At 38.3% G+C, this 119131-nt stretch overlaps 3 protein-coding genes across 9 annotated transcripts; all 3 read right to left on the bottom strand.

Moving 5' to 3' along the window:
• Window positions 1–1129: 1129 nt before the first annotated feature.
• LOC127639750 (zinc finger protein ubi-d4-like) lies at window positions 1130–11731 on the bottom strand. Of its 4 annotated transcripts, none has more exons than XM_052121960.1 (12): window positions 11691–11731; window positions 9635–9795; window positions 9450–9557; window positions 9088–9266; window positions 8848–8940; window positions 8303–8384; window positions 7592–7633; window positions 4968–5105; window positions 3939–4070; window positions 3739–3851; window positions 3444–3525; window positions 1130–3050 (listed from the first exon to the last, which is right to left on the bottom strand). In XM_052121960.1, the coding sequence occupies exons 1-12, from the start codon at window positions 11720–11722 to the stop codon at window positions 2968–2970; spliced, it is 1245 nt and encodes a 414-aa protein (XP_051977920.1). In that variant the 5' UTR covers window positions 11723–11731; the 3' UTR covers window positions 1130–2967. The 4 variants fall into 4 exon arrangements, with proteins under 4 accessions (XP_051977920.1, XP_051977936.1, XP_051977924.1 ...); XM_052121976.1 differs by lacking the exon at window positions 11691–11731 and adding an exon at window positions 11478–11622; XM_052121964.1 differs by lacking the exon at window positions 11691–11731 and adding an exon at window positions 9917–10032.
• Window positions 11732–17759: 6028 nt separating this feature from the next.
• LOC127639825 (cdc42 effector protein 2-like) lies at window positions 17760–34072 on the bottom strand. 3 transcript variants are annotated; one of them, XM_052122093.1, is made up of 2 exons: window positions 33902–34072; window positions 17760–22360 (listed from the first exon to the last, which is right to left on the bottom strand). In XM_052122093.1, the coding sequence occupies exon 2, from the start codon at window positions 22036–22038 to the stop codon at window positions 21250–21252; it is 789 nt and encodes a 262-aa protein (XP_051978053.1). In that variant the 5' UTR covers window positions 22039–22360; window positions 33902–34072; the 3' UTR covers window positions 17760–21249. The 3 variants fall into 3 exon arrangements, with proteins under 3 accessions (XP_051978053.1, XP_051978063.1, XP_051978044.1); XM_052122103.1 differs by lacking the exon at window positions 33902–34072 and adding an exon at window positions 28536–28915; XM_052122084.1 differs by lacking the exon at window positions 33902–34072 and adding an exon at window positions 28263–28523.
• A 2066-nt stretch (window positions 34073–36138) lies between these two features.
• LOC127639688 (spectrin beta chain, non-erythrocytic 1-like) lies at window positions 36139–117506 on the bottom strand. Of its 2 annotated transcripts, XM_052121846.1 has the most exons (41): window positions 116915–117506; window positions 72476–72627; window positions 72167–72340; window positions 69773–69864; window positions 69584–69664; window positions 68436–68551; window positions 65832–65944; window positions 65454–65641; window positions 64887–65004; window positions 64624–64782; window positions 64212–64514; window positions 62082–62235; window positions 61556–61950; window positions 61362–61466; window positions 59880–60038; window positions 59563–59774; window positions 59331–59468; window positions 58853–59072; window positions 58153–58506; window positions 55878–56060; window positions 55473–55675; window positions 55280–55370; window positions 54614–54760; window positions 53956–54219; window positions 53469–53693; window positions 53265–53354; window positions 52857–53150; window positions 52019–52149; window positions 51727–51931; window positions 48668–49045; window positions 48187–48431; window positions 47264–47402; window positions 46888–46972; window positions 46518–46714; window positions 46307–46422; window positions 44456–44531; window positions 43902–44015; window positions 41738–41919; window positions 39767–39940; window positions 39604–39646; window positions 36139–39494 (listed from the first exon to the last, which is right to left on the bottom strand). In XM_052121846.1, the coding sequence occupies exons 1-41, from the start codon at window positions 117018–117020 to the stop codon at window positions 39285–39287; spliced, it is 7131 nt and encodes a 2376-aa protein (XP_051977806.1). In that variant the 5' UTR covers window positions 117021–117506; the 3' UTR covers window positions 36139–39284. The 2 variants fall into 2 exon arrangements, with proteins under 2 accessions (XP_051977806.1, XP_051977814.1); XM_052121854.1 differs by lacking the exon at window positions 43902–44015.
• Window positions 117507–119131: the final 1625 nt, after the last annotated feature.

Raw genomic sequence — 119131 nt, 5'->3', positions numbered from 1 at the left:
AAAAAATATAAAAGTCTCATTTTGAATTCTGGCACCAAATAGAGGAAGTATGTACTTTATGTCAGTCTATTTATATAGTGGATTTACGCAGCTCTTCATCTAAGCCAAAAGCTGCAGTTGTACTTTGTCACATTGATTGTGTGCCATTTTTAACTTTGTCTTATGCATGGATGGAATGAATAAATAAAAGCATCTGTCACTTGGACAACTTTCTATACAAAGATTTCTGAAACCATTTCATGACACTATTACATTGTGCAAATTCTTTCCATGAGTGGTATGGGGTTGCGTTACAATTTACAACTCCGCATCCGGCTAAAGTCTAAACACCAAAAATTATGTTTTTGCAATATGGTATGTGCTTGATACACGGAATACATCTCCAAAACTTAAATCTTGTAAATAGCAGCAAGACACATTTGTGAAATTTGTTTTGTGTACTTTCATACCCAACTGTGCACTGCCAGGTGAAAAATACTGATCTGATCTGCAAATTTGAAGGTTAAAAGGTCTTTTTGCATCAGTTTAACATTTGTGTACTAATCCTCCAAAAGCAGAACATTACCTCTTGTTGGAGCAAGCAGCAAGTAAACTCGAACCGAACAACTAAACAAAGACGTGATGAACAGTATACTGTAAACACAAATGTTATGGTCATTTTATTTTTTCTTGGAAAAAGAAAGAAAGTGTACCATACAACAAAATAGTTAATGAATCCGAATAAATTCCCTCCAAAAATCATCCAGACAAATACAGTCCTTTAGAAATAAAGCAAACAGAAAATCAAATTACAAATAAGAAACTTAATCAATAAATGGCCACTTTCTCTCAAAATACACTATTTAGACTCTAGAAAAAAAAAATCCAGAAGTTAACATTTGCATTTCTTAATTCAATTAATAATGGTTAGTTTCCTGATATTATGAAGCTAAATTATAAAATGTTCTGTAATCCTTTATTATACCGGTACTGAGAGAGTACAAGAGAGTGAATGTAAGCTAAACAGTGTTATGTATAAATGACAATGTAAGGTAAACATGCAGTAACTGAACTGAGAATGCAAAATAATAAAAGATACTGTACATGTTTTGGGTGCCATGAGTAATAATTAATGTATTACCAGTATCTGATATAAGCCTAACTCCCTTTATGGAAATCTGCAGTTGTTTTGGAACTGAAGACATAAGAGCATACACACTTAATCTACAGGTATTGACAATTAAAAAAAAAAAAAAAAAAAGGAGAGCTGGATGCACTGCAGATTAATTCTTTATACAAAAATAACATTTTGGCTAGTTGCAAAGGTAAATGCTAATGGACAACAGGAAAGAAGGGAATAATTGTAGAAGGTAATAAACAGTATTTACCTTAGCTTACTTTTTCAAACCAAGAAAGTTTTTCAAATAATGCTATGCTAAATTAAGCACATACCAAACTTGCTCATCTGTGTTGTATTGAGCTTTGCACTGGGTTTGCGCTGAATACCCTTGTTCACACAGCTCCTCTTTATCTTTACTAGAGAAGTTTCTGTACTTTCAGTCCTTTAAGTTAAGGATGACAACATTCATATTTTATCAATTATAATTCTGTTTTTATAAATTGTAGAAACTCATTAAATGGCAAGAAACATATCCAGACCTCAAATTGTAAAACTCAGTAGCCTACCAGATCAATCAAGTTGAATTGAAATTACCAGCTTACTAAGCATGTGAGTGGAAATATATGGCTGTATAAATGGAAATTCTGTCCTCAGAAACATGAGAAGTATGGCATTGTCAAGTTGTTTTGTCCATATAATTCCTTACACGATTTCACAGTTTTCATAAAGCCTGAACTCCACAACAAACCATTCAGAAGCTCCTTGGTAGGAACATTCTTAGTGGACAATCTGACAATGAACACTCACAAACTGATTTCAGGGTGGTCCGGGTTGCATTGTATATTATGTGGTGTCGGCACAATTAATTGCTAATAATTATTACTGTCTCTGGATGTTTATTTTAAACTGGGACCTGCTTGGAAGCCCTCTCTTCCTCATTGCTTTACCTGACACATACATACATACTCTCCTTCACCAAGTTTAAACCAACATAATTAAAAGCAAAAATAAAGGAAAACCACAAAAATCTGTTCAATATGACTATGCTAATCTGCATCATTAACCCATTAGTTACTGAAGAACTTGCACACTGTAAGATTCTGTGCTTCAATTGCATTCAGTATGAAGATAATACTTACACACGCTATCATTAAAAATCCCTAAAAATCCCCAAGCAAATACCATTGTAATAATGAACCATTTCTATTTTTAAAGTCTTAAATATACAACACACATTTATAAGCTATACAAATATATAAATATACAAAAAAAATTTGTTTTTTATGTTTTTCCTTTTCCTATTTTGCTTATTATGAAAAAGCATTGGCATGCTAATTGGTTTCAACTATTTTTCTCCGTGAGAAGCAGTGTCCGTACATTAAGCAATTCGGATATGGCTGTAAGCAATCTATATTTTGGCTGATTTTAGCTGTGGTTTATAATTAGTTTTCTATTGAACTGTGTCTGTGGAAAGATGTGGAATTATTCAGGTCTAATATGAGCAGGAACTCAAAAACAGAGTCATATATTCTCATAGTGACATCCTAGAATTATTTACAAGTGAGGAGAATTTCTTATTGGCTGTGTCATTTGGCACAGGGGTATTTTGGGAGGGCAAATAGTTGAAAACAAAGAGCGGGGTAGTTTGAATCTTGAAACTGTGTAACAGTCATACTGAGATCAAACCTGCTGAGATGTGAGAGAGGAAAAGGGAAGGGAATAATGCCCTCCATCTTATTTGCATTCTCTCTTTCTCTCCCTCCATTTGTCACTACAGTGCTAGGTGAGGTGCTCATCTCTTTTTTTTTTTTGCTCTACTACAACTTTTGTGCAACCCGATAATGTGCTCATTTGAACAACTCTTGAAGTCATGAAGGGGGGGCATTCTGATTCTGGTATATGGAGGCTTTCTCTTTCAGGAGGGCCAAACATAGATGACAACTCCAACTTCCTGTGAACCACAAAAAGACAAAGATATTTGATCTTTATACAGTTATTTGTGGCAACTGGATACCTGTTCCAAACCAAAGTCTTTTTAGCAAGTCAGTTCACTCGGCTCCTGGGCAGCTGTTTTTCTATGTAAACAAGGGGCATACAAGTGCAGCTCCTAAGAACTTGAATGGAGAAAGACCCAAATATAGCTAATGCGCATGCACGTTCTTGAATTGATAGACAGGTGATATCTGTATCTAAAATGTGTCTGGCTCTTTTATCTGTAAGGGGGGGACTTCCTTTTCTACATCCGTTGACCGTTGGGACATTCCAATTTCAACATTCATTTTAACTGAAGTGACCCGTCTCTGCTAAACAGACTCTGACCAAACCTATACAACTGTATACTTACCTTCAGGAGGTTCAGACATAGGGGGTGAGAGGCAGTACATGTGGTAACCTCGGTCACAGTCATCACAAAACAACAGCTGGTCCTGTGGAAAAGCAGAATAAATTACATTCCCCATTGTCAAAATTAAGTCTCTTTGCTATACCCACGCCTTCCTCATTGGCAAATAATTTCTACAAAAACAACAAAAATCTTTCCACTTAATGAAGTACTGTACATACTGACACACAAACTGAGCATCAGATATTAAGGCAGTAAACATGTTTTTTCAAGGCTAAGCAGTGCTGCACAAACTTACATCATTTTCTGAGGTTCCACATATATTACAGCACTTGCATTCAATGCACTGCCAACGATATGTTTTCACTGCAGCCATCATCACCGGAGTGAACTGCAGACACGAGGGGTGACCTGAGAATGAGAAACGATCAATGATCAGTTGGTTAAGAAATGCAAGTCAGTGTCTGTGAAGGTTTGTTTGTGTGTGACTTGTATTACCAGAACGACCACAGTCTGAGCAGGACACAAGATCCTCTGATTGGCCAGTTTTTTGGTTCATGCTAGAATCTCCCAAACAGAAATCACAGTAGTTGTTCGGCACAGCCAAACCATCAGGGCCCTTCTTAGGAGCTGAGAGAGAGAGAGAGAGAGAGAGAGAGAGAGGAGAATCAACACCACACCTTAAAAAAAAAACACACATTCTTTATAGTGTTCAAAGACAATAATAAATTTTTTACAGATAAAATCCACATCTGCTGAAACAGCAACACTGTTCCTAAAAGCTAAAAAAAATAACATTTAATATGCACACAGAGTTTATCAAATCCATAATTTGTATAAAAGGTATAGTTCACCCAAAAATGAGAATTCTCTCATCATGTACTCACCCTCATTCCATCCCAGATGTGTATCTCCAACACAAATATCTAAATAAAAATATCTTAGCTCTGTAGGTCATTCAATGCAAGTGAATGGTGATTAGACCTTTGTATCTCCAAAAATCACAAAGGAAACATGAAAGTAATCCATATGATTCCAGTGGTGAAATCCATATCTTAAGTAGTGATATAATAGGTGTTAGTGAGACACAGAACCTTTTTTACTTTTAATCTTCACTTCAACTTTCAGAAAGTGAAAGTGGAGATTTATAGTAAAAAAAACAAAAAGGACACCCAAACCTATTATAACGCTTCAGAAGAAATGATTTAACGGATTAAGATGTTACGGATTCCTTTATGTGTTTTTTTTTTTTTTTAAGTTACAAATGTCTGATCACAATTCACTTGAATGGACCAACAGAGCAGAGATATTCTTCCAAAAATCTGTGTTTCTTTTCTGCTGAAGAAAGAAAGTCACACATCTGGGATGGCATGAGGGTCAAAGATGAGAGAATTTACATTTTTGGGCGAACTATCCCTTTAATAGAAAAATACAAATAATTTCAAGCCACTTAAACATCAAGTTAAAATGGACTCTTTTCATTTGGCTACAGAAAGATCTGTAAAACAAGCATGATTGATCAATTACTCTTGGGTTCGTCCTGTTGAGGTGGAGTCAGTTCACGGATGTCCTCCACCTCTTTGTCCTCCCCCTCCTCTTCAGCCAAGTGAGAGTGGGCATAATGATAACTGAGACCAGGTCTGTTTTTGTAGCGTTTCCCACAGACTACACACACACATACACACACACACACAGCGCAAAAAAGGGTTATAATCAATTGCATAATAAAACAGACATATTTTGATACATTTCCGAATGCCCTGAACTACATACGCACTGAAATTCATCTGCATTTCAGCACATGGGGAATAACTTGTTCAAACCAAAGGTGCTATCATACATACACTTGTACTCTTATGACCGCATGCATGCTACTTGAAAATTAAGAGGCCTGCAACAAACAAGGAGTCGCTATCCTATTGCTGCGTTCCAGACAACTCGGAACTGTGAATTTTCCCACCTCCAACTAGAAAATAATGAATGGAACGCCACCGGAAGTCAGACATCCGACTTGTGAACTCGGGGCAGATCGATCAACCCCGACCTCAGCGAGAAGCGTCATTTGACGTCATTTCCAAGATGGCAGCAACCGACGAGCAGAAACCGGAGCTGGGATTTGTGAAACATAAAAAAAACTTTTAAGTTTTTTCACAGCACGAAGTGAATGAATGTGAAATGTACAATAAATATGCAAGAGGATGTTAAGAAGAATGGACCCACTTTATATTAGGTGGCCTTAACTATTATGTACTTAATAATTTGATACAATGCACTTATTATGTACATATATGTTGATACACTGTAATTACATTTAAAGTATTTGCATTTAATTATATTTGTAGTTACACTGTTAACTTTGCCTCTAACCCAACTCTTCCCCCAAAACCTAACTCTAACCCTAAACTTACTGCTAAACCTACCCATACCTCAACCTCAGTTGCAGCAAATGTGGGCATTTTGCAGAACAACATGTAGTTACAGAGTCAATACATACGTCTTATATGTATTTATTGTTAGTACACAGTAGTTAAGGCCACCTAATATAAAGTGTGACCAGAAGAATGGTTTGTGTTTCAATCATTGCCAATGTTTTCACCTGTTTTGCATGATAAATAGCTCCTTGATAGCCAGCAGAGTCTATAACGGTGCTGTGTTTATGCATTTGGCATGTATTTATGTGACGTGACGTGTGATAAACGGGAATGTACTGAGGTCGAAAGTGGAACATTTCAACTCGGATATTCCCACCTCCAAAGTCATCTGGAATGCAGCATCTGTCTAATTCTAACCGTTTACTTTTTGTTCATCTAAACCTTCAGATATTTTCACCAAAGCACAATATTTAGAACACATATTACACATTCTAGTATTCACATTGGAGAGAACAGGAGTTTGGTAAACTTAAAACAATTTCACTCTAATCAGAAGAGGAGGAATGGGAAAAAGAGAGAGGATGGATTACTTGGAGGTGAAGAGATGATATGTAACTAGGGATGCAAGTTACAGGGACCATTTCAGTTATCGGCCAATAAGAGTGATTGTTTTATTTATTGTTTCGGTCACTATTATATATGTAAGTGCAGGCTCTCATTTCCACCTATTTTTAGATAAAAATTATTTTGCCATCATCTAGTGCTTATTGAAAAGGATAATTACGGCAGATAAATATCCCTTTAAGAGCACTATTGCTTGCAAAGCACTTTTCTTTTAATAGCACTGTCCATCAAAGAACACACAAAAAAACTTAAGCCTAGTTGCTGTCAGCATGTGATGTGGCAGAGTTGTGTACGTTCAGGCATAAAAAACAATTTTATTATCTAAAAAGGTTTACACAACCTTTACTAAAGTTATCAGTACTTTGAAATGCATTACAAATATTTCAGTTCTGAATTAAGCTTATTCACTTATCCCTTTTTATATTAAAGCTGTTGACTTCAAAATTGTTTAGATTTTTAACATTGGCCAGTTATCGGTTATTGGCCCTAAAATGACATTTTAGGGCCAATAACCATCACATTTTTGGTAACGTTCATCATTTTAATATTAGTGCAACCCTCTGAGCAACAGCTTGAAGAAATGAGAGGAAAAGGACACAAAGCAGATAAAGGAGGACAAAGAGATGTGGACAATGGAGATAAAGAGACTCAATTTACATTTAAAACTTAAAACTGTAGACATTATGTAGTATGAGTTACATTTGTGAATAGAAGTAGCAGAGTTGTAAGTATAAAATGATTTTCAAACAGCTCATGCTGTGAGCTCTTCATACTGTGAAGTTGTATTAAGCCATGCAGCCGCAAACAACCTGCCTGAACCTGTCTGAAAATAGCAAATGGCTCAAAAGGCAGCAAAACTTGTTTGGTGGAGAAAAAAAAAAGACTTATTCTACATGTGAAGTGCAGATGCTGCTGTCAAAATTCTGTTCTAAGTTTTCCTTGTCTCTTGATTCCCACAAAACACATCTAATATGACTATCAATAACCTCTCATTTTAAATAAAAGTTTAGCACACTTCTTGTAAAGCACAAATCCTGTTTGCATTGCACACAAAAAATAAACAGAGGAAAATTAAAACATTTGCGGCTGGGGAAGGAGAATAAAAAGACAAAGAGAATGCAGGAGGGAAAACTACATAGAGAGAGAGAAATGTACCTCTTTCTGAAGATTTTGAAATATGCTTTTGTTTGAAAGTGTCTGAAAGAGAGAGAGAAAGAAAAAGGATAGAAAGAAGATATAGAAAGACAACTCACAGACTGACAAGAATCAGGAAATCAGGAGAAATAAACTCAAAAAGAACATGCATCACAGCATCATGTAACATGTAATAGCAGAAAGACAAATGCAGAGAATAAAGATCCAGAACTATGAAAGAAGATCACGAAACCTGAAATCAAATGGACATCATTTCATTAAGAATAAATAGTCCTCTGGTTATGAAGGGGTACAGTAGGCAGCTGAAAAACAGTTTTTCTGTGCTTGAGCAGGCTAGACTTTGGATAGATTTGGGATCTGTATGTCAAAGTGTACAGATTAAGGGGTTTAATTTATTTACATAAATACTTTCAATAAAAATCTCAATGTGGTATTATGAATAAGAAGAAATGGATGATAGATTATGCTATTGAGAGTGTTGGGTGCACAGTGGCCTGGAAAGACTATCGTGTATATTGTGCTGTTTAGCAAGTTTCCTTGTGGGGAAGCTCATCGTGTCATCAAGTCTGAGAAAACATGACACAGGTCTTCGGATGTATTACAGTTTGGCTCTGTCTTTTTATAGCAAAGAGAAGTAGACCTCCAGATGAGATCACTGAAAAGTCAGCTGGCTGAATCATGTAGTTTCCTTGAATGTGAAATCTGACTCACTGTCACAAGAGTACGGTTTATCCCGATCCTCCAAAGCAGCTGCTGCTTCCAACTTCTTCCGAGCACTGCTGACACCACGACCCTATGATGAGAAATTTTGTTTAACACAGATTGTGTAACTACTTTTTGCTGCATGCTCAATTGCTTAGAATAAGCAAAGTAAAAAAAAAGTTACCATGTCACAACCTAATTTCATTAATTTAAATTTATAAAAAAAACAATGTTTACTTAATCCATTCTCATTAGGACTACATAAATACTTTTAATTTGCCAGGATCATATCAGTATTTCTTTTCCTAATCAAACAGATTTTATTTTATTTAGTACTCCAGCTCAGTCCTTTCATTGCATCTAGAAAGCATTACAAAATGAATAAAATTTATCAAAATTTAGAATTAATTTATCAAAGCTTAGAACAAGAAAACAATTGCCTGAAGTTTTTTGTGTAGTCTTGGGTGATGCAGTCTAGGAATAATCTCCATGCTTTATGCCTTAATTATCAACACATAACCAATACAAGATCAGGATCTCACTCCCTACCTTACCTTGCCCTTGCCCTTTCCCCTTCTTTTCGGAGTATCCTCCTCATAATCTTCATCATCCAAATCATCTAGAAAATCATCTGGTTCCACAATTCTCTACACACACACACACAAAAGAGGGAGAACATGGATCATACATGAGATACTGTAGAAGGACTGTGCATGCCCCTTGGAGAGTAGCAAATTTAAAGGAAAATTCTCTCAGAATGTGAAAATCGTAAACTGTGTGTGTTTTCTCAGTACCTTACGGACCCTGGCATTAGGGTTCAGTCCCACGGCAGAGTATTCTGTTGAGTTAGGCTCTTCCTCCCCTGTGCAGAGTTCCAATCCTGATCTCTTTTCCAATGGCTCACCCTTCAAAAGGGCCTCTAAGCTGCTGCCATCACTGGAGAAAACGTCCTTCTTAAGCCCCAGATCCAGCTCTGAAACACACACATTCACATCCATAGGCAACTGCACAGAGATGGATAAAAATGTCATCACAACATAATTATGAAAATCCAACACATAAACACAATGAATAATAGACTGCATATTATGCAAACACCATACATTTTCACTTCCATTAACACAATCACACACAGAGGAAGTCAGAGGTTGCATACCGGACTTAAGAGAGGGGAAGGCCAATCGAGGATCCTCTGGAGCGTGAGCTCTTCTTTTTTTTCTCCAGCGTCTTGCTGGATATGTGTACAACTGACCTGGAGCCATACCTAGGGAAATATATGACTTTATTAGAAACAGACTTCTGTTTTTAAAACAGACCACTGTGAGCGTGATTGTGTCCCACCTGGTCCTCGATGTCTTTTCTCCATCCAGAAGTAGCAGTTGCTCTGGGCGACACCTGTCTGAGAGTCGAGGAAGGGCATCCTCACACTCCTCTCTGCACATAGACGGGCATTATAGTTATGACACTGCTCCATAGCATCCCTGTAATACTGCTCACCCAGCCTGCAGACAGAGAGACATATTTATATCCATGTTAAATGCAACAACACTCCAAATTCCAATGACTTTTAAAAGCAGCTGGAATCAAAACTAGGTTTAAATAAATATGCATTCTAAAACTCACATTGAGACTGGTCTAGCCATACTCTGACTGGAACAAGTGAAACTATCTCAACACACACCCAACCATTGCCACCATGCCCCTGAGAACAGCTCAACCCTGTTTGGCTTTTTCGCCCACTTGTGTGTGTTTTTATGCAGCAGGAGGTCTTGCAGGCACACAGCCCAGTCATTAACTCGCAGCCAGTAACTCTCTCTTGCTCCAGCCACTTATCAGGTTCTGCTGCTGCTGCTGCTGCTGCTCATCTCCCCGGCAACCAATAAGAGCCCCAGAGAGAGCACAGGCTTGCTAAAGCCTGTGAGATTAGAGCACAGACGGGCTGTTGATGTCATAGAGGATGAAACAAAAGCTTAAAGCTTTGCTGTGTTAGAAGCAAGAGCTCTGAGGGCTTTACAGCCCAGCGACAAAGCAGCATGTGTCACAGTTCTAGGGTGGACATCCGCCTCCAAGGCACCAAAACACTGAACTACAGCATAAGGATACTGGTCAAAGGGTCCTTACAGAAGGAATGCACATTCCACAAAGCAGCCACTCTGAGAAAGTTTAGTTTGCATGTGAGGTTTGAAATTTTTTTGGGAGACAAACTAGAAAAAATTTCAAAACCTATCAATTTACGAGTAACATGCAAATCCTCCTTTTGGTAATCTAAATGTTGTAGCTCTGGTTTCAGTGTCCTCAACTCACCAGTCATGTAAACACACAACATTAAGTATAAATAGCACACTCAGTAAGCTTTTGTTTATGCTTTGCTGGCTCTTATTCATTCAGTGATTTTGGACATTATACTGACAACTTTCAGTGTGGATGCATGTAGTTTATTAACTGCAACCACTTCACACTGCATTGCAAAAAAAAAAAAAAAATGAAATGAAAGTAAATGGTGACTAAGAATAACATCTTGCCTAACATCTGCATAAATGGTGGCAATTCTCGTTTTGGGTGAACTATCCCTTTAACTTAAAGAGGGGAAATAAATGAGGGTCTTGCTGCAACTAGGAAGCTGTTTTAGATTGATAATATAATTTATCCCCTTACAGTCCATCACCTAAAAAAAGCTTATTAATGAATAGCTTGATTCATTTAAAATAGAAATGGAAGGCCACATACATTTATCAGCCTAAACTGCACGTCCTGTTTTTAAGCAAGTATGGTTTGGCAAAGTCGTACAGAGATCTAGTCAATCTTACACAGTTAGAAAATAGTAGCAACTGGAAATCACTTTCAAGCAGCAGAATAAACTAATTGGTTAATAAAAAAGTACAATTATCTACATTATATATATTATCAGATGTATCGAGTTAATGTGACATGCTTCAAAACGATAAGTGACAGAAGAAGAGCAACCCAATAAACCGACAGCTGGTGTTTTTCCACAACTAAAGACGAGAATGGCAATCCAGTCAGTCGACAGCACAAACAAAAAAACTGAAACAGACATATGAACACTTTAACATTTGATTCCCGCGATGATTTACGTTAGCACTGATATAAATACACTCATTATAGAAACAGAAAGTCTTCCACATACTTTAATCTCTGCTCATGTTAAAAGGCGGAAGCTTACTGAAGCAACGCGTTAGCAGCAGTAGGACAGCAGCTTTTAGTCCAGCTAACTTAGCCAGAGCTTGGATAACCTTGTCAATCGCGTTTGTTTGGCACTTCTGAAGCAAAACAACACGAAAGTCCACAAGGTTGTAATATTACTTCAAAGTTACGGCACAAGTTTCAACATAGACATATTATTAGCGCTCCAAAAAAAAAGAAGAAGAATGCTCACAGTTTCACAACATTATCCACCACCGCCGCCATCTTGGATCTACTGCGCTTCACAGCGGGTGTTCTGCGCATGCGCCAAAGGAAGGACATTAGAAGAAGGTTACAGGTCAGGGGCGTCAAAAGAGTCGGGAGCCAGATGGAGAACCTTTCACGTTCAAAAACTATTGAAACTGAGTTTGTACACTGTTATAAATATTTTTGTGTATAGTTAGGTCTTATGTGTGTTTTGTTTCTTTCATGTATGTTGTTTCTATCATGTTCGACACATTATCATAAACACACACACACACACACACACACACACACACACACACACACACACACACACACACACAGGCAGGCAGGGCCGGCCCAAGCCTTTATGGGGCTCTAAGCAGAATTTGATTTGGGGGCCCCTCGGTGCCGCCAATATGATTGAATATTGTCAATGCTTGATTATTCGCACATTATATATCTAACACACCCCTTATCAATTTGATTAGTTGTAGCTGTGTTGCTTACAACATACCAATGTCTGCCTGGCATGATTTTACCCTTCTACGGTTTTAAATGTAACAGTAGCACACCTATATTTACCCAATCCTGTTGATCCTCTGTTACCAGTTTTGTGTACTTCCTAGAGAACAATTTGCAGCAGAAGCTGTAGACAGTATCATTTCTTTTTGAATAAGTGAGCAGCTCCACTTACATTTTTTCCCCATTAATTAACTTTCTGTATGTGTAGTGGAAGCTTCAGCCATAAGGTTTTTCAGGGAATGTGAAGTTTTCCTTTATAGGCAGTGGCACTCTGCTTACCAGATCAGTCCTTTCTGAGTCTGACAGGATAGATGACAACATCAGTAGATGCACGTGCTGGGAAGTGCTCCTCGCCTGCAGAGGATGGACCTGATGAGAGATGAAAATAATAATAAAAGCTAGCCATGTTACATGTCATATTAGAAGGTAATGCAACTGTCTGTCAAAAACAAATGCATGGTTTAGCCATGTAAATATAATGATCTGGGTTTGTTGAAAAATCATCATCAACTGTAGTACTGGAACTTGGAGCAGGTGGCGTTGGTTGTGCCCCACGTCCAAAATATTTCAACAGTGCTCCTATGGAAGTTTCATAAGAGTACATATTTGACAGAATATTTGACAAAACATGTTATTTTCTCAACACAAATTATTATACACAGCAGCAAGCCATCTGTACACCTAAACAACAACTCTTAATCTATAACTAGCTAATTGAGGCATAATGATATTGGAATATAATAGCAAAGACCCCAAAATGGTAGACTAATGTAAATAATGTTAAGTTATCAGTACAAAGTTTATGGAACAGAATAAAGTTTAATATACCCAGGAAAGTTATTTTTACACAGAAGACAAAAACTTTAATCTAAAACTTGCTAAGTAATATGTTATACTAATAATATATTAAGATGTCAAGGCTATTTACGGATGATTAATCAAACTTTCCTAAAAAAGAAGATATGCTACATAGGCTATGTTAACTAACTAGCCAGCTAATGTTAGCTCATAACTTAGCCTAGCTACTTAACATACCTTTATCGTGCCGTTTTTTTCTCTTCCTCTGTTTTCTTCTTTTTCCTTTTCTTTGCACCAGAGGATATGTCCTTTTTTGTGACATTGCTGTTTTGCTGTCTGAATGTGCTTGCATCCTGCAGCCCGTTAACATAATATTGCGTTTTTGTATAATTACCATTGTCCATTGACAGTATAATCACACACACAAAAAAAAAAAATGCTCTTGGGGGCCCCCTGGTGGCCGCAGGGGCCCTAAGCAGCCGCTTATTTCGCTTATGCCTTGGGCCGGCTCTGCACACAGGTTTGTTTCACTATAAGTGAGGACATCTCATAGACTTCCATTGATTTCATAACAGGCTAATTATTTATTTATTTTTATAACCTAACCCTCACAGAAACCTGTGCACATCAGTAGATTTAAAGCTAAACAAGATCTGGCCGATTTATTGTCCTCAATGTTGGTTTTCAACAAGTTTCTCTATATTAGTGAGAACATTTTAAAAAAAAAATTGGCACTCACAAATATAGTGAAACCTGTATACATGCACACACATACACACACAAACTCCTGTTTTATTACAGACAAACAGTATATTATTTGGTGTCCTGGAAAGATATAGAAAGTAATTTAGCTATACACTCAAAACATTTGAATGTTGGATTTAATTAACTTTGTTGTGTCAACAGGTTCCACATAACTGAGTTAAGTTACATAGAAGTAACTCTATTGACTTCAAGAAAGTTATATTTGATCAATTCAATCCTATTTAGTTGAATCAACTTAAAATATCTACTTCTGTCCAAATTAAGCTATTGCCCAAGGCATGCATGATATCAGGTGATATATAGTGATATTTCATTGAGTTTAGCATAATTATTACAAGATATTAACTGCCTATCCTCAAACTAAACTCAAACTCATGTCCTATGTAAAGAATTCTGGGAACTAGAAATCTCCTGTCCTTGTGTTTTCCATTTGCACTTGGGCAAATTTAGTGCTTCCTGTCGACTAGTGATGGGGAGTCTGATTCTTTTCCATAAACCGGTTCTTTTGGATGGTTCGTTTCAATGAACCAGTTAAAAAAAGATTCACCAGTTAATTTACGTCATTGCCTAATGACTTCAATGTACGTAATGCTAATACGCTGGCATCGTAGAATACACGCTCAAACACATTCAGTACAGCCATATGTAAGCACATATTGGTGATTATTACATTTTAATTAATTAAGTTATAATAATAAGTGTGTTTATTGTCATCAGTGTTTCATTCAGTGATCTTACAATATATTGTACATTAAAGTTTTGCACCTAAAGCACCCGATACTGACACTGATATACAAACGTGTATACATCACAAATGTTCTACATTTGTCTAAAGCATATAAAGTGATTAAACTAGTCTTTATCAACTCGCCCTTTTATACAGAAACCATGATCCAGCGCATCACAACTTCAGATATAATCTGCATTAACAATACTCAATAGTAAAATTTGTTTATATCTCTTGACTGAAACATTTCGCCCCCTCATACTAGTCCTCAGTTCAAGCATGCTCATCAGCTGCTCACTGATCAGCAGTTTGCAGTATTATGTCAGAAAGAGGTGATTCACATTTCAGTGAACTGGTGACTCGCAACTGCTGTGATTGACTCAATGTACTATTGACGTGAGAGCTGCTGTCCTCTGATCAGTGTACTGTTGACTCGCGAACTGCTGTGATTGACTCAATGTACTATTTTGACTCAAGAGCTGCTGTTCTCAGATCAGTGTACTGTTGACTCAAGAACTGCTGTGATTGACTCAATGTACTGTTGACTCAAGAGCTGCTGTCACGGAACAGTGTACTGTTGACTCAAGAACTGGTGAGATTGACTCAATGCACTGTTGACTCAAGAGCTGTTGTCCTCGGATCAGTGTACTGTTGACTCGAGAACTGCTTTCCTTGGATCTATGTACTGTTGACTCAAGAACTGCTGTGATTGACTCAAGGTACTGTTTTCTCAAGAGATGCTGTCCTTGGAACAGTGTACTGTTGACTCAAGAACTGCTATGATAAACTCAATGTACTGTTGACGCGAGAGCTGCTGTCCCGGGATCAGTGTACTGTTAACTCGAGAACTGCTTTCCTTGGATCTATGTACTGTTGACTCAAGAACTGCTGTGATTGACTCAAGGTACTGTTGTCTCAAGAGATGCTGTCCTTGGATCAGTGTACTGTTGACTCAAGAACTGCTGTGATTGACTCAAGGTACTGTTGTCTCAAGAGATGCTGTCCTTGGATCAGTGTACTGTTGACTCAAGGACTGCTATGATAAACTCAATGTACTGTTGACGCGAGAGCTGCTGTCCTCAGATCAGTGTACTGTTGACTCGAGAACTGCTGTCCTTGGATCAGTGTACTGTTGACTCGAGAACTGCTGTCCTTGGATCAGTGTACTGTTGACTCAAGAACTGCTGATGTTTGTCCTTCTTTGCTACAAATTCTTCTTCCTGCCCAGTAGGTGGTGATATGCACGAAGAACGTGAATCACCAAAAACACAAAATATAAAAGTGATAATATTACTTCTGAAGACATGATTTAACCACTGTAGTCATATTGATTACTTTTGTGCTGACTTTATGTGCATTTTGGAACTTCAAAGTTCTGGCCACTATACTTTTGTATTGTGAGGACCCACAGAGCTTAAATATTTTTCTACAAATCTTAATTTGTCTTCAACAGAAAAAAGATACACACATCTGAGATGAAATGAGGGTGAGTAGATGATGAGAGAATTTTACCTAGGGTGAACTATACCTTTAAAAAATATTGTACGATAACAACGCATTTATATAGATATTCAACTACTTGCACAAACACACTATTATTACATTGTTGGGCTTCAAATCATTTGGTGACTGTACATTTCTTTTGAATTACAAAAAGATTTCATACCTCACATGTTAAGAACTCATGCTCGACTGAAGTAAAGAGACTGGCCATTTCAAATCCTGGTGTTGTAGTGTTTACGAATGGACACGGGGTGTCATCAGTGACCCATCTGATGATTCGACCTCTCAGCTCCTGTCGGCGGTTTTGTATTCAAACTGGAAAGCCTAGTTCAGTTCCCATCTGTAAATCAAACTTGTAATTGTGAGAAGAGATTTGTGAATTCTCCTGCTCTGAGAAATCTTAAAAATCTTGTAACTTCACATTTTTCTTGTGATGGTTATCGTCTGGCCTGGGACGTAATGAGATCTTTGATAATAGAACTTATCATAGGTAAAATCTTATTCCTGCTGATTTAAAGTCATCATTAACAGTTGTGCCCCCTTTGGAAACAGAGCTTAAGAACTCTTTATTTCATATGATACTTATATTCATTGGATGTTTGCTGTACATAATTCATTTTTAGGTTTTCTTTTTCAAAAGCGGTGAATAGATACACAACACAGTTCTCTCCTAACCTCTTCATCTGTGTTCTCCCCTTTTCTTTGTTATTCCTGTTTCTCGATAACAACTGACAGGTTGTGAATTATATCCACACACAGAGCATAGCCTTCACACTGAAGTAATCGAGCACATGGTGAATACTTCTCAGTATCCTCCCTTCCTTACAGCACTTTCAGAATATTCTGAGGGGTGTGTGTGCTTAAATTTAATAATAATAAAACTCAAATTCTCATTCAGATATAACACTAGAATGCAGATCAACAGTTTATGATGATATATTTTGTTTTGAGATGTTTCATTCAAGCTGAATCCTGGAATCTCTGCCTCTTTTTCTTTCACTTCAAAGTGTGTTTTGTCTATAAATTCCTACACAAGTCCATCATGAGCATTGTGATCTGGGGTCTCCTTTCTTCCTTTCTCGATAACATCTTTACAGCTGATATAGATATATCTGGTCTCCTGCAGTACTTCAATCTCCCTTTTCCTTCATCCTAGCCCTCGTTCACCTTCCTTCAACCCTTTTCCTTCTTTACTCCCTTACTCCTACACTTAAACGGCTCCCACCTCTCTCTCCCTGTATTCCCATGGTATTGTGATCGGAAGGTCAGGGGCTTGGGCTGCTCTGTGTTAATAATGCCAGCTGGAAAGATTCCCAGGGCCTGTGCGGAAAATAGAAGAGATACTGCAAATAAGCAGAGTACACAGACACACTCCCAAACTTTTTAAAACACACACTCAACCACAAGGTTGGCTCAAATTTGCATAAAATGCACTCAAACCAGACAAATGTATTAAAGTAACAGAACCATGCATGCTCAGACTTGTGATGACATAAGTGTCAAAGATCCATGCAGTTATATCAGAGCCATTCATGCATTGACATGCAATTGTGCTCTTACACCCACACTACAGTCAGCCCTAGATAATGAGTTCTGTTGCAGTTAAACAGGAAAGAGTTCATAGAAGATTAGTTTTGCTATATCAAAGCCATATCTCTTCTGGTTCTAAATATACAGTACATAACATGCACAAACTGGTACTGTATAGATATGAAGTCATGGAAGCATGCACAAACATTTAATTTTACTAGTTGTCTTTATTTTCATTTTCTCTTTGTGTTGAAAAGTTGTAGTCTGAGATGACAAGATATAAAAAAGTGTGAACTTCAGAGCACTACACTTCATGGTAGCCTAAACTTGACTCTCGGCTGAAGTTTTTGTTTTGTTCTGATTTTGGGATTACCTATAAAAAAAACAAACAAAGATTTCACAGCCAGACTTCTGGATCAAAAACAGCATTTATTTTTCTGTCTCTATGTCTTATACTGTGTATACCAGCAGCAAATCAGACACCCATAATCATACAAATTAAAGCCCAAATACAAACCAACATAAGGGTAAAGATGTCCTCTGATACAGATCTGAACAGGTGTTAAAGAGGCATATTAAGCTAGGTTAAGATGGCCATAGTGTTAATGAATAACATTTATTGAAAAAGCAGCAACACTATAATATTCCTAACCCAGTCTGCCATCATTTTTGATGGTAAACAGTCAGGCAGCAGAAGCCTTTGACAGCAATGTGTAAATTGTATGTTTATGAAATACTTTAGGTAAATAAGTGGAAAAAATAGACACAAATGACAAAAATCCAAATAAAAAATAAAAAATAAAAAAAAATACCAAGTCTAATTTTATAAATATTGAAGATAGTATTAATAATAGTCAACATGGCTGATCACAGTATTTTTCTGTGACCTTTTAAGTCAGAAAAATAAAAGAAACCCATAAACTAAAACCTTGCAAGACTTTTCCAATAACTGTTACAAATATGATTTAAAGTCAGGAGGGTTACACAGAAAAAAGACAATGGAGTAAAGCTTACTGCTCCCCCTCCTATAGTGGGAACATGATCTTGGACAGGACAAGATACAGTTAAATTATATGGGGGGTAGAAAAGTGAAGTATGTCAGAGATGTTCATTAAGCAAACGTGTTAAGGCATGTGGAATATTATATCAATGCTATACTGTATCTACCTATTTATATTTAAATGTACCTACCTATATTTAGTAGCTTGTTAAGTTGCCTGAATTTGATTTTCATTATATTATAATGGTTTGATGATACAGTTTCAAAACTGTATTTATTGTTTGCTTTACTGTTTTAATTCAGTGAGGCAAGATCATAGTAACACCAATCAGTGATCAAATCACACTTATAGTTACAGTTGCTGATTTTAGCTATTTAAGTTGGCTTTTAACTCATTTTGTTGAAATCAAGCAAAACTATATGTAAGAAAGCCTCCTTGCTTGCACATGCTTTTTCAGTTCATTTGGAAGACCCATTTGTGACCGATCTTTAGCTTTTTCCTTGCTGAACAGCATTTCAGGTTATGTCGATAAAGGTCTTGTTTTACTGTGGATATAGATACTTGTCTACCTGTTTCCTCCAGCATCTTCACAACATCCTATGCTGTTGTTCTGGGGTTGATTTGCACTTTTTGCACCAAACTACATTAATCTAGGATCCTTCCTGAGCGGTATGATGGCTGCGTGGTCCCATGGTGTTTATACTTGCATACTATTGTTTGTTCAGATGAACGTGGTACCTTCAGGCATTTGGAAATTGCTCCCAAGCATAAACCAGATTTGGTTCTTGGATGATTTCTTTTGATTCTTTCTGACCCACTGGAATTGTGATATAGTCAATTAAGGTGAAACAATCTTTCTGTAAACAATTGTTGGAAAATGACTCATGTCATGCACAAAGTAGATGTCCTAAATGACTTGCCAAAACTATAGTTTGCTTATATTAAATTTGTGGAGTGGTTAAAAAATGAGTTTTAATGATTTCAAGATTTTCAAGAGTATATAAACTTCTGACTTCAACTGCAGCAGATCAAAATATTTTTGTTAATTTGGGGGTAATTCTAAAATATTTAAAACACATTTACTAAGGGTTAGGAATAGTAATAAGCTATAACTTGTGTGAAACTTTTAATTCTGTTTCTATTTCTCTGGTCTCTAAAGGCTATAGAGTACACAGCATACAGTATGACCATTTTCATGAAAAGATTAAACTAGTCTTAAAAAGATCAAGGTAGTTGGCCAACTATAGGGTTTAACATGTGTGCACAAATTTGTCTACATATCACATTTCAATTAAGTTAAGTGCACAGAAGAAATTATTCTGTATATAGATTTAGCTTTGGAAATACAATTCACAATATAAGGATAAAAAATAAATAATTTTCAGAGAATTCACTAAATAGAAGAAACAAAAATAAAAAAATAAAAATCTACAAGAAGGAATTCCAATAATCTTGAGGAAACAACCACTCAATGCTGCTAGAAACCTTGCCTACTTAAGCTTTTCAAAAGTGAAAAAAAAAATGAAATAATGAAATAAAAGATATCTTAAATCTCAGAGATTTAAAAAAATATACCACTTGTTAACTAGTTTAAATGTGTTAAAAATGTATGAATACAATAGTTTTTTATGGTTGTTACAGTGCAAATTTTATATAAATAAAATATGACTGCATTTAGATGGCGTAGTTCTGTTAATATTTGCTTGCATTCTCTTATTGTGCTTTCAAGTCTCTTCTCTTGTTGATGACAGTTGATACATTTTTCTCATTAAATACTTTTAACTCGTAGATTGGTATTTTAGAAAAGAATGCTAAAGACTACAGCTGTGGACAGAAAACACAATATAAACCCATGTGGTTATCGTTTACATGGACATTACAAAAGTAACACAAGCCCCTTCTTTAGGCCCCACACTTCAGTCAGAAAAATGAAGGACTGCTGCCTGAAAAGTGATACAATGAAGTAATACAAGGGACTGAACACAAAAAAAAAAAAAACATTTTTTTTTTTTTTATGAAGTAGAAAGCACTGTTGTATACGAAATATTCCTGCTGTCTGAAAAAAAATACGCTTATTGTTCCTACCAAAAAAAAAAAAAAAAAAAAGATGAAAGAAGTTCAAATATTAGGGTGTAGACACAGAGACAGCCTCCTGGCATGTGTGTTTGTCCAGATCATTAAGGAGGAGCTGCACATTTTTACCCACTTACACAAACTGCAACAACACAGAGGGGAGAGATGATGTCATCGCTGCTTTGAGGGACAAATATCAGTTTTGACTTTTCCTGTAGTGAATCTGATAACCAGGAAGCCTGTAAGTTGTTACTCTGTAATAGTACATCCAGACATCAGATGTGTTTGTTAAAATGGTAGTTTAAAAATTTTTAAGCCAAAATTTCGGCCTACTGCTTTTAACTCTTTTATCTTTTATGAGATAATTTAAAATGTTCCATTTGAACACAGTAGAATCCAAGAAATTATAAAGTGGGTTTATTTTGTGTTTGTTCAAATCCTGAAACCTGATAATGATTAGAAAAGGTCAAAATATCCTGAAAATGCCACTGTACAGCAGGTAAATGGGAGTTCTCTCAGAGGACAACATTTTTGATACATGAAGAAAAATTTGATTAACCCAGTTATCTACAATCAAGTTTTCACTCATACCTCCTTTCTAAAAGTCATATGAAACTGAACCAGTCTACCCTCTCTTTTGGTCACACTCAGGTATATATCTCTTGACGTCCATTGGGTGTATGTCCCCCATTGAGTGTCCCCATTCTCTGGTTGTCCATGATCTGAAGCACGTCCTCTAAGATGGATGGCCCAAGGTCAAGATGGAGGGAAAGGAGAGAACCGGCGTTAGAGAGATATGGTCTTTCTTCCCCCTCTCCATCCCTTACACACGTTTCATCTTCCTTAGTATCTGGCCATGGCTCATACCTACGCAAATGATGGGGAGAGCAGTCTGGAGATGCAGGCAGTGATGCATGCCCTGATAGGCCCAAGTTCCTCTCCTCCAGGTGAAGTCTGGGAGGTTTGGGAGGTGGAGCGAGAGACGGAGATGTTGGGGGAGACTGGGTCATTATCAGAGCATCCGTATGTTGAGATTGGGCTGTTTGCACCTCAGCAGTCGGCATTGCAGCCGAAGTCACCGGAATTTGTACAAGAAGGGTGAGTGCCTGAACTCCTCCAATGATAGGAAGTGATAGTGCATTTTTCAACAGGGGTGAGCTATCATTGGCTGGTGGGTGACTACTTACACTTTCTGAGCGACTTAATTGGCATGTTCCCTGGTGATCTTGTTGCCCCGGTAACAGGTGAAATTTACCTTGTAAGAAAGACAAGTCACCAAAAAGATCATCAGCCCCCCCTCCACTGCCAATGTGGATGGTGTGTCGAAAGTCTCCCAGTGGGGGGCTGATCATGTCAGATGAAAGAAGGTCACGCAGCTTTTCCTTCTTTCCTTTGTGGCTTCCCCTTTTAAGGTATATGGGAGCCTTTGTAGACATGTCTTACCCACCGCGTCCTCCCGCACAACAGTGAGACAGACCTTGCAGCAGTGTTAATGGAACAGAGGAAAGGTGGAGAGAACAAATGGACTAGACTACACACAAGAGGAGACAGTTCATAGCACACTAACCATGCAAAGTCAAGACACTTAAAATATTGACTCCTTCTTCTGACAAAATCCTGATTGAAATGTAGAATGTATCTTCATAAACAAAGCCCAGGTACTTCCAGAATTTCCATGTGCTGTCCACATCCAGAAGGACAGGATTCCTATGAGGACAACAACCCTGGCATCCTTATATACAGTACACTCCTCTTTGCCTGCAATTTGTGAGAGAAAGAGAAATAATTTTTAGGGTTTTTTTGTATTTAGCACATAAACTGTAGCACACTAACCGTACGTTCACACCAGAGGCGGCGAGAGCGTCAAATCGACCGGAAGTCATTATTTTTCAATGACAGCCAGCGTCTCTCTGCGGCGAGAAGCGGCGCGGCGAGTCTTGGGCGGCGTGGGCGTCAGATGGAAGTTCAAGCGCAGTCAACATTATGGTAATGAGCTGTGATGCGGTTCGGCGGCAACCAATTGGAATATAGAAGTGCTCCGCTCTAGCGATGTCGAGAACACAACCGTGTAAACATTGGTTCCCACCAAACATTCGTTCCGAAGATAAAATGTAGAAACGAATTATTGCCGTGACGGGTTTCCCTGTAATATATGACCAAGACCACAGTTATTATTACAAATGTATTTTATTTTGATAACAAACAACTATAATTTTAATTACTTTTGCCATCGATCGATTTCTTATTTTCACATTTTAAAGAGTTCATGAGGATATACGCTACTTGTGATCGGTCGGCAAAAAGTAAATGGTCGACATGTCTGGATGTTTAAATTGCGGCCCCTTTAAATATAGTTCACAAAACAAAGCATTCTGAACAAACGTTGCCGCTTATTTCAACTACGTCAGAGCGTCCACGAGCGTCCTTGAGCGTCGAAGGCAGGGCTGCCAGAGCGAATTTTGACGCTCTCGCCGCTTCTGGTGTGAACGTACAGTAATTCTACACTCATTTTGTAAGTTTGATTTTCTAAGCATCAGTGATACCGTATGTGATGCATTTCTGGTTCTCTTTTTGTTTGCTTGTCATTTTTATTTACATCTAAACTTGTGGAGCCAATCTTCAAAATAAAAACAGCTAGAGCCCATATCACATTACAAATGATGAAAATAGTCCAAAAAGTAAACCAAAATCAGAGCTTAAGGTCAACTTTAGAGAGAGGGATTGACTTACAACAGAAAGAAAAGTCAGAAAATGTAATAAGAAGAGAGAGAGAGATAATCAAGGTTTGTTAGTCTTGGCACAGTTGACTTGCACAATATAATGGAGATGATTATATAACGTCTCCATGTATCTGCTGATTGTAGACTCGGCTGCTCTTTTTCAAGAACTGTGGCTGTTCGAGCATTCACTTACTGTACATTTCAATTAGTTTGTTCATAAAAATAGGAAGAGTATTCTGTGTTTGTGTTGATTGCATGAAGTACAGTTAATAATATTTGTATTTGTGGTGTGTGAATATATAACGGTACAGTAGAAGTCTAATGTAGTAAATACGTATGTACACACTAGTAGAATACATCACAAAATAAGTTTGTGAGCTAAAAGGTTTAACATACTTTGCAGTGTATAGGTGTGTGTGCATGCTGTAGGCACAATATATCAGGGGTTCTGGAGCATGACTCGTATCGCATACCTTCAGCATTAAATCATACCTCTGAAGTTACATCAGTTAACTATATCCTGGTGTGTGTGTACTTCCTTTAACCTTGACTACATACAAAATCAAAGTGAGCTTAACTGGCGGACATATCGACCAAAGACAAAGGGCCAGTGTTTCCATTTCAAGTGTGGGAAAAGCCACCTCAGTGTAACATAAGTGACCAAGCAAAAGTCAGAAAGGCTATGAAATGTCCCAGCGCAAAAACTCTCAGAACTCCAGAAGAAAAACAAAACACACACAAGCAAAGCAAATCAGCTGCAGTTCAAGCTCCAGTTCAAGAGAAAAATGCTCATGCACGAACACTGAATGGAGGAACTTTTTCCATTCTAGCATCTGATTGTGTGCAGCCTCATGCATAGATCTGAGCCTCAATAACACTAAACTAAATGCTGATCCTAGGTGTGTGTGTGTGTGTGTGTGTGTGTGTGTGTGTGTATCTTGCTATGCATATGTGAGTGAGCATGGCAAATATGCACATGTATGCGCATTAACATGCTTCACACCATGTCATTTCTGTAGATAGAAGCTGGTGTGCTGACTCACTCAATTGAGCAAAATAATGACGAACCACAGTTAAACAGAGAGAAAGTCAGAGAGTAATTAGCACATACATTCCAGCCCTAACCAAACCAACACATAAAGAGTCAGAGTGATTCATTACATTACATTGCAACCTTCAAGTATTTTGTCTTTTTGTGTGGTGCCATTTGGATTTAAGGCAGTGATATGATCTGGGATTGCATCAATTGGTCAGGTCTAGGCAATAAATTAAGTCAGCTGACTACCTGAATGTACTGGACGACCAGATTATCCCATCAATGGATTTTTTTCTTCCCTAATGGCACGGACATATTCCAGGATGACAATCCAGGATACAAAAATTGTGAAAGAGTGGTTCAGGATCTTGTATTACATTTCAATCTACTGTTAAGAATAAAATCTCTAGGGGGCCTGGGTAGCTCAGCGAGAATTGATGCTGATTACCACACCAGGAGTCGCGAGTTCGAATCCAGGGTGTGCTGAGTGACTCCAGCCAGGTCTCCTAAGCAACCATATAGGCCCGGTTGCTAGGGAGGGTAGAGTCAAAATTGCTCTCAATGGGGCACGTGGTACTTTGTGCATGGAAAGGAACATGAGCCTCCACATGCTGTGAGTCTCCGTGGTGTCATGCACGTGATAAAATGTAGATTGACGATTGTCCTCCGCCACCCGGATTGAGGTGAGTAACCGCGCCACCACGAGGTCCTAGTAAGTAGTGGGAACTGGGCATTCCAAAATTGGGGAGAAAGAGAGATAAAAGAAATAAAAGAAAAATAATGAAATCTCTAGAGAAGAATTAACTTAAATCTGACAAGCGTTAAAACATTTCACTGCATAAATTGGTTGATACATTTCATACAAAATCTATGTTTAAACACGGTCCCTTAACACCTACTTAGTTTAATAATTTTAAACCATGACTTGCACTATACATAAGTAATATTGGGATTATATTCATGATGTTAGCCAGAGGGGAACTGGCCTCCACAGTAAGTCTGGTTTCTCCCAAAATTTTTCTCCATTAATCAACATCTTATAGTCGCCTTTGGCTTGCTCAGTGGGGTTAAAAATTAAATAATTATTTTATTATTTATTATTAAACACAATTCAAAATAGTATTATATCTATTTAGACACTGATGACTCATCGACATTATAGACATTACAGTTTTATCTTCTGTTAATGCCTGATTTTCTGTAAAGCTGCTTTGAAACGATGTGTGTTGTGAAAGGTGCTATACAAATAAAATTGACTTGACTTGAAAGTAATGTTAAACTGCAAATCTGTGCACAGTTGTAGGATATGGCATAACATTAGCAACATTTTTAAGTTGTTGCAGGAATAACAATGGTTTAAAAAAAGATTCATTTTTACCGCACTTCTAGTCTAACACCGCTCGCCATTGTCATATAAGATAGCCAATCAAATTGATGAAGGCGGCACTCAAGTTCAAGGCGCTGAAAAGGAACCTTGTGGATTATTCCAATGCCATGTATCAGCTAGCAGTTCAGGGTAAGAGTTTTTGTGTCATGTGAGATGCAAGTATCTAACTAAACATGCAATATTTGACCACTGTTTGATGAATGAAATGTTATACAGACTGACATTAATTTCCAAGGGTGCAATCTATGCACCATTTGGTGAAATTCACTGTTTTGAATGTAAAAATGTAATGTAGGCTACAGTATGTGATTTGTATGTCATTCATCACCGTGATTGTGAAAACATTAACGGAGCAGTTTTCAGCTAATCAGGTTTAAGACAAAAGAATGTGTGTATGTTATGAATTAATTTAATGAATGTGGTGATCTGGCAGGCTTTTGAAGCAGCTTTTTAGATAATTCTCTTGACATTGTCTTAAGAAAATTATCTTTTAAAAAAAAACACAAAGTAGAGCGTTTTCACCCACAAATTAGAACTAGAACATTAGGTAATAATTTCAAATCAATTTAAGATTTTCTAAATAATTTATGTCTTTAATTAATTCTGAATTTTCTACAGCATCTCCTAAGAGTCTACTTTTAAAAGAGACCATTTTATTTTGAGTATGTCTTGTCAGGTTTGTGCTCAAATAAATTTGCCACCAGTTAAAGGAGTAGAAGTCATCTAAAAAAACAAAAAACAAATGCTGGGGTTTTTCTTGGAATATGAAAATAGATATTTTAAGCAGCTCTATTACATAGAATAACAGTTTATAGTGAGAAGGAACTGTCGAGCTTCAAAAAGTACAAACACTATAATGTTCTATTAAAGGTTCAGTGTAAAGACATCATAACAGTAGTCCAAATGTCTTGCATGATATTTCAAGCGTTCTGGGGAATTTTTATGGTATATTTATAATGATTTTTTTTTCTTCACTTTGGACCTTGAGAGCAGTGGTCAATATGAAGTATTTTTGTGTGGAAAAGAGCAGCATTGGGATTCCTGAAGAAAATATTGTGTTAAGAATTATTCTGGGAGAAAAAACAACAACAAACTTGAAGGCAGTGAGTAATTTTGTGTATTTATATGCCAGCTAACATTTTACAGATACATCAGTGATGAAAAGAAATTCTATGTATATTTGTCTTTTCAGCACAAAAAAGAATGAAAAGATGACAGAAACAGGCAAATTGCTAGCAATGCAGACACAGTGTTTGTCGTGTACTGTGAGAACATTAAAAATACATGTATCTTTTAAAATCAAAAAGTATAAAAATGTTGGGCCTTTATCACATTTCAAGCCTTTATTCAGAAAATTATTGCATTCAGCGCCTTATATATTAAAGGACCAAAGAGGATCATTATATGTGACCTCAACACCCATGACCCCTCACCCCCTATGTTCAAGACATGGTTATGGTCTTGATACAAATAAATCAATAAATAAGAGGTTATAATGAAATAGAGCCTTTCCAGAGAAGAGGAATCAGGAATTAGTCCTGTACGGACTTGCAGAAGAGTGTCAGGAATAACAAATTACTTTTCATGTTATTCTGATATTTCTTTGTTTATAACAGTCTAGTCATGGATAATAAACTGTTCAGTCGAACGGATTCTGGAGAATATGATATGTACCACCATTTAACTCAAAGCAACGCATTGACATTTTCACTACATGTGGACAACTAACTATGGAGAAAATTCTAAAGGCCAAATTCCGAAAGTTCTTTATTGGTTTGGGAACAGAAGTGAAATATGTTGCTGCAAGCGCAAACGGGGCATTGTGCTCGGACAAGCCTTCAACAGACTGTTCTGTTTGTTAGGGGGGGGGGGTTTCCACTCAAAAAATACTTTTGCCTATTTGCAAGATGTATCCATTTCAATTGAATAACAAATTTCCATCTAATTGAATTAACTAATCTTTAACAAAATAAAATGTATATATCTTACAAAATGCAAGTTTTATTCATTACATTTTCTTCAAGACTATTCAATTAAATTACATGGAAATGTATTATGGATCTTAAAAATAAGCAAAAATATTTTTTGGAGTGTCCTAGACTTTTTCCACTCTTTTAAATTAGATTTTTAGACTTGAAGAACACATTTATTATTAAAGCAAAAAAAATCCCACAATATTACCCTACGGCGATGACTTCCATAACAGGGACATTCCACGTGACATCTGTCATAGGCGGACACAATAGGCAATTTTCTTTATGTTTGAAGAATAATTTCAGTGCATCAATTACATCACACCATGGCCGTATCAAATAATAATTGGATTAATCGCCACTTCGCCTGACCACATTCTGTCATGTTGCCTAATAAAAGAAAAGATGTGAAGAAAGAAAACTTTGCGTAAACTTAAATTATTCGGTGGAATACGCCATAAATGCGCTCACAAATGAATACAGTACATGTGAAAGTAATTTTCCCAGCATGGAACTTAAACTGAAACCTGCATTTTGTGCCTACCGTTGAGAGATGAGGTGCACTCGCTGTCCGTATGGTCAATTCCACTCCAAATTCAATCTATATGCAGGTCCTTCTGGTCAAACATCTATTACCTACCATCCGACCTTCTAAATTCTGTAAATCAAATATTCTTCTTTCAGCGCAAAACCGGCAGAACTGACAGAGGTACATAAATAACCCTTACACTTGATACCGCATGCCTATACCATGTGTATGTGCTGATCCAGTAAACCCCAGCCGTGTTATAGAGATCTGTAAGCTCCCCAAACTCACATCTGCACTGCTGGAACAGGGCGTCACATTTTGTCAGGTAAACAGGACTGGAATCTATGGATCTGGATCGGCGTTTATTTTTCCAATTGTCTTATCCATGCCGTTATTTGGCGTTTACCACTGATCTTGTCGCGCTTCGTCAGTGTTGCTGAAAATTCCAGCGCCATAGTTTTGTGAATCTGCCATCGGCACGCACGCACACACTTTTGTACGCCGGTTAAGCATCTAACTTCAAGATTTTACACCCTTCACATTCTAAAAACCACCAGCGCAAGCATTTACGCATGCTTACGTGAGTGCATATTAAAAAGAGTGAATCTGTCTCTGCCCTTCCTTATAGGCAACCTCACATTCCTCACATAGTTAACATACACATACACAATGGGATATACAGTTGAAGTCAGAAGTTTACATACACTTAGGTTGAAGTCATTAAAACTAATTTTTTAACCACTACACAGATTTCATATTAGCAAACGTAGTTCTGGCTAGTAGTTAAGAACATTTACTTTGTGCGTGGCACAAGTAATTTTTCCAATAATCGTTTACAAACAGATCTAATTGACTATATCACAATTCCACTGGGTCAGACGTTTACATACAATAAGTTAACTGTGCCTTTAAGCAGCTTGGAAAATTCCAGGAAATTATATCAAGCCTTTAGACAATTAGCTTCTAATAGGCTAATTGGAGGTGTACCTGTGGATTTATTTTAAGGCCTGCCTTCAAACTCAGTGCCTCTTTGCTTGACATCATGGGGAAATCAAAAGACCTCAGAAAAAAAATTATGGTCCTCCACAAATCTGGTTCATCCTTGGGAGCAATTTTCAAATGGCTGAAGGTACCATGTGCAACTGTTCAAACAATAGTATGCAAGTATAAACACCATGGGACCACACAGCCATCATATCGCTCAGGAAGGAGACGCATACGGTCTCCTAGAGGTGAACGTAGTTTGGTGCGAAAAGTGCAATTCAATCCCAGAACAACAGCAAAGGACCTTGTGAAGATGCTGGAGGAAACAGGTAGACAAGTATCTATATCCACAGTAAAACGAGTCCTATATCGACATAACCTGAAAGGCTGCTCAGCAAGCAAGCCACTGCTCCAAAACTTCCATAAAAAAAGCCAGATTTTTTTTACAGTTTGCAAATGCACATGGGGACAAAGTTCTGACTTTTTGGAGAAATGTCCTCTGGTCTTATAAAAAAGTTTTGTAACTGTTTGGCCATAATGACCATTGTTATGAATGGAGGATAAAGAGTGAGGCTTGCAAGCCGAAGAACACCATCCCAACCATGAAGCATGGGGGTGGCAGCATCAATTTGTGGGGGTGCTCTGCTGCAAGAGGGACTGGTGCACTTCACAAAATAGATGGCATCATGAGGAAGGAATTTATGTGGATATATTGAAGAAACATCTCAAGACATCAGCCATTAATTTAAAGCTCTGTCACAAATGGGTCTTCCAAATGGATAATGACCCCAAGCAAACCTCCAAAGTTGTGGCAATAAGCATAACCAAGTCAAGGTATTGGAGTGGCCATCACAAAGCCCTGGCCTCAATCTGATGGTGTGCGAGCAAGGAGACCTACAAACCTGACTCCGTTACACCAGTTCTGTGGGGCCAAAATTCCAGCAACTTATCGTAAAAAATTGTGGAAGGCCACCCAAAATGTTTGACTCAAGTTAAACAATTAGAGGCAATGCTACTAAATACTAACAAATTGTATGTAAACTTCTGACACACTGGGATCGTGATGAAAGAAATAAAAGCTGAAATAAATCACTCTCTACCATTATTCTGACATTTCACATTCTTGAAATAAAGTAGTGATCCTAACTGACCTAATACAGGGAATGTTTTTTTACGATTAAATGTCAGAATTTATACATAAAAGTATAAAGGTATTTGGCTAAGGTGTATGTAAACTTTTGACTTAAACTGTATTCGTAGATAACTATCCTCAATTTATTTGAACAACACTTCAGCAAAGATTTATTACACATGCTGAAATTGGCCTCTGAGTACCACTGACCTTTAGCTAGCACAGCAGCCAGCAGCTTGCCCAAACACATCAGTCGTTTAAACCAGGATCTTAGGTCTAACAATATAAAATCTACACCAAGACTATATCCTGGCTGGGACTATCCTTTAATCTATATTCCATCTGATTTTGGGGAGGTGGTTTTATAAGACCTCATGGTCTTCTCACTCTCTCCCGCACAGTATGTTTTTTTTCTTTCTGTTTTTTTTCCGTTAATGGATTTGTAAAGTAGTATTTTAAATGTTACATGTGCAAATAAACTATAAACTATAAACTATATTTTCATTGGAAGATGCAATGCTGCTTAATAAATAAAAAATAAAAAAACACCCTCAATCATTTGCTATAGCAGAACAAGATCTAGAACTGTAAATTAACACACAAAAACCCTGACATTAAGAACTCCCATTCTCGGATTCATTCTCAGGCAATTAATAGGAGCCATGCAAAGCATCTGATGTATTTTTGAGGTGGTGGGTATTTGCCTGGGTGGAGTGCTTCCTGCTTTAAGGCACCAAGTTTCTGGTTTATGCTAGAAGCTTCCAATTCAGAATGAGAACCCAGAAGCATATTAAAAGACACCAATTTAACTACTTGCAATCACTATCATTTTTATGTGGGGCCACCTCCATTCCATCTGAAGAATGTGGATCTATAGACCAAATCAAGAATGAAATGTGTCATTACCACAGAAATGTATATTTTCCATTTGTGTTATCTGTTATTCTTAAAGCTCATCATAATGATTAGTCACAATTCTATTAAACTCTGTTAAGATGCTGATAATTTGTTATGAACTTGTTTGAATTCTGTAAATTTTTACATTTAAATAATTTGTGTTACCTAAAACACTTGGGACTAGTTCACCCAAAAATGATAAATTCTCTCATCATTTAGTCACCCTCATGTGGTCTCAAACTCGTATGACTTTCTTTCTTCAGCGGAATACAAACAAAGACATTTAAAATGGTGTATGATGTGTTTGTGTCCATTTACATTGTTATTATTTCAATATTTATGGTGAGTGAATATTTTTGTCTGTTTCTTTCCAAAACCACTCATATAGTTTTAGAAGATGGATTAAACCACTGGAGCCATATTGATTACTGCTTTTATGTGCTTTTTGGAGCTTTACATTTTTGGACCTCATTGACTTAAACACATCATAGATCCTTATTTGATAAAAATTGTTTGTGTTCCGCAGAAGTCATAAAAGTTTGAGATGGCATGAGGGTAAGAGCCGTCTAAATGATGATAAAATAATAACATTTTGAGAAATTAATCATTTTTAGGTTAACTGGTGAATTATCCCTTTAAAATGAAACCTGCCTCAAAGCCCGTTTTCTTTCTCTCTTCTTCGTGATTTTCTAATTACAGCATTGTTTGAAAGGTTTTGCCCAACATATGGGGACCAGAATGTAGCTAAAACATCTCACCTTTCTCACTTCCTCCCAGATTTGCTGCAGCTCTGAATTCCTCACTTTCTTCACCTTTTTTATGTCTATCTTCTTATCTGCCCTCATGACCTCATATGCTCTTTTGAACCACAAGCCCTCATCCTCACACATATTTGCCTGCAGACAATCTGGAGTTATAATCTTGAGTGTGTCTATGTGTGCAGTCAGCTTTGATTGGGAATCGGGGCCAGCTATTATTCATCTTTCTCTGTTCTCCAAATCCACGCCAGATGTGCATTTTGTAAAGCAGACCTGAACACACATGCACACACGCACAAGCAAAAACATGATGCATACCACTCCCAGCAACACATTATATGTCAGATATTGCCTTTAGAGCCATAAAGTCTGACTATAGTATCTTTCATACATTATGAAAGATGAGATGATTTATGGGCCTTTTTTTTTTTTTTTTTACTAGTGAGGACCACCTAAAATGTCCTCACTAGTGGGTTTTCAACAAGTTTTACTATATTATTTAGGACATTAAAAATGATTTGCACACAAATATAGTGAAACCTGTACCAACACACACACAAAATTCCAACACTACTGCTCTCTCTCTCTCTCTCTCTCTCTCTCTCTCTCTCTCTTCTCTCTCTCTCTCTGCAGATTTCATGTCAGTGAAAATGGTATCATATGTGGATTGTTGGAAGAGGGGCTAATTGGATAAATGAACTAAAATGCAGTGTCTACCCCCTTGAAACAAGTATTTGCAAATTCAACAGTCAAATGTCAAAAAAAGTTCAACAATCCTTTTCTCACATGAAAGACAAGCTAAATTATATATATATATATATATATATATATATATATATATATATATATATATATATATATATATATATATATATATATATAATTATTTATTTATTTTTTGGCTTTGATGTGTCTGACTAGCCTACAAAGGAGATCATACACTTTTAATTAGCCTAGTTAATAGGCTACGTGGGCAATCAATAAACGTGAACATATATGTATGTTTGTTTTTTACCAGACCTTCAAAAAACATTTGTTGAGGTAACAATTTCCGAGGTCCGTTTAAAAATGTAGGGCTATATGTAACTCGGGGAGCTATTACATTAATGATCATACATGGTTTTCCCTGTTGCTCGATGTCTCTCTCTCTCTCACGCGCACTGAACTATGCGGACTCTATATTCTGTGTGATTCCTCTCAGTTCTGCGTCTCATTCCTTAAACACGAACGGAGCGCAATTCACTCAACACCCTTGATATGAAATGTGTGCATTGGCCTATCTGCAACGCAAACACGTTTCAACACATTTGTAGCTCAGAGTCTAGTTTGACTGACAACACGCACACGCGCCAGTATTTCCACTCTGTAAATGCTATCGACGGTTATTGAGAAGTTTCTCACAGTCCCGATAACAAATCAACCGAACGAACATACACGCCTTTCCTAGAAACCATTGCGCAAACAACAAAAAATAACCTGCAAAATGAGGCCAGTCACACCCTAAAATGCCTTTGTTTAATCTTTCTCGAATTCTAGAACAAGCCCTCATACTGGTGTTGAACAGTCGAGATAAAAGTTAGGCTATTCCTTACTAAAGTTATTGTGACCAAAATACCCTAGATTCTATAGGAAATTATTACTACTATAAAGCCATGAAAAATACACCAATATCTGATCTCCTTAGTGGAAGAAGCTTTCTTAACATAATTTCCTTACCTTGTTTTTTTTTTTAATACAAAAGTGATTATAACAACAATAATAGTAGCCTACTTACTATTTAGGTGAAACTGGTTATTTTTGTAAAGGGTACATTTAGTTATCTTGCCTGTACAAAGGCAGAGATAAAGCAATATGCATAAAGAAAATGAAAGCAATTTACTTACAACAATTCAGTTGGCAGAGCTCGAAAGTCAGTCTCCGTTATGTACTAATGATCTGTTTTCATCAATCAGAGCTTTTGAAAGGCTTGAAGCGCTCAGTGACACTGGACGAGGGTCCGGCCCCTCACTCTGCGCTCAGGCAGTTTTAACGGTCGCTGGGTAACGCGCCATTGTGACTGAACACAAAGAGGGGGCACGAGGGGCTGAAGGTGAGTTGAGGGTGCTGTCACAATTTTAAAATTGGCTTAACATGCTGGTGCTGCGTTGCCAAGCGATTTTGAACACTGGATAGACTTGATACATGGTGCTCGTCAAACTCGAATGGGTTAAAATAATTATAAGAGGAGGAAGGACTTGCTTACACATTACAAAAACTAACTAGGGGATTTGCATACTGAGTATCTGAACCATGCAAATCATGGCACATATAGAACAAAGCATAAAAGGGACAGTTGAGAGGCAAACACAGGACATTTCCTCTGAGATTCAGGCCTTTTTAAAGGAATAGTTCAACCCAAAAATGAAACTTCTCTAATCTACACAACCCTCATTGCCATCCAAGATGTGTATGACTTTCTTTCTTCAGTAAAACACTAACACTTCTAAAGATTTGTAGAAGAATATCTCAGCTCTGTAGGTCAAATGCAAGTGAATGTAACCAAGTGAATAGTGACTTTAAAGCACAAAAGCAGCTTACAAGTAATGAATAAGACTCCGGGGGTAGTATCCATGTCTTCAGAAGTGATCCAATCAGTTTTGGATGTCAACAGACCAAACTCCTTTTAAATTATAAATCTTGACATCAGCAGATCATGATTTCAAGCTCAATTACACTTTCTAGCTCCATATTACGCTCTGCTCATAGAGATTGCAACTGCAAGATGTTCACTGAAATAAAATAAGTTACATTTTGGTCTGTTCTCACCCAAATCAGATTGGATCACTTCAGAAGACATGGGTTTTACCACTGGAGTCATATGGATTACTTTTATGCTGCCTTTATGTACTTTTTAGAGCTTCAAACATTTAGGTCACCATTCACGTGCATTGTATGGACCTTCAGAGCAGAGATATTCTTCTAAAATTCTTCATTTGTGTTCTCCAGAAGAAAGAAAATCAAACACATCTGGGATGGCATGAGGGTGAGTAAATGATGAGAGAATTTTCTTTTTTGGGTGAACTATACCCTATGCAGAACTATTTTCTGTAGGTAGTTCAAAGCTGTCTTGGAAGAGTTTCAAGAACAGATTCAGAACAACTACCATGTTCTCTGCATAGCTCAAACAAAAATATCTCAGACAAAAAGGGAAAATGCATCTCATCCTTTGGGTGACTTCAAAACATCACAAACACACTTCCAAACAAGGCAAGACATTTGTAAAAGTGCATTGTCATCATTTGTCACTTGACTAATTACTGCAGAATATGATAGTTCAGTTGGCTACGACAGCTCTGAGCACAAGGAGCTGAGTGGAGGAATAGAAGGGAGGGAGAATGAGAAAGATGCTGAATATTTGTGCATGGGTTGAGGTCAAAGTTCATGATCCATCATTGACTTAGGAGGGAGGGGGTAGTCAGAAAAAGAGCTTTGCTTTGACATGGGAAAGGAAGATATTTGAAAGACAAGGATAAGCATGACCAAATAATGGTGTTTGACTTGTTAACACATTTAAAGGAATATTCTGGGTTTAATACAAGATAAAGGAATTTTCAGGATTCAATACAAGTCATGCGCAATCAACAGCATTTGTGGCATAATCTCTCTCCACACACACAAATTATAGGCTATAAAACATATTATACAACTTTTAAGGTCAATCGATCAGCATTTGTGGCATCACTGTTTTAAAAGTATAGCCACAAGACATAAACAATGTGCATGTAAACATGATTTTAGTGTGATAAAATCACTTGCTAACCTTTTCTGTGTAAAGTTAGCGCCATTTTTACAGCTTCATTGCCATAATGATGTAATGTCAATAAACCATAAAGTGACTGTAAAAATGTCAATTTAAACAACTTTACAGCTCAAATAATACATGAGTTTTAACAGAAGAATTAATGCAAGTGCTTTTATAAAATTATTAGTTTCACATTTCTGTTTAAACCCTCCAAAAATTTGCCCCATTCACTTTCATTGTGTCTCAATGAACCCGGAATATTTATATTCTTGATATCAAATATATCTAGTAGCAGCTGACTATTGGGGATTTATACAATAAGAATGACACAAATTTCTTTTCAAACCATGTTTTATTCCTAATATTAGATGTAGATACACAAACAAGTATTTTTCTTGTTAACATCATTAATGGGAAAAAAAAAAAAATGCTCCACAGCACACTTCCCCCAATTGGTGGGGTTTGGTATTACAGACGAGAAACTCAGCAGGAATAAACTGCAGTTTTTACACGAGGTGCAGTTGCAACAGCAGAATTAATTATAGTAATATTAATAATGAATTTTATAATAATAATAATAATAACAATAACATATAATAGTAATGATATTAACAACTCAGATTTAAAGTCAGAGGAATGGAATTTATATTCTTTAAAATATGGTTCTTCAATGAGTTTGGTGGGATTATTTTTGAAGACGCATTATAATGTTGCACAATATACTACTACTGGATCTGGAAAAAAAGATGCTTAAAAACAATATTTTATCTAATTTAATGCCCAGCACTATGAGGAAACGCTCTCTCCTACTGAGAGATGAGTTTCCCTCTTAGAACGGACTGTATAAATGTATTGCAATAAAATTATCATTAATTCTCCATTTGCCCAAAAATTTCACTAACCAGAACTTTGAAATTCACAGAAATCTACTCTCTTCTCTGGATTCTTATATTCCACAATGCAACTATCCATCTAGCCAGTGTAAAACATCCCAACTTGACAGAACTAAAAAAAAGATGAGGGGAAGACTAGAAATTTGTAACAAAGAGAAAAATAATAGGAAAGAAAATCAACAGCGCAAATAAGTGAGACAAAAATTGTAAACCAGTGCATCTTGGAACTGATCTCGGGAAACAACTAAAAGTAGTGACTAAATTCAGTAGCACATACAGTCTCAAACTTATCTGCATGTAGGATCAGGCTAAACAAATCCCAATTCTCAATGACAGTGTTCAGTGAGCAAAATCACTAGTCTACAACTAGATTTTTCAACCTCAGTGACACTTTTATTCTTTAGGGAGGAGAACATCTGATCTGATCAGAATACATTTTAAGTTTGTTTTGGTGACATTCTCCCATCAATGAAATCTGGAAAGATGGTTATTGGCTGTTTTAGAAGGCTGGAACAGGATTAACATGGAGTCTTTATAATTTTGCGTCACATCAAACATCACAGAAAAAAGGCAGGTTTCTGTTTACCCCTTAAATGAATCTCCAAAAAAAAAAAAAAAAAGAAAAAGATGATTGGCATGGACAATTGCGTAAGAGTGTACACTGCTTTATACTCCACTCATCTCAGAGGAAGGGGCTTCATTGTATGACATCAAAAACCTCATAAAAAACAATAGTATCAACACACCAAGGCAAGCTTTCTCACAATCATAGACTGAAAAATCTTTATCCTACAAAAATACTGATTTCATGCCACAGTGGGTACATTTGTATCCTACATGTCATGCTCTTGAATAACTGCAAAAGTATGTTTGAAATCTAGTCTGGTCAATTGTAATGGATCCTGCCTTATGTTACTTTGCTGTTACCAGGAGATAATTCCTTCCTGCCCCGCAAGTATAAAACCTGCAATTATATAATTAATTATGCTGTAAAAATGTCACATTCCTCCAAGGAAGATAATCTCATCTTCTAACTCATACTCTTACAAATAAAGGGAGCAGATTATCTCATTCACCATGAAGGGGGAAAAAACTGTTGATTTGGTCCACATAAGAATGCCAAAGTCATTTTGTGTCACATTCAGAGTTTTTAAGCACATTCACAATTGATACACCTGAAAGCAACTTCTTTTGTGTATACATGTACGCAGGCACACACACACACACACCCACACACACATAAAAAACAGCATCAACCTTCAAGAGCATCACTGACACTAATCCCTAATTCAGCAATCAGAAAAGATGCTAATCCATATAAAAATATGTCAAGTGTAAGGTTAAGAGAGAGAAAAACATGTGCATGTGTACGCCTGTGTGTGACTGGTAAAACTGACGCCTGAGAATCAATACGAAAAACTCTTTAATAGGAAACTTGGTCGTCTACATATTGAAATCAAACCATCAAGAATGAAAATATATGCCCCTCCTCACAATTCTTTGTAAGATTAATGTTGGCTTGTGCAAGGGATTCTTGTGTTTTGTCTGTATGCTTTAGAGCAAGAGTAAACCAAAGTCCAAACCACAGCATCACACCTCAAATTCCAATTTTCACATCAACACTGTCTTTTCAGCAACAGATGAGTTTAAGGGAACAGATGAACTAATGAAAAAGCCACACAACCCATTGATCTCAAAGTATCACTCAATCAGAATTAAAGAGGGAGAACAGAGAAACTGAGCTCATAGATAAAATAAAACTAAAACCATTATAAATAGTTTTTTCCTCTTAAACTTGCAAGCCAAAAATAACTATACTTTTTTTTATAAAACACAGTCATATCTAGTAAAATAAACAAATGCAAAAATGGTCAGTTAGAAGAGCATGTCGTAGACCAGTGCAAACCTTTGACCCATGGCCGTTTTTTTTTGTTGCTTTGCCCTCTCTGAACGTGACCCTTACCACCAACTATACTTACTATTTTTTTTAAATAATAAATTTTAAATGGACTCAGAAATGCAAATAAACAATATTAATAGTAGCAATAACAATTAAATCTTTAGTTTTGCCAAAGCAATTCCAAAAAAGGATTGTGGTCCTTCACAAAGAAAGTGAGAAGTTGAAATTGAGACAGAAAAACTAAATGATCAGGGGAAAACAATAACAACAGCACTCTTGGTCTTTCAAACATTAAAGTATGGAAATGCTATCTAGTGCAAAGCTAAAATTATTTTGAGGAAAAAAAAAAGTGAAGAGAAAACTAGTCAAATTGAAAGGTATGAGCTGAACTTTCACAAAGCCTCTACTGCGTTGGCTCTTGTTCTGGGAGTTGGTCTTAGTCAGAAATGTCACTCCCTCCTCTCCAGGGAAGCCCTGGCACTTCAGGCCAAAAGTGCCACGATAGCTAAGATGCGAAATTAAACAAGATCCATGTGTGAAATGAGCTGAATAAAACTAAATTGAGTTGAAGAATGTAAAAAATTTATCACATTGTGACATGCGAGTTTGCTTCTCCATTTCTACCATTTTCAGTTTCTTTTGAGTGTTGACAAACTTCCCTCATTGTGGAGATCTGTGACATATTTGGGTGCTTATTTCTTCTTGCCAAAGAAACTGAAGCGTTTTTCACGGTCTCTCTCTTTGCCTTCTTTGTTGCGCATGACCACACCTCCTGCCTCGCCCGAGCTGGGAGAGATAGGTGGCATGGTCATTGCCCGACTCAGACCCCGTGTGCCACCCGGTGAACGTTCGTCAGATGACATGGATGTTTGGATTGCTTGAATCCATGAACTCATTTCAGCCTGGGGGAGAGAAAGATAGTATTACAATATGAAATTGTCAGGACACAGGAACATCTTTTACCGAAACTTTATGTAAAAATATAATCCTTTCATTTTTGGAAAAACTCACCTCATCCTTTGCTTGAAACAAGAACTCCTTTCCATCTCCAAGCCTGTAAAAATGTAAATACTGGTCACATGCTAATATTTTTACAGAATCGTATTATTTAGGGTATTTGCGGTTTAAATTTTTTTTAATACTGATAACAACTATTTCCCCATCTCATTCTCACCTAAGTTTAAATACGTGTTTCCTCTTCTTGTAGTCATGGGCAACCTCACAGACAGCCTCATTGAGGCTGATGGGAACTTCTCCATGGTAAGGGATTCCATTTGAGGCACTTTTGTTGTCCTTATAGAAGCCCATACTGCCTTTACGTAATACACAATACACATTCTGCCACGATCTTAAAATGCAGAGAAAGGGAACACCATTAGTCTTTAACATCTCAGTAATGCCTTTTCAAATTGCACATTCACTCAGTAAAACTACAATGGACCTTTTTCAGTGCAGCGCCATCTTTAATTTTTGATTGGAATGATACAGAAGCTGTGAGGGATAGACCTACGGTCTCTTAAATGGGTTATACTCATAGCTATCTATACATACTGTAGATCCCTTATTAGTAGTTGTTATATGAACAGCGATACGTTGGCGCGACTGCCATATTGGAAAGGTCAAGAGCCGTCCGTCAACACATGAAAGTAAACTGACAGATATGGTCTGCAACAATCTTGAGTCTTTTCCAGAAAACTTTCAGATGATCTGATTTTCCATAAACATTGGGCAATATTTAGATGATATAAAATTCCTGACTTAACTTCTAAAACTGCAAATAAAGTCCTCTTCAATTGAATATATCTTTGCAAACACATTGAAAATTAGCACCCAGTCTCTCATTGTATGATGAACTGTTTCCACAAAAAAGCTGTTAATGCAGCAGTCTGAGGCTTCTTCTCTATTCAAGATGAACCTTCACCCCAGTAAGGATATCTCTGTACATTGCTGCATTCATCTTTCCCTCGATCCAGACTAGTTTCCCAGTTCCTGTCGCTGAAAAACATCCCCACAGCATAATGCTGCCACCACCATGCTTCACTGTATGGATGGTTTTTGGCCAGGTGATGAGTGGTGCCTGGTTTCCTCCAGACATGACGCTTGCCATTCAGGCCAAAGAGATTCTTTGTTTCATCAGACCAGATAATTTTGTTTCTCATGGTCTGAGAGTCCTTCAGGTGCCTTTTGGCAAACTCCAGGCGAGCTGTCATGTGCCTTTTACTGAGGAGTGGCTTCCGTCTGGCCACTCTACCATACAGGCCTGATTGGTGGAGTGCTGCAGAGAAGGTTGTTCTTCTGGAAGGTTCTACTCTCTCCACAGAGAAACGCTGGAGCTCTGTCAGAGTGACCATCGGGTTCTTGGTCACCTCCCTGACTAAGGCCCTTCTCACCCGATCACTCAGTTTGGCCGGGCGGCCAGCTCTAGGAAGAGTCCTGGTGGTTCCAAACTTCTTCCATCTACGGATGACGGAGGTCACTGATGACATTAATTGTGCTCATTGGGACCTTCAATGCTGCAGTAATTTTTCTGTACCCTTCCCCAGATCTGTGCCTCGATACAATCCTGTCTCGGAGGTCTACAGACAATTCCTTTGACTTCATGGCTTGGTTTGTGCTCTGACATGCACTGTTAACTGTGGGACCTTATATAGACAGGTGTGTGCCTTTCCAAATCATGTCCATTCAACTGAACTTACCACAAGTGGACTCCAATCAAGTTGTTGTATCATCTTGAGGATGATCAGTGGAAACAGGATGCACCTGAGCTAAATTTTGAGTGTCATGGCTGTGACTACTTATGCACATGTGATTTTTATGTTTTTTATTTTGAATAAATTTGCAAAGATTTCAAACAAACTTCTTTCATGTTGTCATTATGGGGTATTGTTTGTAGAATTTTGAGGAAAATAATGAATTTAAATCAATTTTGGCATAAGGCTGTAACATAACAAAATGTGGAAAAAATGAAGCGCTGTGAATACTTTCCAGATGCACTTTAACATGTGATGTGGTTTTATACAGCTTTTTATAATGTACGTCACCAGTCTATCCCTAACAGCCTCGTTTTCATTCATGAAAAAATTTAACTCAGCAAGACCCATCTTCTTTCCATTAGCTCTTGTCATTTATCTGCTTCCAGTTTTACCTGGTGGCTGCTTTTTTGCTGTGCGAATCCATTTCCTGTTTCCTGCAGAGCATGCCCTCCATTGCTTCTGTGGCCGCCTCTGCTCCTCCTCGGCCTGGCAGTGTTGCTGAAGGGTCTTGCCGTGATGCTGAGTCCAGACCACTGTCACGGCCTGGACCGTTTACAGACTCCGATTCTGATCCCTGGTTGACAAAAACATGCTACAATTAGACCTAAAATGGGACACTTTTAATTAGGAGACTTCTAAAATAATGCTTAGGTCACTAAGGTCACTGCTGTGCTGCTAAATACTACTGTTATTCATTAAATACTTTATCCATGGCCTGTATAACTTGTTTACTATGTTACATGCACATTCTGAAATTGCATGTTACATATTAATCAGCAGGCTGAAAACTTACTTTAAACTATTCATACATTTAAAATACGAGTATATTCTATCTAAAATAACTTTACCTTATTAGAAATTAAGAAATAAATAGATAGAATGAAAGAAAGTTAAAGGGTTAAGGGATGTTCAGCCCAGATGTTTCTTCATGACAATCTCAATTGTAAAATACAAAGATGTAAGCATTAACTGAAATACAAACAATGCATTCCTACCGCATATTTTGTCATTTAGAACACATCCAAATGAAAATCCTAACTCAGTAAGCATAATATGAACATGCACACAAAGGAAAGCAAAAGGCACACTTAAAGGAGGCTTTCACACTGGCAGTTTAGTTCAAAATGGAGCACGGTTCACATGAAAAATTGGTAATGTGAAAGCTGTTTTGCGGACCGGGCAGTGGACCGTGGTACTGAACACAAGACTACCTGTAAAAGGTGGTCTGAGTTTGGTTGCAAGGGAACTGTGGTGTGGTTCCCCTGAGTGAAAAGTCAACCGGTCCGGGTCCTCACTTGTTTAGGAAGTAAAATTACTTGCGCATGTGTTTTTGCTGATTTCAGCATGATGACATCATCAGTTGCACAGAAACAATCACCATGAGAGGCAGGGGAACGTTGTGGGATGCAGAAGTGGTGAGGTGCCTTTTATATAGGTGCGTGAGCGAGAGTGCAATCAGCTGTGTCCTCAAAAAAGATTGTTTGTGAGCATCAGATTTGGTCTCCTTATCCTGGACATGTAAAATGGCTGAATTATGGCATGCGACGCACAGAGGCGCACTGTTTTATTCACTCTGCTGTGCATAATGACGTCAGATTAATAAAAAACACAAATATGGTGACCCCTGTCATGTTTTCCATCACATGCACGTTTGTGATGACGGAAAAGCTGCGGGTTTGACAGAATCATACGCAAGTCTGAAAACAGACCAACGTTGCGGGGGCGCCGTGAAAAATCACGCTCAGATTCAGACCGCAGCAAACCTGCCCAGTTTGGAAACCACCATAGACAAACACAACACCAAAAAATGCAACAACAACACTGGCATGTTACTCCAAGGACAAACTAGGGGTAGTACGGGAAAGCAAAGGTAATGGGAGTATAATAATGAACTAGCAATTCCACAAGACACTGGGACACATCTACCTACAAGTTCCACAAAATCTAGCCTATATTTTTGTATTCCAAGCCAAACAAGAACTTTACATACAATGTAAGGAAACATTGTTGCTTAAAATAAAAAAAAAGCTACTAGCCTTAGAGAAAAATAAAATCCGATGAGACTGAAGGAAATAAAAAAGAAAGACATTACATTCTGTATGAGTTGGATTAATAGGGAATATTAGTTCATGATGCACCCCAACAATCATGACAAACTCACACTAGCTACAATACAAAGAAATGTCCGCTGGCTACAACAACAAAACTTTACTACAGAGAAAAAAAGTTGCTCAATAACATCAGCACATATAAATTTGATTTGAACTGGGAAACTGTGTGATAAAGTGCATCCCAAACACTGATGTTGAAGCTCAGTCATAAGCAAACAAATCTTTTACAAGTTAAAATATTACAGTAGCCAAATAGAAGAAAAACATACAAAACAAACAACGATCCATTGACAGCAATTGAAAGCAACAGAGCGTTTTGGCCCTCTAGCAGGTGTGGTATAGCTGCCGCCATGCTGCTAGGCAGTTGGGTTGTTAAGCACAAGCAGTGATGGGGCAGCGATGCTACACTACGGCTAAAGGCTGGCGCTACATAGTTAGTACTCACACGCTCCTGTGCCTTGTGTGGTTTAGGCACAGGCTTAGAAACTTGGTTAGATTGAGGTTTAGTCTCTGGGTTAGGTTCAGGTTTCTTGAGTTCAGATACTGAGACCGATAATGACTGCAGATAAGAGATGTCACAAGAATATGTGTTAACATATGAGTGCGTATGTTAGAATTAGTATTTGTGTGTGTTGAAAGATTGTTCTGACATTTAAAAGAACATCCACAGAATAAGACTACGAAAACATACTAGTCGTTTTGTTATACACTTGGGTGTTGCAACATTCTCACCACAGACACATTCTTCACGGACTCAAGAGTTAGATTAAGCTTATGCCAGGATATTTATATCAACAGAAAAAATTGAGAGGAACATGAAAAGGACACAGAACACACAACAAGACAGCACAATTGAGACCAAACTGTGATTTTTGTGTTGTGATGGGAATTTTAAAACCGTGTCTGCATACTAACATTTACACGTAAAATGTCTATGAAAGTGAAGGCATAACTGGATCAAATGTGGATTTGAGACAACAGAGTGGATTCATATCTGACCTGTGATGTGTCCTGGTCACTGTCGGCACCATTGACAGATACTGACTGGTTCAATGTCGTCTGGTCCAGACTCGTCCTTAAAAAGAAGCAATTGAGAAACATAAACATCTAAAATCAGAGAAAAAACAGAGAGTTACAAGGTAAAACAAAGAGAGGGTGGGATAAACAAACAAACACAAAAGGTAAGAGGTAGAAGCGAATGAAAAAAAATAACAATTCTCTAGTGATTACAAATCAGGTGTACAGGGCTTGGGTAGCTCAGCGATTAAAGATGCTGACTGCCACCACTGGAGTCACAGGTTCGAATCCAGGGCATGATGAGTGACTCCAGCCAGGTCTCATAAGCAACCAAATTGGCCCGGATGCTAGGGAGGGTAGAGTAACATGGGTTAACCACTTCGTGGTCGCTATAATGTGGTTCTCTCTCTCGGTGGGGCGCATGAAGCCTCCACAACACGCTATGTCTCCGCGGTAACATGCTCAACAAGTCACGTGATAAGATGCCCGGACTGATGTCTCAGACGTGGAGGCAACTGAGATTCGCCCTCTGCCACCCAGAGTCACTACATCAGTTAAACGTTTTAATGCAAAGACGAACCTGATGATAGATTTTATAAATTTGACTGATAAATGCACCCCATTTGTAACCTAATGCCCCCCTCGCTACTAATTTGCTCTCAGCGCCCCCTGGCATCCTTTAAACGCCCCCGTTGAGAACCCCTGAAAGGAATATTCCAGGTTCAATACAAGTTAAGCTCAATCGACAGCATTTGTGGCATAATGTTGATTACCACAAAAATGCATTTCAACTCGTCCCTTTTTTATTTACTGGCGGGTTTAAAGGCAGAAATGTGAAGCTTAAAATTTGATAAAAGCACTTACATTAATTATTCCGTTAAAACTCATGCATATTTAAGCTGTAAAATTGGCTATAACTGTACACAAAAAATATTTTATCACACCAAAATCATGTTAACACACATTGTTTATATCTTGTGACTATACTTTTGAAACAATGATTATTCACTTCCATTGTAAGTGCCTCACTGGAACCCATAATTTAGCTTTTTTTAAACAAAAGGAGGGACGACTCAAAATTAATTTTCATGGTTATCAATATCATGCCACAAATGCTATTGATTGAGCTTAACTTAAACTGAACCAGGAATATTCCTTTAAGGAGGTTATTAACAATTTCAATTTTAAGCCTATTAAACTGAAATTCCCAAGTAATTTCTTTATCGGTATAGTGCTTTTTACAATACATCACTTCAAAGAAATAATCACTTCAAAGCAGATTATGTCTTTATTGGATAAAGTTACTCAAGGAATACCCAAAAACCATAAAATGAAATACAAGCTCAGGTGTCTCATTAAAGGGAAAGGGAGCTACTTGTAAGTGTTTCTGTAAACATTCTGCAAATCTTTCCACTTGCAGTATCAATTGTTTTAAATTCAAAAGTAAATCATCGTAATAGTGACCACTTTAATAATATTTATGCTAATTTAATGCTAAATTATATCATGCATATTATTAGTGAAAAGGAACAAATGTCTGGTTTGGTGTCAATGAAGGGGTCCGTCATAGCCTTACTGATGTTGCTGTAAGGGTACATATAGGAAAACTCTGCTCTAGTTGAATATACTGATACAGTCTACATTTAAGGGGTCCGTCATAGCCTTACTAATGTTGCTGTAAGGGTACATATAGGAAAACTCTGCTCTAGTTGAATATACTGATACAGTCTACATTTAAGGGGTCCGTCATAGCCTTACTAATGTTGCTGTAAGGGTACATATAGGAAAACTCTGCTCTAGTTGAATATACTGATACAGTCTACATTTTTATACCTTGCAGCAGAATCGTTCAACTCAGACGGTACCACTTCCTCTACTGGAGGAGGTGTGGGAGGTCGCCGGGCTCTTTCTTCCTCTTCCCTTCTTCTTTGAATCTCCTGTTCCTCCAGCTAACACAGAAAATGAAATGAAATAGTGGAAAAATTAAAAAGACGAATAATGCCTTGAATGCATTTTTATTTGTGTGGGTCTGTATTTAACAAACCGTGGTGAGCTTCTCTAACAGTGTGAAGCGTTCTTCCCAGCCTGTTGCCAGTTTTTCAAAGGCTTCGTGGCGTTTGATGAGACTCTCGACCTCGTCTACATTAGATCCCAATTCTGCCGCCCTGACCAACGGCTCCTGCCCCACCAGCCATGACTCAGCCATGGACGCATCCCGGCTAAACTGTAACACCTCCAGAACTAACACACAGAAAAGAGTGCTTGTATACAGTATGAGCAATCACATATAGTGGACGTGTCACAAAGTCAGACAATTTCACAAATATAAATTTTTCTACATCTGAATCTGCTACCTTTGATGGACACCTCCTTAGTATGCCACTAGTGACAGAAATAAGCTTACTCCCACTCACCGATCTGTAAGTGGTCCATTTTCTCTTGCCACTTCTGATTAATTTCAGTGCGTTTGGCCTGAAGCTGAACCAATTTCTCTTGAATCTAGAAAATCACAAACATCCAACTTAAGACCTCATCACCTCAGGGAGTGTGTGTGTGTGTGTACATGTGGGCTTTCTTAGCTAACATGCAGTTGCTAATATGTTTAAATATTTATAAGTGTTTATATATCACATGTACAGCTCCATGCAGCATAACACAGTTGCATGCATGTGTTATCCTGCATGGTGCATAGAAAATATGCATGTGTTCCTTTTGAGTTACAGTGATTCGTAATGTGAAAGTGTGAATTAGTGGCTCTTCATTTGTATGAATTCCCAGAGAAAGAGAGACCTCATCGGAAGCATAGTGGTTGTTGTCCATGAGGGTGCATCCCATTTCGCTGCTAGAAGTGAAGCTGTCTGCTCTAGTCTCTATCTCTGACTTAATGTCCTGATGGTTGGCGATGACCAGACCAGCTGAAGAGACATCCCTACAACACACAAAGATAGCAACTCATAATTAATAAAACAACTCACCAGTTGTTTACCGGTACATACTTATAAATAGACCTTATCCGTGGTAAAGCCATGTTTGATTTTTGACATGAATGTAAACGAGGCTGTGAGGTATAAACTTACGGTTTCTTCAATGGCATCCACTGTAAAAAGCTTTATAAAGCTCCTAGATCATATCTTATTTTCCACAACTAATGTTTTATGGAGTATATTCTCTTCTAAAATTTCTTGGAAAGATGCTATTTTCCCAAATGTTACTTCAGCAGAATGATTCAAAATAGTTTAAACAACAGTACAACCCACTGAAGAGAGTGTAAGTCTATCCCTCACAGCCTCTGTGCCATTCCTATCAAAATTTTTAAATGAAGAAAAAATTCATCTAATTACATCATTCAAGTTATACTCTCCAAGTTATTTCTTATTAAATTGATACATAATTGCAATTTTGTGCGCTATATACAAAACATAATACTTAAAACTTTGTACAGTGGGGTCCATCGGAGTTCAGAGTCTTTCAACTGTATATGTATTATATGAAGAAAATTTATTTTACATTTTATGTCAGAAATGTTCTGATTTTCAATTTTCAAAATCCTCATCAATAAAACAATCCCATGTTTTCAATGTGGATTATTGTACCCCACTGTCTGTGCTGCAGTTGTCTGTATTGTTGTTCATGCAGACCTTACAGTATGTGTCACTGTGTGTGTGTGTGTGTTTGATTTAGACTTCACAATGTGTTTGTGTGTGCACATGAACCTCGGACTGTCATGTGACTGGATCTGTAAGTTTATTCCCTCCATCCACAGCATGAGATCTCTGACCATGTTTAAGAACCGGAACTTCTCAACAGTGTCCAACAGGAGCAGCCGTCTGGCTTGAGTGGCAGACTGAAGTCCCTCCCAGGCCTCTGTGACCGCACGCACGTGGCGTTGGATATCTTCAGCTTTCTCTCCTGCATACGATTTTTGCAGACGTGCTGCATCATCCTGCACCTGCATGACCTGCAGTGAAGGGGCAAATAATGATGGGTAAAAGAGGGAAAAGAGAGAAGCATAAGCCATTCAAACCGGATGCGTTTTTGTGTTGAGACAAAGAGCACAGGAAACACAAGTCTTAAGATGCGCTTTTAAAAGTTGCGTATTTACATAGATGAACAGTTAGAACCAGTGCAGATGGATGAAAGAATGCATCCAGTGTGAACAGCCCCTTAGAAGCACAAGCAAACACTCACTCTCACCTGCCCACTGAGTGCCTGCACATCATGTTCATAGGCTGTATGCTGTCTAAGCAGGTGCTGGACAGTGTTCAGGTCCCGCCCAAGTTTGGCCCCCGATAGCGTTTCCTCCTTCTCCCGTATGAGCCCCAGAGCTTCTCGGGCGTCCTGATGGAAGCGATGCAGCTCGTACGAGGCAGCCAGCATTTGTGTGCGTGTGTCGATGAGCTCTAGCAGGTCAGCCCAGGCCTCGTTGAGCCCATCCTTCCACTCGGCCACGCTGGCGTTCTCTGCATGACCTGACTCTATAAGTTCATCTGCCTGAGCATTTACTGCATCCACACGCTCCTGACCAATTGTGCTGGTGTCCCGTGCAAACTCCCGGAATTTATCACGCAACATCTGCAAGGTCGAGAAAGAACAGACAAAATATAAGATTATAACTGCATGGAACAATTCTTGTAGTTTTGTTTTTTCTGTAAACTTACTTTTGATATATTTCATAATATTCTATTCTAGGGCTATCTAGTAACTGGTTTAGACGCTGTACAGTGCATCTGGAAAGTATCGAGGCAGCTTTTCACTTTTTCCACATTTTATTACGTTACAGCCTTATTCCAAAATGGATTAAATTCATTATTTTCCACAAAATTCTACAAACAATACCCCATAATGACAACGTGAAAGAAGTTTGTTTGAAATCTTTGCAAATTTATTCAAAATAAAAAACATAAAAATCACATAAAAATCACATATACATAAGTATTCACAGCCTTCGCCATGACACTCAAAATTTAGCTCAGTTGCATCCTGTTTCCACTGATCATCCTTGAGATGTTTCTATAACTTGATTGGAGTCCACCTGTGGTAAATTCAGTTGATTGGACATGATTTGGAAAGGCACACACCTGTCTATATAAGGTCCCACAATTAACAGTGCACGTCAGAGCACAAACCAAGACAGGATTGTATCGAGGCACAGATCTGGGGAAGGGTACAGAAACATTTCTGCAGCATTGAAGGTCCCAATGAGCACAGTGAACTCCGTCATCCGTGAATGGAAGTTTGGAACCACGGAACCCACGGAACCACCAGGACTCTTCCTAGAGCTGGCCGCCCGGCCAAACTGAGCGATCGGGGGAGAAGGGCCTTAGTAAGGGAGGTGACCAAGAACCCCATGGTCACTCTGACAGAGCTCCAGTGTTTCTCTGCGGAGAGAGGAGAACCTTCTAGAAGAACAACCATCTCTGCAGCACTCCACCAATCAGGCCTGTATGGTAGAGTGGCCAGACAGAAGACACTCCTCAGTAAAAGGTACATGACCGCCCACCAGGAGTTTGCCAAAAGGCACCTGAAGGACTCTGATCATGAGAAACAAAATTCTCTGGTCTGATGAATCAAATATTGAACTTTTCAGACTGAACGGCAAGCATCATGTCATGAGGAACCCAGGCACCGCTCATCACCTGGCCAAAAAACATCACTACAGTGAAGCATGGTGGTGGCACCATCATGCTGTTGGGATGTTTTTCAGCGGCAGGAACTGGGAGACTAATCAGGATCGAGGGAAAGATGAATGCAGAAATGTACTGAGACATCCTTGATGAAAACCTGCTCCAGAGCGCTCTGGACCTCAGACTGGGGCGAAGGTTCATCTTCCAACAGGGCAACAACCCTAAGCACACAGCCAAGATAACAAAAGGAGTGGCTACGGGAAAACTCTGTGAATGAGTGGCCCAGACTTGAACCCGATTGAACATCTCTGGAGAGATCTGAAAATGGCTGTGCACCGATGCTCCCCATACAACCTGATGGAGCTTGAGAGGTCCTGCAAAGAAGAATGGGAGAAACTGCCCAAAAATAGGTGTGCCAAGCTTGTAGCTTGGCTGTGAATACTTACGTACATGAGATTTATTTTTAATTTTTAATACATTTCCAAAGATTTCAAACAAACTTCTTTCACGTTGTCATAATGGGGTATTGTTTGTAGAATTTTGAGGAAAATAATGAAGTTAATCAATTGTGGAATAAGGCTGTAACATAACAAAATGTGGAAAAAGTGAAGCGCTGTGAATACTTTCTGGATGCACTGTAGGGACCACTTCAATGAAGTGATTCATCTGAAGAATTTGACAAGTGTGACTGTGAGATGCTGTGAATATCTGTGACTGTGAGATGCTGTGAATATCTTGGCAAAAAAAACACAATTTTAAAAGGTCAAATATTTACTTTTTGGGTGAAATCAAAAAGCCTCAGTCACCTTTCGCTTTATTTGCATCTTTTTTTCAATACAATCAAAGTGAATGGTGAAAAAGACTAACATTCTGCCTAATCTCCTTTTGTCTGGAAGAAGAAAGAAATGCTTTTTTTTTTTTTTATCCAGAAGGAAAATATCTCCCTTAATTAAAGTTCAATACAAGTTAAGCTCAATCGACAGCATTTGTGGCATAATGTTGATTAACACACAAATTTATTTAGACTCGTCACTCCTTTTCTTAAAAAAAAAGCCCAAATCGGGGTTACAGTGAGGCACTTGCAATGTAAGTGAATGTGGTAAATTTTTGAGTTTAAAAAGGCAGAAATGTGAAGCTTATTATTTTATAAAAGCACTTGCATTCATTCTTCTGTTAAAACTAATGTATTATTTGAGCTGTAAAGTTGTTTACAGTCATTGTAGGGTTTGTTGACATTATATCGTCATGGCAACAAAGTTGTTAAATTGGCTATAACTACACACAGAAAAGGTTAGTAAGTGATTTTATCACAGTAAAATCATGTAACACACATTGTTTATGTCTTAAAGCTATGCTTTTGAAACAATGAGTATTGAAACATTAGATTAACATCTTTAAAAGAAATTGACCCCCAATCACTTCCATTGTAAGCACCTCACTGGAACCCAGATTTTTACTTTTTTTTAAGATTTTATTTTTTTTGTGGTAACCAACATTATGCCAAATATGCTGTCGATTGAGCTTAACGTTTGACCCCAGAACATTCCTTTAAGTGCTCTTTTCCAACAGCCAACAATTCCTTCATTTCTGTGAAGATTAAAGGGAAGAAAAGACTAGTGTATTTCATACCGTCACATGTTCATAGTCTTGTCCGAGTTCATGAGATCCGGCTACAACTTCCCTCTCTGCGATCCACTGCTCTAAATCATCCACCTCTTTCTTCAGCTGGGTCAGTCTCAGTCTCTCCTGCAGTTTGCCTCTCCTTTCTTCTGCCAGGTCCTTCAACCCTGCGTACAGTTTATCCACTTGGGCCTGCCTCAAAGTGATTCTTTCACTACAAGTGGAAGACAAAGGAAACTGAATTCAGATTCAGCACTGACTGACATCTGACAGTCCAAAGACATCCCATTAAGCCCCTCACCTCTCTGGATGTTCACTGTTCACCATCAGTCTGCTGCTGTTGGCCAGCTGGTGGATGGTCTGGGCGTAGTCCTCCAGAGCCTGCTCCAGAATCTGGTGTTTCTTCACCATCACCAAAGCACTCTGCTCATCCTACAACAATTGTTCAGGTATGTCAGCAAAGTATTCCAAAAAATATTTAAATGTTCTGCTCTTACAACCACCCAAAATTGTTCCCCAGTATCACCAATTGCACCTACACTACCAGTCAATAAGTTTGAACACACCTACTCATTCTTTATTATTTCTATAATCCATATTTTAGAATAATAATAAAATCATAAAAACTGAAAAACAAAGATGGAGGTATGGGAATTATGTAGGGACCCTAAAAGTGTCAAACAAATCAAAACTATATTATATTTTAGCTTCTTCAAAATAGCCACTCTTTGCCTAAATTACAACTCTGCAGATTCTGGACATTTTCTCTCAACCAAACAAGTGGTACCAAACAAATGGAATGCATTTTAAACAATATTGGAGTTCCCATGTAAGATGGCAACTTGTTGGCTGCTTTTTTTTACTATCCAGTTCAACTCATTAATTTAATAATTTAAGTAAAATTTTAGTCGTGTAAAGACACTCATACTTATGCAAAATTTATATTTGTCTACACAACTACTCAATTTTTTTTTGTTTAAGCATTTAGATCAAAAGGTTGCTAAGATTTTAAGAAACAAATTCTGTCAAGTCTGCTGAATCCTGTGTACATGTGATACACCCTTGAGAAAACATATTTGAAGTGCCTTAAATTAATCATTGTAACAAACATCTACAACATACAGTTGACTCTCACTGACCTTTGCCTTCTCCTCTGACATCATATGAAGCTCTTGTTCTCCCATCCAGGCCTCAGCCTCTGCAGCATCTGCATAAAACTGCTGTGCTTTGTTTGCCTCTGTTAGCCTTTCATGTCTTTGCTCTGTCTCAGAAATCAGGAGGGCCCACAATTCCCTCAGCTCTGCCAGACGACCATCAAGAGCTGCTTTCCTCTCCTTGTCCAGCTCCGATTCCTTTCCAGGGGACATGTTCATACCATGAGCCTGGATGTCATCGATACGTGGCTGATGACCCTGAATCTCCTTCCGCAGTGTCTGAGAGAAGAATGGAAAAATAGTCAAAGAATGAAAAAGAGAAAAGTCTTAAGGCCATCAAAATAAATCAGTATTCATATATTCAAAAACACACTGATCAAGTGATCGATTTACCTGGTTCTTCTTGATGAGCAGCTGGACGCTGGGCAGGTCTTTGCCGTGGTCTGTGGATGTGGCGAGGGGCATCCTCTCCTTCACCCATAACTTTAGACAAAACACAAGATTTTACTCTCCAAAGTTGGTTTCATAATTTCTTTTAACCCAAACAAATCTTGTGAGTGTGTGTATGAGAGTGAGCTGCTCTTGCTTGTGACTCACTATCTCATCTTCAAGGTCTCTGTTGAACTGATGAGCCTCTTTTGAATCGAGGAGATGCTGCCTTCGCTGTTTTAGAGGGTCCTGCAGCTGAGCGAAGCTGCCAGTCACCCTTCTCTGCTGTCCATCCACCTCCATTATCCCAGTATCCTCTTGGGCCAGAGCCAGGGCCTGTGACTGCAGAGACTGGACCTCTTTCTCACGCAGCTCCATCTGATGCTCCAGCATCTATATGTGAAAGTTCACATAAGGGGTCATAAGATTTAAAACATCTTACAGGATAAATAGGTTAATGGCAGTCATAATTATCCTATGTATATATAATTCCACAAATTTTCTTCAGGAACTTTCAAAGTTTGTCACAGAGAGAATTTCTGCACATTTAAAATGTTTTTTGTGATTTCCATGCAATGTAGGGCAGTTTGATTTCACCTAAAAGTGATCTGTAAATATACTGATTAGTGATCATACTATTTGGTCTTTGACTTACCTGGTGTTTCTTGAGCAAAATGTTGACGCTGGTGAGATCTTTTCCAAAGTCATCGCTCTGGAGTTGAGAGGAGATGTTCTGAAGCCAGGAGTCCAGAGCCGAGCAGCTCTGTGTGAAGAGCTCGGCTCGGTTAGCGTCAAACAGACATTGAGCTTTGGCTTGGGTGGTGCTCTCCAGCTCGTCCCACTGCTTCTGCAGACCACTCAGAGTCTCAGATACTGTCTGCTCCAACTCAGGCTTCTCCTTCACTAACGCCTGACCCTCCTAGAAGAAAGGCAGACATTTAGTCATTGCAGAAGCCAAGACTAAAAGTTACTTACCAAACACGTTAAGACCACCTGTACAGCTACTTATTCATGCAATTATCTAATCAGCCAATCGTGTGACAGCAGTGCAATGCATAGAATCATCAGAGCAGAATAGCATCTCAGAATGCACAGCACGACAGACCCTGAGGCCGATGGGCTACAAGAGCAGAAGAACACATTGCGCACTTTATTAGAAACATCGTGTTCCAAATAAAGTGCACAGTGAGTGTATATCTTCTAATTTGACAAATGCATTTTCCATTATAAACCATGTGCCTGTGGATGCATTGGTTTAGAGGTGCATCAGCAAAATAAAAGCACTGGAAGATGATGTGCATATATGTTTATACCTTGTCGATCTTGTCCAGCCAGTCTTTATTGGAAGCGAGCTCAGCCATGAAGGCCTGGTGCTTCTGCCACTTGCTGTGAAGGTTTCTGGCCTCATCATATGACATGTCCTGAGCCGTTAACATCTTCTCATTTATCCACAGAGTCAGCTATAGAGATGGGGTGGAAAGAAAACTACATTTTCAATTCAAATGCTCTGAATGGGGCATTACTGGTTTCATTCTGTTGGATGTGCAGTGGTGTCATGCTGAAGCTTTTTTATTAAGTCTCTTCCTCTCATATTTAGCATTTTTTCAAAGAACCGTTATGGTCAAATTTCTCAGTGCTAAAGCTTGATCATTTTCCCCACAATCTAGTTTAACCATATGCTAAATGTGCTAAAATTGTGCTGCGGTGGGAGTAATTTAAATAAGCCATTATTTTCAGCACAACCACGCCTTTTTTCAATTTCGTTTTAAAGAGTCAAACCCAGGTACCTACATCACAGTGGTGGGGTGATGCTGTACAGGCCCAGTACAGTGTATCAGTCTGCATCATCCTCCACAATAAAGCACTTTGAACATGATTTGCATGCAAATAAACAGTGCAATTCTTCTTTTATATCTTACGTAGTCCTTACGGATATAATGTATGTATTTGTCAATCCTGTATGTATCTAGTATTATTACTTCTTGTCCATCCTGTAGGAAGTGCTGCAGCTCTCTGTTATCCTTCAGTTTGGTCAGCAGCTCATTGGCAGCTTCCTTGTTCTTCTGGTGTCTGAAAGAGAAGATGAGATAATAAGAAGACTGGGCATGGATGTCCCCTTCGGGATAAAATAACAGTGATACTCCAAGCATGTCTTGTTCTGTTCCTGCTCACCTCTCCTGAATAGAGTCTATCTTCTCCTGAACTTTGTCTTCATAGGTGTTGCCATCGGATATAAGTCTCCGCCCTGACTCGACCACACATTTGATCTTCTCCTCACTGGCCTCCATGGTGGTGAGAAAGTCCTCATGTTTCTTGATGGCCTCAAGTGCCCCTTGCAGGCTGGATGGCATCTCTGTGTGTGACAGGACATACTCCTACGGGCAAAGAGATATGTGAAATGGGTTATTTCTCTCATAAAGGCTTCATCCTTCAATGATGAGTATTTATTTGCAAGACATGCAACTTATTAAAAACGGATTCCCCCGCGAACAGGCGGCATGTTAAAGTGTTTTAAATGTGAAGTATTTAGCAAGAAACAAACACAAACAAAAAAACAAACATATAACATGAATTTACCTGGCTGTTGAGAAAGCCCTCTGCCTGTTTTGCATCTCGTAGCAAGGTTTGGAAGTCGAAGGCCTGAGCAAGGACACAGTGGCGGCTCTCCCACATCCTCCTCAGCTCATGCCAGCCTGTGTCCAATGCTTGCAGCCGCTGGGCTAAGAACATGTACTGTGCATCTGTTTGACCCTGTGTTACCTAAACACAGATAGTGTAACTCATTTAACATTATTCACTTCAATTCTCTTCAAAACAACTAGAACCCAATCAGATCAGTACCTTAAAAACCTCTTTTATGTTACATGGAGTTGGGCTGCCTCATGGGTACCGCCATGTTGAAATCACATAACCAGCTCTTGCAACTCACTTGCAATGAGTAGTACTCATTAACCCCCCGATTTTCAGATGCTTTTGTTAACGGAATAAATGATTTATGGCTGACTGCATAAAGCGAGTTTCTACAATGGCATCGACAACGGAAACTATTGTTTCTGCATGATTCCGCAAAGCAACCAGCATTGTGGACGACCCCACACACCCCTCACACAAACTCTTTATCCTCCTGCTGTCTGGCAAGAGGTACCGAAGCATTCGGGCCCTCACGGCCAGACTGTGTAACAGCTTCTTCCCCCAAGCCATCAGACTCCTCAATACTCAGAGACTGGTTTGACACACACACACACACACACACGTGTCCTGAGTTGCACTTTAATTACTGTCACTTTATAACTGTCTGCTACCTAAATAACTGCTATGTGCATAGAACACTATCTTATAGTATGTTATGTTTACGTTTTAGAAACGGTCATCTTTTTGCACTACTGTGTACTGGTCGGGGCTGCACTGCGTCTATTGTCCTGTTCATTGTCAGAAATTTGTTGTACTGTCCCGTACTTTTTGCACATGTTTGCACGTGCACTTTATATAGGTATTTTATATAGGTATTTTATTTCGTTGTGTAGTCTCATGTGGTCCTGTGTTGGTCCTTTGTTGTTTTTATGTAGCACCATGGTCCTGGAGGAACGTTGTCTCGTTTTGCTGTGTACTGTACTAACTGTATATGGTTGAAACGACAATAAAAACCACTTGACTTGACTTGATGCTGCACCGTGCTGTTAAGTGACTATAGCAGTCCAAGAATACTGCCATATAAGCCAGCATTACATAAACAAAAACTACAGTGTTCCCTTAACCATGTAAAGCCTGACATATGAAAGAATTGTGAAAGAATCAGAATGTATTTTTTTGACATTACACTGTGCCACATCTAGTGCCACTAGACAAACTATAAAATATATCATATTTGATACATTAGGCTTTAAAGGTCATTATCCTCCAGAGGCCCAGCAATTCATTTTTGTGTAGGACATTTGTTATTTAAGTTTTTCTTAGCCCATATATGCTACAGTGGTAAATCTTGGGGTATTATCAGAGGACTCCCTGGGCTTTTCAAAGAAACCAAATGCTTGAGAGTTTGGCCATGAAACGTCCTCTCTTTGGACTATAAATATGGATCGAAATGTATCACAGTTCAATTCAGCACATCAAATACAATATGAATAAAATACATATATTTAAATAAACCATTTTTATCATATGTATTTTATGCACCAAACACTATATTTACATTTAAAAAAGATACATTTTAAAACTTTTTCACTGGGTCTCATGAATTTATGGTAAGATAGCATCATCATAGCTTGTAATGTAAAATAATGAGATATTTATCATGACAATGCAGGCTGCATTTATGAAAATACACAGAAACATTAGTTCACACTTTAAATATATCACAAGTATATGTCCAAATTTTCAAAGCTCTATGTTTTTTTTTTTTGTGGTGGGCATGAATGGAATGGAATGGTGATTGACAGATACCTCAAACGCCTGTTGTATCATATTTGATTCATGTAATTTCAACTGACATTTCAATAAAATAATATACAAAATTTTAACCAACCACAAGTTGCTTATATTCAGCAAATATTCATTGAAAAATACCAGTAACAATATAATAATTACTGTTACTTTTACTTTATTAAAATAAGCTGTCATTAAGTGTCACTCTTCTTGCAAGTCCTCCGCCATTTTAAATGGATCGATATAAACATTGAAACCACTTTTTTCAACAAATAACCAATAGATGGTGCAACAAACATGTGAAACTTATATACACAATATTTTTTTTGCCTTTTCAGATTGAACAGAGAGCAAAACAGGAGCCGTCAAACGTCATGTTCATCATATTTGATACACATAGTGTTATAGGGTTAACGTGTAAGCAACTGACCTCAGCTCCGGTAGCTCTCATCTTCTCATAATCTTCCTTGTAATTGTCCACTTCATTCTTTATGGCCTCATGTTGACCGAGCAGATGTTCTGCTTCTGCCAGAGAAGTAGGCGTGTCTTCAGACGCCACAGTGGTCTGTGTACGAGACAGCCAGGCCTGGAAGTCATCAAGGTCTCTGAGGAAGCCCTGGAGCTTGGAGGCTTCACCCAATGACTCTTCACGGCGCTTCATGGTGGCTCGAAGCTCCTCCCACACCTCTTGGATTTCAGCTAGACAATCCATGATCTCCTCGGCCTGCTCAGGATGCTCAGAAGTCAATTTCTCAGCCTCAGAACGCAAGTCATCCAGCTTTCCCTGTTGAAATGGTCAAAAGAGAATGTGTAAGTGCAATAAAAAAGGACAGGGAAAAGTCATAAATTATTAGAGGAAAGCAGAAAACCAGAATAATGTGGTTGGCTGGTTTAATCTGGACTCCTATCCTGGCTGAGATGGTCTTTAGCTGGTCTGTCTAAATTCTCAATATGGCTAAGATGCTTTTCAGTTAGTCAAGCAGGTTTCCCAGCCTGGCCAACTGACAAGTGCCCAAAACCTCTCTAAAATCAGCAAACAGACTAGGCTAAACAGCGAAGAGTTTTTTTTCTTTTCAGCAGGGTTTTTTATGGTTGCAATGCATTCATAATTCTGCATGGTTTATTTTTACCTGTATAGCCTCGAGGTCTCTCTCCATACCAGTAAGCTTGCGTTGCAGGGCCATGACTCCAGCCAGGTCGTTTCCAAGGCTCTGTGTGGACTCAATAACTTTGGTCTTCTCCTTCATCCAGCTCTTAATCTCATTACACTCTAGGTGATAATTCTGGATATTCAATGCAGATTCTAAAGCTTGTTTATGCTGGTTGACCAAACTCTGGAAATCAGACCACCTGCAGAAGGGGGAAAATGAAGAGAGGAAATGTGTAAGGTAATGTGTGTGTCTGCTGTGTTTTCGTGACTGCACTCATTAGATGACTTCATAATGCATTTTATCTGAATTAATGGATACTTTTTTGTGTATTTGAGTTGGTTTTGCAAGAGTTGGTCTGATCTCTCCTTTGTTGTGGTTTTGTCTGTGTAAGGGCATATTTGTGTTTGTGTGTGATGGTTCGGAGTGTGGTTAATTTTTTTTTTTTCGGAGAATGTACCTGTTATTTAGTTGGTCCTGTGTCTGGTTAATCTGCTCTTTGTTGCGGTTGTCTGATCCAAGCAGCTGTTGGGCCACTTCATTGACATCAGAAACACGAGAGCCCAGTGTGTTCATCTCTGGCTCTAGAGTTTCAAACCTTCAGTCAAACAAAACATAATTATTACAATATATCTACAACTAAGAAAAAAAATATTATACCAACAAATTACAACAAAGTTTTTTGCTCTCACCTCTGCTGGACCACCTCCAGGTCTTCTAGTTTGGAGGGGATCTCCATGTTGTGCAGCCACTGTTCTTTTTCTCCGACCCACAGCTGGCAGGCGCTAGCTTCACTGAACATGCGGTACAATGCAAGCGCTCCATCTAAGGCCTGTTTCCATGATGATGACAAACCCTCTAACTCCTCATACTGCTGCTTTATCGTTGGGAGACGGCCCTCAACCTGTCGAAGAACGAGTGAGACTTTTAAATACATATTCTGGGTAATATACATGTATTTCATTTATATAGACTATCTATTCTTCTTTTTCTGATGTGTGTATTGCACCTGTGGGGACTGTGTGTAAGCTGCAGGTAGTGTTGAGGCTTGTTCATGCAGTGAGTCTGTGAGTGATCGGTGACTCTGGATCTCCTCCTCCACCTCTCTCTGTTTTCTGGCCAGAGTCTGTGTGGAAAACTCATCATGGCCCACCTCTTGACTCGACACCTACAACGTCAGGAACAGAGATTAACAAAAGGATTCAGTCTGAAGAACGAACTCTAAAATCTGAACCACTAAAATTCTGATAATCAAAGGCCTGAGTACAAACACTTTTGCAATAAATAGCAAGTTATTTTTACTAATTTGAACATGACAAATTAAACACAGGGTCCCACAACTTTTGACCAATTAATTTTCATAAAATTTTCATGACCCTTCTAATCATTTGTGATTTCCAAGTACAGACATTCCTTTTAATCACTTTAAAGGGATTTTTCCATTTTACAGTACAGAGATTTTTTTACAGAGGTTTTCCATGATGGTGGAAAGCCTGACAACAGAGCAGATAGACCAAAATACAATAGAACAAAGCTGAATTCACAATCCAGTAGTATCAAATAGTCAATAAAACAGTGTATATTCTTACAGGCTGTTTAACTCTTTCTGGAGAGTATACTGACAGTGTCTTTGTTAAAAGAAGACTAAAACAGAATAGTTCACCAAAAAATGAAAAATCTCTCATCATTTACTCACCACTCATGCCATCCCAGATGAGTATGACATTCTTTCTTCTGCACAAAGATTTTTCACAAGAATATGTCATCTCGGGTCCATTCAATGCAAGAATGTTTTAAAGCACCAAAAAGCACATAAAGGCATCAAAAAATAATCCATATAACTCCAGTGGTTTAATCCATGCCTTCAGAGGCGATATAATAGGTGTGGGTGAGAAACAGAACAGTATATTATGTCCTTTTTTACTATAAATCTCCACCTTTGACCAGCCCTGGCCAGTAGGTGGCGATATGCACAAAGAGTGAGAATCAACAAAAGAAGAAGAATGTGGAAGTGGAAGTTAAAGTGGATATTTATAGTAAAAAAACACTTATATTGATCTGTTTCTCATTCACACCTATCATATCACTTCTGAGGATGATGGATTTAACCACTGGAGTCATATGGATTACTTTTATGCTGTCTTCATGTGCTTTTTGGAACTTCAAAATCCTGGAAACTATTCTCCTGCATTGTATGAGCCTACAGAGCTAAAAAAAATCTTCTAAACATTTGTGTTTAAATATATAAGTCATACACATAAAAGTCATACACATCTGGGATGGCATGGAGTAAATGATGAGAGAATTTTTATTTTTGGGTGAACTATTCCTGAAAAGTTGAATTGAAGTTAGAAGTCAGACATCTATGGTAGTAAAGTTGCCAAGATGAGTGTACAGGTAAGTATCATGAAATTAAGTTGACATGAGCAGAGTTCAGCAAAGAAGAGTTGTACAATAGATTCTAACACATAATGGGAGAAATCGGAGTTACCAGTCTTAGTGTTTCCTGTATCCAGGCCTCCATGTCATTTGCATCTGCCTGAAACTGATGAAAAGCTACAGATTCTTGTAGCCTCTGCTCACACAACTTAGAGACCTGCAGAAAGAGAGTTTAAACGGTGACTATGCTTTTGTTTTAATACTGCAGTTTAATCATTGCGTTCAAGTCTTCCTCTGGTTCTTTACCTCCTCCAGGTGTTCCCACTGTGCTTTCACGTCCATAATTCGCTCAGTCACCTCAGGTGCTCCAAAGTGCCCTTCCTTTACCAGAGCCTCTCCCCCAGCAATGCTGTTCCCCAGAGGGCCATACCGGGCTGCCATCTCATCTCGAAAGGCCTCGTGTTTAAAGAGGAGGTGAAGAGCGGAGCTCAGGTCCTTTCCATAGTCTCCTCCGGATAGGATCTGCTCCTGCTCTCTGATCCAAGCTGCCTCCTCTCCCAGCTCCCACAGGAACTGCCACAGCCTACGTGAGTCATCCAGACAAGCTCTTCGTTCCGCTGCCAGCTTGCCCAATTCCCCATATGCTTGGCCCAGTAGATCCACCTTCTCCTCAACCAACGCCGGGTCACAGGGCTTATAGTCTAGAGAAAGTGAACACAAATAAATAGAGAAAAAAATAAATACATAAAATAAAATATATAAATATAAAATTAGTACCATTTTTGTTACAGTTAATCTCATGATGAGCATGTGTGTGGGGTTGTATACTCACTCTGTTCGTTTGACGTAAATCTCTTGGCAGAAGCCTGCACGGCTTTCACTCTTTCAGCCTGTGCTGATATATCAGCTTCCACAAGAGTGTGTTTTTGCAGTAAATCCTGTACGTCATGAAGGTGTTTCCCACTGTCCAGAGATTGCAGACGACTCTGAACACATTCACACACACAAAAATGTCTTAACAAAAAATCCTTTCAAGAGACTCATCTAAGAGATGTTTACATCACCCACTTTTTACATTGCTAGCAAGGCATCACTGCTTTTACATTCTGACTGCTTAATGTTAACCTTTGTTTTGTAGATAATTTCAGCTATGAATGCGCTATTTTTTGTAAACTTTGTACTTTTTAAAGGAATATTCCAGGTTCAGTACAAGTTAAGCTCAATCGACAGCATTTGTGACTTAATGTTGATTACCACAAAAATTTATTTCGACTCGTCCCTCCTTTTATTTAAAAAATGCAAAAATCTGGATTATAGAGAGACACAAAATGGAAGTGAATGTGGTTCATTTTTGGAGGGTTTAAACAGATATGTGAAGCTTATAATTTTATAAAAGCACTTGCATGAATTTTTTTTTTAAAGCTCATGTATTATTTTGTAAAGTTGTTTAAATTGTAATTTTTATAGTCACTTTATGGTTTATTGACATTACATCATCATGGCAATGAAGCTGTAAAAATGGCTCTAACTTTACACAGAAAAGGTTAGCAAGTGATTTTCATCACACTAAAATCATGTTTACATGCACACTGTTTATGTCTTGTGGCTATACTTTTAAAAAAGTTCGGATTTTAATGTTCAAAAATTGCCCCCATTCACTTCTATTGTAAGAGCCTCACTGGAACCCAGATGTTTGCTTTTTATTTTTAAGAAAACGAGGGGCAAGTCAAAATGAATTTTTGTGGTAATCAATATTATGCCACAAATTCTGTAGATTGAGCTTAACTTGTAATGAACTAAGATCATTCCTTTAAGAAATAAAGAATAAAGAATTAAGAATTTAAGGTAGATTAAAGTGTGAAAAACTCCTATCGGCATAAACTGATAAAATGTGCAGCATTCAAAATGTTACCAACAGAGATGGCACCATCGTTATGTTTACATCCTGAATTGTGACTGGTCTTCTTTCTTACATATATTTGCATATTGAATTTTGATTAGTCATTTCCTCTGCATATATATATATTAGTCATCTTTAAACCACACAGTGACTTTATGTTGATTCTTGTATTCATGAATTCAGCCGACTGAAAACCGAACACGTGTTATGTATCTTGACAATGGCAAATTTGTCAAGATACAAGACAAAGACACAGAAATAAGCTTACCAAAAACTTTAATAAACACAGGTTGCAAAACACTGGCAATTCCTTCAGGAAATGTTTCTCCCCCTTTTTCTCCCCAATTTGGAATGCCCAATTCCCACTGCTTACCAAGTCCTCGTGGTGGCACGGTTACTCACCTCAAGCCGGGTGGCGGAGGACAAGTCTCAGTTGCCTCTGCTTCTGAGACAGTCAATCCACATCTTATCACATGGCTCGTTGTGCATGACACCGTGGAGACTCACAGCACTTGTAGGCTCATGCTACTCTCCACGCACAACTTACCGTGTGCCCATTGAGAGCGAGAACCACTAATCGCGACCACGAGGAGGTTACCCCATGTGACTCTACCGTCCCTAGCAACTGGCCAATTTGGTTGCTTAGGAGACCTGGCTGGAGTCACTCAGCAAACTCTGTGCATCAACAGCGTGATCTGCATATTTGACTTGGCACAGGTTTTATGTCGGATGCCCTTCCTGACGCAATCCCTAGTGGCTGGGGGACTCTCAATCATCCGGGCAATTTAGAGTCTCCAATTAACTTAACCTGCATGTTTTTGGACTTGTGGTGGAAACTGGAGCACTAGGAGGGAACCCACGTGAACATGCAAACTCCAAACAGAAAGGCCCAGTTGAGTCGTGATTCGAACCTGGGACCTTCGTGCTGTGAGGCGATGGTGCTAACCACCGAGCCGCCCCAACTGTGACACTGAATCTGCAATACAGTATACACTTCTCAAGAAACACTTCCATATCGCATTGTGGAAGTAAAGAAGAATATTGGTCTGTCTGAGTAAGTACCTTCATATCTTCCATCCAGTCCATGATGTATTTCATCTCCTGCAGGAGGCGCTGCAGGTCTCCGTGTGCCATCAACCTCTCTCGCCGTGAAGCAAGTAGTTCCTTCAGATACTCCCACAGCCTGAGCACATTATCCCTCCGTGCCAGTATGCGCCGTACTTCATGATATTCCTCTGCTTCTAGTTCTCGAGCAACGGCTTCTACAGCAGCCACACGCTCACCGTACGCCTCAATGTCTGTCTCGATGGCCTCGTGTTTCCGAGTGGCTGCTTCCACAGCGCCCAGATCAACACCAAAATTGTCCTACGGGGGCAAAGAATGGAAGTGGAAGATGAATTATGCTTTAACATCATACTAAAACATAAATGATATTACGATACTACATTTCCTCTACCTTTTTTCTTTCCCTCACCTGTGACACTAGCCGTTGGTTTTCGCTAAGCCAGGTCTCTCTCATGGCTGCTTTGCGGTCAAAGCGTGCGGCCAACATCTCCAACTTCTCCTGACGAATCAGCTCATTTCTCAGTGCCAACTCCCTTTCATGTTCTGCTTTCTCCAACCTCTCCCATGCCTGCTCAGCCAAGCAAAAACATAAACAGCCATCAATAACATGAGAAAACACCAGCTATGCTTGGTGCTGTTTCACATCTAGAGGAATATTTGTTGTGTATATACCTTGTTGATGTCAGAGATGAGTTTGCCTTCTCTTGGAATGTAGACTTTCTGATTGTTTGCTCTCATTTTACTTTGAATGGTGAAGAGCAAAACCTCCAAATTTCCCTTTTCAGTGAACCTGCCATACACACAGGAGTGAAGTCTATACTCAGTACTCAGTCTGTACTCAGTAAACTAACCTTTAAAATATGCTTTTACAGGGTTCCCACACTTTTGACCAATGAGCTTTCCATTTTTGAAATCATTGTGATTTAGAACAATTTGCTAATTCAAAGTCATTGATTTGTGAACCTGGTGGACCGAATCATTAAAAAGAACTGCTTTAAAAGAATGATTTTCACACAAATGGCTTGCAAACAAGTTTTGGTCTATACAAAATCAATATCTAGCAGATACAATATTTAAGATCAGAGCAATACCAAGAAAAATATATAGTCACTAAAGAAATTTTAATGACTTGGTTTCATTTACATATGACCTGAAAACACAATTTTCTGATATTTCCAGGTTTTCCTTGGCCATGGGAACCCTGCTTTTACAGTTGTGGATTTTTGGACATGTGCTCACTTAGGTGGTTTCTCTACGGTGCGATAGGTGTTGAAGGCCTGTAACTGGTTCTGAACCCCACTGAGTGAGTTAGCGAGCTGGCGGTCATTCAGGGTAACAATAGTCTGTTCAATCCACTGCAGCAACTCTGAGGCCAGAGTCTCGTATTTCTCGATCAGCTGATCAGCCTCGATAGCATAGTCTAGCACCTAAAAAAACAGAAACGGTCAAATATAGTTGCATTTACTTTAAAGACTAATAACCCATATTCATAGCTACCATCACTTATTGAAACACCTCAGGATATGGTTTTACCATTGTAAACATAAGGGTGGATTAACTTCAATAATACATAAGAGTTGTTGTTATTGAATGAAGTTGTTTTATCTCTCCACCCACCTTGCCAACTCTCTTCCCCTCTACAGCGAGTGCCTTCATTTTGCTGAAGTAGTGGTAGTATGTGGCCACATATGTGATGATGGATTTCTCATCAGGCTGGTCAACATTCACATCTAGAAAGAAAGAGATTTGCAGATAAAAGGTGTCAGTGAGCTAAATAATGGCCTTAATTCAAAGGGATAGTTCACCAAAAAATGAAGATTTTCTCATCATTTACTCCTACTCATGCCAGCCCAGGTGTGTATGACTTTCTTTATTCTGCAGAACACAAACACATTTTTTTAGAAGAATATTTCAGCTCTGTTGCTCCATTCAGTGCAAATGAATGGGTGCCAAAATTTTAAAGCTCCAAAATGCACATAAAGTCAGCATAAAAGTAATCTATAACACTCCAGTGGTTAAATCGATATCTTCTGAAGTGGTATGATAGGTGTGAGAAACAGATAAATATTTTTTTTACTTCCGTATTGTGACATATTTCTAAGTTAAACAGCTTACTGAACAAGAACAAAATGTAGGGCGGGATTTGAGTTTATCCATTGGTAGTTAATTGGATTGTGAAAATATTGGCATTGCATAGTAGAATGGATTTTTCTAATTTAATATTTTATTTTATTTTATTTTATTACAAATTATATTATCAGCGTAACAGTTTGAGTGAAGACCCGATGATTATGATATAATCATGATCCTGCATGTGAATTTTCAGAGCATCTTAAATGCTTTAATGAAAGAAAACCTGTACTTTTGTCAGCAACTAAATTAGTTAGTTAATGTTACAAATTTGCTAATTTGATTACTGATCACAAAATTTTGTGTAATCTTAAACAATTCTTATATTATGTCATTCTACATTTTCAAAATCACACAGAGGGGTTATTACTAGCAAGCAATCAACAGCAAGAGTGGAGAAGGCTATTTTACTTGTATGAAGTTTTTAGCACCGGCATTCAATCTACATCTTGATGTAATCCTCATGATCACGCAGCGTGTTTTCATCAGATGAATGGGAAACTAAACACTATTAAAGAGTGAGGAGACTCGCGCTGCGTACTGCCAATCGCACATCACAAGACAAATAACTGTTTAGTCATTTTCAGCGAATCACACCTACAAAATCCTAAAACTTTATTTCGAAATCCTATTAACTGTAATTTTGAGTATGACCATGGTTTGAGGAGGGTGTACCTGTATGCTGGGTTGGAAATCTCAAGGATTTATGGTGGTGTTTTCCACCACGTGTTGTTCTAAAAGCATTAAGAAACAAATTAAATACGGAATGTAGGCTGTCATCCGCACAGCCTGACCGAAGCAAAGCATGTTCATTTACTTGCGTGATTAAGCGAACGTTTAGCGCTGCCGGCTCGTGATGTGCGAATGGCTTGCACATGCTGCATAAATCTGTTGGGTATACTGCAGTCTACTCACATTTTAACATTTTGTTTAGTCTCCCATTTCAGCTCATGAAAACATTTTGTGTGATCAAGAGGAATGATTACATCAAGCTGTAGATTGGAATGCAGGTGCGGAATTTCATAAAAAAAAAAAAAAAAAAAAAATAGCCTACTCCTCTCTCACTGTTGCTGGCGTGCCAGTGATTACCCCTCTGCGTGCCAACGTTGGCGCATGTGCCATAGTTTGCCGACCCCTGATTTAGAAAATATATAGAGTGAATTTTCATTTCATGCCGACTGTCCAGTAGGGGGCGATATGCATAAAAAATGCAAATCACCAAAAACAAGTCTTATATATTGAACTGTTTCTCACGAACACACCAATCATAATGCTTCAGTAGATATGGATTTAACCACTTCAATATTCTGGTTTAATTTTATGCTGTCTTTATGTGCATTTTGGAGCTTCAAAATGTTGGCACCCATTCACTTGCATTGTGAGGACCTACAGAGCTGAGATATTTTACCAAAAATTCTTCATTTGCGTTCTGCAGAAAAAATAAAGTCATACACACCTGGGATGGCACGAGAGTGAGCAAATGATGAGAGAATTTTCATTTTTGAGTGAACTATCCCTTTAAGTTCATCTTTCAGTCTCTTCATTAGGCATATTTTCTCTCTTGATCTGTGATAACATCACAGCTATTCAGTGGTGGTGCACACAAAAACAAACATACAGCATGACCAGTGTAGTCAGAATCACAAATGTTTGACTCTTACTGGCAGGTTCTTTAAATTAATCCATCAAAAAGACTCGTTATCAGAATTATTACAACAAATTACTGGTTGAATCCTTAAACATCTGACTGACACGGACTTACTGAATGGCAAGTCATCATGACTAACCAACTCAAAATGAACTGAGAACTGCTGCTGTGCCAAGTGTACTTAAGGTTTTGTGACAGTTAATCTGTGTAATTTAATGACTGATTTACATATTGAATTACATAAAGAATTCTGCTTCATGGATACCTTCCACCCAAAGATTTAGTGTGCGTATTGTTGTATAGTGTGTACTAACCATCTGGAGGCAGATCTCTTTATGTACTTTATTTATTTCAATGTACAGGGAGTCAGTGAGCTATTCTTGTGTGTATAGTTCAAATGTGATTATATGTATTTGCTATAGATGCAAAGGTCTGTATCTCACCCTCTGGGTCTAGTAGCTTGGTAAGACCCAACTCCTTTTCGGCCACGTTAAAGGCATTCTGCAGGTTATAGTGCGCATTAGACCTCTTCAGATTATCAAAGTCAATCAAGTCTGACCTAAGAGAAAGAGAGTGAAATCAAGAATAGATAAAACAATTGTACGGCAGTTGTATGGCAGTTTAGATGCCATAAAACACTTTGCTATGAGAACATTTCAGTTTGCCATCATAAGATTACATAACTCTGCAGTGCACTTCTCCAACAACAGAGGGAAGCACTTAATCACTCCATTAGGAAAGAGATAAAGAGGGCTAGAGGGGAATTTATTCTCTCCCTATTTAGGCCAACTTTATTCAACTTTTTTTTTTCTTCTCCTCTGCATGAAAAAAAAATTGAGTGAACAGAAAGAACAAAGGTGCTGGAAGACAGCTGAGAGAAAAAATAAGCAAAAACAAGAGGCTGGTGGGACAGATGAGGGGCAGAGCAGGCGATCTTACAGGGCCCTTCTAGTTCATAATGCAATAATTTAATCGACAAAAGAAAAAAAATGTCACGTCAAATGTATAAATCATGCAATATAGAAAACACTTTTACCTCAGTGTGTTACAGATTTAGAGAACTAGTGTTGTGGCGAAATTATCGAAATGATGGTCTGTTGACTATAAGTCTGGTGTGACTATATGATATAATATTATAAACTACACTCAAAAAAGTTTAATATTTACACAGAATCTAAATTTGTGATATCTGAAAAATTCTGGATACTTAATTGAATACCTAATCACCATTTGAAAAGTAACCTAAACTCTAAAAGATGATCACAGTAAAATATTTCGGATTCTGTCTGGAGTTCATAGCAATTTGGCACGCAATTTTTTGTGCCACAAATTTTGAAACACTTTTTTACACTTTACATGTCTTTGGAACATGTAGTTTTAGAGTAAAAGGATCTCAAACCATTACGGACCAAGATTGCATACATTTCTAGAATGCAGCTGGTGGATGAAACCCCTGCAGGCCTCTCTCTATGTGTGGGAACATGCTAAAGAATGAAGGTCTAGTGAAATCGTAGTTATCAAAGCCTGTCATGTTTGAGAACAAAGGCCTTGTACCGGTGCACTTGTGTGTTGTGAGTGCTCAAATCAATACCTGTGTTTGTGCACAATGGCGTTGAACGCTAGACCATCTCTCCAGCTGGTGGTGAAGTTGTGGACGTTGACATTCGGGTACCTGGAGAGAGAGCAGGGTTTATTATTACAAAAGCACTAGTAGAACGGAGACATTATATTCATTCATGTACTCATTCTACTCCACTCTTTCATTCTCCTCCTCTCTTACCCTGCAGTCTTCATCTGACACCATAGCAGCAGAGCATCTTTGGCTGATTTCTTCTCCTTGTTGTCCTCCGTCTCAACGCTAATGTCTTGGATCTGTTCAATACGGCAAAACATAAAACAACAATGTAAACTGACGTGGATGTCTACACACCAAATCTTTACCTCTTACAGGAAGTTTGTATGATTTGAGAGTGATTTAACCCAAACAATTTCAACCACTTGATCAATGAAGCTTTTCACTACCAATCATATCATTTTCCACCAGTCTTGAATAAACATTTCCATATTGTGTTTAAGAAATAGTACTTATAAAATAAAACAATTAACTGCATGCCAAATAAAAAAGAAACATCCCATTTTAGGACACTGTATTTTAAAGATATTTGTGTAAAATTCCAAGTAACTTTACAGATCTTTATTGTAAATGATTTAAACCAGGGGTGCACAATACGTCGATCACGATCTACCAGTCCTTGGAAGGCGCGTATGTGCAAACCTAGTTGTCATGGCAACTGAATAAACAAAACCTCGCCTGGTCAATATTTACTCGTTATAAGAATAATAAATGCCCTGGCTATTGTAATCTATGGTGCTGTAGGTGTTTTGGGTTTAGTTTTAAAACTAAATGATATCAACATTAAACATTATTATATATTTTTTTATTAATTAGAAGATTAATTCCATGTAGGGATACATGCAGTAGTCCCAACAAGCATTTTCTTATTTTAAATTAAACTGTGTTTTTGTAGTTGGTAGATCTTATTGAGTGGGTCATTTAAAAGTAGATCATCACACAAAAAAGTGTGGGCACCCCTGGTTTAAACAATGTTTTACATGGTTGTTCAATAAACGATAAACAATTAATGAACATGCACCTGTGGAACGGTCGTTAAGATACTAACAGCTTACAGATGGTAGACAATTAAGGTCAGTTATAAAAACTTAGGACACTAGAGAGACCTTTCTACTGACTCAGAAAAACACCAAAGAAAGTTGCCCTGGGTCCCTGCTCATCTGCGTGAACGTGCCTTAGGCATGCTGCATGGAGGCATGAGGACTGCAGATGTGGCCAGGGCAATAAATTGCAATGTCCATACTGTGAGACACCTAAGACGGCACTGCTGGTCCTTACCAGACATCACCAGCAACAACAATGTTGCCTATTGTCACAAACCCACATATGCACTGCAGTACTTAATGCAGCTGGTGGCCACACTGACTGTTACTTTTGATTTTGACCCCCCTTTGTTCGGGGACACATTATTCCATTTCTGTTAGTCACATGTCTGTGAAACTTGTTCAGTTCATACAAATATTTACACGAGATAAGTTTGCTGAAAATAAAAGCAGTTGGAAGTGAGAGGACATTTCTTTTTTTTGCTGAGTTTATAATATTGCAGAAGAAAAAAAAGAAAAAAAATAGTAGTTAAATTTCCTTGCTGCAAAAATTAGCATGCTCCTGTTTACTCATGTAAAGCTATACACAGAGCTATCTACAGCCTAAAGATCTTTGGCACAATAAAGGAGACCTCTTGCGGAGAGAAATCTTAAACCAGGCATCCCATGACCAGAATAACCCCAATCACATGCACTTTCACAGAGAAAATAACACTGGCAAGCTCAATTAATGAAGTAATCTTGATCCATTCCAGAGTATATCAGTACAATTATTTATCATCTAATTGGATTATTTCAGCAAAGAATGCAAAACAGTTCAGTCGTTCAATCTTTAATTCTGTTATTTCAGCAATGTAATAAAACGTATATCACAATAATCTCAAACTAATCGGAAGCACTCACAAAAAGTAGCCTGTATCATTGGGATTTGATAATTAACATGTTTCAATTGAGTGACTTTTGAGCAGATAAATGTTTTTATACAAGCCTTTTAAAAGGGCAATGAAGCCATACACAATAACATGCTAATTAGAACTGTGATGAATAGATAGACTGATAGAGCTGCTTGGAAAACAAACAAAAAGAACAAAACTGGGATGAGGGATGAGACAAAAGATCTCATCAAGATGAAGCAGATAATAATATACTCTGAATAAAAAGACCTTTTATGCCTATGCATGTATGTTCATGTAGATCTGATTTAAATTCCAAAGTTAGGATTATATTGGACAGCACACTATAATATCAAACTAAAACCATGCACTGACATATGACTGAGATTAGATTTAGTTTTAGTAATTTGGTTTAATCAGAGTTTCCAACTATGACCTCAGCCTTCCTCATCAATAACAGTAATTCAGCAGTCGTTTCTTTGAACCCTGTTTCTCTGCACAGCCTTATAAAATTCTTCACAACAGAATCACTATTTCTACTTGTCCCTCTCTCCATCTCTTTCACCTCTAGCAGTGGCCACACCCTCCTTCATAGTATACCCTACCTGGAAACGAAGGATTATGGTCCAGATGAGACCAAGTGTGAGACGGTGGTTTCCATCAACAATGTCATGAGACCCCATGTTCTCCAGATGAACCTTCTGTTCTTTCAGGAACTGCAAAGCCTTGTCAACATTCTCCAGACAGTGGATGCGCATACGGCCCTTGGTGGGCTTTGGCTGAGGGAGAGAGTGTGAGGAATTAAGCAAGTGCATGGATAGGCAAAGTCAGGGAGGGAGGAATTGATGGAGGAATGGATGGATGGATAGAGGGAGGGAGTGAGGGAAGGAGGGGATGGATGGATGGATGCTGACCAGTTGTTCCCCAGAGAGAACCTCCAGCAGCCGGATAAGCATGCGCCCATCGCGGAGGTCGGTGTACAGGTCTCCGATCCTACAAGTGACACGGCTCAGGTGAGAGTTCACCCATTTAGTGAAGGTCTTCTTCTGCACTGCTTCTCTCTCATCTGGAAGAGAAAAAGGAGGTTTGGAGGTCAAACAACATAAATAAATACAGTATTTTTGAAGATGTGTGTGTGTGTGTGTGTGTGCACAGAAAAATTTGTATCGACTCATAAAACAACGGTTACAAAAAAGGACATTTACAGAAATCTTGCAGGTCACACATATTAGTACTAGAGGTCGACCGATTAATCGGCCGATTTTTTGCATTTTTTACATAATCGGCATCGGCCAATATCCAAGTATATCAAGCCGATTATTAGGCAGGCGCATCTGTGGGCAGCCTAGTGTTGTTGTGGAACACGTGGTGTTGTTGTGGAACACGTGTTCGACGCACGCTGCCCCTAGAGTCATTTTCCAGCAGAGTGAGCAGACCTCATCCAGTGCCTAAGGAAGGAGCTAAGTTCCTTGGAGAAAACAGTAAGGATTAAATTTGTATAACTTCTTTATATTTAATTAAAAACTTTTGATATTTTACTGCCAACTTCGAGAAAAAACACGACATGACATTCGGCTACTTTGGATATTGATAGCGTAGTTGAAGTTGCATTATCACAGCAGAAGGGTTGCTATCATGTCACAATAAGTAAGCAAGAATTTAGCAATTACAGACAGTGAATCTGAGACTTTTATTTGTTCCGTTTGTGTGTCTTATATTTGAGAGGGTTGTCACTCAATGCAGAGAAATAAGTAATAAAAAAGATACCAACGCACTATAGGCTATTGAAGGACTGGCTTTGGTAAGCTCGGACGTTATCGGTACTGCTGTCAGTACTGGAGAAATTAAGAAAACACATATATTATTGCTATAAAGAGGAAGTTATTTTATCTCGCCAGCCATTTCTATGTATAATAATTCTATGAAACCATTTGTCTGTGATGCAATTTAGCTATTCGCAGTCAGAGAGAGAGAGAGAGAGAGAGAGAGAGAGAGAGAGAGAGAGAAAGAGCGAGAGCTCTCGCGCACAGCGAGCATAACACGAGCTCAGCTAAATGAGTGACAGAACTAAACATTCAAACGTAGCCTGGTTTAGATCTGTGATATTAGTCTGATTTTATTTTATATTTCACCTTCCAAAGATTATAAAAAGAATATTTATACATAAGCCACATTCTGTCTAGCACAACTTCCTTCCCTTCACAGCGGTGCACTGACATTTCTCCCTAAAACTCAAACTTAACGTCAGAATCAGCACGATCGGTGATTGTTGTAAAATGCAGTCTAGCTACTGTTGCTAAATTGCGGGACGCGTTTAATAATAAAAAGAGCGCAAGAGAGACCGTTCCAAGGCGGTGTGTGCTCCGAAACAGACCACAACGAGACAAGCAAAGTATAGGCTACTTTGGGTTTCATGTGCGCGTGCGTCTAAACGATCAACTATACACAAAAATATGTCAAAACGACCGGCTTGGAGATTCACTTAAACACAGTTTATGTCTTAAATGGACATAGTTATGGAAATAGTTGGGAGAAAATATGCTGCATCAGGAGTCTATTAGATCTGAACTCGGTCTTAAAGGGGAAGCATCCTAATAAACATGCTGACGATTGAGCCATTACTGCGAATCAAACAACAAAAGGCAAAGAGAAAATCACTTACAGCTCTTGAATGAATAACTTCTGCATTAATAAGCATTAATCTATCTATGATAAACTATGCAGTGTTATTTTACAATTGATCACTTTATTAGATTTCTTTTTAGACCACACCTGAACAGTAATGTTAGTAGACCTTCCTGAAATTAAATCACTGTGCCTATATAACATTTATATTTGTTATATATATATTATAACAAATAGAACCATTAAGAATACAGTTAAAGTACCGGATCAATAAGCAGTATCGGTAAGAGTAGTAATACCATTAAAACCTTAACGATACCCATCCCTAGTTATGCCTGTGCTTCTCTCGGATGCTCTGAATATTGGATTACGTGTCTGGATTGCCCCTTAATTAAAGCTGCATTTGGATCTCAAACCTTCCTGTCTCGGAGCAGTTCGTAACACCTGCTTTGTTTATTTAATATATTTGTTATACATTATTTATACAATATGTTTTTACATTATACATTTTTAATTTAAGTATCAAGTGTTCAATAAATGTATTTGTTGAGAAGTGTTGTCTATCTTAAGTAATTATTTGTGTTACATTTTATCTTACAAATAAAAGGTTCAAATAAGAGGTTAAAAACAAGCACATATCGGCCAAATATCGGCCAAAATAAATCGGCTGCATTAATTGGCCATCGGCCGACCCGGATTTCAAAATATCGGCATCGGCCTGAAAAAAACAATATCGGTCGACCTCTAATTAGTACAGATAATAATGCCTTCTTCACACACTACAAGTACCAATTAAGACACACATAAATGCACACATCCGTGTACAACAAAATTAATAAGCAGCAAAGACTGCAACTGAATCTCAAAAATGACATAAACAAACAAACAAAAAACGAATTATGTTGATAAAAATTATGACCCTTATTATATTACTTCCAGGCAGAACCAACAAGACAAATTTAACCGCTAAATATCACGACAGTAACACATTTTACAACTCATCGTAAAATTAACGATCACAAATTTGTGCGGTGGACGAGGACTGAATGTAACTCTAAACTCTATTAAAGCAACTCAATTACCACAGAGCACTGATAGCTTTGACTGATTACTGCCTACATTAATCAGAGCAGACTTCACTCAAACCAGCCAGTTATTTGAGAGGAGAGGCGGAACTTCACAGAACAGTGGAGCAAGAGCTGTGTAACGTGATAAAGCATCCTGTTTAAAGAAAAAATATTTATCTGACCATAGCCTAAAACAATGAACGATACAGGGAGACAGGCAAAAAGGAAGACTAAAATTGCAGGACTGTGAATAGGAAAAGAACACGATAAATGGAATGAAAGCAAGAATGCTCGATGTGAATGTTGACAGATGATTGTCTAATGCGCAAAGGAGACTGTGTTTCTCGAATGAAGTATTAGTGTTGCCATACTCTGTGAAAGCATATGGGGCTGGTCAGTAAGAGGCTCAGCCCACTGCTGTCATCTGCTTGACCTTTACAGAGGAACAGCAAGCTGTTTATCACAAACACTATTACATTCTCCAACTTATATACCACCTATATTCAGAAAGACAGAGTGGGACAAAGAGAGAGAGTGGCATGTTGCGTAGCATGCACTAATACGAGATAATTACTGTAACAAGTCTAAATGAAGCATGCTAATTAAATTGCTGAAAATTGCAGAAAAATTTAGCTCAACACGACTCAGCCATAAAAAACAAAAACTGCTCTAAAGTCTAAACACTGAAATAGACACGCCAAATAACACAAGAAGAGCAAGAAGCAACACAAGGTCAGCATTAGAGCCATCTGGTCCCAGATCTTTTCTTTTTCTCACACACTCACACACACACATACACACACACACACACACACACACACACAGAGCTGGCTATTACACCTGCTTTTGGGCCATGTCTAGTCTCACATCAGGATTTTCGTGCATGAACACTCTGTTAATGCTTTCGCCCCTTGCCTTTCAGCTTATTAATGATGGAGAGCATTAAATACGTCTCTTAAAGTATTAAGTCGAGTTGATGAATGCAGTTGTTTGTGTAGCACTGTATCAAGTTCTGTCCTTTTTGTTGTGTTGTTTGTACAACTGGTACAACTGGTGATGTTAATCCTATTCAATTGCAGTAATGTAAGAAAGTTCAAGTTGTATGTCTTGGTTGCTGTTATGGTCTTTGTTACCTTTTCAAATAGCTTTTTCTAGAGAATGATAACAATATTTATTATTATTATTATTATTGTTATTATTATTATTAAAGGGGTCTTGACATGAGAAACCAAATTTGCCTTGATCTTTTGGTATATAAGAGGTCTTTGTATCATTAAAACGTCCTGCAAGTTTAATATTTTAAGACGTCCTCCCCATTCTAAACGAACCATTTATTTAATCAAGCTCAAAATACAGCTCGTTCTGGATTCATGGTTAGAAGTGACGTGACGGTTAGAAGTGACGTACCAGCGTTTGCATATGACCGCCTCCAGCACAAGATAACTACGCTTTAAGCGCCAAGACAACTACGCTCATTTCAGTATCGCCGTACGCCTCACAAGTGTTCAGTCGATGGACAGCGAGCTCTGACAGAGACTACTTGTGCACAGGAAAATTACGATGCCACACAGATGTGCTGTTCCTGGCTGTGGTCAAACAAAACCTCTGAATAAGCTGCCGAAAGATCCAGACGTCAGGGAAAAATGGATGCAGTTTATTTTTTGCGGACGTCCCAGTCACGGCAGTGTTAACTTAAGCGCTTGTTCTGTACATTTTAAGGATGACTGTTTTGAGAACAAATCTCAATATGATGCTGGCTTTGCCAGAAAACTGTTGCTCAAAGATAAGTCCGTGCCGACTATTCTGGGAACAACGACGACGCAAACTGTAAGTAATCTATTTTAAACTTTAAACTACTTTTTAAAGCGCAATTTCATTCATTATGAATAATCACAGTGTTTTTACTTAGTTTACTTGCATATTGTTCTGGCTGGGGCGTCAATAATTGATACATAGGCACTGACGTTAGCCAATCATAACAGTGGGCGTTAACACTGAAGTCTTAAATGGAAAACGCCCCAAAAACAGACTGTTTGAATCAGAGGATGAGAAACAGGGTGGGAAAAGGTCATAAATCACTAGATTTTAAAAGTTTTTCTTAAAAAAATATATTAATACTATAATTGCACCTAAGGTAACATAATAATACAATATAAAAACCCATGTCATGACCCCTTTAAGAGTCTTGCAATGATGATTAGACCTGGCATGCATAACTTATAAAAAAGCCTTTTGTCTTCTTGAAATTTAATTTAGCATCCCACGTTTCTAGGGTACAGTAATGTTTTGACAGATGTTTGTGTCAAGGCACATACAACTTTAAATTGGGTGGCTGGGTGGATGGTACTTTCACCATCATGTGCAAAGGGGTTTGGAAACACTGCCAATTCTTGAGCAGGAGTTTACATTTAATTTGTGTGTGATAAAATAAGTGGTGATAGGTCGCTATAATGTGTTATTTTGAATGATGTGATGAGTGCTCATTGGCTGTAATCAGTGGCATAGAGATGTAATGTTCTCTTTGCACATCTGTGTGCACATCTACTCATTCTACTTGCAAAGAAATATGCAAACACAAGTGTTCCCCACATTCACAGATGTGCGGATGCACTCTTGGTTTATTAAAATAAAAAAAGTTACAAAAGGGTGAATTTGAACCTGCAACCATATGCACTTGAGATGGCAATTGATGTATTTTACCACAAGCCAACAATATCTCATGACAAATAGTAGCAAATGTAGAGCTGAATTATCCCTTTAATTATATCAAATATTGAGCGCTTGAATTTGTCAATCAAGAATGACTATTTAAAAAGAATCTTTTATTTTGCAAAACATAATTAATACCCAGGAGGTTTGCTACTTCGCATCCCCACGAGAGCAGCGAAAGCATCAACAGAATGTACATGCACAAGAATCTTGAAAGGAGACGGATCCCTTCTAGACACAACCCTGGTATTGGATCAAAATGTAACTCATGCAAACATTTAGAAACACAGGCAAAACCTATAGACATACGACTAAGTACAACAGTGATTGATTATTAAATTATTAAAGGTACTTGAAGAGTAAAAAATCTGAAAGTCCAGTATTAAGGAGTGCGTTTGTGTAGAGGCCTGATCCTAGTTAGACTGGACAGATTAGAAACCTATTGAAAACTACTGAAAGAAACTCGCCCTCTGCATGCTCAGACGGACACACACACACACACACACACACACACACACACACACACACACACACACACACACACACACACACACACACACACACACACACCCCTTTCATAGTCTAAAAAAAAAAACAGACTGTTGTGCCTCTGCTTTCTGATTTTATTAGTAATTTTAGTGTGGAAAAATGCTTGGTGACAGAATCACTGTGGATTCCAATCAGCATTTGTGATAAGCAGTGTATATCGATGATATGGAGTGCGATCGCAGATGAAAGCGCTCAGATAAGCTTGAAACCTTGTCAGTTCTTCAGTAAAAGAAGAAGCTCATTGGCCACTTAAAGAGAACTCAAAAGCCCACCCTTGCGACAGAAAGATTTTTTTTTGTCATATTGGATCCTTTTTTCCTGTTACTGTAACCATTAACTCAGCAGGGAGTCCTGATGGTCAAGTGATTATCGACCATTCACTGGCAGACAAAAATACGCACTTTGTCTCCCTCCGCCTGGCTGATGATTATGTAAATAAAGCTCACTCCTGAAAATCACTGGAAATATCGGCTTTATATCCACTGGAGTGGTGGTGGCGTAGTGGCTAAAGCACAGGGCTGTTAATCAGAAGGTCGCTGGTTCGAACCCCACGGCCACCACCATTGTGCCCTTGAGCAAGGCACTTAACTTCATGTTGTTCTGGGGGGGATTGTCACTGTAATAAGTGCACTGTAAGTCGCTTTGGATAAAAGCGTCTGCTATATGCATAAATGTATATGTACAGAGGCTGTAAAACAAGATCTAAAGCCACAGTCAGACAGATGATCTCAAAAGAACTGTACACTTCTCTTCAGAATAGGGCTTGGTCCTTTTACCTTCACAGATATGATCAAACTCTCACTCGCACACAAGCATGTACAGGAAAATTCTCCACACACCACCAGCCGAGGAAACCTGTTCTGCCGCTTTCAAGCACACAAACACACTCGTATGAACACAATGTCAAAAAGCACTGCTTTACTTTTCAATGTCTGCTTAACTGGCTTGGATGCACACAGATGCACAGACCTGGCTTACGTTACATGCCTAGATCATCTTTCCCTCTGGCCAGTTTATGCAAATTTACCCTATTATGCTGCAATAACTTGGAAGAACATTGGATTTTAAATCAGTAGGGAAATTATATCTTAAAAAAAAAAAAATAAAAAATAAAAAAGGTGTATTGGAAGATGTTTTAATTACATACGAAAATACATTCAAACATGAACAATTTCTGTTATCAAATACTTGAATTGAATTTTGGAATATAACTGCCAGTCATACCTCACAAATCCACGCACTACTGCCACGTTCACACAGCAGCAGAATATGGTTGTAAGTCCTGTGTTTGAGTGTGTGGGGGTGAGGGCATGGCTAAGCATACCATCTGAGGAGAGAGGAAGCAGTAAGGGTTTTCACCTGAGATTAACTGCTGCTAATTGTGATGTTCACAGTGAACAATAACCCCAGAGAGAGAGCGTGAGAGCCGTGCATGCATGTGTGTGTCCGTGCTTTGTTTGTGTTCTGCAGAAGAAAGAAAAGTCATACACATTTGGGATGAGTAAATCTTTAGAGAATTTTCATTTTAGGGTGAACTATCCCTTTAATAAATTTACATTCACACACAGGTCAGTTATTTACTGGAGTGTATTCTTTAACCAAAATGGCACCAGCAAATTTCTTAAACCAGCCGGTGTTTAGGATGTTGTCATATTTGCAATTTACTTTAGTCACTGTCACTATGGTTGCAGCTGTTAAAATACAGGCTTGACTTTGTTGTTCATTCACACAGGCATACAGTTTTCATACCACTACTGTAAACTGCTGTGTACAACTGTCAGTGGTTCTGGTACATACAGCACTACAGACTGAGGGGGAGGATGAACACACACAGGCAGCTGAAGGAGTCTGAGGACTTTACAATGCAAATAGGATGAATGAGGGGGTGGAGAATTCATTCAAACATTAAGATGGATGGCTAATATAAATATGAACAGATAATCAGTAGCATACATGCCTAACTGCTATTCAAATCAATTCACATGCACACCCATCTGCCTGCTGCCACCTAGGGCTTATGACGATTTTATTTTATCCTCAATCACCTTAGAAAATAATCGCAATATACGATTACATCGTCAACCCCCCGTTGAGGGTTGCTGAATTTGTTTTGCTTTATTGATTTTGCATTCAATAATTGAAACATGAAAAACTAACAAAAAAGGCATTTCTAAATTCAAATTGCACTTTAAACTAAATAAAAAAAAAAAGCTATAAAATAAGAAAGTGATCAAAAAAATCTTATTTAACTACCTTATTTAAATATTTACCATCTCCAATGGCTCCATTTGTCATCATGCAAGCATCTGTCAATGACAACAGGTGGAAAATGACTAATGGCCTACAGATTAAGAACTAAAGACAACTATAAATGTAAAGATAATAATAATAATAATAATAATAATAATAATAGTAATAAAAAATAAGCCTAATAAATTCCTTTGTGTTCCCAAAATACTGCTGCCAAATGTGTGTCCTTATCTAATTTGTGTTTGCTTTTTGGTTAAAAAGTTAATGCTGTCTAAAGAAAAGAAAATAGAACTCAACTTTAGGTTCAAGATTAATGTGTCTTGTATTACTTTATGATTTAAAGACTTTCGTTTTTGTTTCTTTAACACAAAGATACCTGTATATATTACTGAACAAGTGTTCACAATGCATGCTAACCGCGTGGAAATAAAGCCAACTAAACTCACAGCACCTCCTGAGATGATCTGAGATCATTTGCAGCATTTTCATAGATGACATTATTCTTGCAAACAGTTTTCAGATGAATGAAACAGAAAAAATAGTGAAAACACTCTTGTGCTTGTTCCACAAGAAAGGCGCATGCTTCACGCCTCTGAACAAGCACCAAATCAGTATTGATGGCTTTTCTTTGGTCTGTTCTTAAAAATATAATAAAGTGTGTTTCTTCAAGCGTGTGTCTTTGTGACTAACAGCATTTCTTGTCATGTGTCACTCCAAGACTCAAATCATTATTTTTCAACACAATTTTGCAGTTAATTTGTCAAATAAATGTTTCACTGTATAAATGAAAACGCTAATGAATCACAGCCATGATTGATAAAAATTCAGCTAGAATCAGTCATACAGTTAATACATACAAGAAAAAGCAAAGGTGTTTTCCACACCCACGAAGAGATCCAATCATGAGAGCCAATGATAAAATTGATTCAGAGATGTGTGTTTTACAAGCATGAGTGTGCTTATTTGTGGTAAGAAGTGGATGACATCTGTGTGAACCGACAGCACATGCTCATCACCGCTTCCCGACACATGCTACTGAGAGTTTTGAGGCGTCCATTTCTGCTCTATAACACATCTATCAATAGAAAGTCTTTTGACCAGATAACAGCACAAACAAATGTAGTAACGACCCAAAATAGACAAACACGCCCCGATCACTGCATTGATATAACTGATGATGATGTCATTCTTTCAATAGGTCAGTCCCAGACAAACCTTTCAGAGAACAGGAAGTCACATAATTCTGTACTTACATTTCATCACTATAAACACAATTAGCTTGCATTCATTAACTTCTATGGTAATATTCCATGTATAGGTAAAGTGTTACCATAGAAACATAAAGGTCAGTTTGTTATGGAACAGTCTCCTTTGAAAGTTAATATCTGTCTAGCTATCAATTACGCACACAAGAGATAGATAGAGAGGCAGAGCTCCACAGCATTCATGTCCAGAATATGATGGACACATTTATCTACACCAAATTTAGACAAGACAAGACAAGTATCAATTCGGCAACAGAACAGTTAACCAAAATATTTCATACAGTAGCCGGCAAAGCCCTGAGAATAAGACAAATGTACAGGAGAAAGAAAGAAATCATTAAAGCCGATTGGTTTGATAAAGATTGTCAATCATTAAGAAAGGAATTACGATCATTATCAAATAAAAAACACAGAGACCCCGCAAACCAGCACACACGCTCCACATATCACCAAACACTGAACATGTACAAGTCACTACTGAGAAGGAAAAGAGCTGATCATATGACAGCTAAACTCAACAAGATCGAGGAGGCTGTCAATGAAAACTACTTTTGGGATTTATGGAATCATTTAGATCAATCAAAAAAAGTCAAATCCACTCCCATCTGTAACCCAAAACTCTAGACAGAACATTTCAGAAACCTCTATTTACAAAATGAACCAAACCCCAGCCAAAAACACCTGACCTCTCAACTAAACAATCTGGAACACACAATAAAAGATCAATTAAACCATTTGGACGCCCCATATCTTTAAATGAACTGAATGAAAGGATGAAATCCCTCAAAAATAACAAATCTTGTGGCTTGGATGGAATATGTAATGAGATGCTGAAACACAGCAGCCCCAAACTCAAAGATGCTATTCTGAAATTATTCAATCTCTTATTAAAATCAGGACACTTTCCTCAGAACTGGAAGAAAAATCAAATAACCCCAATCCTCAAACAAGGGGACAAGTACAACCCCAATAATTACAGGGGCATTACAGTCAGCAGCAACCTCGGAAACTCTTCTGTTGCATTATAAACAACAGATTAGTGAACTTCATCCAAGAACACAAGACACTAAATACATGTCAGATTGGATTCATGCCTAAACAGAGAACCACTAATCACATCTACACACTCCACTCACTTATACAGAAATATGTTCAGCAAACAAAACAAGGCAAAATATTCGGCTGCTTCATTGACTTTAAAAAGGCCTTTGATTGTGTTTGGCATGACGGACTCTTCCTGAAACTCATCCAGAGTGGCATCGGAGGAAAGACATATGATGTCATAAAAGACATGTACACTGAAAATAAATGCTGCGTGAAGATTAATGACAAAAGAACCAATTATTTCAATCAGACCAAGGGAGTTCGTCAAGGCTGCAGCCTCAGCCCAACTCTATTTAATATCTATATTAATGAACTGGCCACAACTCTTCAAAACTCATCTTGCCCTGGACTGATCTTAGATGGCAGAGAAATCAAATGCCTCCTTTACGCTGACGACCTGCTGCTGCTGTCCCCTAATGAAGAGGGACTACATCAAAGCCTCTCCATTTTAGAAACATATAGCAGAGATTGGGCTTTACCATTAAACATGGAGAAGTCCAAAGTCATGATCTTTCAGAAAAAAAAAAAAAATCGCATTTTGAGCAATAAATATATATTCACAATCGGGGGAAGAATCCTTCATCATGTCAACCACTATAATTATTTGGGTCTTACAATCTCTGCTTCAGGACAGTTTGATTTGGCAATAAAAGATCTGACAGACAAAGCCCGTAGGACATATTATAGTATAAGAAAATCATTATTTAAATTCAACCCCCATTAAACTGTGGCTGAAAGTCTTCGACAGCATCATCAAACCAATACTCCTATATGGCTGTGAAATCTGGGGCCTCAAATATAAATTAAATTATGAATCTTGGGACAAAAGCCCTGTTGAAATTTTCCACCTAGAATTCTGTAAAAACATCCTGGGAGTTCACAGAAGTGCCCCGAATCTGGGCTGTAGAGCAGAACTGGGCCGGTTCCCTCTCCTCACTGAAATCCAGAAGAGAGCAGCTAAATTCTGGTTCCATTTGTCAGACGCACCTCCAGATAATTACCATCACTGTGCCTTTACACACAGGACAGGACACCCAGAGAGTGACCCTATGCACTATTTAGTAGAAAAATATCAGCTAAATTCATCCATCCAGTTCAGATTGGCCAAACTGAAACAGACAGACAGAATAACGCAGGAAGAATACATTCACGATTGGCAGCACAAAGTCACTCAGGTACATAAATTAAACTACTTCCACAGAATTAAGACGGATTATAAATTGGCACCATATTTGAGCCATATTAAAGATTATGGACAAAGAAAGCTACTGTCAAAGTATCGTCTGAGTGAGCACAGTCTGTCTGTAGAGACGGGTCGACACAGGCAGAACCGGAGACCCAGAGAGGACAGACTGTGTTCACACTGCACTGAAGGAGTTGTGGAGGATGAACTTCACTTCCTCACTCACTGCAGTAAATATGAGACCATGAGACCAAAATAGCTCATATTCTACCTGAATTCCAGGACATAAATAACTTAGACAAACTCTCGTATCTAATGGGAGAGAAAGTCGAGTGTGTTCAGCTGGCAGCGCAGTATGTGTCGTCCTGTCATCACATAAGGGCGAGAGACTGACCCCTCATCATATTACAGCTCTATTCAAACTCGTATTTTAATTGACTTCTTTTTTTTTTTTTTTTTCTCCTCCCTTCCTCATTGCTCTCTGTTTTTTCCTTTTCGTTTGTATTTATTTTTATTTGTTTATTATTATCATTATTATTCATTTATTGTATATACATGTTGTTTTTATGTTTGTAATGTGTTTATTACTGCTTTGGCAACATTGTACACTGTATACAGTCATGCCAATAAAGCTCATTTGAATTTGAATTTGAGAGAGAGAGAGAGAGAGAGAGAGAGGAGAGAGAGAGAGAGAGAGAGAGAGAGAGAGAGAGAGAGAGGTCACCTCAAAACCAAGACATTTCCTCAATAAAAGTTGGGCACATTGGCAAAGAGATGTCGAAAGTTTAGAAGTGAATAATTAAACAGAATGGAAATTTTGAATTCAAGGTGAAGGACAAAATTACTTAAAGCCTGTGCACACATACATACATACATACATACACACAACTCAAACAATATCAGAACATCTGATATCAGAACAGAATCTGATATTTTAAGTGTTTAAGATTATATATTACTGGTACTCCCACTACAAAAGACATAAATACATGTATTCATTCGAACCACACACTGTAACACACTCTAGGTAAAAGTAGGGGATTGGGACAGAAATCCAACAGATGCAGTTATCTCTTCAGGATATGCTCTTTGTGTACGTGGGACATTTGCAGTACTGGGGTACACCTCCAAGATAGTATATGTGTGAATCTACTGTATATCTGTGTTCCCAAATTTCACAAAAGGCTGGTGGTGTTGTGACAATGCTGCTTCCCTGAGGTGATGTACACAATAAACAGTGCAAGACAGAGTGAGAGACTGACAGTAAGGTCATATGCTCAGAATCCTCAGATGGTGGGTTTATGTCTGCACGTGTGTGCTGTCAGTAACCTGGACAAGCATTCACTCAAAGTAAACTGCCCTAATCCTCCTCTTGTATTCTTCTTCTTTAATCGCCACATGAATGGATAAGTCCCGAGTACCGACATCAAGTTATTGACTGTTTCTCTTGACCTAGAGTTGTGATGCTGATGTCTTGTGGTAGGTGACATTTGTTTGTTTTGTTTTTAAAGTGTATCTGTGTTCTAGCAACATTAGGCAAGTGCAAACTGTTCTCCACTGCAGGACTTTAAAGCAGCATTGGTATGTCTGATAACTGACCATGTTTACATGTACTCCAGGGTTAATCTATTTCAGGGTTTTCACATAAAGCGGCATTCTGAAATGTCATGTAAACAAGAATGGCGATTTCCTTATGCTGTTTAAGGGTTAAAGAGAAATCGGTTTAACACACCTGGGTTACCAACGTCATCATGTAAATGCATAAGCGCCATTCTTACAGGTTTTTGAGGAGTGTGCATTTGCGTGAACAGACCGGATAACAAACTTCATAGGAAGGAGCCCAACAACAATTCAAGGCAGTGTATATAATTCAACATTTCTGGGAGTACAGTGGGGAAAAGCACATAAAGTAAACTAAACTATACCCATTTATACACACCAATGTAAAATATCGACTTCCCCTCACCTTCAAACATATGTGCTCATGCATTGGGAGAATCCTAGAGTTTTACATAAACCACTATTGCAATGTAATTCCACTGCAGGTCGCGAAGGAAACAGCAACATCTCTCGGATATATAAATGTAAAGAACAGGAACAGAGAACAAAATACTGATGTCTTCCTCGGATGTCATGTGTCACAGAGAAATTACGTATGAATATGTGAATAAAGAGAAGGTCACTCACACAGCTCATGTAAACACACGCATACACCAATCCGAGCCACGTTCTCCAATATGAATATCAGGTTTTAACATCAAGGAGATGTTATAGGTTCCCAAAGTGTGCAATTATTTATTTAGAGCAATCTAAATAAATAATCTTTTGTGCCAGCATTAATTAATATCTTAAACAGTAGACTTTAGAGCATTACAAGGTAAACAGGTGATTTTTTTTTCGCATACATATACATACACACTGTTTATGTGTGTATGCATACTGAATAAAGTAAATGTCATGTATGTTGTTGCAGTGGCCGAGAAATATTGTCCCTTCCTAAGAAATATTTCCTCTAAAGGGACAAAGTTTAAACTAACCTAACTTTACACCAATTTCAAGCCTCAAGCAGCTCTCTCGCAACAAATGGCTTTCTGGTGTCCATGTAAATGTGGTCAATTAGGAACGTGCATGCGGGAATGGTGTTGTTCCGCATTGGTTATGTTGAAAATACACTGATGGAGGTATTAAACTGTGTACACAGCATATTTATCTGCACACAAACACACACAGACACATGCATTATCTCTACACTTTACTCTACATGGTAATACAGTCATGTTTTGAGAAAACAATATCAGTGATCTTATAAGATCATTGTATAAACAACACTAACTGGAAATCATGAGCTCTGATGTACTAAAGATAAACTCTTTAACTCAAATACATGCATGTTTTCATGCAATGATTTTAAATTAGAAGGCCTGAGACCCAAAACATCAAATCTGAGGTAACAATTTTTTTTAATTATGTTTTTTATTTTTATTAAATGACAAATAAAGTAATAACACATCCAATTGCACATAAACCAGTTTACGTAAGGGGAAAATAAAGTGGGCGGTGTAGCTCTGCAGCATATAAAAAAATAGAAACTAGGCACCCGTCAACTGTGTTGCAACGGATGCTTCCAGTGTAGACAGCTCTATTGATTATAATGGGAATGATTTAGTTTTGTAGACAGAGTCAGACAACATCTTGTGTTTAGCACTAATGAGTAAAGCTGTGATTTACTGACCAGAATCTGACCCACAACCAGAGTAACTCCATCTGGAGTGAGTGCATTTGAGCCCATTAATAAAACAAGCACAATAAACTCGAAGCACAGAATCAGAGAAGAGGAGGATCAGGGGAATTCATAGAACAACACATTTTTAAACTCATGAGACTCACTTGGTGATCATTAATAACAGAAAGCCTTTTACACACAAACACACACATCTGGTAGCAGTCATGTAATTGCTGCTGTCTAGCTGCTGTTTGGGCGTGATGTGGGGAGCCATACATTCCACCCTTTCATCCCTCTCTCTCCTGTCATTATTTTTAACCCCTATGCCTTCCGGGCCTCTTTCCTCTTCTTGCGTTCCTGCCCACATTTCAATCACTGATCACTCACCACTACAGTAGAGACCGTCGCTGTTGCCATGGTTATGGCCCATCGAGCGGAAACGGACCGCTCTACCCTTCATCATTGTGGACATGTGGGTAATTGAGTTCTGTGACAATTTGTAACAGTCACTGGAGGAAGATATTTCTGTCACATCACTACACCCTTATGCCCTCCAGGTGAGTGTAAGACACCTTTGTCCTATTAACATTTTTATTGAATCTTATATGAAATATGGGATAAACAGAACACACACACACACACACACACACACACACACACACACACACACACACACACACACACAGAGTCAACTTAACTCCTATTATAACTCCCTCCCCAACCTCAACCTGTCCCTCAAAATATCACTGTAGTCAAAGCCTAATTTACACCATGCACACATATAAGCAAACAAACAAATGAACATATTTGAGAACATAAAAATACAAAATCAACAAACAAAGAGAAAAGAATACATATTCAACTGATGTATAGTCAGGATATTAATAATGTGAAAAATTACAATTTGATTTTTTTTTTTAAATAAAATTCAGAATTTCTTAAACTACTTCAAAGAGTTTTCATCAACACATTCTCCATGTGCAGCAATGACAGCTTTACAGATCCTTGGCATTCTAGCTGTCAGTTTTTCCAGACACTCAGACATTCAGCATCAAGCATTGTATAGCCTTTATTCCTCAAAACAATGATTGACTGATGAGACTGATGAATTTTTCTTGCCATTTTTGACCTAATAATATTTACCTTAAGCCATGTCAGTCTATTGCATACTGTGGCAACTCAAAAACAAACACAAAGACAATGTTAAGCTTCATTTAAAGAACCAAATAGCTTTCAGTTGTGTTTAATATAATGGCAAGTGATGTTCTTGTACCAATGAGCAATTTAGCATGATTACTCAAGGATAAGAAATTACTTTTTTCAAATGATGGTGCTGTATTATTTTTTTTTACATCAGTAATGTCCTGACTATACTTTGTTATCAGTTGAATGCCACTTTGGTGAATTGAACAGAGGTGGGTAGAGTAGCCAGAAACTGTACTCAAGTAAAAGTAAAATTACTAACATAAATAATTACTCGAGTAAGAGTAAGAAAGTAATTAAAAGAATACTCAAGTAGTGAGTAACTTGTTACTTTCACAAATGACAGATAGACATTAACTCCCCTATATTCCATTACATAATACACATTGAAAATATACTACAGAATTATTATTATAATTAATGGGAATCCTTGTTTATGATTTGGTCAGTTGTCTGATTGAAGGCAGCGTGCATAATTTCATGCTGTATCTTCATTCTAGTAGAATTTCTTTTGCAATCTCTCTAGTTTGTCTCGGATATTCATAAATACCATATTGCAAGTAGTGGTGGTGGTGTAGTGGTCTAAGCACATAACTGGTAATCTGGTAATCAGAAGGACACTGGTTCAAACCCCACAGCCAATACCATTGTGTCCTTGAGCAAGGCACTTAACTCCAGGTTGCTCCAGGGGGATTGTTCCTGTAATAAGGGCTCTGTAAGTCGCTTAGCATAAAAGTGTCTGCCAAATGCATAAATGTAAATGCAAGTATAGCGCTCATTTCGTTGTGTAACCTGGATGATTTTGATGTTTGATAATTTTGTTTTTTTTTATTGTTGTTGTAGAGTGAAGAAGTACACTTTGCTGCAGATGGTAGCTACAGTTGTTGTTTGGGAAAACTTTACCATGGTGACAAAATATCCCACCCTCCATCCCCTGATGCAAGCGGTTCCAGCGTAGAGAGCAAGCTTAGAAATGAAGCTTTTGGGGCCGGGCATAACCAGGTTTTTGGACCGGAACAGCCTTTTCTGCGGTGGAAATGCACAGAAGAGTTTGAGAATTCGCACCGGCCCAGGAACCTGCACCCAAACCATGTCAGTGGAAAAGGGCTAACTGAGAACCCTTCAGAGAGCCTTCCCATTTCATACCATATGTGTCTATATTATCAAGCTGTTTAAATGACATCTTTTCAAATGCCGCCACCCTACCCAATTCTGTGAACCATTCTTGAAATGAGAGTGTGGAAATTAACTTCCATCCTCTAAGAATGATATGTCTGCCAATCATTACATTAGTTTGGACTTAGTTTTTGTATATTTGGGTTCACTGTTTTAAACGAGGGATCATGACATTTTTTTTATTTTATTTAGTACTGCCCTGAAGAAGCTATTTGACATAACACATCCTCACATATATTCCACACGACAAAATAGTAACTGAATTTTTACACATGATCCTGTTAAGAAGTTTACATTCCCCTGGTTTCTAATATGGTATGTTGCTTTCTCGATGATCAATGACTGTTTGTGTAATAATTGTTCATGAATCCCTTCTTTGTCCTGAGCAGTGAAGATGTCCACTTTTCTTAAGAAAAAACCCAACTTCAGTAAAATTATTTGGTTTCTCTGCATCTTCTGCACATTTGAGTTCCCAACAGTGGCAATACATGAGGTCCAAATTTTGACAATTGAGGGACTAATACACAACTATTACAAAAGGTTATGCTCAAGAAGGCAACATAAGAAGAACCAAGGGGTGCAATCTTTTGAACAGTATGATTTGAGTACATTTTGTATTATGTAGCTTTTGAAGGGCAGTAATACACAAAAAAATATAATCTCTTATAGACAATTTGTATACATTCTGAAAGGGGTGTGGAAACTTATAAAAACAAAAGTGTTATGCAAACTTCTGCACTATAGGCTATATAGTTTGTGAAAATGTATATTTTATTTTAGATGTATTTTTTCACTATATAACCACATTTTAGCATTTTAGTGTACAAATTCCATGTAGCCTATCCTATCCATATGATGTCATATTGCATGTGTAATTATGAAATGACTTCACAAAAATTCACAACATTATCAAAAATTCAAAATAAAACCCCCACATCTGAACATCTAAGTGCTTGCACTATGTAAAAAGTGCAGTGTAGCTGTCTAAATGTAACATTGTCTGATTTACCTCCGTTCTCGTGGGAAATGAACATTAAAAAAAAAATATTCACGTGCTGCAAGAAGAAATGGATTGGCTTCTTTCAGCTCACTGTTGGAAAAAATAAATGTAAGGGTGCATTTCTACTCATGCTGAATGACAGGATGACAAAGAGTGTGCGCCAAGCATATGATGTCATTGACATGGTATCCAGATACATTTCAGCAGATTTGCAGAAAGACTAGAATGAAAGTATCGTCAAATCAACATGCAACGCTTCGAAATTGCTTCTCTTCTCTGCAAACGATACCAAAGACAATAGCGAGAAGGAAAAAGAGTACATCAAATGTAAGTAGAAAGAAACCAATGAGCCTACCAGCTAAAACCAGGACATAATTACAATGTTTAGAGAATTGTCGGGACACACCTCTTCAAAACGGGACGTCTGGTCACCCTATTTAAATGCAACGAGAAAACTATTCTGCAACGAAAAAACAATCCCTCATACAACATTTAATGACATGACCTTATGAATTAAAGACTTGTTGCTCTGATTTAAGACCTTTTAAAAGGCCTTATTTTGCGGAAGGTCAAATTTAGACTTTTTAAGACCTTTTTAAGACCCGCAGAAACCCTGCACAGAGCATGGGCCATGTCTCCAACCTCCAAATAACATTGCCCAGCAAGTAGGTGTGTCTTTTAGACCAAGCCTAAAACAATCTAGAGAGAGTCCAGTAGAAACGATGCAAATTTTGAAACTGAATAAGGCTTACCCTTGCATCCCTTGACATTTTGTAAATCCTTTCCCACTCCCCTTCCTCCAATACAATTACCAAATCGCTTTCCCTTAACCTCTTAAAAGCAGTTAAGTCCCCATCACAAAGACTCTGAATAACACACTGAACGAGGAATAATACACTGATGCTTCATAACCCTTTCCAAAGTGAGCACAATAAAAAGGGTGTCTGCAGCTTTAGGGGTTGTGTACTACCACCAAAAATACTTCAAAGTAAATGGCGCAACTGTAAATACATGAAAACTTGAGAGATAGACATAGAAAAGCTCAGTTTTCATAAAGATTACCAAGTGTAGCAACACCCCTCTCAATCCATTCTTTCCAGCTAAAGGGGGACTTGTTAATACATAATTTGGGGTTCAGCCACATACTTGAGGAAACATTTAGGTAAGTAACAGAATTAAACATGCGAGAAACATTTGTCCATACTGAATGTAAATGTGAAATTATAGGATGCATTTTTGCCTTTTTAGGCAATTTAATAGAAAGACTTTGCAATGGTGAGATTGGGGCAAGGACTGCTTGCTCAGTGTGATACCAGGGCGGGGCTCTCTCAGATGGAAGAGACCAATGGGCCTGCTTTCTGAGATTAAAAGCATAGTAATAAAACAAAATTTTGGGGAGGCCTAAGCATCCTTTGTCAATTGGTCTATGTAATAGGGCTGGGACAAAAAATACGTTGACGCAAAATATGCGCGTCGATTCGTCAGACCCAAAACAAAGATGGTGGCGCCGGAGAGTAGTAGCAACACGAGTGGCTCCTCAGACTATCGGAAGTGCAAGGCACTCGTTCCTCTAAAGTATGAGAATTCTTTTAAATTAAAGGAAACAATTCCGTGATATGTCGTCTTTGCAAAATGGAGATGGCCTTCCATTCTAGCACCACGGCAATGCACCAGCACCTGAAGAGGCGCGCACGCACGCACGCACGCACGCACGCACACACACACACACACACACAGTATTCTTAAGGTGAACGGAAAGTGTCAGAGTGTAAGTTGTTATTTGCATGTGAATGAAGATGCTTTTTTTCAGTATGTTCAACATAAATGTTGAATTCTGAATTTTTATTTTCATTATTTATTTTTGGTTGGAAAAGCACTTTCTGTATTCGCTTAAAGCCCCCAAGTTTACAATAGTTACTGTATTCTTTCAATAGCTCTAAGAAAGGGTGGCTGGGTGACCTTTTTATTTTTTTATTGAATACTACACATCAGAATCCATTATTTTGCTCTTGTACACTTTTACTTGAATTTTATTTTTGAATTTTGAGTTTAAGAAAAAGGTGAGTGGCAGAGTGAATTACTACTATATGTTGTTGTTATTTTTATGTGAATGAAGAATTAAAAGATGCACTTTTTTCAGTAAGCTAGGACTATGTGTTTTCAACATAAATGTTCAATTCTATTGGTTCAGGAAGGACGCCATGACAGGCTGCTGGCTCGCACTGTCGCTGTTAATTTTTATTTATTTTTTTGTTGGAAAAGCACTCTCTGTATTAGCTTAAAGCCCTCAAGTATACATTGGTTACTGTATTCTTTCAATTGCTCTAAACAAGTATTTTGGGTGACCTTTTTATTTTTTTATTGAATGCTAGACATCAAGTTGTTGTTATTTTATTCTGAAAGAAGAATTACAAGATGCACTTTTTTTCAGTAAGCTAGGCCTATGTGTTTTCAAGGCTTCAAGGTTTTATTGAATGTTACCTCTGACTAAGAATGCATTACTTTGCACTTGTATAGTCTTTTATTTTGGAATTTTAAGAGCAATAAACATATATTGCAATGTTAAGGAATTCATTTTGTTTTTCATTCAGATATGTAAATCAACATGTATAAATTGCTATTAGTCAATTAATGGGGAGATAATCTAATCGAAATCGAATCGGACTGGAAAAATGAATCATTAGATTAATCGATGCATCGAAAAAATAATCGCTAGATTAATCGTTTAAAAAATAATCGTTTATCCCAGCCCTACTATGTAACTTACTGAAATGCAATCAAGGTCATTTACCATTCCAAATAAAAGACTTCAATATTCTATCAAATTGTTTAAAATAAGAAAGAGGAACTTTTAGACGGAGAGACTAGTAGATAACTGAATTTGGGGATACAATTCATTTTTATAACATTGACCTTCCCTGCCATAGACAGATGTAGTGAAGCCCACCTATCCACATAACACGAGAACATTTTCATTAATGGGTCAAAATTAACTCAGATTTTGTTGAAATAAAAGTCGTGGCAGGGCAATAATATGGAGGCTAGGCATAGATCTTTAAGGGTCTGAGACAAATAATAATATATCATCTGTGTAGAGTAGAAGATTATGCACCACACCTCCTGCTACAATGCCAAGAAAATCACCCTCTTTTCAAATTGTGGCTGCTAGTGCTTCCAGGACAAGACAGAACAATAAAGGGGAGAGATGACAGCCTTGCCAGGTTCCCCTACCATGAGAAAAAAATCTGAAATGAATCCATTAGCTTGCACTGCTGCTACAGGTTGTTTATAAAGTAACTTAATCCACTTAATAAAAGTGTTCCCAAACCCATACATTTCCAAAATCTTAAACAGATAGTCCCATTCCACCCTATCAAACACCTTCTCGGCATCAAATGAGATTGCAGTAATCAGGATCTGATAATTTGCTACAGACCACATAATATTTATAAAATGTCTAATATTATCAGAAGAACTATGACCACATATAAACCCCCCACTCGATTTATATGTATAATTGATGTAATTACTCTTAATCGACTAGCCAGAATTTTAGACAATATTTTTACATCTAACTGGATCAGGGAAATTGGATGATAACTTTTACATTAATTTGGGTCTTTATCTTTTTAAAGAATGAGACTGATCAGGGCTGGCATCATGGTTGGCGGTAGTTCACCTTTCTTTAATGACTCTGTGTAAACTTCTAACAAAAGTGGAGCCAGTTCTGTGACAAAAGATCTAAAAAATTCTGCAGCAAAACCATCTGGTCCCAGTGTCTTACCAGTTGGCAAGGCTTTAAATACCTCAACAAGCTCCTCCAAAGTAATATCTGAGTCAAGAAAGTCTTTTTGATCATTTGTCAATTTAGGAAGTTCTAATGGCTCTATGAAGTTGCCAATATCCTTATCGGAAGACGTGGATGTGGAACTATAGAGATCAAAATAGAATTCTTTAAAGGCTTTATTAATATCTGTGGGAGAAGACATATTGTCTCCAGAAGACTTTACTAAAGGAATGGCGGAAAAAAAACTCTCTCTGATTTATGTATTTGGCAAGAAGTCCCCTTCCTTGTCCCATGATTCAAAATATGTCTGTCTTGCCCTGAATAACCAAAACTCTACCTTCTGTGACAAAATAGTCTTGTGCTGTTTGTTTCCTGTGTTGTACTGTGTTGAACTCATGTTGCTTAAGCGTGTATGTGTGCTACATTGTTTTGACTTGTCCTAGGTATTCACTGCTAGGTTTAGAGTTGTTTGTTACGGTGTGTGAAACTAGCATTGTTTTTAGTGTGTCTCTTAACAGTGCTTCACTTGTTTTAGAGCATTATTTACTTTTAGAGTATTAAGTATGGCATTGTTTATTTACGGTGTACTAGAGTCGCGTTTGTTACAGTGCTTATCATCTCGCGTGACCCTTAGTTTCGGTTACCCACATGACTAGCTTTGTTGTGCTAAGCAGCATTAAGGTGTGTCCTGCTTTTTTCACTTAACACGATAGCAGTGTGTATATGTTTGACGTGAGTGCTGACGCAGAAGTAGCAGCCCTCATGTGAAGCACTCCTTCTGTGAAGACCTACTAGTGTAAAGACCAGCGAGTCTACCGAGCAAAGACACCGACAAGGAACTACTCACCATAGCACTTAAGTATCTTTTTAAAATGTTTTACTACTTTCTTATATTTTCCCTTATGTCTACTCAACGCATAACATGTGCCCACAAGCTCATCCCTGTTATCGGTTACAGACAATTTATATGATATAGAAGCAAGACACAATGCAATCAACACAACCTACAGTAATTTTGCACATCAGAACCTGCCATGCTCTCTTTTTCGGATGGACTCTGGAACAAAGCTGACTTCATTCCAGTCTTTGCCACTCAGTACGCCAGCTTCCTCGCACTGATAGAAACATGGACACATCTAGAGGATACAGCAACACCCTCTGCTCTCTCCAACAACATCTTCTCTCACACCCCTTGACACATACCGGTAGGGATGGGGGAACAGGTTTGCTCATTCCATACAACTGGTCATTTTCACCACACTCCTTTCTATGTAACAAAACTTCTTTTGAATTCCATGCCATTACTACAATGCAACCAACAAAAATCCATGTTGTTGTCATCGATCACCCTCCAGGTCAGTTGGCAAACTTTCTTGAGGAGCTGAATGTCCTGCTGTCCTCCTTCCGTGAAGATGGCAGGGCGCTTGTGGTTCTAGGAGAATTTTAACATAAACCAAGAAAAGCCAGTGAGGCCACTGAACTTCATGCTCTAATGGCCTTGTTTGACTTGGAAAGACTAAGCACTACAGCGACTAGCTGGACCTAATTTTTACACATAACTATACCAATACAAATATTCTTGTTACTCATTTACATGTCTCTGATCACTACTTTGTTCAATTCAACATGCCTCTCCCATCTACATTAAAACAGATTCCTCTGTCCTCCCCCTCCACTGCATGACACCTCATTGACATTTTTTACTAATAAGATTACAGCCATCAGCAATACATTCTCAGAACCACACCCTCTCAAACATCCACTTCCTGTATACAGCTCTTCTATCTCTATGTTCTCTCCTCTGACTGACACTGAGGTCTCTAAACTCCTCCTCTCCAACCACCCCATCACCTGTCCCCTTGACCCTATTGTTTCCCACCTTCTCCAATTCATATCTCTGCCCATCCAACATGCACTCACACACATAATTAGCACATCTCTACTTACACACATTTTACGCGTAACATTTAAGCAGGCTCCTGTAACCCTACTTCTTAAAAAACCTGCACTTAATCCAACACAAGTAGAACACTACAGACCAGTCTCTCTAATCACATTCATGGTGAAAACACTTAAAAAGGGCAGTTTTCAATCAGAGCTCTGCCCATCTCTCGCAGAACCAGCTGCTGGATGACAATCAGTCAGGCTTCAAAAGTGGACATTCCACCGAAACTGCCCTGCTGTCTGTCACAGAGTCGCTGAGACAGGCGAGAGCTATATCAAGATCATTCGTCCCGATTCAACTGGACCTTGCTGCAGCCTTTGACACTGTTGACTCTTTACTCTGGGCATCATAGGAACTGTGCTTGACTGGTTTAAGTCCTATCTCTCAGGTAGGTTCTTCAAGGTAGCCTGGAGAGGTGAGGTTTCCAAGTCACATCAGCGATTACAGGGGTACCTCAGTGCTTGGGCCACTTCTCTTCTATATACACAACTGGGACCCATCATTCAAGCACATGGGTTCTCTTACCACTGCTACGCCGATGACACACAGGTCTACTTGATTATCAAGCCCAACAACACCACGGTGACTGCTCAAATCTCTGCCAGTTTGGCAGACATCTTGGCCTAGATGACAGACCACCACCTGAAACTTATCCCAGCGAAGATTGAGCTGCTCATCTTTCCAGCCAACCCTGCTGTTGAACACAACATCACCGTTCAGCTGGGTTCAACTACAATAACGTCTTCCAAAACAGTTAGAAATCTAGAGATAACCATCGATAACCAACTAAAATGTACAGACCACATCTTAAAGACGCGATCATGTAGATTTACACACTACAATATCAGAGAACTAATACCTTCCTCTCTGTACATGCCACACAACTTCTTTCTCAATCACTTGTCATAACTAGACTGGACTACTGTAATGCTCCAATTGCAGGCCTCCTTGCATGGCAATTGGGCCCCTGCAAATTATCCAGAATGCAGCAACATGTCTGGTCTTCAATAAACCAAAGAGAGCGGTTCACTGGCTGCGGTTAATGCAACATTTCAAATTCAAGATTCTGATGCTGACAAAAAGAACAGTCACTGGGTCTGCTCCAGCATACCTATGTTCCTACCAGAAGTCTGCAGTCAGCTAATGAGCAGCACCTTGTTGTACCAACACAAAGAGGCACCAAAACACTTTCCCGGACTTACGGTTTCACTGTCCCATGTCGGTGGAATGACTTTCCCAACTTGTACTGTAAACGATTTTAAAAACGTTGTTGGAAATACTGGATAACAAATAAATATTGGAGACATAGTTACGGTATTCTTCCAGTGTATAGAAAATAGCAGCATAGAGATTTTTCAAAACATCTTTTTTGTGTATATAGCATGGGTTTGGAACATGGGGAGTAAGGGCCCAAACATACTTCATGCAAGTACACAAATGCGTGCACTTCAAAGCATGTACAACGCGTGGTCCTGTTTGTACCTTCATTACGTGCTCTCGTATTGCTCTGGTGGTTACAAACCTCGGACCAAAGGTGGCGAAAGAGTTTTTAAGGTGCCATGAAACCAGATGTGATGGAGTTAGCATGTCGACAGTTGAAGAGTGTGTGCTTTTGTATTTGCTGAAAAGACGACAGAAAAATATGTTTGTATAAGCTCAAATTGCTGCTCTGCAAAGACAGTTGTTGATTGAAAAAAGAAAATCTGTTGTAGCGCCCCTTGTGCAATGCTGAGAATACAGCTCGTACTTGCGTTAGGTTATGAATTGCGCTCTGACACATTTCACAACACAACGGCACATTTACATTTTACATTTATGCATTTGGCAGACGCTTTTATCCAAAGCGACTTACAGTGCAATTATTACAGGGACAACCCCCCTGGAACAACTTGGAGTTAAGTGCCTTGCTCAAGGGCACAATGGTGGTGGCCGTGGGGTTCGAACCAAGGACCTTCTGATTAACAGCCCTGTGCTTTAGCCACTACTCCACCACCACTCCATTGGCACATGAAATCAGAGTTTGCAATTGCAACATTTTTCTCCGTTCACGTAGTTAAGTAGAGTATGTTTGGGCCTCAAATGACAGTTTCATTTTGGTGAACTTCCTTTAACATCAAAGAGGTGTGTCCTGTAATCACTGGAATGGGCGTAGGTGATGAGGGTGTAGTGATGTGACAGAAATATCTTCCTGCAGTGACTATTTCCTACAACTAATCAGTTTCATCTCTCGTGTAGTTTGAAGGATTGTTTAAACTGAATGAGCCCTGAAACAGACCACACCTGTTTACATCGGCCTGTTGTTACAGCAAAGAGAACCAACTACTTATTAAAGCACACACACAATAGTTACTGAATGACAGAGCAAGAATGTAGACACACACCTCTAATGGCTATAACTAAGAGGGATTTTCCACCTGTGAAAGAATCTAAAACAGAAACCTGCCACATTCACGTTTCCTCCCTGACGTCAACCTTGCTGCAATGTTTTTATGCAGCAATTTTAATAAGATGTTTTCTAAATATTGATTTCAAGGTTTTCGAGGAATTTAGATTATTTTTGAAGGTACAGGCCCAAACTACGAGGAAAAACATCTTACACAACAGAGCGCTAGGGTAAAAATGTGTGGGTTCATAGTCGTTTTCACTGTGATGTGTGGAGGATGTATGTAACACTTAATGGAGGGCAGAGAACAGAACTGCCACTGTAGGCTGCTTGTTCAGAACTTGTGACCTGTTAAGACAGCACCAACACTAACAATGTTCGACACACAGTTTGACTGCTTCTGTAACTTAATCTATACACATTCTTCATCCTATCAGTTTCAGAGAGCTTGCATCTCCTGGCATAGTCATTATGTTACTGCTAAAGTGTTTTTTAATTATGTTACTGCTTCACAGAGCACTGTCATCATTTGATCCCATTTTGACTCACTGAAAAATACTTTTAAGAATGTTCTGAATTTGTTTCAGTTTGTAAAGAGGAGTTGTTTATGGAGGGGAGCATATTTCTTTTTTGTCTGTTTAGTAGTGATCTTTTTTGAGAATCAGCTGATTTGAGAATCAGCTTTCTGAAAACTCCAGGTTTGAGATAATGCTGCACTTATGCTTGTATTTGTATTTCATTCTAAAATGGGATCAGGCATAATGTAGCAAAGTTAACGCAAATCTGAAAACCGTAAAGCTTAATTTCACTGATCGTTCTGAACAAACAGTTTTGGTGTACACTTATTCCAATTTTAGGAGATTATGAAACCACACAACAGCAACTTTGGCTCACTGTAGAGCATGCGTGGTGGCTTTTTTCTAGAATCCAGCACACAAGTGGCCTACAATGCAATGGAAAAGAAATACTGAATGCACCATCTAACATTTCTCATTATGACAAAGCCAAAGCAGCTAATCAATCAATGTATTTGTACAGAGTAACTGATCCTCTAGCAGCCAGAACACATAATGAGTAACCACACTGAGATGACATGACACATCTGAAACTAAAAGTTTTTTTCTTCTGGCACCAAAAAATGACAGAGCACTTAACCATGGCAGAGACAGTGACAGTAGTTTAGGTTGTTCAAGAAGTTTCTACAGGTCAACAGAGGACATAGTTTGGGGATGGAGGGTAAACTTAGTCCATGCATAAAAATGACACTTTTACACAAACACTTCAGAAAGAGGAAGTCAAGATACGTGCACTCTTCTGGAGGCATACCATACAGTGTGATTTTTTTCTCTGTGTTTTAGAGTATCATAGCTGAGAGGTTTATGCTGACATCTTGTGCATTTCATCTTGCTCCGTTTAACAGAACATGCATGAACTAGCCCAAAAAACTTTGGAAGCATTTTTTTTATAAAAAAGTTGATGAGCCATCAGTTTGCCAAGATCCATCTCCAGCTGCGAGCAAGAAAACTTTACTCCACCGAAATGCAGATGTACTTGTCTAAAACCAAATGTTCTTTTGTCAAAGGGGGTGCTACTATACTGCGCTACCTGACCCCATTCCATTCCCTGCCATCTCTGCTAAACTAAATAGATGCTCAATGAAAAAACTATGACTCTTACATTTACAACTTGAGGTTAAGATAACCTAGCATCTTAAAAAAAAAAAAAAAGTTAGTGCTAACAAAAAAGACTTAGTTTCATATTGTTAGACAAACTTTTGCTGAGAAAAGTGGCAAGCTCTGGGAGCTTCCTATCAGTTTTGATTTCATTTGATGCTTTTTCACCTTTCACATATTTAAGATCAAGTGTCTTGCCAAACCACATTACACACTGCAAGGCTCATGACCATTCTTCTTGCAGGTGAAAGTGTAATTAATTCAGCTCCCCTAAACACAGTTCCCAAATTAATGTAAATTATATTGATTGGGCTTTTTAGCTTTCTTTGTAAATTGAACTGTATAGGCTAGTTAGTATTTTTCTCTTTTAATTCTTGCACATTGCTTTGCACCATTTTCAGTATACTGTATGTAGCTAAGATGTAAATTCTTGGCAATATGAATGGAAAAATATTTGTCCTGCCAATAAAGCACCCTAAAAAGAAAAACTAACACTATGAATTAAAAATTGTGCTTTTTAATTATTTATTTATTTTTAAATATATTTACCGAACAAATTAACCCATTTAATGGCCATTTTATCAAACACTCTGTATTGCTCTTGGCTGAGGAACAATGGTATCAGAGCATTTACATACACAGATGCTAGAGTAAGGACATCTGGATAGTGGGAGAAAGATAGGGAGGATTTTTTCCAGGAACAACTCATTACTTTGACTTTCCCAAGAGCAGAACAGTAAATAAGTACGCACAGTAAAATAAGTTTACAGTAACATCAACAGATTGATAATAGGGAGAGTGAGTTTGAGAGTATGTGTCTGCACTACTTACTATTTCTGTGCAAACTAGGTGGAGAGAGAACAAATAAATACCATGGTCCATTCACATGTAACAGTATTGAGAGATACAGATCACAAGCACAACTGATGTTACTCACACAAGCTATAACTCGTGCTAAAAAACTCAAATTCCAATTGAGTGAGTGCAAAAGTATGCATGTGTTTGTGTTTCTGCGGTGGGATTAGGGCGGTCATGATTTGGCTAATTATTCATTGTGATTATGACGATTTAGGGCTTTTACAATTTTGATGATAAATTGTCATACAAATTGTCCTATTTTTGTCATAGGTGTGAGTGTGATTCATAAATATTAAGAAGTAATTTGTTCATTTTAAATTTTTACATAATTTCCTTTAAGGATTTAAAAACATATGATGGACATTACAAAAAGCATTTTAAATATCAAAATACATCAAATATCCATCTCACCATTTTGGTCAACTTTAGCCTCGGTCCATTTTTGCAAATACACAATTTTTGTTGGAACTCAGCCAGAATAACCTGATTAGATCTATTATAATATGTTATATTGTGAAAGTATAGTATAAGTATGCAAATCGTAAAAAATTTGTCCAAATTCTTCCCTTTCGCACGTTTTTTTAAGCCAAAGGCCCAAACCTTTGAGAATCTGCATGTTATTAACACTGCGTGTATATGCGTGTATATGATGAAATGATGAAACAGCCAACAGAGAGGAGGTGCTCACTCTGACATGCTGGTGTCAGGAGCACAACCTCTCCCTCAAAGTCAGTAAGACCAAGGAGCTTGTAGTGGACTTCAGGAGGAAAGACAAAGAACACAGCCCCATCACCATTAATGGAGCACCGGTAGAGAGAGTCAGCAGCTTCAAGTTCCTCGGTGTCCACATCACTGAGGAACTCACATGGTCCGTCCACACTGAGGCCGTTGTGAAGAAGGCTCACCAGCGCCTCTTTCTTCCTGAGACGGCTGAGGAAGTTTGGAATGAACCACCACATCCTCACACGGTTCTTCACTAGTACTGTAGACAGCATCCTGACTGGCTGCATCACCGCCTGGTACGGCAATAGCACCACCCACAACCGCAAAGACCAGCAAAGTGTGGTGCGAACTGCCGGACACATCATCGGAGGTGAGCTTCCCTCCCTCCAGGGCATATAACAGGCGGTGTGTGAAAAAAGCTTGGAGGATCATCAGAGACTCCAACCACCCGAGACCCGAGTCAAAGTCTGTTCTCACTGCTACCATCAGGTAGGCGGTATCGCAGCATCAGGACCCGCTCCAGCTGACTACATGATAGCTTCTTCCCCAAGCAATCAAAATTTTTAACAATTGATCTCTCACGATCAATAATCAGCACTGCACTTTATTAATCTTATATCTCACACTGGATTGTCATAATTATATTCTCCTCAATACAACTACTGTGTATATATATATATATTTTTTTTTTATATACTCTTTATTTTTATTGTATGTGTATTCTATATTGTGTGTATTGTTTACTGTACATTGTATATTATTACTGTGTTGTGTAATTATGTGTACATTTGATATGTAAATTGTGTTGTGCAAGTATGTTGTTTGTTGTAATTGGTATATGTCTCGTCACTGTCATGACTTCTATGTTGCTCGGAACTGCACACAAGACTTTCACCTACTGTTGCACTTGTGTACATGGTTGTGTGACAATAAAGTGATTTGATACAAATAACAAACAATATTTGTCATTACACAATCGTTAAATTAAAGGGAAACCTGAGCTTGTTTATATTTTCGTTCGTTAGCACAAACGTCCACAGATGGCGCCTGCATCACTGTGCTTCAAGCCTGGTTCACAAACGGTTTAATCTTCATACCCTCTTCAGGAGCTGCACTCAGTGCTGTCCGCAGTGTGGCTCTGTGAGACAGTCAGAGTTCAATTGAATGAGACATATTCCAATCATTTCCTTATTTGGACACTAAAATGTGATTGGAATTTTAAGTACACAATAACTGTGGTAAATATCAAATAACCACGGTTAGATCAAATAATCATGATCAGACTATTACTAAATAAATTGCAACAAGCCTAGATGATGGATGCCATTTTTTACTTTTACCTTCTCCACATACACATACTGTATATTTATCTATCTGCTCTCACCCTTAGATCTCTGTAAACCCACTGAGACAGTCAAATAGACAGTTATCAGCCACAACTTTAAAACCACCTGCCTAATATTGTGAGCATTTCGGTAACTGCTGATCTCCTGAGAAATTCACACACAACAGTCTCTAGAATTTACTCCGAATGGTGCCAAAAACAAAACATCCAGTGAGCGGCAGTTCTGTGGACAGAAATTCTTGTTGATGAGAGGTCAACAGAGAATGGCCACACTGGTTCGAACTGACAATGACTACGGAAACTCAGATAACCACTCTGTACAATTGTGGCGAGAAGAATATATTCCCAGAATGCTAGGGTTGGTGCTGTTTTGGTGGCACGAGGCGGACCTACACAATATTAGGAAGGTGGTTTTAAAGTTGTTACTGATCAGTGTATGGTCTCAGCAGCTGGGTTTCCATCCAAATGTTTCAAATTTTTTTAACTAATTTCTAATTTCTGTGTTTGGCCAACAAATAATGTGAATCATGCTCATTTGCATTTACTACATCATGGGCATCTTGAGGGAGTCTGCCATGTTATGCTGGATCAGTTGAAAGACCTCCTTGGTTTGGGGAAGGTTCAAAACTATTCCGGCGGCTTGTGAGGACTCACTTCAACGACCAGCTGTGGGTTAAACACTTCCGAATGTTAAAGGCTATGTTCGAAGGATTGCTTTGTTTTTTTTGCGAGAAGGAATAGAAACACATGCTCAAATGTTGAAAATGTCATTTTTTTGCAAATAAACTGTTTCCATCACCTTAATGCGCATTTTCACTAATGTGAAACTCAAAAAAATCCAACTGTGCCTAGTGCATAAACTTTTAAGCGAATTTTGAGCTTATTGGCACATCAAGCATTTCCATTCAGGTTTTCTTAAGTGCAAATGGCGCTTAAGTTTTGATGGAAACCCAGCAAGTGTGCTGTGTGTGTGTGTATGTGGGAGAATTGGGAGATTTTCTGAGCATATCTGTGTAACGTTAGAAGATGGGAGCATTTGTTTATCTATTCAGGGTGACAGACATTAGGGTAACGAACCCTTTAGACCAGGGATCAAGGAAGCTTTTTTATTCAATTTATAAATTTAATTTTAAATAAAAAAAAAATTATTTTACCACAAGCGATTCATTTACTATTTTTCAAAAAACAAAGTTTTTCTATCAAATAAAATGTTTATATTGCTCATAGACAACTCAAAAACAAACAAATATGCAAAAAATAATAGGCAAAATGTTGCATTATGGAATTGAGTAAATTTTTACTCAATTAAAATTTTTAAATATCACCATATCTGATTATATGATCAACCCCCAAGGTCGGTTAATATTTTTGCTTTGTTTATTTTGATTTAAATTATTGAAACATATAAAACTTAAAAGACATTTCTAAATTCAAATTGCACTTTAAACGTAACAAAAAAAAGCAATTTAAAAAACGAAGTTATAAAGAAATCTTATATATAACCACCCCAAATACAAATATTTGCCATTTCCAACGGCCCCATTTGCCATCACGCAAGAATCAGTACATGGCAACAGGTGAAAAATTACAAACAGCATACAAATTAAGAACTAAAGATGATTATAAAAGTAAAGATAATAATAATAATCATAATAAATAAGCCTAATAAATTCCCTTGTTCCCAAAAAATGCTGCCAAATGTGTATTCTTATTGAGTTTGTATTGCTTTTAGGTATTACACTTTATGCTGCCAAAAGAAAAGAAAATAGAACTCAATTTTAGGTTTAAGGTGAACGTGTCTTGTATTACTTCGTGATTTAATCACTTATGTCTTTCTTTGTTTAATACAAAGAAACCTGTATATTACTGAACCTGCAGTCACATTCAAAATGTGTAAGAGCGAACTGCTCAGTGGAAATAAAGTGAACTAAACTCACAGCAACGAGATGATCAGAGATAATTTGCAGCATTCTCATAGAGTACATTATTCTTCCAAACAGTTTTCAGTTGAGTGAAACCGAGAAAAAGGAATGATAACTCTTCACATGCGTGTGTTCCACGAGACAGGGTCCCATTGCAAGCCTCTGAAAAAACTGAGAATCAGATCAGAGCATTGACGGCTTTTCTTTTCTTTGTTCTTAAAAATATAATAAAGTGTGTTTCTTCAAGCACGTCTTTTTGACCAACAGCATTTATTGTCATGTGTCACTCCAAGACGTCTTACAGGTCACCCACCTGTAGCGGGTAGATGAGCAAAATTACTCTAAATTAGGGCTGGGATGATTCATCTACGTAATCGATAACAGAAATACGTCGATTTGCATAACGTGTCGGTGCGTCGCAATTGAATAATTAAAATGGCAGCACCCGGTGTAAGCATGGATTCACCAGAGAACAAGCTGCAGCTAAAAAAAAAAAACTCACCCACAGTCATCTAAAATGTGGGAGTATTTTAGCCAGAGACCCAACAATGTGGTGCTGTGTAAGCTATGCAAAATGGAAGTGGCTTATCACAGCAGTACAACTGCCATGAACGAACACTTGAAGGGAAAGCATCCCGGAGAGCTTGTCAAGACGGCAGCACCGTAAGTCCCGTTTACTTTTTGTCTCCAGCCAAACATGACATTTTAGTATTACAAGACGTGTTTCTGTTAGTAGTAGTCACTTAAAATACATTTTCTAAATGTTTCCTCATCGCCCCCATGTTAAAAGACATTTCTGCACCACTGCTAATGTAACATTACACCATGCGTCATCTAATTTTGTTATTTGGCCATTTTAGATTTTCTGTTTACTTTAACGGCCATGTATGAGTGAGAAAATGGTGTAAACTGTATGACTGTTACGGTCTGTAAATCGTTTAAATTATATGCCTTGCTCCACTGAGATTTAATTCAGATTGCAATAGTTTTATTTATTCCTGTTAGAAAAAGTTAACTGTTGCTCGAATTGCACAAATTTTACTGTAAGATTAGGGATAGAGGAGGAGAGGTGGAATGTGGAGGGAGGGGAGGGAAAGAAAGAGGGGAGGGAGATACCACATGTGTGTATGTGGTAAGATGGGTGTGTGTATTACTGAGAGATGATTAAGAATGCACAAGTTTTAGTTATTCCTGTTAGAAAAACATTTAAGTGTTACTCAAATTGCACAAATTTTACTGTAAAATTATTTTATGTTGGACTGCTAAACTTGAGGTTGCACAATGTTTTAATATTCCTCCTGAAAGTGACTTGAATTTTACATTTGTTTCATTTATTTTTTTGTTGGATTGCTAAATGTAGATTGGACTTTCCTTTTACTCAAATTAAAGTTAAAATCACTACAAAATCTAATTAAAGTAATCTACATTTAGCAATCCAACAACAAAATAAGTGAAACAAATGTAAAATTCAAGTCACTTTCAGGAGGAATATCAAAACATTGTGCAACCTCGAATTTAGCAGTCCAACATAAAATCTCTCCAAAATAAAATTAATGTTGGACTGTAAAATGGAGATTACCAGTTAAGACAGGGCTATTTTTGTTGCAGAATAATGCAGTGCACACTTTGTTTCTTGTACATTTGTTTGTGTTTAAGAGAAGATAATTTTATAAAATATTGAAATATTAATGAGAAGTTTTGTATATTTATTTTGGTTTAATTAATTGTTATATTAATCAAGTAATAATAAAAAAACATTTAGAAAAATTGATAAATTAGTTGTTAGATTAATCGACTAATCAGAAAAATAATCGTTGGATTAATTGATTAAAAAAATGATCGTTAGGTGCAGCCCTACTGTAAATACCTTTGGACAAGGAGCTCGCGAACTGGATTGAGCCTCGATGCATTTTGCAGGTGGCGGGCGCTATATCACACCCTGGGTGCACATAAACGTTCACAAAATCGCTCGTAGAAAATGCCCTTAACAGCTAAGATCAATAGTTATTGGGAAACAAAAACTCTATGAATGTGTGTGTGTCTCGGTGAATCACTTTCATTGGACTTGTGAATAGCGGAGCTCACTGCGCACACATATCAAATCAAACGTGCATCGGCAGCTTTTCTTTCCTCAGTTTCGTCAAACATGCATCTTTGTGTATTATTTCTTGTAATATATCCTTCCAATAAGTCTTACGGGTCACCTTCCACAGTGGCTGGTATGCATTTGGGTGTTTATATCAAACCTTGTTCACCAGGAGTAGGGTGTACGACAAATTTGGAAGGAAATCAGAACAGTGTCATTGACTTCAAGCTTTGCAATTGCACCCACAATTTCTGCTGGAAATGTAAGCGCTGCGTAGTTCTAGCGGGAAAACTAGCAGCTGTACATCATCACACCATTAGCGGGGTAATTCCCATCCAATCACATGCAAGCCATTGCTTTATAAGTCTGCTCACAATTGATCACATTGCTGTTTCATGTGCCAACACGGCAACCTCCACCACCCCACCACCACAAGTTGAGTCCCGTCCATCACGGAGGCAGGATATGACAGTTCAGAGTACAACTTCTTTGGACCCCCAGATGGGGCCTACGCTAAAGAGAGACATTACCTTTCTGTTTAATATCCATCAAATAAATGCCATAGTAACCTTCACTCAAGTCTGCGAATCTTCCTGATAGAAAATTATCTCTTAAAAGTTTTAAACGTTCACGTGAAACACCCTGCGAGCCATAGGTTCCTGAACCCTGCTTTAGGCTTAAGCACACTCAAAAACACATCGCTTATCAGCAGAATTTGAATGGTTATATTAAGATTTCAAAGTGAATTTTTTTAAATGGCTGACATTCAATGATTTTTGTCAGCTCATATTCCTAAATACAGGTTACCTAAAGAGCACAACAGCGCTCACCCATTTTTTTCAGCGTTTCTAGTTCTGGGAGTACTTTTCCCATAAATTTTTTACATAGGGAAATTATAAAATCCTTCATAAAAGAGTTCTTTGCCATGAACCAACCCAACCAGCTCTGAGATAAAGTATACAACAAAAAGACAAATTTGTGTATTTGATTCCCCTCAGGATCATGGATAGTGTAGTTCTTCCCCAGGGGGCATATTACAGAAATATCCTTACTTTAGAATCCTATCTTATCTGTTTGGTAATCATGGCAATATAAGTTAGGATCTCATTTAGGACAAATCCTATTACAGATTAATTTCCTAAATGCATTTTCTCATCATAACTGTAGTTGGGATTTGCTTCTGTAATATGAATTTGTGAAACATTCTAACTTAACTGATCGGATTTTATCTTAAGACTTCAATTAAGTTCCTACCCAATTAAGGAATACATCAATTCCCCCTGACTAAAACCAACTTCTAAAGGGAAAATCCTTTGGCCCTCTAAACAGAAACACCATATCAATCATAGATGTGCAGTATTCACTGTATTATTCACAGAGGCGGACCTACGGGCAGGATATGAAAATGAAATAACAAGGACTGATCACTTCAGCAGAAGCATACACCATTGGTTAACAACCTCGAAGCTCATGTTAAGTCCGTCTTAAAAGGTTTATAAGATATTGTTAAAAATCAATTCCCCTGACTAAAAGTAACTTCTACAGGGAAAACCCTTTGGCCCCTTTGGGAAACACCATATCAATCACAGATGTGCAGTGTTCACTGTATTATTCACAGAGGCGGACCACGGGACAGGCAAGCCATGCAATTGCCTGGGGCCCCAAGCTTCAACAGCAATAAGAGTAGTTCACTACAACGGCACGTGAAACCAATTATTGGCAATGCTTAGCAGACTAAAACGTAAAAGGCATTGGGATATACTGTAAAGTGATATTATTCAAGGTATTATTTGGAAGCTTAAGGAAATAGATGTTAAAATGAATTTTTCATATTCATGCGATTATCTATTCAGCCAATCATGTGGCAGCACTGTAATGTATAAAATCATGCAGATATGTGTCAGGAGCTTCAGTTAATGTTCACATAAACCATTAGAATGGGGAAAAAAATTTGATCTCAGTGATGTAAAATGTAGCATGATTGTTGGTACCCGACGGGCTGGTTTAATTATTTCTGTAACTGCTGTTGGGCTGTCACTATTGATTATTTTGGTAATCGAGTAATTAACAAATTTTCTGACGATTAATCGAGTAATCTGAAAAATTATTGAATTAAGTTAGACTGCATACATTTGTTGAGATGAAGTCATGTTTGGCTGAAATTTAATTTTTTATTCGAATTTTACGATTGAATAACAACAACAAAACAACTGAGAAAACAATATCTAGAGCCAAAAGACACACTCTGTACAATTGGAGCAGAATAGCATCTCAGAATGCACAACATCAACAGCAGAAGACCAGGTTGGGTTCCACTTCTGTCAGCCACGAACAGAAAAGCGAGGCTGCGGTGGGCCTACCATTTGTGTACCTCAGCAGAAATCTAGATTTGAATTGGTGATGTTTATCTAATCGTCTACTGTTCAGTTTCAGTGAGACTGTGCACACTGCAGCCTCAGTTTCCTGTTCTAAGCTGACAGTAGTGGTTCCCGGAGGGGGTGCTGCTGTACCCCATCCTCCTCAATGTTCGACGTGTTGTATGTTCAGAAATACTTTTTCATAGAACTGTTGTAATGTGGTTATTTGGGTTACTGTCACCATGTCAGATTGGACCAGTCTGGGCATTCTCCTCTGACCTCTGTCATTAACAAGCAGTTTTCGTCCACAGAACTGCTGCTCATTGATTGATTTTTTTTGTTATTAACAATTTTATATTGATTCCAATCATAAAACATACAAACACAACATAAAAAACTGAAAGAGTTATTCACATTAAACCCCTCCCCCTGAACTTTCCCACCCGACACAAACACAAAATACTGTTGTCACCAACAACTAGAACATAAAAATAAATAAATATAAAACATTAAAAAAATAAAATAAAATAATATATACATTCAAACAACATCAATAATACACATACCAAACTGAACTACAAATACCTCTCCACAGCCCACCCTGAGAACCCTCCAAAAAAGCCAAATAACCCCGCCCCCCATTTCCTGACAAACAAATCCCATTTCGCCTGCCTTATAAAAATCATCTCCCCGCACCACTCCCTAAACGAGAGTGCCCCAGCCGACTTCCATCCCCTGAGGATGACTTTCCTGCCAATCATGACTCCAAACTAGGACCCAACTTTTTAAATATCTGTTCCTAATGTTAACAGCCATCCCCTCACCCAGGATACAGAGTCTGGGGCAAAATGAAAATTGAGTGCCCAATACCTCACACATAAAGCTCTGAAAACTCAACCAAACTTCTTAGATCTTAAAACATTCCCAAAAAACTTGTGTTGTGTCTTTAAGACCCAACCTATAGAATCTAGAGAGGGGTCCAATAGAATCGATGCAAACTCTTAAATTGCATCAGATGGACCCTTGCATCTCTAGATGTAGACTTGATGCTTTTTAGAATCCTAGCCCACACTCCTTTCTTCAATACCAAATTTAAATCTTTCTCCCATAATCTCTTGAGAGAAGACAATGCTCCGTCACCCAGACACTGAATTTGCAGGGAGTAATACACCGATGCCTCATGACCTTTTCCAAAAGCAGTAATCACCACTACCAGAGAACCTGTCGCTTTAGGGGTGTGTATACTACTCCCAAAAATAGCACAGAACAGGTGGCGCAGCTGTAGATACCTAAAGAAATGAGATCTAGGAATATTAAAATGTTTAACCACATTTTCAAAAGATCTCAGCACTCCACTCTCATATAGGTCACAGAGTGTAGTAAACCCCCTCACAATCCACTCTAACCAACAGAAAGGGGACTTATTAATAAGTAATTTAGTGTTCAGCCATATGCCTGAGGCAACATTTAAATAAATATAGAGTTAAACATTCAGGACACTTTTGTCCATATCGAGTGTAAATGCGAGATAACAGGGTGTAACTTAACTTCTCCAATTAGTTTGATAGAAAGGCTTTGCAGTGGCAAGACAGGGGCAAGAAATTCCTTTTCAATACAAAACCAGGGAGGGGCTCTCTCAGGTGGAAGCGACCAATGAGCCAAATGTCTGAGACCGAATGCATAATAATAAAATAAAATCTTGGGCAGGCCAGCCCACCTTTGTCAATCAGCCTATGTAGCTTGTTGAAATGTATTCTGGGACATTTATCATTCCAAATAAAGGACTTATTCTATCAAATTGCTTGAAATTAGAGAGGGGGACATCTAATGGGAGAGACTGCAGCAGGTAGTTACATTTTGGAATACAATTCATTTTAATAACATTAACCTTTCCAATCATAGATAAATGTAATGAAGCCCACCTGTCCACATCACTTGAAAAATGTTTAATTAACTAACTAAATCACACAAATTTGCTGGGAATAAAATGGCCAAATACTTGATGCCCTGTTTGGGCCACTGGAAGGAGCCCGGTTGAAAAGCTGTTACAGGGCAGTACGCTGTCAGAGCTGGATTTGGGAAAATTGACTGTAATCTGAGAACCTAGAGAAGGAATTAATAATGCTGTGGAGGCAAGGCATAGATCAAATGAGGTCAGAGAAGAAGAATAAAATATTACCTGCTTAAGCTTATGTGTCATCCGCCTTTCTTATCGTGGCTGTGAATGGTTCCAGGGCAAGATAGAACAATAATGGGGAAAGAGGGCAACCCTGACAGGTGCCCCAATCCAGAGTAAAATAATCTGGAATCAATTCATTTGTTTGTACCACCGCTACCGGGTGTCTATAAAGTATATTAATCCATTCAATAAAAGTAGTTCTAAACCTGTATATTTCCAAAACTTTAATCCCATTCTACCATAACAAATGCCATTTTGGCTTCAAGTGAGATGGCAGCGACCGGAATCTGATCATTCGCCACTGACCACATGATATTGATGAAACACCTAATCAGATGAGCTGTGGCCCCCCAAAAAACCCACCTGATCTGTAAGTATAAGAGATGTCATAACTTTACTTAATCGTTTAGCCACAATTTCTGCCAAAATGTTTACATCTAGCTCAGCGTTTCTTAACGGGGGCGGTACCGCCCCCTAGGGGGCGTTTGGACAGTGTTGGGGGGCGGTGTGAACGAGGCAGCAGAGAGGGGGGCGCTCAGGCACAAATGGGGGGCGTTACTCAGAGGTACTCAACAGGCGGCCTGCGCAAAAATCTTTTCAGCTCTTCTCCTTAGCCTATGTCTTCGTCTTGCTCGGATTACTGCTGCCACTTCACCAGGAGGATATGCCAGGAGAGCCGCTTCCTAAGTTACACATGCTTTTAAGAGGCGGAGGCGCGCTTTCACCGGCTTTTTCTGTACATAACGCTGAATACATAATTAGGCGCATAATTAGTGCTCAGGGCTCACACCAATGACCGTAATTAATAAAAAAAAAAGTGGCTGTTTTTGACGTCGTTTTTTCTTCGGTTCAGTTCAGGTGGCCGAGCTGTTGTCGTCTTTGAAATCAAATGACCGTTTGTAGGCTATTCAAATTTGAAGCCTAGTATATATTGCCTAATTGAGTGCGCGAACGACCGCTGTTTTTTCATTGGCCATTTAGGTTAGTTACGTTATTGTTCACGTGATTGGTTCATCTTAAAAAAATTGTGTGTGAGCCTGAATTTGTTTGAATTTCTAAATACATTTGCAATACCTTTCAAACAATCCATGTGTTTTTGCATTTTTTTCCAAACACAATATTACTCAACTTGAGGCTTTTACATGTAGTATAAATACAATAAGAAACTTCTGTTGCAGTTTTTTTTTAGGAGGGGGGGGGGGCGTTAAGAGGATCATGAAGAGGTCAGGGGGGCGTTTGTTCAAAAAAGGTTGAGAACCACTGGTCTATCTGGATAACTGAAATTGGACGGTAACTATTACACTCGCTTGGATCTTTGTCCTTTATAAGAATCAGACTGATCCAGGATTGCGTCACGGTTGGCGGAAGCTTTCCATTCTTTAATGATTCTGTATAAACTTCTAGCAAAAGTGGAACAAGTTCTGTAGCATAAGATCTAAATAATTCAGTGGCAAAGCCATCTGGCCCCTGAGCCTTGCCTGTAGGCAGGGCCTTAATTACCTCGTCAAACTCCTCCAAGGTTATCTCAGAATCAAGATTTGCTTATTCATCAGTTTAGGGAGTTCTAATGGTTCCACAATGTTTCTAATATCTTAATCGGTAAACAAAGAAGTGGAACTATAGAGATCAAGATAGAATACTTTAAAAGTATTATTAATATTAATGGCTGAGGAAAATATTTCACCAATAGCAGTTTTCACTGAGGGAATGATAGAAAAAGACTCTCTCTGCTTTATGAATCTAGCCAAAAGCTTCCCTGCTTTATCTCCGACTCAAAGTATGACTGTTTTGCCCTGAATAGTAAAAACTCCACCTTCTGTGACAAAATAGTATTATATCTGTATTTCAATTGGGTCAATTCTCTGAGGCCCTTCTAACTCCACGAGTTCTCGTGCTTTTGATTTTTTGATGAATGAAACATACTGTATAATTCGACCCCTAAGAACCACCTTAAGTGCCTCCCAAACCATGCCCACAGAGGATAATGAGGACTAGTTGGTCTCCATATAAACATTGATTTCAGCATTTAACATTATTTGGAATTCGGGATTTTGCAAAAGGGATACATTAAAGCGCCAAACTATATGATTTATTTTTCTCCGTATGTGGCAACACCTCTAAACTTACCAGATCTGAGACGAAGATGTTTCTAATTGAGCAAATCAACAACAGATGAAATGAGGGACTTAGATATAAAAAAAAAAAAATTATCTATCCTAGAATAAATCTTATGAAAAATGTATAGTCCCTACCAGATGGGTTCAAAAGTCTCCAGATATCTGTAAGACCAAGATTTTTTAAACATCCTGTGAAGAGTCAATGCTGCTCTAGGGGGCTTGTGCTCATTGGTTGTTTTTTCACACCATTCTCTATACATTCTATAGAAATGCTCAAACCAGCCCGTCTGGCACCAACAATCATGCCACAGTCTAAATCACTGAGATTCAATTTTTTCTCCATTTTGATGGTTGATGTGAACATTAAATTCAAGCTCCTGATCCATATCTGCGTGATTTTATACATTAAACTGCGCAGACAAAATGAACAAAAGCACGCACATCCAATGACAAAAAACTAATTGGTATCAGAAAAAGAGAAAAGTCGGCACACCAGGGCTTCAAATTTTCAAAAATGTATTTTAATGTTCTCACCTAAGTGTACCTACATTACACTGCTGGCACACGACTGGCTGATTGGATATTCACATGCATAAGTAGATGTACATACAGGTTTACCTAAATAAGTGGCTGGTGAGTGTAGACAGACAGATCGATAGGCTGATTAGACAAATCGCATGAATAAGTAGATGTACAGGTGTACCTAATAAAGTGGTTGGTGAGTGTAGACAGACAAAGAATGAAAGGCAAAAAGTTTGTAACTTTCATTGCCATTTTTTTTTTAATCTGCGATTTATTTCTCAATAATGCATTGAATTCTTCGACACAACTGTAAATGGACTCCATTCTGTCTGCACCATCACACTTATATATACACATGCATTCACACATACTTGCACAATGACCTTGGAGCATTTATTTAAATGGAGATAATTTCAACCTCAACCAAGGAACATTTGAAAACGGAGGAGAACCTGATCAAACATGAAGACTTTGTTTGAGCAAGCCCCCTGATACGTGGCACCTGTACTTCTATAAAATGTTCGAAAAAGTCAACTGAAGGGTAACCTGACCAGAATTACCAGTGTGTGTGTAGGGGTGAAAGGAGGGGAGGATCAGCGAGTGCTCATGCAGAGAGGATACATGAGACACTTTGAATGTGTGTGTCTGTGTAAATGTGTGTCAAAACCTTGCTCAAGTCATGAGCCAAATTTCAGGCGGGTACACTGACGCAACCACATAAATTATTAACAATGAGCTGTATTTTAACACATGCAAACTGCTGGCCTGACCTCTCTCAAATCTACATATCTCCTTTAGTCTCTTTTTAGCGGTTGATTGAAAACACAACGATGCACGGGAATGCTGGTTCCTATGTCATGTGTTTGTCTGGAGCTTTCCTGAGAACAACACTGACTACAAGTTTACTATACTCAAACACTGTGTTATTTGAGTTATCAGTCAAACATTACCAGGGAATCGGCTACAAACTCAAGTTAAAAGTTTATTAATTTTTAAAACAGACTGGATGGCCCACTAGCAACTGTTCTTCCAGAATCCACGGTTTATTTAGCCTACTGTACTTGGACCTAGTCCTTTGAGTTGTGTGTGTTCATAGTTCAAGGACCTGTTTTGCAGATGCCATTCTTTCTGTACAATAGATAATAAGCCTGAAAAGTACAATGCTCGAGTCATTATCTCCCTATTAACTAAGAAACACTCCTCATGACCTCAAACACGCACACCATCAGATCTTGTGTCATGTGGGGGGATTAGCAGTTCACACATGCTACGCCTCCCTCTAACGTGTGGTTTTAAAGAGAAATAAATAGTGCATGAATGATACACCCCGGGAAAACACAAGTACAAAAACAAGGAAGGTGTGAATGTGTAACCTGTTTTTCAGACTGAACTTTACATTAATAATACACATGATTTGAGTTTCTACGCCTCTTTCCACTCCTGTTATCCTCTCCACTCCCCTTCTTATCCTCTTCACTATACGTCTGTTCCTCTCCACTTCTTACCATCCTGTTATCCTCTCCTCTCCCGTCTTATCCTGCCTCACCTTTCTGCTATCAACTCCCCTCTTGTACTCTCTTCATGCTCCCATTTTAGCACGGTGTAATTTGGATCAGGGGCAAAAGCCCTGTGGTACCTGAAATAAGGCCACTCTCTTGGAGACAAGCACAGGTCTCTGCATCTCTCTCTCACACAGGAATAAAAATAAATCATTGTAGGCCTATTTTCACATCTGCACCATCTGTGGTGCATAGAGAAAAAGAGACAGATGGAAAGTAGTTCACTTCTATAACTAAAATCTTCAGAGTCAGACAGAAGTCAGATTTAAAGTTGAAGATGGGTTCAATGAATTATCTGTAAGATCAGACATGACTGTTGATCCTTGAGTTTAGACTTTTAAAGTTAGAGATCTTAATGTCATCATCAAGGTTGTTGACTCCAAGGGTATTTATACCCTTAAGTTTTACTGCTCCAAAGACAAAAATGTGATACAGTACGGCATGTTCTCAAAGTTCTCATAGCAGAGAGGTTGAGCTCTTCTTAGAATTACATCTGCATTTGGGAGAAAAAAAGCAAAGGTTGATGATAATTTAGAGCCTTACCTTGCAGCTGTTTGAAACGGCCCTCCAGGATGTTGGAATATTGCAGCTGGTTTACAAAGGCAGCTGCCGAGAGACATGGCTCAGGTTCCCGCTGATCATAATCCATGCCTCCTCTCTTTTAATGTAAAACTCACTAACTTTCACTATGAACCCACACGCTCAGCTTTCATCCAAAACAAATGAGGAAAGCACCTCTGCCTCTGTTAGCTAAGAGTCTCAAGCATGGTACAAAACAAACAACAGAAGGTTGAAAAACAAATAAAACACAAAAAAGAGCCCAAATGTTTACATTCCCAGATGCAAAAAAGTTTGCTTCAAAACAAACTCTTCAGATGTGCACGTGCATCTAAGCGTTTCATCATTGAATGCTAAGCAGAGCCATGCTGTTTTGTCCGTAAAAAATCCTTTAAGTGATTCCCTCCTTTCCTTAATCTCAGGCAAAAACAGAAGAATCACACGTGTAGATGAAGGGAGAAAAAGGTTAAGTGTTCTCCCCTCTTTCACCTCTTCTCGGTTGCAGGCGATGAAAACTCTTTAAATCGCTCTCACACACTCACTGCGTACACACACACATCTTGTTTGAGTAAGGCTGCAAAACTAGCTGCACTCGGCTTCCTAAGTAAATTAAGCCTCCTACTCTCGTTCTCTCTCTTGGTTTCTGAGCTTTTGAATTTGCATAAGGTGTGTGTGTGGGAGGAGCGAAGCCCAGGCAGAGCCAGAGATAAAGAAGGACAGGACGGGGGTGGGTGGGTGAGGATATTGAGGTGTGGACTGAACCATTCCTGAAGGTGGAGTGGGGGTGGATAAGAATTCAGGAGATGGATGGTTTCACAGGAGAAATGGACAAGGGGGACCAGATCTTTGAGGTGATGAGAAATAAACCATTGGGGAAAAGTTTTGAGTTTTTTGAGGAAAAGAACAGAGTTCTGTCAGCTTTTATACAAATAAGTTTGCATGCATTTTTATAAGGTGTAACATTAAGCTTGAGTGATTTTGATTTCGAAGACCACTATATTTAATTCATCATCTCAAACTCTCTCTCTCCAGCACATGTGCACAGATAAAGACGTTGAGGCAGGAAGGAAGTACTTGTGAAAGACTCAACAAGCCAATACAGTCTTTCTTCCTGTGCAAGTGTGTGTGCGCTACCTCAGCACCGATTAACTTGGCTGGCAACGTCTGCAGTGACAGAGCTCATCGTGCACTTTGATCTCTGATGTAATGACTCTTTATGGATCAGTAAACATAGTCTATTCTATCTGAGAAAATAAATAGTCAGAAAAGTCCTGAACAGGAAAGCTATTTCTTTCTAGCACACATTTTGCAAAAGGAATTGGCACACACCCACTTCTCCTTATGTGCTTGTGTGTAGATTTTACAAGAGGAAGTGGTTGAATGAAGACCAGCCCAGTTGCAGGTTGTGCTGCTTAACAAGCATCACAAACAGTGACCATCAAAGAGCAGAGAGCAAAGGTCAAATCATGGCCAGAAGCACTAGGCCAAATGTGAATCAGCGTGTCAGTGTGCATACGTGTTCGAAATTATGGCAGAGATTATATGAACACAAACACACCAAGCATTGGTGTCTATGACACAGGATGGTTTTTTAAATCTTCATCTCATCTTTTTTATATTACTGTAGTAAGTACAACATTTATATGACACCAGGTCGCTTTGGTAAAAATGCACAGACTTACAACATAAATGTAAATGAAAGACAAAAAAAAAAGAAAAAGAAAAAAAAAAAAAAGAGTTCACTGTGCTATCACACAGACTTGGAATTGAAGCAATGCCAACAATGCATTTTGCTATGATAAAATTAAACTCTGCATGGGTGTGAGAGAGTCAAAGCTCTCCAGTACAGCAGTGTGGGACATGAGCTTTAATCCCTCCGTCCATCAAATTTAGGTCACTCTGTATGTTTAAATACATGGTTATAATTGAATCAATAGAGCTACCGTCTTGTCCACACTAATACGTTTAAGTGTGAAAATGCATATTTTTCACTCCGTTTTGGCCTTCCATCCACACTGAGACTGCGTTTTTCTCTGTGAAAACTGAGCCTTTCGAAAACGCACTCCAAAGTGGATACATTTGAAAACACCGTTTTCGCATTTTAGTGTATACTGTGAAAACAGATATATCTGAAAATGATGATGTATTTTGTTGTCAAGTGACACAGTCATGCTATCTATCCAACCAAAACAAACAAGATGG

Source organism: Xyrauchen texanus, chromosome 4 (assembly GCF_025860055.1).
Source record: "Xyrauchen texanus isolate HMW12.3.18 chromosome 4, RBS_HiC_50CHRs, whole genome shotgun sequence".
NCBI lineage: Eukaryota > Metazoa > Chordata > Actinopteri > Cypriniformes > Catostomidae > Xyrauchen > Xyrauchen texanus.
This window is presented reverse-complemented; position numbering and strand designations above follow the sequence as displayed.

Bases quoted from the DNA above. Each gene is read 5' to 3' on its own strand.
- LOC127639688 (XM_052121846.1), bottom strand. From the start codon at position 117,020: ATGGATTATGATCAGCGGGAACCTGAGCCATGTCTCTCGGCAGCTGCC. The intron at 59,073-59,330 runs GTACATTCTCCG...CCCCTTCTGCAG, and splicing joins CAGGACCAACTAAATAACAG to GTGGTCTGATTTCCAGAGTT. The intron at 55,676-55,877 runs GTAAATTCATGT...CTTTGCCCGTAG, and splicing joins AGGGCTTTCTCAACAGCCAG to GAGTATGTCCTGTCACACAC.
- LOC127639825 (XM_052122093.1), bottom strand. From the start codon at position 22,038: ATGTCTACAAAGGCTCCCATATACCTTAAAAGGGGAAGCCACAAAGGA.
- LOC127639750 (XM_052121960.1), bottom strand. From the start codon at position 11,722: ATGGCGGCGGTGGTGGATAATGTTGTGAAACT. The intron at 8,941-9,087 runs GTACTGAGAAAA...GTGTGTGTGTAG, and splicing joins CTAATGCCAGGGTCCGTAAG to AGAATTGTGGAACCAGATGA. The intron at 5,106-7,591 runs GTACATTTCTCT...GTGTGTGTGTAG, and splicing joins TTCAAAATCTTCAGAAAGAG to TCTGTGGGAAACGCTACAAA.